This window comes from Balaenoptera ricei, chromosome 3 (genome assembly GCF_028023285.1).
Source record: "Balaenoptera ricei isolate mBalRic1 chromosome 3, mBalRic1.hap2, whole genome shotgun sequence".
NCBI lineage: Eukaryota > Metazoa > Chordata > Mammalia > Artiodactyla > Balaenopteridae > Balaenoptera > Balaenoptera ricei.
Genome location: NC_082641.1, coordinates 176,678,475 through 176,813,373, shown reverse-complemented (window position 1 = coordinate 176,813,373; position 134,899 = coordinate 176,678,475). Strand labels below are relative to the sequence as shown.

The 134,899-nt window shown below is 55.7% G+C and overlaps 9 protein-coding genes and 1 non-coding gene across 20 annotated transcripts; 5 read left to right on the top strand and 5 right to left on the bottom strand.

The window, feature by feature from the left end:
• Positions 1-3,211: 3,211 nt before the first annotated feature.
• On the bottom strand, positions 3,212-5,998 carry CD209 (CD209 molecule). Its single transcript, XM_059919849.1, has 8 exons — positions 5,968-5,998; positions 5,705-5,779; positions 5,504-5,590; positions 5,055-5,204; positions 4,759-4,836; positions 4,364-4,515; positions 3,762-3,874; positions 3,212-3,353 (listed from the first exon to the last, which is right to left on the bottom strand). The coding sequence occupies exons 1-8, from the start codon at positions 5,996-5,998 to the stop codon at positions 3,212-3,214; spliced, it is 828 nt and encodes a 275-aa protein (XP_059775832.1).
• A 2,762-nt stretch (positions 5,999-8,760) lies between these two features.
• Positions 8,761-8,867, bottom strand: LOC132364264 (U6 spliceosomal RNA). The gene has a single exon (XR_009502803.1). It is a non-coding gene; the product is annotated as a U6 spliceosomal RNA (small nuclear RNA).
• A 21,042-nt stretch (positions 8,868-29,909) lies between these two features.
• On the top strand, positions 29,910-59,597 carry EVI5L (ecotropic viral integration site 5 like). Of its 8 annotated transcripts, none has more exons than XM_059918582.1 (21): positions 29,910-30,078; positions 41,002-41,185; positions 42,544-42,733; positions 43,139-43,363; positions 43,449-43,523; positions 44,183-44,308; positions 45,506-45,649; positions 45,798-45,887; positions 47,035-47,132; positions 47,216-47,276; positions 50,493-50,546; positions 51,419-51,451; positions 52,475-52,615; positions 55,434-55,562; positions 56,579-56,630; positions 56,967-57,107; positions 57,197-57,352; positions 57,439-57,585; positions 57,665-57,760; positions 57,841-57,936; positions 58,093-58,273. In XM_059918582.1, exons 2-21 carry the CDS (start codon positions 41,049-41,051, stop codon positions 58,170-58,172), a joined length of 2,271 nt encoding a protein of 756 aa, XP_059774565.1. In that variant the 5' UTR covers positions 29,910-30,078; positions 41,002-41,048; the 3' UTR covers positions 58,173-58,273. The 8 variants fall into 8 exon arrangements, with proteins under 8 accessions (XP_059774565.1, XP_059774563.1, XP_059774560.1 ...); XM_059918580.1 differs by having other exon boundaries at positions 57,817-57,936; XM_059918577.1 differs by lacking the exon at positions 56,579-56,630 and having other exon boundaries at positions 58,093-59,597.
• Positions 59,598-62,576: 2,979 nt separating this feature from the next.
• On the bottom strand, positions 62,577-67,345 carry PRR36 (proline rich 36). The gene is made up of 6 exons (XM_059918572.1): positions 67,022-67,345; positions 66,201-66,475; positions 65,985-66,084; positions 65,640-65,752; positions 63,627-65,546; positions 62,577-63,425 (listed from the first exon to the last, which is right to left on the bottom strand). Exons 2-6 carry the CDS (start codon positions 66,466-66,468, stop codon positions 62,911-62,913), a joined length of 2,916 nt encoding a protein of 971 aa, XP_059774555.1. The 5' UTR covers positions 66,469-66,475; positions 67,022-67,345; the 3' UTR covers positions 62,577-62,910.
• LRRC8E (leucine rich repeat containing 8 VRAC subunit E) lies at positions 67,172-78,420 on the top strand. 2 transcript variants are annotated; one of them, XM_059918573.1, is made up of 3 exons: positions 67,172-70,904; positions 74,295-74,437; positions 75,093-78,420. In XM_059918573.1, exons 2-3 carry the CDS (start codon positions 74,300-74,302, stop codon positions 77,340-77,342), a joined length of 2,388 nt encoding a protein of 795 aa, XP_059774556.1. In that variant the 5' UTR covers positions 67,172-70,904; positions 74,295-74,299; the 3' UTR covers positions 77,343-78,420. The 2 variants fall into 2 exon arrangements, with proteins under 2 accessions (XP_059774556.1, XP_059774557.1); XM_059918574.1 differs by lacking the exon at positions 67,172-70,904 and adding an exon at positions 73,849-73,905.
• Positions 78,421-79,696: 1,276 nt separating this feature from the next.
• On the top strand, positions 79,697-89,754 carry MAP2K7 (mitogen-activated protein kinase kinase 7). 2 transcript variants are annotated; one of them, XM_059918568.1, is made up of 12 exons: positions 79,697-79,934; positions 81,878-81,925; positions 84,939-85,080; positions 85,261-85,327; positions 85,444-85,557; positions 85,630-85,749; positions 85,897-86,004; positions 86,100-86,279; positions 86,380-86,460; positions 86,583-86,725; positions 87,357-87,402; positions 87,525-89,754. In XM_059918568.1, the coding sequence occupies exons 1-12, from the start codon at positions 79,811-79,813 to the stop codon at positions 87,657-87,659; spliced, it is 1,308 nt and encodes a 435-aa protein (XP_059774551.1). In that variant the 5' UTR covers positions 79,697-79,810; the 3' UTR covers positions 87,660-89,754. The 2 variants fall into 2 exon arrangements, with proteins under 2 accessions (XP_059774551.1, XP_059774552.1); XM_059918569.1 differs by lacking the exon at positions 81,878-81,925 and having other exon boundaries at positions 79,698-79,934.
• A 229-nt stretch (positions 89,755-89,983) lies between these two features.
• On the top strand, positions 89,984-94,134 carry TGFBR3L (transforming growth factor beta receptor 3 like). The gene is made up of 8 exons (XM_059918571.1): positions 89,984-90,242; positions 91,241-91,377; positions 91,455-91,763; positions 91,847-91,855; positions 92,105-92,231; positions 92,334-92,492; positions 92,700-92,772; positions 94,101-94,134. The coding sequence occupies exons 1-7, from the start codon at positions 90,059-90,061 to the stop codon at positions 92,765-92,767; spliced, it is 993 nt and encodes a 330-aa protein (XP_059774554.1). The 5' UTR covers positions 89,984-90,058; the 3' UTR covers positions 92,768-92,772; positions 94,101-94,134.
• Positions 94,135-94,185: 51 nt separating this feature from the next.
• Positions 94,186-96,998, top strand: SNAPC2 (small nuclear RNA activating complex polypeptide 2). The gene is made up of 5 exons (XM_059918570.1): positions 94,186-94,428; positions 95,129-95,248; positions 95,398-95,466; positions 95,760-96,090; positions 96,199-96,998. Exons 1-5 carry the CDS (start codon positions 94,246-94,248, stop codon positions 96,528-96,530), a joined length of 1,035 nt encoding a protein of 344 aa, XP_059774553.1. The 5' UTR covers positions 94,186-94,245; the 3' UTR covers positions 96,531-96,998.
• Positions 96,999-98,318: 1,320 nt separating this feature from the next.
• On the bottom strand, positions 98,319-100,002 carry CTXN1 (cortexin 1). The gene is made up of 2 exons (XM_059919847.1): positions 99,811-100,002; positions 98,319-99,438 (listed from the first exon to the last, which is right to left on the bottom strand). The coding sequence occupies exon 2, from the start codon at positions 99,416-99,418 to the stop codon at positions 99,170-99,172; it is 249 nt and encodes an 82-aa protein (XP_059775830.1). The 5' UTR covers positions 99,419-99,438; positions 99,811-100,002; the 3' UTR covers positions 98,319-99,169.
• Positions 100,003-100,555: 553 nt separating this feature from the next.
• On the bottom strand, positions 100,556-114,526 carry TIMM44 (translocase of inner mitochondrial membrane 44). Of its 2 annotated transcripts, XM_059918565.1 has the most exons (13): positions 114,410-114,521; positions 112,517-112,618; positions 109,750-109,920; positions 108,674-108,754; positions 107,843-107,992; positions 106,687-106,826; positions 106,307-106,392; positions 105,623-105,715; positions 105,402-105,526; positions 103,986-104,036; positions 102,136-102,225; positions 101,426-101,536; positions 100,556-101,105 (listed from the first exon to the last, which is right to left on the bottom strand). In XM_059918565.1, the coding sequence occupies exons 1-13, from the start codon at positions 114,455-114,457 to the stop codon at positions 100,986-100,988; spliced, it is 1,368 nt and encodes a 455-aa protein (XP_059774548.1). In that variant the 5' UTR covers positions 114,458-114,521; the 3' UTR covers positions 100,556-100,985. The 2 variants fall into 2 exon arrangements, with proteins under 2 accessions (XP_059774548.1, XP_059774550.1); XM_059918567.1 differs by lacking the exons at positions 100,556-101,105; positions 101,426-101,536; positions 102,136-102,225 and adding an exon at positions 102,373-102,669 and having other exon boundaries at positions 114,410-114,526.
• Between the last annotated feature and the right edge of the window lie 20,373 nt (positions 114,527-134,899).

Sequence of the window (134,899 nt, the reverse complement as noted above, 5' to 3'; positions counted from 1 at the left end):
GTGGGAATGTAAATTGATACAGCCACTATGGAGAACAGTATGGAGGTTCCTTAAAAAACTACAAATAGAACTACCATACGATCCAGCAATCCCACTACTAGGCATATACCCTGAGAAAACCATAGTTCAAAAAGAGTCATGTACCAAAATGTTCATTGCAGCTCTATTTACAATAGCCAGGACATGGAAGCAACCTAAATGTCCATCGACAGATGAATGGATAAAGAAGATGTGGCACATATATACAATGGAATATTACTCAGCCATAAAAAGAAATGAAATGGAGGTATTTGTAATGAGGTGGATGGAGTTAGAGTCTGTCATACAGAGTGAAGTAAGTCAGAAAGAGAAAAACAAATACAGTATGCTAACACATATATACGGAATCTAAGGGAAAAAAAAAAAAAGGCCATGAAGAACCTAGTGGCAAGACGGGAATAAAGACACAGACCTACTAGAGAATGGACTTGAGGATATGGGGAGGGGGAGGGGTGAGATGTGACAGGATGAGAGAGTGTCATGGACATATATACACTACCAAATGTAAAATAGATAGCTAGTGGGAAGCAGCCGCATAGCACAGGGAGATCAGCTCGGTGCTTTATGACCACCTAGAGGGGTGGGATGGGGAAGGTGGGAGGGAGGGAGATGCAAGAGGGAAGAGATATGGGAACATACTGTATATGTATAACTGATTAACTTTGTTATAAAGCAGAAGCTAACACACCATTGTAAGGCAATTATACTTCAATAAAGATGTTTAAAAAAAAAAAAAAAGCCAGCAGGAGGAGCTCTCACCTTGCTGGGTCCAATGCTGTTAGTGTGCCTGAAAAACCTGAATTCGTGGGAGCTTGGCCTATGAAGCAAGTGATAAAATTTAAACATGTATCACATATAATGGTGTTAAAAATAAAAATAAATCCTCAGTTTTCTTTTGAAAAAAAAAAAAAAAAAAGAATCTGCTACACTATGCCACAAATAGCAAATACACCCCAGCATCTCAGCAATGTAACACAACACAGTCATGGCCAAAACACGCTCTTGCAAAACTGTTGCAGATCAGAGAAGCTATCTTGCATCCAAGTTGCAATTGTGGGTTCCCGCGTTGGCAAGGGGAGAGAAGAGTGTGCAGGGAGGTGACCACCAATCGTTCTTAAATGTCCCAGTCTGGAAATGACATGGTCAATCTAGTCTCAGCCCATCTATTTACCAGGCGTGTTTCTGATGCACTGCTTGAAATGAGTCCCATGAACCCAACCTGAATTTGGTTCAGTTCCCCCAGACGCAGGACTTAAGACAAGGATTTCAGTACAAGAGGTTGATTTGTTGTGTCATCCTCAGAGGGCACTAGGAGAGAAGGGAAGGAAGCCATAAGAAAGCATTATTTTTTTTTAATTTGTATTTATTTTTTGGCTGCATTGGGTCTTCGTTGCTGCATGTGGGCCTTCTCTAGATGCGGCGAGCAGGGGCTACTCTTCATTGCTGTGCGTGGGCTTCTCATTGCGGTGGCTTCTCTTGTTGCGGAGCACAGGCTCTAGGTGTGCGGGCTTCAGTAGTTGCAGCTCACGGGCTCAGTGGTTGCAGCACGCGGGCCCTAGAGCACGAGGGCTTCAGTAGTTGTGGCTCGCGGGCTCTAGAGCGCAGGCTCAGTAGTTGTGGCACATGGGCTTAGTCACTCCATGGCATGTGGAATCTTCCCGGACCAGGGATCGAACCGTGTCCCCTGCATTGGCAGGCGTATTCTTAACCACTGTGCCACTAGGGAAACCCCAAGAAAGCATTATTGGCATTATTGAGTGGGTGGCTTATTCCTCTTGCTAACCTCTAAAAGCTCTGAAACATGCCTCAGAATTGTCTAAGTCAAGAGCAGAGAGAGTTGGGATATTACCCACCAACTCATTGAATTTACCTCGTACAGCACATCCATAAGAAGTACAACACGTGGTAGACAGAATAACATCTCCCCTAAAGACGCCCATGTCCTAATCCCCAGGACTTATGAATAGTTTATGTTACATGGAAAAGCAGGAAGTAAGGTTGCAGGTAGAAATGAGGCCCCTAATCAGCTGATCTGAAAATTGTGAGATTAGACTGCATTATTCAGGTGGGCCCAATGTAATCACCGGGTCTTTTAAATGTGGAAGAGGGAGGGAATTCCCTGGTGGTCCAGTGGTTAGGGCTCCCTTCTTCCACTTCAGGGGGCACGGGTTCGATCCCTGGTCAGGGAACTAGATCCCACGTGCTGCAGCTAAGACCCAGCGCAGCCAAATAAATAAATAAATAAATATTTAGAAAAAAAATTTATATGAAGAAAATCATAAAACTTTACTGAAGGACATTTTTAAAGTACCCAAATAGGGGAGGGAGGGTGGGGGAGGATGGATTGGGAGTTAGGGGTTAGCAGATGCAAATTATTATACATAGAATGGATAAACAAAATCCTACTGTATAGCACAGGGAACTATATTCAATATCCTGTAATAAACCATAATGGAAAAGAATATGAATAAAAAATATATATGTATAAAATCACTTTCCTGTACGCTGGAAACTAACACAACATTGTAAATCAACTATACTTCAATAAAATATGTTTTGAAAAAATATAGTACCTGAATAAATAATTGGTTCATGAATCAATGAACACATAGATAGCTAGACAGACACATACATACCTATATGTATTGTATATGTATACATATATGTATATATGTACATTCCCAACCAAAATTACAAACTGATTCAAAACTGTATCTGGAAAATAAAATACACAGTAGTAGAGAAAAACATATTGAAAAAAGGCAATGTCCTAGTGTACATCAAACAGATTATCAAACTATAGTAACTGAAAAAAACAAAACTATAGTAACTGAAACAGTGGCAAAGGAACAAAAATAAGTTCAGTGGGACACATAATGCAATGTATGACTTTATTAAGGGGATGTCATGGGGGGGCTGAGGGGGGCTGAGACCATCAATAGATGAAAAAAGATGGTCTATAGCCTATGGTGGGATGGGTCTTAGAGGATAAGGGGGTCTCAGAATCTCCCTCAGGATGTCGAAGACCTCTGTACAGGAGGGGGATGGGAATTCACCAAAGGGAAAAACAGAAACAGGTGGGGCCTGAGAGGAACCAGCAGACCGCATGTCTCAGTCGCCTGATCTCTGCCAACCAAGACAGGGTGGGGTCGGGGGGGGGAGGCAGTGACCCTCAGAGGGCTGGGCAGGGAGCCGAGGGCTTCTCACAGATCCAGGAGTTTTGTGTGCTACATTTGCCATCATTCCAGCCATCGTTGTACAATTCCACACAGTCCTCATCTTCGTGGTTGTTGGGTTCCCCTTTTTTCCAGAAGCTGTGAACCCCATGAGAGCTCTGAGCCCCCTACTCCACCCAGAGCCCACCCCCAGGCCCCCCTTTGGAAGAGCTGGTCCCTGGGCTTTGGCGGCAAATTGCCAAGTACCAGCCAGAGGGTGGTGAGGAGTTTGGAGGCAGGGTTTTGGAAATGTGGGTTAGGGTTGGAATCCACCTCCATTAGCATCAGCTCTGGCAAAGTTAAAATGCAGATTCTTGGGCCCTTACCCAGACTTATAGGATCCGAGGTCCCCACCACCACCACTCCCACCCCCAGAATGAAGGCAGGACTCTGCATCTTCACCAAGCGCCTCAGGTGATACTTTCCAGTCCCAGAGTCTGAGCAACCCTGCTTTGAAGGAGGGGCGTCCCTGCCCACACCCTCGGGCCATTGTCACTGGGAGGTCACCTGAGTTGGAGGGGGCTGTTGTCCACCCATTTCCAGGAACCCTCATTGTGGTGGTCACTGAGGCCAATCCAGGTGGGTTTATTATATCTGACATACCAAATCTTCAGGAATTTCTGGGAGTGGGGGTGGGGAGAGGGGTATCAGGAGGAAGATCCCTGAACGCCACGCGTCCCATGTTTGCCCACTTTCCCATGGTCCCCTGCCTCCCATGGAAGTTCCTTTCACAGTCTAGCCTATAGCCCCTACTCCAGTGGTATGTGTTCACATGTGCATGGAGGCTGTGGATGTGTGTTAATATACATACATGTGTGGATATGTGTTAACTTGTGTCTCAGTTGACATACATTATGTGTGGTCTCAAGGGTACTCTGAATTCCTTTTCTGTCCAGACATGGGCTCCTCTCAAACATGTTCTTCTCTCACTTGACCTTCCAGAGTCCATTATGGTTCCTCCTCCAGGAAGTCTTCCCTGACTGCCTCTCACCTCTCACCCCCATCTACCCCGTGGACCTCCATCTCTCAGAGGGCAGAGGAGTGCAGCAGAAAGCTCTCTGTTGACCAGTCATTTGGCCCAGCCCCAAGGGGAACCTTGCCCAGCCCACCTGCTCCTCAGGACTCTTGATGATCACCAGCTGGGCCCCAATGTCCTGACAAGCAGAGACAGCAGATTTCCAGTCACTCTGGGTCCAGGAGAATAAGTAGCAGCTTCCCTGGAAGAGTCCCCAGTTCCAAGGACAGGGACGGCACAGGCCAGCTGGGAAGGAGGAATGGGGTTGGGACAGAGAGGTCACTTGGCTCCTAGGCCCCAGACACCTGCGTCAGATCTTGGGAACCTAGGGCCGGCCCCTGTGTTCAACTGTCAGCTCAGTCCCCAAGAAATCCATGAGAAAGATCCCGGCTCTGTCCTGCCCTCCTCAGCGTGGCAGCCATAGAAGGTGGGTCCCAGCCCCACCCGCAATCCTGTGACTTCCTCTTGACCTTGGCATGGGACCCTTACCCAGGGTGGCATTCATCCAGGTCAGGTGCTGCAGGATCTCCTCCAGGTTTGATTGCATCTGTCCCTGTGCAACATCAACTGGAGGGAGAGGACCTCAATTATTAAGCACCTACTGTGTGCTTGGTGCAGAGAGGGCCCCATGACAACATTATGTATGGATCTCACAGGGACCTGAAGAGCCCATGACACAAACGAAAAAACTGAGGCTTAGAGAGTGACTTGCCCAACATTGCCAGCCCCCAGTACCTCTTGCAGGGCTCCAATCCCCTCCCCCACTCCTGCCCTCTCTCCTTCACCCCTGGTGGTGATGGCTGGTCCAAGGTCATGCTCCCTCGGAGCCCCATCCCCTCTCTGACTCTGGAACCCGGCGTCCAGCCCCTCATCCAGGCTGTTGTTCTCCTCGTGGTGGTCCCCCAAATCTCTCTGCAGGACTTGGATCCTGGAAACTACAACAGAGCAGAGAATTCCCCCTTTATGAGCGCCGACTCTATACCTGACCCGGTGCCAAGTCCAGTTTCAAGGTCTCAGGGAAACTAAGCTCCCCACAGGGGAGGATGCACTGCATTTCACGTGAGGAAGCAGGATCAGAGAGGGGGAGTAACTGGCCCATGGTCACACAGAAGGTGACACGGAGCCCAAACGCCCCAGCCCTAGTAGGTCTGGGGAATGTGGAAAAGGGCAAAGACCATCCCAGAGAGAAAACCCAAAGGGACCCAAGACTCCAAACCCCCAGATGCTGACTCACCTTGAACCAGGGTGGTCAGCTGCAGCATGAAGAAACCCAGTGAGATGAAGAGCAGTAGGGGAAGCAGAGGGTTCCGGGCCAGACACCCTGCAGGACCAGCAGATGGGCAGAGCTTGGGGCTCAGGGGCAGACCCTGTCCCACCCCGCCCCCTAACCGCCCCCTTCCCCAGCTGCCTGCTCCTGAACCAGCCATTCTGGTACCTGGTGAGCTCCTCAAACTGCGTAGGAGTCCAGGGTGTCTCTCAGCCAATCTCTGGCCCCCAAATGTCTCCTCCTCTGAATAGGACAGAGCACATGCAGTTGAACTTGGAAGCCTGCTGAGCCCTCTCTCAGAACTGCAAGCTGGAGACCAGACCCTCCCCCTTCCCTGCAAGCTGAAGGCCAGACCCCAGCACCCTCAGGACACTGGGGCCCTGTCATCCCACCATCACCCCAGACTGGGGGTCCAGCCTCACCGGAGCCACCCGGCTCCTTGGGGTTACACATCTCTGCCATCCTCCTTTCCTCTCTGCCCCTCTTTCTAACTCCTCTCTGGACTATGGTTTTTATAACCCCACGTATTCCCCTCTGTAGCCCTTCCTCAGATCTGTTCTTTCTCAACTCAGGAAGAATGAGGAACAGGATGGGGATAACACTTCCTCTCAGAAAAATCCGGGGAGGGATAAAGCGCCTGACACAACTGAGAGGTCAGTTAGGATCGGGCAGAAGCTGTGCAGTCAACTTTGGTGCCAGAAGGCACTGTTCCAACCCCTATCCAGTCCTGGGACCTTCAGCCTCACATTCTCAGAGCCTCAGTTTCCTCAACTGTGAAATGGGACAATTACCCTGCCTCACACTGTAATTGTAAGGTTTAATACAGTGCACTAGTAATGGGTATAAATTGCCTATTCTAATGATGAATACTCAGTAATAACAACACTTAAGCATGTGCCCACTGTTCCCCCTGGTGTGTGTTCTCCCTCACTGTAGCAAGTAATAAGCCTGGATTTGCTAACCACAGGTGTGTTCCTAATGGTCTAACAGTTCTCACAATAGCCCTATGAGGAAGGTAGTTATTATTCTGCTTTACAGATGAGGAAACTGAGAAACAGAGAGAGCAAGCAACTGCCTGAGGTCACATAGCTCAAAAGCAGTGGGGCTGGGAGTTGACCCATGAGTCCCTGCTTAACCACTACACAAAGCAGTTACTTTTTTCCCCTTTGTAGTTACTAAGTATTTTGTAGAGAGTCACTTTGAAACTTTGTGTATTGAGCTTCCAATTTATTTCTGTATGGACCCTGGTCTCCTATCTGATGCAATTGGGTGTATGTTACAATCTAAAGTGAGTCTCTTGGGGCTTCCCTGGTGGCGCAGTGGTTAAGAATCCGCCTGCCAATGCAGGGGACACGGGTTCAAGCCCTGGTCCGGGAAGATGCCATATGCCGCAACTAAGCCTGTGTGCCACAACTACTGGAGCCCACGTGCCTAGAGCCCATGCTCTGCAACAAGAGAAGCCACAGCAATGAGAAGCCTGTGCACCGCAACAACGAGTGGCCCCTCTCAACGCAACTAGAGAAAACCTGTGTGCAGCAACGAAGACCCAACGTAACTAAAAATAAATAAATAGAACAAATAAACTTATTTTAAAAAATAAATAAAGTGAGTCTCTTGTAGACAGCGTGTAATTGGATCATCTTTTTTATTCATTCTGTCAATCTCTACCTTTTAATTGGAGAATTTAACTCTTTTATATTTAATGTAATTACTGATAAGGTAGGGTTTCTATCTGCCATTTTGCTATTTGTTTTTCATATGTCTTATTTCTTTTTCATTCCTCAGTTCCTTCGTTACTACTTTTTTCATGTTAAATAGACACTTTCTTCTTTTTTTTTAAATTGAAGTATAGTGATTTACAATGTTGTATTAGTTTCTGGTGTACATCAAAGTGATTCAGTGCGTATATATTCTTTTTTCATATTCTTTTCCATTATAGTTTATTACAAGATACTGAATGTACTTCCCTGTGCTATACAGTAAATCGTTGTTGTTTATCTATTTTATATATAGTAGTTTTTTATATAATAGTTCACCCTCTCCAGCATTTTTTATTTATTTATTTATTTTTGGCTGCGTTGGGTTTTTGTTGCTGCACACAGGCATTCTCTAGTTGCGGTGAGCAGGGGCTACTCTTTGTTGCCGTGCACAGGCTGCTCATTGTGGTGGCTTCTCTTGTTGCAGAGCACGGGCTCTAGGATGCTCAGGATTCAGTAGTTGTGGCATGGGCTTAGTTGTTCCACGGCATGAGGGATCTTCCCTGACCAGGGCTCAAACCCATGTCCCCTGCATTGGTAGACAGATTCTTAACCACTGCACCACCAGGGAAGCCCTCCAGCATTTATTATTTGTAACTTTTTAAATTTATTTTTTAAATTATTTATTTATTTATTTAATTTATTTATTTTGGCTGCACCACATCTTAGTTGCAGCATGTGGGATCTTCATTGCAACATGTATTGCAGGATCAGTTCCCCGACCAGAGACTGAACCCGGGCCCCCTGCATTGGGAGCTCAGAGTCTTACCCACTGGACCACCAAGGAGGTCCCCTGTAAATTTTTAATGGTGGCTATCCTGACCGGTGTGAGGTGGTACCTCATTGTAGTTTTGATTTGCATTTCTCTAATAATTAGCAATGTTGAGCATATTTTCATGTGCCTATTGGCCATCTGTGCATCTTCTTTGGAGGAATGTCTATTTAGTTCTTCTGTCCATTTTTTTTATTCTCTTGTCCTTTTATTTAACCAGTTTTTTTAAAAAATAGATCTTTATTGGAGTATAATTGCTTCACAATACTGTGTTAGTTTCTGTTGTACATCAAAGTGAATCAGCCATATGCATACATATGTCCCCATATCCCCTCCCTCTTGAGCCTCCCTCTCATCCTCCCTATCCCACCCCTCTCGGTTATCGCAAACACCGAGTTGATCTCCCTGTGCTATGCTGCTGCTTCCAACTAGCTAAATATTTTACATTCAGTAGTGTATATATGTTGATGCTACTCTCACTTCGCCCCAGCTTCCTCCTCCCACCTTGTGTCCTCAAGTCCATTCTCTATGTCTACATCTTTATTCCTGCCCTACAACTAGGTTCATCAGTACCTTTTTTTTTTTTTTTAGATTCCATATATATGCGTTAGCATACAGCATTTGTTTTTCTCTTTCTGACTTACTTCACTCTGTATGACAGACTCTAGGTCCATCCACCTCACTACAAATAACTCAAAAATATAGAACGCTTCACAAATTTGTGTGTCATCCTTGCGCAGTGGCCATGCTAATCTTCTCTGTATCATCCCAATTTTAGTATATGTGCTGCCAAAGCGAGCACTTCTGCCCATTTTTTGATTGGGTTGTTTTGTTGTTGTTATTGTTGAGTTGTATGAGCTGTTTGTATATTTTGGAACTTAAGCCCTTGTTGGTCGTATCATTTACAAATATTTTCTCCCCAGTTGTAAGTTGTATTTTCGTTTTGTTTATGGTTTCCTTAGCTGTGCAAAAGTTTATAAGTTTGATTAGATCCCATTTGTTTATTTTTGCTTTTATTTCTTTTGCCTTGGTAGACTGACCTAAGGAAACATTGGTACAATTTATGTCAGAGAATGTTTTGCCTATGCTCTCTTCTAGGAGTTTTATGGTGTCATGTCTTATATTTAAGTTTTTAAACCATTTTGAGTTTATTTTTGTGTAGGGTGTGAGGGTGTGTTCTAACTTCATTGATTTACATGTGGCTGTCCAGCTTTCCCAACACCACTTGCTGAAGAGACTGTCTTTTCTTCATTGTATATTCTTGCCTCCTTTGTTGAACAGTAATTGACCGTAGGTGTGTGGGTTTGTTTCTGGGCTCTCTATTCTGTTCCATTGATCCTTTTGTCTGTTTCTGTGCCAATACCATGCTGTTTGATTACTGTAGCTTTGTAGTATTGTCTGAAGTCTGGAAGGGTTATGCCTCCAGCTTTGTTCTTTTTCCTCAAGATTGCTTTGGCAATTCTGGTTTTTTTAAGGTTTCATATAAATGTTAGGATTATTTCTACTAGTTCTGTGGAAAATGTCATGGGTAGTATAAGAGGGATCCCATTAAATCTGTAGGTTGCTTTGGGTAGTATGGCCATTTTAATCAATATTAATTCTTCCAGTCCAAGAGCATGGGATATCTTTCTATCTCTTTGAATCATTTTCAGTTTCCTTTTTCAATGTTTTATAGTTCTCAGCTTATAAGTCTTTCACTTCCTTGGTCAGGTTAATTCCTAAGAACTTCATTTTATTTTGTTGTTGTTGTTGTTGCAGTTTAAAAAGATATTTTTTTTAACTTTTCCTTTTTGATATTTCATTGTTAGTGTAAAGAAATACAACAGATTTCTGTATGTTAATCTTGTATCCTGCTATCTTGCTGAATATGTTTATCAGTTCTAGTAGTTTTTGTGTGGAGTCTTTAGGGTTTTCTATTAAATAGATATTTTCTATTACTATATATTTTTGACTTATTTTCTTAGTGGTTGCCCTGGGGTTTACTATTAACATTGTTAATTTATAACAATCTAGTTCGGAGTAATATCAACTTAATTTTAATAATATACAAAACTTTGCTCCTATTTAGTTCAATTTCTGCCTCCTTTTGTGCAGCTATTATCACAAATTACATCTTTATACACATGTGCCCATTGACTTAGATTTCTAATAATTGCATTAAACAGTTGTCTTTTAAATCCAATGGAGGAAAAAAAGGAGTTGCAAACCAAAAATACATGTATACTGTCTTTTATATTTACCTGTGTAGTTACCTTTGTTGGTGTTTTTATTTCTTCATGTGGATTTGAGTTACTGTCTAGTGTTCTTTCATTTCATCCTGAAATACTCCTTTCATTTCTTTTATTGTGGGAAAATACACGTAACATAGATTTTACCATCCGAACCATACAGTTCAGTAGCATTTAGTACATTCATAATGTTGCGAATTTTGTGCAACCATCACCAATATCTAGTTCCAGAACATTTTCATCACCCCAAAAGGAAACCCCATACCCATTAAGCAGTCACTCCCCATTTCCACCTCCCCCCAGAGCCAGAAACCACTAATCTACTTTCTGTCTCTATGGATTTACCTATTCTGGATTTACCTATTTCATATATATGGAATCATACAACACCCTTTTGTATCTGGCTTCTTTTGCTTAACATAATATTTTCAAGGCTCATGCATGATGTGACATTTATCAGTACTGTATTCCTGTCTATGGTTGAATAAAGTAGTTTTACTGGATATAGAATCTTTGATTGACAGGTTTTTTTCTTTCAGCATTTCATATATGTCTTCCCACTGCCTTCTGGCCTCCACAGTTTCTGATGATCCACAGCTGTTAATCTAATTGAGGATCACTTGTACAAAGTGAGACAATTTTCTCTTGTTGTGTTCAAGATTCTCTTTGTCTTTGAACAGTTTGATTATTATGTGTCTAAGTGTGGATCTCTTTGAATTTATCCTCCTTGGAGTTCATTTAGCTTCTGGATATGTAACCTAACATTTTCATCAAATGTTGGATGTTTTCAACTGTTATTTCTTCAAACATTCTTTCTGTCCCTTTCTGTCCTTATTCTCCTTCTGACACTCCCATTAGGCATATGTTGGTATGCTTGCTGGTGTTCCACATGTCTCTGATGCTCTGTTAATTTTCTGTTTCTCAGACTGGATAATCTCAATGGTTCCATTTTCATTTTTTGCTGATAATTCCTTCTACCTACTCAAATCAATAGCAATTTGCCCTCTAGTAAAATTTTCATTTCAATTATCGTACTTTTATTTATTTATTTATTTATTTATTTATTTTTTGACTGCATTGGGTCTTCATTGCTGTACATGGGCTTTCTCTAGTTGCAGCGAGCGGGGGCTACCCTTCCTTGTGGTGCACGGGCTTCTCATTGAGGTGGCTTCTCTTGTTTCAGAGCTCAGGCTCTAGGCACACGGGCTTTGGTAGTTGTGGCACGCAGGCTCAGTAGTTGTGGTGCACGGCTTAGTTGCTCTGTGGTATGTGGGATCTTCCCAGACCAGGGCTCGAACCTGTGTCCCCTGCATTGGCAGGTGGATTCTTAACCAGTGTGCCACAAGGGAAGTCCCTGTACTTTTTAACCCCAGAATGGTCTACATTGTTCCTTTTTATAATTTCTATCTCTTTATTGATATTCTCTAGTTAGTGATATATTATTCTCATACTTCTCTAGTTTATTAAATATGACTTACTTTTGCTCATTGATCACTTTAAAAACAGCTGATTTGAAGTCTTTGTCTAGTAACCAATATCTGGACTTTCTCAGGGACAGTTTCTATCCACTTTTTTCATGTGTATGGGTAATATTTTCTTGTTTCTTTGTATTTCTCATAATTTTTTGTTGAAAACTGGACATTTCAAATGCAAGCATGACTCATTTTATGGTGCTTCACTTTATTAGGCTTTGCGATAATGCATTTTTTTACAATTGAAGGTTTTTGGCAACTCTAAGTTGTCAGATGATGATTAGTAATTTTTAGCAATAAAGTATTTTTAATTAAGGTATGTACAGTGTTCTTTTAGACATAATGCTATTGCACACTTAATAGACTACAATATAGTGTAAACATAACTTTTATATGCACTGGGAAACCAAAAAATTTATGTGGCTTGCTTTATTTCAATATTTGCTTTATTGTGCTAGTCTGGAACCAAACCCAAAATATCTCTCAGGTATGCCTTGTAATATAATATGGCAACTATGGAAATTAGATTCTACCTCCTCCTGAAGGTTTGTTACCATTGCTGTTTTTCCATAGTAGTTGTTTTTTTGTTTATTTAATGACTTTTCTGAACTAATTCTGCAAAGTCTCTATTCTCTGTCATGTACGGTTACTAAAATCTCTACTTAGCTTGGTGCTTAGCTAGTGATTGAACAGACTTCCTTGAAAACCTGAAACTAAAAGTCCCCCAGTCTTCACCCAAGATCTCTGTGTGTTTAGACACAACTTCAACACTCAGCCAGGAAGATTACAACTCTGCCTTCGCCTCCCCTTCCTGCTTTCTCAGAGCCTCAAAGTCTGCCAGAATTAAGAGCTTAGCACCTTTTCAGATCCCTCCTGGGTATGCACACAGCCCTCCACATGCATGTGGCCTTCCAGATTCCCAGGGTATGTTGGAACTTGTCAAAGTCCCTAGGGACATCTCATTCCTTAACGTTTCCTTTTAAGACTTTTTGGTTAAGCTATTATTTACCCCCAACTGTTATCCATCACCTCAGGCAGCTGTGTTGTTAAAGCATTTGACAGGTGCTCCCTGCGGAGAGGTTTTTAGCATTGGGCAAGTTCAAGTGAGGTCAATTAAAGACAAGCTGTTTCAGTGTGGTCTTCTGGGGAACCACTAGACAGATCAGATAATTACTCTTCCTTGGGAATGAGGCTTTGTAAGAGCTCCTTACAAAGAAGGAGAACTTTGTAAGTTCTCCTTCTGTAAGAAGAAGAACTCTGTTCTTCTTCAGTACCAGGAATGTGGGCTGTTATTTTTTAAGGCTATTTCTTTTTTTTTTTAATATTTTTCTTTTCTTTCTTTCTTCTTTCCTTCTTCCTTTCTTTCTTTCTTCCTTCCTTTCTGGCTGCGTTGGGTCTTCGTTGCTGTGCACGGGCTTTCTCTAGTTGCGGTGAGTGGGAGCCACTCTTCACTGCGGTGCGAGGGCTTCTCATTGTGGTGGCTTCTCTTGTTGCAGAGCACGGGCTCTAGGCACGCGGGCTTCAGTAGTCGTGGCACCTGGGCTCAGTAGTTGTGGCTCAAGAGCTCTAGACCACAGGCTCAGTAGTTGTGACACATGGGCTTAGTTGCTCTGCGGCATGTGAGATCTTCCCGGACCAGGGCTCGAACCTGTGTCCCCTGCACTGGCAGGCGGATTCTTTACCACTGTGCCACCAGGGAAGTCCCAAGGCTATTTCTTTTTTTTAAATTTATTTTACTGAAGTATAGTTGATTTACAATGTTGTGTTAATTTCTACTGTACAGCAAAGTGATTCAATTATACATATATATACATTCCTTTTCATATTCTTTTCCATTATGGTTTATCACAGGATATTGAATATAGTTCCCTGTGCTGTACAGTAGGACTTTGTTGTTTATCCATTCTCTATATAATACTTTGCATCTACTAGTCCCAAATTCCCAATCCATTGCCCCCGACCCCCACCCCTTGGCAACCACAAGTCAGTTCTCTATGTCTGTGAGTCTGTAAGGCTATTTCTGAGTTGGAGAGTGGGCAATGGGACTAGGGTACGTTAAAATTCCACCAAGCTCATTGTTCTTTACTGAGATTCAGTCTTGACTAAATACTCCCTGAATTACTGTAAGCTTTTGGTTGATTGCCAGAGTTCTAAAAGTGTTGAATCTGACAAATTCTGTGGTTTTTTCATTGTTTTTATGGAAAGGCAAATTTTACTCGCCATTTTTGCTGACATTCCTTTTTTCCTTTCTGTTTTTTGATGCTTAAATTTTCTTTGATTTGGCCAGTGGAAGCCTTTCATGCTGGCTTCTGTGTCCTTTTGACATGTGCCTATCAGTTTTTTGCTGAGCAGACTTTCCTTGTCTGAACCCTGGAATCAACCATTTTTCCAAAGAGCCCTGGTTGCTTTTAAGTGGAGAATGGCATTCAGAAACCAAGACCTGAGTATTAAGTATGCTCATTATTATTGGGGTGTCACTTATCCCAGGACTTCTGAGTAGGCAGATGAGAAAACACACACAGACACACACACACATTTATTTCTCTATATATTTTGAAAACCATGAGTTCACACCAACACCTCCAATTAAATACAATAAGGTTCATTCTAACGTTCCCTTCATTCGCTTTTTTTTTTTTTTTTTTTTTTGGCCACACAGCTTGCGGCATCTCAGTTCCCCAAGCAGGGACTGAACCCTGGCCATGGCAGTGAAAGCCTGTAATCCTAACCACTAGGCCACCAGGGAACTCCCGCTCCATTCATCTTTGTAACCCTCTTTTCTGATGGTGGGAAACCTGGTTCTCATTACCCTGCAGGATTTATTTATTTCATCAATCCCCCTATATATAGCCAATCTCATTTTCCCATCACTATCCCCTACGCCAGCGGTCCCCAACCTTTTTGGCACCAGGGACCAGTTTTGTGGAAGATGATTTTTCCACGGACCGGGGTGGGGGTCGGGGGATGGTTCAGGCGGTAATGCAGGCAATGGGGAGCGGCAGATGAAGATTCTCTCGCTGGCCTGCCACTCACCTCCTGCTGTGCAACCTAGTTCCTAACGGGCCATGAACCGGGTGTTGGGGACCCCTGCCCTATGCTATGTAGATGCCCTCCTCACTGCACTTGGACACTGACCCTCTCCCTCCAGGTAGACAGACCCCCATATTGTTGTCCTGCTTACCTCACTTGGGCTCTGACATCATCCCATACCAGCCATCCCTCCACAAGGATGCTCTCCTCACCAAGTTTGGACTCCAGCACTCTGGTACCCACCATTTGGAATGCTTACTCTTGTCATCTAAGAACTGGATGATTTACCCTGTCCCCTAAACACCCCTCCATCTATGCAAGCCCATCCATACCCAGAGCTGGTGTCTGCCTGCCCCCTGGTACGGACGCTAAAGCTGCTCTTGGCTCACCTGTGAAGGGCTCTTTTTTTTTAAATTGTTTTTTAATTTTTTGGCCACGCCACTTGGCATGTGAGATCTTTGTTCCCCGACCAGGGATCGAACCTGTGCCCGCTGCAGTGGAAGCTCAGAGTCTTAACCACTGGACCACCAGGGAAGTCCCTGAAGGGCTCATTTTTATGTCTGAAACCCGGCTCATCAAGGCTTCCTTGCATTCACTCTTGACTAGTCCTGTTGAAAAGTATGGGTTTTTCTAGTTATCACCATGGAAGGGAGGGTCTTTGGGGGACTTCTACATTCTCAACAGAAATGGAAATCCTGCCAGCACTCCTTCACCACTTACTTTGTGCTAAAGCCAGGAGGGTGTGGGGTGGGAATTGATAGTTTTGCCTCTCTTAATTAGGAAGTCCGAGAGAGAGAGAGAGAGAGAGAGAGAGAGAGAGAGAGCGAGCCAGATTCAGGTTCAAAATTTTATCTGTCTACTAGCTGTCTCACCCTGAATGTAAACTTCTAGACCAAGAATTGGCAAATGTTTTCTGAAAAGGGACAGATAGCAAGTATTTTTCGGCCCTGTGGGTCAGTCAGTCTCTGACACAGCTCCTCCACTCTGCCCCTGCAACATGAAAGCACCCGGACAATATGTCAGTGAATGGGTGGGGCTGAGTTTCACTAAACTATTTATAAAAACAGCTGGGAGCCAGCTGTTCAGAGGGAGGAGACTGAGTCTATTTTCTTCACTGCTACATCCCCAAAGTCAAGAACACTGCCTGGCAGGTAGTGGGCACTCCAACAATGATAATAAATGAGTTATTATCACTTGTATATTCTTCTTTCTTTTTTTTTTTAAGTTTTTTTAGCCACGCCGGGCAGCTTGTGGGATCTTAATTCCCCGACCAGGAATTGAACCCACGCCCCCTACAGTGGAAGCATGGAGTCTTAACCCCTGGACCACCAGGGAAGTCCCTCCCTTGTATATTCTTGATGGAAAAGTAATGACACAACCAGAGTGACCAGTGCTGGCGGATGGTTGAACAGAGCATGGGAGATCCAACTGTGCGGCATGTTCAACGTCTTTCGGAGGGGTTTTTGTTCCTTAAAGAAAGGAGGAGGGGGACTTCCCTGGCGGTCTAGTGGTTAGGACTCGGTGCTTCCACTGCAGGGGGCGAGGGTTCGATCCCTGGTCAGGGAAGTAGATCCCACATGCCGCCTGCCCAGCACAGCCAAGAAAATAAAAGAAGAAGAAAAAGAAGAAAGAAAGGAGGAGGGAAAGAACTTTTATTGGGCATCTGTTTGGTGCCAAGAGACCTAACTTTTCTCATGACAGCCCTGTGAAGTGGGTTTGTATCATCGACTGGATGTTTGTGTCCCACTCCGCCACATTCCTATATTGAAACCTAATCCCTAAGGGGATGATATTCCGAAGTGGGCATGTGGGAAGTGATTAGCTCGTGAATGGCATTAGTGCTTTTATAAAAGAGACCCCAGAGAGCTCTCTCACCCCTTCTGCCATGTGAAGACACAGCTAGAAGATGGTCTTCTGTGAATCAGGAGGCGGGTCCTCACCAGACACCAAATCTCCCCACACGTTTATCTTAGACTTCCAGCCTCCAGAACTGTGAGAAATAAATGTTGGTTGTTTAAGCCTCCCATCTATGGCATTGTGTTATCGCAGCCTGAAAGGACTAAGACGCTCTGTGTTCCCATTTCACATATGGGGAAAACTGAGGCTCAGGAGTTGAGGAGACATTCTCATGGCCTCACAGCTGTAGGCAGATCTGGGGAGGTGGTGGCTTTCCCATCTCCAGGGACACATCAACAGAGCTGGAACACCAACCCCTCAGGAAGATGAAACAAGATACTCTCTCTTGGATGGGCTATTCCTACTACTGTTCATTATAAACCCCTCCGCCTGGTGTTCAACACATCGTGATTGGATCCTGGACCGGCCATCCCGTTTTTCCTCCTGGGGCTCTAAAGTCCTGCTGAAAAACTTTCAGTTCCTCTAGGAAGCCACATTCTCTTTCACTTCCTGACCTTTGCACGTGCGGATCGCTCAAACTGAAAACACCCTTTCTCCTACCACCCTGTTGCATCTCCTCTCAAACAACTCGTCCTTCAGCATGTAACCTTTCCCCTAGAACGTGACCGTCAGAAAGCTCTGGAGTATTTTCCAACATCACCAAGCCACTCTCCCAGTCTCACCCGACTCCGACTGGATGTCCTACAAATTGAACGCAGTCCTGACACTATCCACCTGGAGACAGCAACAGATCTGTTAAAAAAAAAAAAAAAAAAAAAAAGCAACTGTGTACACGTTAAAGATCTTATTGGCTTTATTCAATGATTCATGAATTGGGCAGCATCCAGTCTAGCAGATAGAAAGGAGCCCTGAAGGGCTGTACAAGGCTAGAGGTTTTTTGGTTTGGGTTTTTTTTGGTTTTTATTTTCTATTTTTGGGCCGCACCGCGCGGCATGCGGGATCTTAGCTCCCCAACGCGGGATCGAACCCATGCCCCCTGCAGTGGAAGCGCAGTCTCTTAACCACTGGACCGCCAGGGAAGTCCCAAGCTAGAGGTTTTATAGGCAAAAGGGAGCAGGATCAAGGAAGTCGTACCGGCAAAAAAGTGGGTGGGTCATTGTAACATTATTTTCCTGTAGGGGATGGCAGGGGTCTATCAGACGATTCCTTATTGGCTGGTTTAAGATTCCATTTCTGAGAGAGCTCTGTCATTAAGACTGAGTTTGGTGATGTGAGGCTCACTATAAGTGACTCCATTTTGGCTCTGTTGTCTTGTTTTTAACAGATCCCACAGGTTAAGGGGTCAGTCCCACAAAACTCTCCTCAACTTCAGACACGAAGTGTAGATCTAGGCCATGCATACTTCTGACCCACCCACTACAAATCAGGGTTTCCCACGACTCCCTCCTCAAGTCTGATAATTTGTTAGAACGCACAAATCTCAGGGAAACATTTACTTACCAAAACATTTACTGGTTTGTTATAAAGGATATTACAAAGGAGACAGATGAGCAACCAGATAAAGTACATAAGGCAAGGTCCAGAAGGGTCCTGCGTGGAGGTGCTTCTGTCCCCGTGGAACTGGTGTGCGCCACCCTTACCAACCGGGAAGCTCATCAGATCTCAACAAATGTCTAGTAAGCAGATGACATGAGTGAGGAAATACTGTCTCACTCCATTGCCTAGTTCATCTTCTGTACCACACAGACGTATGTAGCTGCCCTGTCCTACATTCCCGCCTGGATTCTCATCTCTCTTCCACCGACAAATCGCATCATCTTTTAATGCCACCTCCCCCAGGAAGTCTTCCTTGCCTACCCACGTGGAGCCCCTCCCCAAACCAGTTGAGCTGCACAGACTCTGTCATACCTTATAAGCTTTGATCTGACAGCAGAAGGATTTCCCCAAAGATCTGCCCCAGGTTATACCCCACCTTCCTCCCTGATTCTCAGACAAGTGCCACCTGCTGCTTTAGAGGTGTCATTGAAATGGGACCCAGGCTGGGCTGGCCTCACAGAAACCTGCCAGCACCAGAATTCCAGAACCTCAGCTAACATACAGACCAGGAGGAGACCACTGTGGGCTGTGGGCAGGAATCAGGGAACGCACAGCCTACTGTGTTTCTCGCCAGGCTGGACAGCACCACCCAGTGGTCAAGGAGGCTTCAGCACAGGTTTACAGAACAGATACCTTCCTGCCTCCTTGCCTTTGCATTAGCTGGTCCCTCTGTCTGGCATGCTGCCCTTCCTACTTCTCTCAATATTTTACCTGTTCTTGAGAGTGACTTCACAATCCTCCAGGTTTGCTCATTTCCTCACCTTGAGCCTTAGACCCTCCTGGGCACTGCTGCCCTCCAGAGCCCCAGGAAGGAAGGCGTGCCCCATCACACATTCTGCCCTGCAGTAAAGGGTCCTGGGTCAGCTGTTGCTCCAGCCTCGAAGGCTCCATTCCTGGTGATGTGGATGAGTTGTGCCTCACGTCTTGGAACAGGAAGACTTCCAGGAACAGAGGCACGCTTCTTCCATCTTTGGGGAAAAACCTCTAGGTGTCACCACATTTCTTAGAAAAGGGCTGTTCTCACTCCTGCCTTCACCCCTCCCAAAACCACCAATGGCAGTATCTACTTTTCCTTTGAGAACATCAGCAGACCCATTTTTGTCTTGGCCTCACCCTTGATAAAGGTGGCCACTCCCTCCTTCCTGCTTGAACCCCACTTTCCTGGGACTCCCCTGATGGCTTCACCTGCTGGGTCTCCTCCTTCCTCCCAGCCGGCTCTTGCTCCATCTCTTTCCTCTTCTTTTGCCTGACCTTGCAATTTGCCTGTCATTTATGAACTTTTGCAATCCAAATCCCCTTCTGCTGTTGGAAGGACAAGAAAGGAAGAGAACCAGGGATGGACTGATTGTCCAGTTTCTCCAGGATTGCAGCCAGCCTGAGGCTGCAGAGGGCAGCAAAGTCAGGGGGAGACACTGAGACCAGAACTGAGTGAGAAACCACCCAAGATCCAATAGGTCAAAAGTGAAAGCCCAAAGTGGTTATAAACACCAAATGGCCACAAGCTAGGGTATAGGGAGACAAGGGTGAGGCTATAAAACAATCTTGTTCTGATGTTGTTTTAGGTACTAGATCTTTAATTACTTTCCTTTCTAGTGTCTTGTATATTTAGTCTGCTCAGTTTTTTTGTTTGTTTGTTTTTTGTTTGTTTATTTAGTCTGCGCTGGGTCTTTTATTTAATATAAATTTATTTATTTTATTTTTGGCTCTGTTAGGTCTTCATTGCTGCATACAGGCTTTCTCCAGTTGCGGTGAGCAGGGGCTACTCTTCATTGTGGTGCGCGGGCTTCTCATTTCGGTGGCTTATCTTGTTGTGGAGCACAGGCTCTAGGCGTGCGGGTTTCAGTAGTTGTGGCATGCAGGCTCAGTAGTCGTGGCACATGGGCTTTGTTGTTCCGTGGCATGTGGGATCTTCCTGGATCAGGACTCGAACCCATGTCCCTTGCATTAGCAGGCATATTCTTAAACACTGCGCCACCAGGGAAGCCCCTGTGTTGGGTCTTAGTTGCAGCGTGCTGGATCTTTTAATTGCAGCATGCAGACTCTTAGTTGCAGCATGCATGCAGGATCTAGTTCCCCAACCAAGGATCGAACACGGGTCCCCTGCATTGGGAGCACAGAGTCTTACCCACTGGACCTCCAAGGAAGCCCCAGTTGGCTTGGATTTCAAGCTTCTTCTTGGGCCCCTTGGGATATCTTGTATCACTCTGTGATCTATCTCCAAATTGTTCATTGATTTGTTTGTTTCACCTCTGGCTCCCCTACATAGAAGTTATCTGTTACTATATAACAAATTGCCACAAACTGAATGGATTAAGACAACACACATTTGTTATCCCAGGTTTTTGCAGGTCAGGAATCTAGCCATGACTTAGTGGATCCTTTGCCTGGGATCTCTCTTGAGGCTGCAATTAGGGGGATGGCCAGGAGGACTATGGTTTCATCTGAAAGTTGGATAGGGGAAGGATTCACTTCCAACCTCACTGATGTGGGTTTTGGTCAGATTTGTTTCCTGTGGGATGTTGGACTGAGTCTCAGTTCCTAGCTATCTGTTGGTCAAAGGATGCCTTTAGTTATTTACCACATGAGTTTCTCCAACAAGGCAACTTCATCAAAGCCAGCAAGGAAGAAAGTGCCAGCAAGACAGCAGTCAGAATCTTTTGTAACCTAATTTCCGAAATGGCATTTCTTCATGATGAGATATTCTACTGGTTAGAAGCAAATTACTCTTTAGTAGAGGATTACACAAGGCCATGAAAACCAAGAGGTAGGGACCATTTTAGAAACGGCTTACCATATCCCACCAGACTATAATTCTGTTAGTGCTGGGACCCTTTTGTTCACATTAACTATCATGTCTCCAGTGTTTTTGAGTGAATGGCATATAGTAGATGCTCAACTAATATCTGTAAAATGAGAGACTAAATGGAGTAAGCTGTATAGTCTAAGAGTAGACTAGCTAAGGAGTGCTTCAACATTTCTTTTATTATGTTCAGGGTTCTGTTCACGGGTTGTTGAAACTAATCAAGGAGCAGTGGGATGGGTGGAATTGTCATGGCAGGTAAAACCAAGGGCAGTGGACTGTAGGGTGAACACAGACAGGGAGGAGTCATTGAACTACAGAAGCCATGGGTCTGCTCATTTGCATCACCTTGCAGGGCTCCAGGAAGTGATCAGAAGATATTAGGCATGGTGAGTGCTATGTACCTGCCAAGATGTATCAGTTAGCATTTGCTGCATAACAAACTGTCCCTCCCCAAAAATTAATGATTCAAAATAAAAACTATTTAGTTCATAATTGTGTGGTTCAGAAATTTGGGTCTGGCTCTGTCGGAAAGTTCTGCTGAGCACAGGTGAGCTCATTCATGCATCTGTGGTGGGTCGATTAAGTCTGGCTACTTAGCCAGTGCAGTTTTACAAGATAAGTGAAATACTTTGACAATGCTCCCATCAAGAGAGGAGGTCTTGATCCCCCTGAATCTGGGTGGGCTTGGACTGCTTCAACGAATAGAGTATAGCCGAAGCAATATTATATGATCTCCAACACTAGACCATAAAAGACCATGCAAGCTGCTTCCTTGTTTTCTGGAAGACTCACTCCCAGAGACTTGAGACATCATGTAAGGAATCCAACTACCCTGAAGCTGCCATGCTAGAGATGCCATGTGGAGGGAACTACATGGAGACACCCTGAGACTACAGAAAAAAAGAGGGATTCGCCCCCAAGAGACCCCAATCATTTGAGTGATCCCAGCCCAGAAACCAGACATGTGAATAGAAATACCACCAGATAATTCCAGCTCCCAGCCACTCTAGGCACCCCCCAGCCCTTCAAGTCTTCCCAGCTTAAGTCCTAGATGCCACGGAGCAGAAACAAGCCATCCCTGTTGTGCCCTGTCCAGGCTCCTGACCCACAGAACCCATGAATATATTTTAAATGGTTGCTATTTTATGTTACTGAGTTCTACGGTGGTTTGTTGCACAGCAATAGAAAATGGAAACAGATGGACTTATTCATAGCTGGAGGTTGATTGGTTGGTGATTGAGGCCACAGGGGTGACTGAGTCATGTGCCTCTCATCACCCAGGTTACTGGGCTAAATGGCAAGGTAGGCAGCTCTCTCATCAACCCCCAACAGAAACATCAGAAAACAAGCAGAAACTGTCATAACCAAATTTCTCAACAGTCAAAGGTTTATAGCAACCCTACCCAGTAAAGAGTTTAAGGTATTGATCACAATGATGTTCAAAGAACTAAGGAGGAAAATGGATGAACAGAGTGAGAAGTTAGGCTTTTTTTTTTTTTTTAGCTGTGCCACACAGCTTACAGGATCTTAGTTCCCTGACCAGCGATTGAACCTGAGCCTTCAGCAGTGAAAGTGCAGAGTCCTAACCACTGGACTGCCAGGGAATTCCCAGAAGTTAGGCATTTAAAAAAAAATTTTTGGAAAATATAAAGAAAAAACAAACAGAGCTGAAGAGTACAATAACTGAAATTTAAAATACACTTGAGGGACTTCCCTGGTGGTCCAGGGGTTAAGACTCCGCACTCCTAATGCAGGGGGTCGGGGTTCGATCCCTGGTCATGGAACTAGATCCCGTATGCCACAACTAAAAGATCCTGTACACCACAACGAAGATCCTGCGTGCTGCAAATAAGACCCAGGGCAGCCAAATAAATAAATATTTTTTTAAAAAATACACTTGAAGGAATCAACAGTAGATTAGATGATACAGAAGAATGGATCAGTGAACTGGAAGAAAGAATAGTGGAAATCACTCAAGTTGAACAGAAAAAAAGAAAAAAGAATTTTTAAAAATGAGGACAGTTTAAGAGACCTCTGGAACAACATCAAGCATACTGACATTCACATTATAGGGGTCCCAGAAGGAGAAGAGAGAGAGAGAAAGAGGCAGAGAACATATTTGAAGACATAATAGCTGAAAACTTCCCTAACCTGGGAAAAGAAACAAACATCCAGGTCCAGGAATCACAGAGAGTCCCAATCAGGATCAACCCAAAGAGGACCACACCTCTTTAATTACATGTTGTAATTAAAATGGCAAAAATTAAAGACAAAAGGAGAATATTAAAAGCAGCAATAGAAAAGCAAGAAGTTATGTACAAGAGAACTCCCATAAGGCTATCAGCTGACTCTTCAGCAGAAATTCTGCAGATCAGAAGAGAGTGGCATGATATATTTTAAGCGATGAAATGGAAAAACCTACAACCAAGAATACTCTACCCAGCAAGGTTCTCATTCAGATTTGAAGGAGAGATCAAAAGTTTTACAGACAAGCAAAACTAAAAGACTTCAGCACCACCAAACCAGCTTTACAAGAAATGTCAAAGGGACTTCTCTAAGCAGAAAAGAAAAGACCATAACTAAAACTGTGAAATTATGAAAGGAAAAATCTCATTGTTAAAGGCAAGTAAACAGTAAAGGTAGTAGATCAACCACTTATAAAGCTAGTAGGAGGTTTCCCTGGTGGCGCAGTGGTTAAGAATCCGCTTGCCAATTCAGGGCACACGGGTTCGAGCCCTGGTCCAGGAAGATCCCACATGCCGCGGAGCAACTAAGCCCGTGTGCCACAACTACTGAGCCTGAGCTGTAGAGCCCGCAAGCCACAACTACTGAGCCCACGTGCCACAACTACTGAAGCCTGTGCGCCTAGATCCCGTGCTCCGCAACAAGATAAGCCACGACAATGAGAAGCCCGTGCACCGCAACGAACAGTAGCCCCCGCTCGCCGCAACTAGAGAAAGCCTGCGCACAGCAACGAAGACCCAACAGAGCCAAAAGTAAATAAATAAATAAATAAATTTATTTTAAAAAGCTAGTAGGAAGGTTAAAAGACAAAAGTAATAAAGTCATCTATATCCACAATAAGTAGTTGAGGGATACACGAAACAAAAATATGTAAAATATGATGTCAAAAACAGTAAACATTGCGAGGGGGGGAGGAAAAATGCAGGGTTGTTAAAATATGATCAAACTGAAGAGATCAGCAACTTAAAATAATCATGTACATATACAGATTTCTATATATAAACCTCATGGTAACCACAAACCAAGAATCTATAATAGATACACAAAAAAAGAGAGGGCTTCCCTGGTGGCGCAGTGGTTGAGAATCTGCCTGCTAATGCAGGGGACATGGGTTCGAGCCCTGGTCTGGGAAGATCCCACATGCCACGGAGCAGCTGGACCCGTGAGCCACAACTACTGAGCCTGCGCGTCTGGAGCCTGTGCCCCGCAACGGGAGGGGCCGCGATAGTGAAAAGGCCCGCGCACCGCAATGAAGAGCGGTCCCCGCACCGCGATGAAGAGTGGCCCCCGCTTGCCGCAACTAGAGAAAGCCCTCGCACGAACCGAAGACCCAAACACAGCCAAAAATAAATAAATAAATAATAAAGTAGCTATTAAAAAAAAAAAAAAATCATCCCCTCGAAAAAGTCTTAAAAAAAAAAAAAAAAAAAGGGAAAGGAATCCAAACATAACACTAAAGATACTCATCAAATCACAAGCAAAGAGAGCAAAAGAAGAAAGGAAGAAAGAAGAACTACAAAACACCACCACAACAATTAACAAAATTGCAATAAGTACATCAATGACTACCTTAAATGTAAAGCTGACAGGACTCATACGTTCTGATTTTAAACTTAATACAAAGCTACAGTAACAAAACAGTTCGAAACAGTGTGGTCTGGCACAAGGATAGATGTATTACCAATGGAATAGAATTGAAAATCCAGAAATAAACCCATACATCTATGGCCAGTTGATTTTTCACAACAGTGCCAAATCCATTCAATGGGGAAAAAAATAGTGTCTTCAACAAATGGTGCTGGGACAGCTGGATTTCCACATGCAAAAGAATGAAATTGGACCTTTACTTCACATCATATATAAAAATTAACTAAAAATGGAAAAACAACCTAAATATAAGAGCTAAAACTATTAAACTCTTAGAAGAAAACATAGAAGTAAATCTGTATGATATTGAATTTGGCAATGGATTTTTAGATATGACATCCAAAGCATAGGCGACAAAAGAAAAAATAAATTGGACTTCATCAAAATTTAAAACTTTTATGCATCAAAGGATGTCTTCAAGAAGGTGAAAAGACAACATACAGAATGGGAGAAAATACTTGCAAATCATATATCTGATAAGAGCTTAATATCCAGAACATATAAAGAAATCCTGCAACTCAATAACAACAACAAAAAACATACAACTCAGTTTAAAAATGGGCAAAAGACTTGAATAGACATTTCCCCAAAGATGATATACGAACAGCCGATAAACACATAAAAAGATGCTCAATATTATTAGTTACTAGGTAAATGCAAGTCAAAGCCACAGTGAGATAACAGTTCACACCTACTAGGATAGCTATAGTTTTTTTTTAATAACAAATATTGGCAAGGATGTAGAGAAATTGGAACCCCCATGCATTGCTGGTGGGAATTTAAAATGGTGCAGCCACTGTAGAAAACACTTTGGCAGTTCCTCAAAAAGCTAAACATAGAAGTACCATAGGATCCAGCAGTTCCACTCCTGGGTATATATCAAAATAATTGAAAGCAGGGTCTCAAACAGATACTTTTGCACCCGTGTTCATAGCAGCATTATTCACAGTAGCCAAAAGGTGGAAACAACCCAAGCGTCCATTGACAGATGAATGGATAAGCAAAATATAGTTCATACAAACATCAGAATATGATTTAGCTTTTAATAAAAAGGAATGAAGTTCTAATACAACATGGATGAACCTGAAAATATTTGCTCAGTGAAATAAACCAGACGAAAAGACAAATATTGTATGATTCCACTCAGGTGAACTACCTAGAATAGATAAATTCATAGAGACAGAAAGTGGAATAGAGGTTACCAGGGGCTGGGGGTGGGGCAGGGGGGAATGAGGAGTTATTGTTTCATGGGGACAGAGTTTCTACTTGGGAATGATGAAAAAATTTTGGAAGTAGGTAGTGATGATTGCAGAGCATTGTGAATGCAGCTAATGCCACTGAATTGTACACTTAAAAATGGCAAATGTTAGGTTATATATATTTTACCACAATTAAAAATTCTCCAAAAAAAAAAAAAAAAAAAGAGCAGAAGCTGCTAAACCTCTTAAGATCTAGGCTCAGAACTAGCCCAGCATCACTTCTGATGCATTCTGTTGGTCAGAACAAGTGATAAAGCCAGCTCAAATTCAAGTGATGGGGAAACAGACTCTACTTCTTTATAGGAGGAGCTACATATATTGTCCCCTTTTTCTCTCTTTATAAGACAAAGTATCAAGTCTGAGCCCATATTAGTCAATATTCCCAACAAGCAAATTCTGAGTCCAAAGCTTAGCCCAGAAAAAAATTTTTTATTGTGCTAAAACTTATCTGCTAAGTACTGAGAAGAGTCTTTTAATAAATTTAAATATGCAAAATTTGACTCTGAAGATATGACAACCACCCCCCCCCCCAAAAAAAATCACAGAGGTAGAATTGACAGCTGGTAAAAATTGGACAAAAAGAGTCCAATTAATGAATCAAATGTTTACTGCAAAAATCACATGGAAAAAAATGTTCCTGATAAAAATGATTTCACACTGAAAAAAAATTGGGAACGGTTTAAGTGCACTGAATAGCAAAGTGATCCAGCAATCTAATTGGCTAGATTCAGCTTAGGATTCAAAAGTCTTTTCCAACAGAAATGTGTTGGATTTTTTTCCCCACTGTGCTTATAAAAATGGAATCAAAGTGTCCCCAGAATAAAATCACCCTTTGTGTGAATACGGCAGAGTAAGGATGAGAGGGTCAGATGCCCTGTGCATCTTCCTAGTGTCTAACTTTATTCCCCAGACACCAGATGCCACTTCTCTCCTAGGCAAGGTCCCAGAAACGATCTGGTCATGACCTCTATCTGGGTGGCCTTGGACCCCACCCAGGTCTGTGCCTCTGCAGACCCCTCTGTCCCCCACCTCCTGTACCAGTCCAGGTTCTTCTGTTCCTTGGAAGTTGTGGGTCACATCAAACTGTTCTTTTCTGAAGGCAAACCCCAAGATTTGTCCTTTATGATGGCTTCTCACTCCTCCGCACTGAGGGACCACGGGCAGCCAGCTCAGAGATTGTCCTTTGGTGACTACTTGACCCTCACACCACATCCTGGTGTCACTCTTGCCCTCCTGACTTACCCTGCGTCCTATCTCTAACGTGCCCATAGGGGTCCTCCCCCCGCCTCCCAAGTCCACCCAGGAATCAGAGGACAATGTCCATAAGATTCTCTTCAGCTTCATACTCTGCAAATCCAAGGTCACCTTGGATTTGTCAAGGACTATGAAATGTCCAGCACATAAGCTTTAAAAGAAGGAAGGCAAATAGGGACTCCCCTGGCGGTCCAGTGGTTAAGACTCCACCCTTCCACTGCAAAGGGCATGGGTTCCATCCCTGGCCCGGGAACTAAGATCCCCCCACCAAAAAAAAAGGGAGGAGGAGGCAAAGATATGCTTTTCTTTTCTTTTCTTTTTCTTTTTTTTTGGCCCTGTGGCACGTGGGATCTTAGTTCCCCAACCAGGAATGGAACCTGGGCCCTCGACAGTGAAGGCATGGAGTCCTAACCACTGGACAGCCAGGGGATCAAAGATATGTTCTTTTTTATATATATATAATTTCATTTATTTATTTTTGGCTGCGTTGGGTCTTTGTTGCTGTGCATGGGCTTTCTCTAGTTGCAGTGAGCAGGGGCTACTCTTCCTTACGGTGCACGTGCTTCTCATTGCAGTGGCTTCTCTAGTTGCGGAGCATGGGCTTTAGGTGCACGGGCTTCAGTAGTTGTGGCACAAGGGCTCAGTAGTTGTGGCACACAGGCTTAGTTGCTCCGCAGCATGTGGGATCTTCCCGGACCAGGACTCAAACCCATGTCCCCTGCACTGACAGGCAGATTCTTAACCACTGCGCCACCAGGGAAGTCCCAAAGGTATGTTCTTTTTTTAAAAAATGGGATATGCGGGTATATGGGCATGTGGGGGAGAAGGAATTCATTATAATTATTTTTACCACAGAGTTTTTAGAAATACGCTTGGAAGCTTTTCTTAACAGTTCCAAAATTTTAATAGATGCAATGTACAATAGATAGTAAGAGAGAGGGAGAGAGGGAAGACACAGAGAGGGAGTATAGACAGCGGCAGAGAGGGTGTAGACAGATTCAGAGTAGAGACAGAGACAAAGAGAGAATAGACAGAGGCAAAATGTAGACGGGACAGAGCGTAGACAGAGGCGGAGACGGATGGACAGGGGCAGAAAGCGTGGCTGTATGTCATTCACCGCTCCCAAAACCAGAAGGAACCCCCTACCTACTATTTAGGAGGTTGAGATCTCAAACCTCAGAAGGTCCTGACACTCCCCACTCTGGGTGCCAGCCTTCCCCGTTTCCATTTCTGTCTCTCCGTTTTGAACTTACGATGTCACCCTCTCTTCTGTGACAGGGTCCTTCCCTGCCCCACACCCCTCCAGGGCCCACCCCTGCATCTTGGGGTGGGAACTTGTCCTTTTCTCTGTCTTGCCCCCTATACGTAACTGCCTCTACATCTCCCTCCCCAGCCTGAGCGATCCCCCCACCCTTCCCTTTCCTGTGAATAATCTTGGGCCCGCCATTCATTCATTCATCAAACATTTATAAGCAGTTCCCATGTTCTGGGCCCCTGCTCAGCAATGCCAGGGACGCCCTGACCTAGGCCCTGCCTTCCCCCGCCCCCATCTATCTAGGAGGGGTGGGGGATGGGAGGGCCATGTAAGCAGTGATAACAGCGTGCTCTGAGTTTGATGGGGGAACATAAGACACTGTCAGCCTCAGAGAAGATACCTAACCCGGCCTAGACTAGAGAATGGAACAGGCCTGAGTCTCCGGTGTGACACCCTGACCACCCAAAGCCCCGCCCTCAGCACAGAGCCGGGGTCAGAGAAGATGTGGTCCCTCAGCCTAAGGGATTTCTGGCAACGCCCCTTCTCAGACCCAACCCATTAGCCTCTACCTGATCTGCCGCCGCCCCATCACTGATCTAGGCCACGCCCTTCTCAGCCCCTCCCGTATTTCATTCACACCAGGCCTCAAGCCCCACCGCCCGGGAGGCTAGCCTCACACGATCTCGTTGGCCAGAGAGCGTCACTTCACCGCCCTCCTTCAGTGTCATTGGCTCCCTAGGTGTCAATCTTCTTTATAGAGGCCCAAGAGTTACCATGGGCGAGGTTTGAGGGGCAGATAATAATGGCCGTCCCAGGGAGTCTCGTTATTGGGCAAAAAGCCCGACTCTGGGCGGGGCTTAGAGTCAAACGCTGGCCTGCCTCTGTCTGGGGTTCCTCAGGGACCCAGCCTTCCCTCAGAGACACACCCCTCTCTCCTTCCTATTGGCCCGGCCAAGTGTTGATCAACAGGATTCCACATTCCGATAGGCAAAACACCCCGTCCTTCACTGCTTCCCTAATTTCAATTCGCTTCTCTCCTTAAAGGCGGCAACCTTCTGGCCGTACCCAGGGCCCTCGCCCTCCTTACGGAGTGACCATGGATTGGCCAGACACCCCGTCACTCCTGGCCAGCGGGCGGAGCCAGAGCGCCTGGGGGCGGTGAATTGGCTGACTGGGCTTCGGGGGCGGGGCAGCGGCTCCTGTCAGCGGGTGAAATGGCAGCGACAGAGCCGGTGGCGGCCGCGGTCCCGGGGGGCGGCTGAGGGGGCCGGGCCGGGCTGCGGGACGAGAGACGCGGCGGGGCCCGGGACGGCGGCGCGGCCCGGGACGGCGAGGCTCGGCATGGCTATGGCGGCGCGCTCTTCGCAGGTAGGTAGGCGGCGCGGGCCGGGCCTCCCGGGCGCCTTCTCAGGCCCGCGGCTCCGCGCTGCGGCCCACGGGGGCCGGGCAAGACTGGGACTCGGGCCCCCTCGCCCCGGAACCCACGCCGGGAGCCCTCGGCACTCCCAGCACGGACCCTGGCCGTCAGCCTCGGGCCCTGGCGCCTGCCCATCCTCGTTCCGACGCTTCCCGACCCCTCAGGGCCCCTCCCACGACTTCTCCGGGCGCCCTCCTCCCCCACGCCGCCCCCTCCCCGGGAGGCCCCCTCAGGCCCGTGACCCCCGCTGACCCTCTTTACTGACCCTCAGGACCCCTTCCCGGACCCTTCAGGGCTCCCCCAGTCCCCACCCCGCAGACCCGGCCCCTACGAGCGCCCCCGCAAGCCCAGGACCTCTGCCCTCTCTCTGTCCCGATCCCTCAAGACCCCCTTCATCTGTAGACCCCTTGCCACGCCATCCCTCCCCTCACTTCACATCCTATGTCTGGGCCCAGACCTGCCCCCACCCCCAAGGATACCCGTCTTAGAGCCATACCCCTCCCTTCTGACCGCACAGGACCCCTCCCCAGCCTCTGTAAATCCGGATTCCTGCCCGCAGGCCTCACCTCAGCCTGCTGGGCCATCTCCCACCCCCAGCAGCCCCATGCCCAAGGGCACCCCTGAAAGCCACTCCTCAGGGTCCTCGTCGCACACACACCCTGATCCTGACTCGTCTTGATCCCTACTTCCTGAAAATCCACCCTCACCTCATGCTCAGGACCTCCCAGCAGATGTTCTGAACCCCACTCCCCACCCAAGGGACACCCACCTCTGTGAGGGCCCCACTCACACACACAAGCGCACACACACACACACACACACACACACACACACATCTGGGAGGCAACAGAGCAAAACCCATGAACCCCCAACATCTCATACTGATAGACACCCTGGGCCCCTCACACACAGACATTCAGGAGCCCTTCACACACACGCACACACACACACGGACAGACACACACACACACGGACAGACACTTGGATCCCCAACACACGCAGAAAAACTTAAGACCTCCAACACAGAGCCAGGCAATTGGGACCTGCCCCCCTCCACGCGCCCACACACACACACACACACACACACACACACACACAGAGCTCCTCAGCACTTCAGCACCCCTCCTTGGAATTCACCTGCCCAGGTCCTCCTGGAGGCCCCAGCAGCTCCCAGCTCAGGCCGAGACTCAGAGACATGAGCTCCCTGCCCTGCCCCAGGCAGCCGGCCTTCCCATCCGCACCAGCCTCCCTGAGCCCGTGCCCCCACTGGGGCCCTGGAGGTGGCGGGGTGACCCAGAATCTCCCAGCACCCCTGTGGACACCTGCCCCAGGCCTCTTCCCCTTTATTCATCTCCCCCGCTTTACCCTTCTTCAAAGGGAAGGATGCCCTCTCTCTCCCCTACACCAGTCTCCCCAGAAGAGCCACTGCCTGCCCCCTCATTTCTGCCAGCCCTGGCAGAGGGGTAGGGGTGGGGTACCACCTGCTCCTGGCCCCGGTCCTGAAGTCTGACCAGACTGGTAGGACCAGCATCCTGACCCCATCACGCCCGCTGGCCTCAGATGGCAGGGCCAGCCCCTGACAGCCCCGAGAACTCTTTCACCCACGACTGGCGTGTCATGCCAAGATGAAACAGCTTCCTTCGATCCTGGCATTTGAGACCCAGTGGGGCTGGGTTTGGGCCTGCCAGAAGCAGACAGCTCTTTGTTAAGGAATATTTTCAGAAGGGAAAAATGTGTTGAAGAGGCTCTGGTGGAACACGAGTGAGGAGTTGGCTTGGTTTTTTTTCCCTCAGCCGGGCTGGGATGGATCTGGGGGACCCATGTCGTCGTGTCTTTCCAAGTGTACTGGCTCTTCCCGCCCATACAGCCCACACCCTCGGGTCCAACCTGTGGGTTCCCCTGGGCTTCTGTGGTCGGCTGCAGGTGGTTTGGTTTGACTGCAGGTTGGGATGAGGCAAGTCAAAGAGGAGGGCAGATCACAGAACTGGCGAGACAGCGCAGCCAGGACCGCAGGGACTGAGAAGGAGCCCCAGGTCCTGCCTGAGGGGAATCCAGATCAGGCCAGCACTGCCTGTCTGACATAAGCGTGCCTGGAAAACCCCAGAGGAACAAGCCCAGGCTTCTTTGTGGATATTTACCAGTGGATTCTGGATGGCTCTGGGGAAAAGCGCATCTAAGCTTGGGGCCTTGACTTACCCATCTAGAAAATGGGGAGAGAAATCCCGAGACCAGGACTTTGTACTTCAGGGGAGCCAGAGAGGTTAGGATGTGGCCCTGAATGTGCCCTGGGCACCATGTGGAAGGGGTCAGTGGGGTCCAGGAGGGCAGTCGCCCACCTGTGGGTGCTAGCAGAGTCACTGGGCATCCTGGGCCCCTGGTTGGAATTAGCTGACGCCTCAGTGGATAATGGCTGTCTTTCCATGGCTGAGCCAGTTTACATCAGGGCTAAGAGACAGTTGGTTGTGGGATTTGTGGCCCCACAGGGACCTCCCAGGGGGGCAGAGGGCAGTCGGGTGCCTGCTTGCTGGCAGTGCCCACACCCCACGTAGACCTCTGACGCTGGGCGGGGAGAGGTTTGTTCTGCCCACGTGCTGAAGGGAGGAGTGAACGAAGAGACTTCTGAAGGTCACGAGGCACACAGGAAACAAACTCCACGGCCTCCCCAGGGGGGACTTTGTGCAGATGCAGTGGGGTCAGAAGCCTCCCCGGGATAGACTGTGGACTCCTTAGGAAAACACGAGAAGGCTCCCGGGAAGGGCTGGTGAGAGACATCAGTGCCCTTTACCCTAGACTGGGGGGCCGGGGCCGGGTCTTTGTGCACGTGCTTTTGATGGGTGCAGGGGGAACGGAGGATTGTGCTCTAGTTTCCTCTTGCAGAATATGGGTGCTGGTTGTTCCGGATGAGGCCCCCACCACGTACTGGGAATCGAGTCAGGGACTGGGGTGTGAAGGAACGTCAGGGGTGGCCCCTGCCCTGCATCTAAAGACCCTCTCCACGTCAGCAGGCGAGAGCTGAAACCAGGAGCGCACACTGATCAGGCCGTGCTGCGCACCAGGCCCCGTACCAAGCCCCACTGACATACTATCTCATTTAATCCCCCCAAACCACCCGGAGGGACCAGCATTCCAGCCCGTGCCCTTACCACCCCATCCCGTGTGGAAGCAGGAGACAGACTAATGGGCAGCATGCTGTGGAGCAGAGAAAAGGGCCTGGCGCATCCGCGGGGCATCAGGGAAGGTGGAGCAGAGGTGACACACGAGTTGGGAGAGGAGCTCTCTGGGCAGGCGTGGCAGGGGGGGATGTTCCAGGCAGCCCAAGTGCTTGGAAGATGCCCAGGCGGCAGGAGCAAGCATGGTGCATGCAGGGAAGCGTGCCTTGTTTGGTGGGTTTCATCCTATAGGCCTTCGTGTCCCAAATGCCATCCACGGGGCACACACCATGGGGCGCTCCCTGGTCAAAGGGACCAGTATCTGGAATTGAACTTGGAAAGGCAGCAAACCTCCCCCACCACCGCCCCCCGCCCAGGGACGTCTGCTGCACACATGTTCTAGAAGCCAAACAGAGGGCAAGAGGGAGGTTAGTTAGGAGAACTAACAACTCACCAGGGCTGGGGAAGAGATTGATCCCTTCCAGGGAGATTTCAAGAGCCCCACTGGCACTTTTCTTTCATTTCTCAGCGCACCGTGATGTGTTTGTGAGATTGTTTTTTGTTGTTGTTTTTTATCTTTTGGCCATGCCACGCGGCCTGTGGGATCTTAGTTCCCCACCGAGGATGGAACCCGTGCCCCCTGCGTTGGAAGCATGGAGTCTTAACCACTGGACTGCCAGGGAAGTCCCTGCGAGATTGTTTCATTGAGGGCTATCTCCCAGCCCAAGAGTCCCACGAGGGCAGGGCACATGTCTTGTTTGTTCATAGTTGAGTCCTAGGCGAGAACAGGGCACGTAACAGATGCCTAGTAGACACTTGGTTGATTTTAGGAGCTGACAGTCCTCCCCACTCACCCACTTCTGAAAGAGGGCCTGGATCTCTTCTGCAGAAAGAGGTCAGATCCATCTGCTTGGAGAGCCCCCAAAGGCAGGGCCAACCCACCTCGCCCTGGGCCCTGGCCCAGCCAGCCTTTGCAGCAGGAAAGATACCATCTTGGCTTTGAAGAGCCGAGAGCCTTTACAAGATGCCACTTCTCTTATCCACCTGTCCCTGGAAGGCTTATGAGGGCTTTAAATTGTTTCCTTTGTCATTCTCAGGGATACTGAAATATAGAGAAATCAGGGATTTGCCAGGAAGGAACCTGTGATGGTGGCAGAAAGTAGCTGCTGACATGCAAGGTAGTAAACTTTTTTTTAGGATTCCACAGGTCCTTCCACAGCTGATTTTAGTCTGAAGGTACTTGCCGCTGCTGCTATTACTACCAATAACAATGATTTTAGTTTTATTGCGTTTAATATTTAAACAGGGCCGCCACGTAAGGGGTGGGCCTGCTGAGGAGGGGAAGTTTGTTTATTCAGTCCACAAATATCAGATGCCTTATGGTACACTAGACTCTGGGGATCCACTAGTAGGCTAGCCAGCCCCTGCCCTCATGGAACTTTCCACCCAGAGGGAAATAAATATCATGAGCCAGCTCCTGTCCTAAGTACTTGACAGGTTTTAGCTCATCTATTCCTCCCAACAAAACCTGTGAGGTCGGTACTATCATCAGCCCTGTTTTCAGATGAGGAAACTGAGACAAAGCACATTGTACCCAGATCAGAAAGATAGAAAAGTAGGTGAGGAGGGATTTGAACCCAGGCTGCTGGCCCTGAAGTCCTCCCGGGAGGCCAAGAGATCTGGGATCATTTATCCACACACACAGCCATGGAGGAAGGTACATGGATGTGGAAACATCCCGGGTGGCACGGAGGAGCGGCTAGAACTGGGGACAAGAGGAGGGCCGGCAGTGACTGCTGAATTCCAGCAGCCGTCCTTGTTACCTGAGGGGCAGCTCGCCCATCAAATGCCCACCCCATGGCCAAGGAAAAGACCCGGAGACGTCAGGCCGTCTCCGCAGGAGTCGGGGTGGTCTGAGTGGCCCAGCTGATAGTCTGTCAGTCTGAGCAGATGGGGTCACGTGGCATCTTTCAAGACTTCAGATTTAGAAATGACTCTGGGTCCCCATAATCATTAGAGGTAGAGGATCAGAAGCTGGGCTGGTAGGGGGTGGGACATGGAGGCGGGGTGGGTAGGAAAGCAAAAGTAAAGGAGTCTTGGGGTCTTCTGCCTGCCTCTGAAAGATGGCACACACACACTCACTCACTCTACCTGTTGAAAAAGAGTAACTCATTTACTGAGTGCTCACTGCACTCAGTGTTTTACGTAGGTTGTTTCTAAAGTCATTGAATGCAGAGTGACAGCTCAGCTGATCAACTTGGGGCAAAGGCTCTGGAGTCAGAAATCCAAGTGCAGGGAGTTCCCTGGTGGTCCAGTGGTTAGGACTGCACTTTCACTGCTGAGGGCACAGGTTCAGTCCCTGGTCGGGGAACTAAGATCCTGCAAGCCGCTCAGTGAAAATAAAATGAAATGGTTTTTTTAAAAATACGTGGGTCACTCAGTATTTAAAGAAAAAAAAAAGAAAGAAAGAGAAAAGAAATCCAAGTGCAAATCCTTCTTCCTCTACGGCCTTGTCAGGAGACCCAGTGAGCAACTCTCTACTCGCTAGGGCACCTCTCACATGTTATAAAACTGTCCTTTACGTTTCTGTCTACCCTGGTACAGAATCTTCTTTTTTTTTTTTTTTTTTAATTTTAAAAATAGACTTTAGTTTTCAAAACAGTTTTAGCTTTACAGAAAAATTGAGAAGATCAGGACTTCCCTGGTGGCACAGTGGTTAAGAATCCGCCTGCCAATGCAGGGGACACGGGTTCGAGCCTTGGTCCAGGAAGATCCCACATGCTGCAGAGCAACTAAGCCTATGCTCCACAACTACTGAGCCTGCGTTCTAGAGCCTGCGAGCCACAACTACTGAGCCCGCGTGCCAAGAACCTGGTCTCTGCAGCAAGAAAAGCCAACGCAATGAGAAGCCCGCGCACCGCCACGAAGGGTAGCCCCCGCTCGCCGCAACTAAAAAAGCCCACGCACAGCAACGAAGACCCAATGCAGCCAAAAATAAATAAATAAATAGATGTAATCTCTCATCATTTCTTAAAAAAAAAAAAGAAAAATTGAGAAGATAGTACAAAGCATTCCCACAGACCCCACACTCACAGCCAGTTTCCCCATATTAGTAACATCGTCTGGTAAGTTTGTTATAATTAATGGACCAATATTGATACATTATTATTAACTAAAGTCCATACTTTATGCAGATCTCCTTAGTTTTTCCCTAATTTCCTTTTTCTTTCCCAGGGCCCCTTCCTGGATCCCGTAGGACATTTTGTCCTCACATCTCCTGAGGTTCCTCTTATCTGGGACAGTTTTCGTAGGCTTTCCTTGTTTTTGATGACTTTGACAGTTTTGAAGAGGACTAGTCAGGAATTTTCTAAAGTGTCTCCTAATCTGGATTGGTCACATGTTTTCCTCACAGTCTTGGGGAGAAAGGCCCAGAGATGAAGTGCCCTTCTCATGTCAGCGTATCAAGTGCACATGCTCTCAACATGACTTATCACTGATGGTGTTGACCTTGATCAGCTGGCTGAGCAGCACAGGGGTTTTTCTCTTCCTTCATCCAGCAGACATTGATTGAGCACCTACTAACGGCCAGATGCTGCATTAGGGGCTTGGAGTAGAAAATTAAGAAGATAGGCCTTTGCCCCCAGAAGGTTCATGACCCAGTAGGGCAGGCAGGCGTGTATAGTAGGAATTGCCATAGAATGTGTCTTGGGCTGGGGTATAGGGGTAGGTATTTTCGGGGAGAGGGGAGAGAAGTGAGCCAGAACCCTGGAGGTGGTCGGGGGCAGGGGGTGGTTTGCCAGGAAAGAGTTCACCGAAAAAAATCAGTTTCCTTCTTTTTCATGGTTGAATACCATTCCATTGTCTGGATGGACCACATTTCATTTATCCATTCATCCATCGACGTTTGGGTTGTTTCCACTTTCTGGCTATTGTGAATCGTGCTGCTGTGAACAACTGTGTACAGGTGGGACTTCCCTGCAGGTCTAGTGGTTAAGACTCCACGCTTCCAATGTAGGGGGCGCTGGTTCGATCCCTGGTTGAGGAGCTAAGATACCACGTGCGGTGTGGCCCGGCCAGGAAAAAAAAAAAAAAAAAGAATTAAAAAAAGAACTGTGTACAGGTTTTCCTGTGAATGTACGTTTTCCATTCTCTCAGGTAGATAACCTAGAAGCGGAATTGCTGGGTCATATTGGCAACTGTCTGTCTACCTTTTTGAGGAACTGCCAGACTGTTTTCCACTCTACCTCATCTTTTATTCCATGCGTTTCTCTCAGTCTGTAATAGAAAGTGCAGATGATCATCTCTTGGTCTCTGCCCGCCCGCCACCCCCGTATGCTCTGGGCGTGCAGGGGCTGCTTCTGTCTTTGCCCAGCAGTATTCAGCCCTCAGCATGGTGCCCAGGACCTGGCTGGCACTAAGGAAATACCGGTGGGTGGGCAGGCAGGTTCTATTCCTCCAATATTTCTCGACTCTCACGTTGTACCAGGCTCAGTGCGGGTCGCAGAAGTAGCAGGGACCCAGACAGTGGTGATTCCTACGCCGGTGGCAGAGCTGATTGAGCCATCCTGGAGCCAGTTGGCAATCTTGGCTGGTGCTCAGGAGAAAGGAGAAGATGGGGACGAGGGTGTCACAATCACCGACATGTATCTGGTCATTTATGTCCTGAAAGTGAGCTCACCGAGGGCATGAAGGGATAAGGGCCAAAGCAGGGCCTCTGGAGGAAGGGGCGCCAGGCTGGGCCGAGGCAGGAGGAGCCTCAGGAACCTGGCCTCTTGGAAACTAGGTGGGAGAAGACTTCAAGAAGGAAGAAGCATGGCTGGCAGTGTCCAAACGCCCCTGTGAGGGAGAGGAAAAGGGAGGTGGAGGGTCCCCAGCATCCTGACCTTTCTGCCCCCCGACCCCACCCCCAGCTCACCGGCAGTCTTCTCCCACCCCTCTGGCTTGGCTCAGCTTCCTAAGCCATGGGCCACCTTATAAGGGCGTGGTGGGCGGTGGTGCCAGCAGGGACGGCATTAGGTGGCCCACTGCCCACTCCGCAGGAGCCAGGAACCCCCTTCGGGTGGCTGCAGTGAATCAGAAGCAAAGGGCATTGAAATGGGGCCGTTGAGAGGCTGGGACCCCAGACCTGGAGGGCCTGTGTGTGGGTCTCAGAGGCCAGCGGCCCGTCAGCACTCGAGGGGACCTGCCTTGTCTCTGCGACTCTGTGCCCCTCCAGCAGGGGTAGGGCGGCCACGTGCCCTGGGGAGATGGGGGCTCATTCGCCTCGTTCCACTCCACATCCCTGCCCCTAGAACAGTGCCCGGCCCTCAGACGGCCCCCAGTAAGCGCCAGGGAAGGAGGGACTGAGGCGGTAAGAGTCCGGGCGCTCTGGAGAAGGGACAGGGCTGCTCACAGAGCTAGGAGGGCAGTGAGCCCATGTCCATCCGTATGTACTCGGTTCCAGGCGTGGCGAGACCTGGTCAGTGCAGGAAGCATGCGTGTGTGTGTGTACGTGTGCACGTAGGGGCAAAGGGGTGTGTGGGTGTGAGATAGTGTGTGTGTGTATCTGAGCGTGTAGGTGTGCGACTGTGTGTGAGTGTATGTCAGAGCGTGTGTGCATGTGCACGCAAGACTGTGTGTGTAGGTGGTTCGTGAGTGTGAATGTATCTGAGTGTGTGGGGTGTGAGGTTGTGGGTAAGTGTGAGTGTGTGAGTGTGAAGGAGTGTGTGTCTCTGCGTGCATCAGGAGGATGGTTTCTGGGGCTGCGCAGCATTTAGAGAGTATGGGGATGAGTCAAGAGAAAGTTCCTGAGGGACCAGAAGGTTCTGCCTCTCAGGCTGCAAATTTAAGCCCTGAGTATTGAATACATTTTATTTCTTGTATGAAATACACATTAATTTGTGATAAGTATCTGAGCAAACTCTGCGAGTGTATTGCCCTAGTTGTTTCTTTTAATCGGAAACTCAGAGCTGAACCATTCTCTTGGGCTCTTTGCAGGCCAGGGTTGTGGTTGGGGGGGAAGGCAATGCGCTTCTGAGGCTGGGGTCCCCTGGGCTCAGCACGGAGACAGTGGGCCCCAGCCCCAGCCCTGGCCACGTGTGGTCTTTGTCTCCGAGGCCCCCACTACTCCCCAAATCCAGCTGTGCTTATGGGGCTCCAATCCTCGCCTCCACCACCTACTCCCCTCTCCCAGCTCTGAAGTTGGGAAACCTACGCGGCCTTCCCAGCCCCTCCCTGCTCAGAGAGATCCTTCCAAGTCAGCACTCCTTGTCCATGGCCCCTCTCTGCCCCGGGCCAGCCACAGACTTTGCGGGAAGCCCCGGAGCGGCCCCCGCTGGCCCTCTCTCAGGAATGATTAACTCCTGGCTTGGTGGCACACCGTGGCTTGGTCTTTGGGGCAGGTTGTCCCCGGCCATCTGGGCAACAGGAGGAAAAGGTCTTCTGCTTCTGATGGGAGCCATCGCCTAGAGTTTGTACCACTCACCAAAAGCTAGAGCCCTCAGTGCCCGACAAACTCGGGGGGCCGTCAGGGCCCAGAAGCAGAACCAGTGGCCCTGGGGAGCCACAGAGTCCTGGGGTGGGAGGGTTATGAGCCCCCCACTAGGTGAAAGAAAAATGGTGCCCGCTGCCCCTTGACAGGGGAGCACAAGGGAAGGAGACTAGAATCAAGTGCATGGCCAGGATCAAGTCCAGCTGACCTGTGGACCCTCGGGTGTTGGTTGGGGGCTGAGCTTGGGCTGTGGGAAGGTGCTCAGTGACCTGAGGGTGCCAGGCAGGTGCAAAATGGGCTGCTTTTCTCCTGTGACTGTCCTCCTGCTGCCTGGAGACCAGATGCCCCCTCTCCAGGACCTGGGCGAGGGCCCCTCTGTGGCTGAGCTGTCAGAGCCAGGTCAGGTGAGGGCCAAGGGGAGCCACACTTCAGACGCTGTTCCATTAGAGTCCAGAGCCTTTGCTTTCGGCACAGCCAGTGTCCCTGAAGCTCCCAGGAGGGTGGGGCTGGACCATCCCCAGGAGGAGTAGGAGAGATGGGCCGGCACCCACCCGGCACATGGCAGGCCAAGATCAGGATACTGATCAGAGCCTGTAGCTCTCACTCTGAGGCCATCAGAGCACAGATTCCTAGCACTTTGACATGTCCCTGGCTTCCCAGCCCAAGGGGAGTTGACTCTTCTGGCCATTGGCAGCACCAGACAATCAACAGTAGAGAATAATTGCTTGTGGCTGTGCCAGCAGCCCACTTTGGTTGATGAGACAGGGAAGGTCAGATGCCGAGGCAGGGCTCCCAGGACAGGCCGCAGCTGGGGACAGGGACCAAAGCTGTCAGGAACAGCCACCAAAGCAGGGGCATCGGCACCCCCAAGGTCGCAGCAGGGACCCTGAGTGTGACGGGGAGCCTTGGCCCCTGGCCCTGCTGAAGACTCAAGGGTGTCAGTTGAGACTTGGTGCTCATGCGCAGGGACAGCAGGACAGCTCAGGCGCTGGCCGTTGCCCTCCTGATTCCATCCAGGCATCTGGACTACCAAGGCAGGGATCCCAGTAGCCAGCCCCCGGGGCAGAAGGGGCCGGCCAGGCCGTCAACTAGACGGGGGCGCGTGGGGATGAGGAGTGACCAGGTGGACAGACCAGAGGTGGGAAGCCCGGGGTGAGGAAATGTCTCCGGGTGACCAGCAGGCTCACTGGTCCAGAGCCGGCGGGACGGTGTGGGCACCCTGCCCAAAGCTGACCACACATGTCTCTGGTCCCCAGACAGAGCTGTGACCTGGCCCTGCTCGCGGCTGAGGAGCCTGCCCACCATGGCGAGCCCCACTCTGAGCCCCGACTCCTCGTCCCAGGAGGCCCTGTCGGGCCCCACCTGCTCCCCCACCTCTGACTCCGAGAACCTCAGCCCCGATGAGCTAGAGCTGCTGGCCAAACTCGAAGAGCAGAACCGGTGAGTTGCGACCTGAGGGAAAGGGAGAGGCCCCAGGGGTACAGCCTGGGCCCCGAACAGAAGTTGCTGGTGCCACCTCACACTCAGAGCTAGGCCTGGCCCTGGGCCAAGTGACAGCTCCCACCAGAGGCGTGACAAGGATGTTTGCCGTCACCTCCCACCAGACGGTTCTCCCATTCAGATGAGGAGGCCACGGTATCAGGGGGCCCAGTGGACCTGGCCTTCACTTCTCTAGCCTTTGTTGAAGGGAAGAGTAAATCCTCTGACTCTGAAGTTGGCCCTTCCCACTTCTCCTCTGGCCCACCCCCTGTTTTAAAGTGTAGGTTTTATTATTATGCCAGTATGGCGAGGCCAGCAGATCAGGAGATGACTGCCATTAAAAAGACAGTTTGGGGAATTCCCTGGTGGTCCAGTGGTTAAGACTCCACGCTTCCACTGCAGGGGGCATGGGTTCAATCCCTGGTCAGGGAACTAAGATCCCCCATGCCTTGCAGCATGGCCAAAAAAAAAAAAAGACAGTTTGTTACACACAGATTCCAAGAGGAGGGGCACAACACGCCATGCACCATGCAGGGCCACCCGGGGAAGCACCAGGGTCAGTCAGGAGGCAGAGGGAATGAGAAAAATGTGGGCAAGAGCCTTTATTGTGGTTTCTGCCAGAAGGAATGGTGAGGCAATGTAATCAGGCTTAGGACTGGCTAGTCTGAATACCTTCAGCAAGCTGGGGGCATAGGGGCTGGGCCTATTTGTCTAGTACCCGGCCCTGGGGTGATTAGGGCAGAGGGATAGTGGCCCTGAGTGCAAGAGCCTAACAGGTGGGTGGTTTGTGGGTTCTGGATTGGTTGGTTTGCATAAGAAAAGTGCGCTAGCAGGCAAGTCCTTAATTATCTCTAGGAATCTGCTAGGCCTGGGAGGGGCAGTCCCTCCTGGGTCAGGGAGGCCCCAGACGTCAAAGCCTCAGAAATAGGTGGTTAATGCAACCCCTTGCTAGTTGGGTGCCCCCAGCCAGCATCTCACCCTCTCTGTACCTCGTCTGTAAACAAATCTTTACAAAACCCGCCCCACAGGGTTGGTACGAGACTAAGTGAGCTACTCCCCATGCTTCTCAGCCCAGGGCCGGGCACAGAATGGGACGCATGAATGGCAGCTTCTCCAGGGCTCCCGGGATCAGGACCAGGGCTCAGAGAGGTTAGGGCACTGGCCAAAGTCACTCAGCACGTGCCGCTCAGGAAAAATAACTTAGACCCAATCCCTGGTATCCTCTGGGACCCCAGGGAGGAGGGGCCAGGCTCTTTGGGACCCAGGGGCCAGGGTGGCAAGCTCCTGCAGCCTCCCCTCTCCCCCCCCACCACACCCAGGCTCCTGGAAGCCGACTCCAAGTCCATGCGCTCCATGAACGGCTCCCGGCGGAACAGCGGCTCCTCGCTGGTGTCCAGCTCCTCAGCCTCCTCCAACCTGAGCCACCTGGAGGAGGACACATGGATCCTGTGGGGCCGGATCGCCAACGAGTGGGAGGAGTGGCGGCGCAGGAAGGAGAAGCTGCTCAAGGTGGCGCAGGCGGCGGGGCTGGGCGGGCGGCCGGGGGGTGGGCAAGGTCTGCCAGGGGCCCCAGCACGAGCAAAGGGCAGGACTGGAGGTGTGTGGGCACTTTCGGGGTGCCTTGCCAGGGCCGGGGGGCTGGGTGTGGAGATCAGGGAGGGGCTGGCACCCCAGGCACCCTCCTGCTTCCCGCCCGCGAGTTCCATGATGCGCTGGGGCGGCGCATTCAGCCTCGTGGACTCCGTGTGCCGTGCAGTGGCTCGGCCGAGCTCTGGGCCCCGGGTGAGGCGTGGGTGGACCCGATCTCAGAGGCCGGGCTGGGCGGCCGTGGGGAGGCTGCGCTGGGATGGGGTCCGGCCCGGCCTCCCGATCCCACCCCCGACCCCCCCACCCCCGCTCTGACCCTGTCGCCAGGAGCTGATCCGCAAGGGCATCCCGCACCATTTCCGGGCCATCGTGTGGCAGCTCCTGTGCAGCGCCACGGACATGCCAGTCAAGAACCAGTACTCGGAGCTGCTCAAGATGTCCTCACCTTGCGAGAAGCTGATCCGCAGGGACATCGCCCGCACCTACCCGGAGCATGAGTTCTTCAAGGGCCAGGACAGCCTGGGCCAGGAGGTGCTCTTCAACGTCATGAAGGTGAGGACCCCTGGCCCCACGGAGAACCGCTGCGGTCACCAGGCCCGGCAGAGCCCTGCCCTGACTCGCATGTGTTCCCTCGCAGGCCTACTCCCTGGTGGACCGGGAGGTGGGCTACTGCCAGGGCAGCGCCTTCATCGTGGGCCTGCTCCTCATGCAGGTAGGTGGCCTGGGCCCAGCCCCTCCCGGCTCTGTCTGCCCCCAGGAGGTGGACAAAAGGAGAGTGTTCCCTCCATCCAGTGTCCTCCTAGGTCAGAACCTCCCTCTGTGTCCACCTGTGACCTCTGACAGTCTCCCAGCCAGGCCTCCAGGGGGTGAGCACAGAGGGCTGGCCACCTGTTCTGTCCCCTATCTCGTCCCAAGATTGGAGGGAGGGGTAGGCCGTCCTACTCAGTCACCTCCCAGGGTTGGATGGGACACTCAGGCTTAGGTCAGCCAGTGTGATGTTTATGGGGCTTGGGGTTTCCTCCAGAGAATCCAGCAGGCTTAGGAGGGGGAGAATGGAGACGGCTGGGAATGGACCAGAGGATGCCGCCACCGTGGGCTCTGGAGGTGGCCAGACCTGGGGTTCAAGTCCCAGCTCCACTGTTTCCTGCCAGGCGGCCTTGGGCAGGTGACTTCAGCCTCAGGAGGCTTCCTGTCATTGAAACAGGGTGATGATATTTACCAGAGAGGTTTGCTGTGTGGGTCCGGGCAGCCCGGCACTGTCCACGTTCCATAAAAGTAAATGGAGCAGAGACAAGCGAAGCCATAAGAAGAGCAGTGGGCGCCCCCGCCCCCCCCACCCCCACTCACAGCCCCCTGCCCGCCCACCCCCAGATGCCTGAGGAGGAGGCCTTCTGTGTGTTCGTGCGGCTGATGCAGGAGTACCGCCTGCGGGAGCTCTTCAAGCCCAGCATGGCAGAGCTGGGGCTCTGCATCTACCAGTTCGAGTACATGCTACAGGTGAGTGGGCCCAGGGGCGGTCCCGCCTGCCCCCCCCCTCCAGCAGCCCACACATACGGGTGCTAACGTCGGCCGTCCCAGTGAGTCTCTTTGACTGAAAATTCCACGCCTGAGAAATCACATCCAGACGTTCCAGCTCAGAGAGGGGCTCTACTCCCCAAGGGGCCGTAAAGCACTGCCCTGAAGGATGCTTTGAGGGACCAGGCAGGGGCCAGCCCCTTCCAGTGGGGGCTCCTCAGAGCTCGGGGCTCCCAGAGCCATTGCGGCCAGGGTGGACGGGTCAGTCCGGCTCAGACACACCCACTGCGCCCTCCTGTCTGCTCCCTGGTGTGGCAGAAGGAGGGAAGGTGTTGTCTGCCTGCCTTTGCTGATTACTGGAGAACCGCAGCCGCCTCTGTTTATAAATAGCAGCCCCACAGGGCCCGCTCCTGGCTGGCAGAGAGAGCCGGTATACGTGTGTACACACACTCACACACACACACACACACACACACACACACGCTGGCCTGCTCTGGAAGCCGGTCGCAGGTGGGGCGGGGCAGCTCTGCGCCACAGTGGGCAGGACACGCCCAGTCGTGAAAGCCCCCTTCCTCAGGCCCGGAGGATGAGGAGGTGCCGTCGGTCGAGGGGACCGGTAGTGCCAGCAAGCAGGTGTTCCAGGGCCACACAGAAGGAGCAATCCCACCCCAGGCTGGGCAGCTGAGAGCTCCTGTGGCGAAGGAGCTGGCCGCCACCAGAGAGCTCCTGAGTCAGGAAGCCCGGGGCAGGCGGGGGGACAGCCTGAGGGTCTGTTCTCCCAGTGAAGGACCTCCAGGGAGTCCTACCGCCTTCTCCAGCCTCAGTTCCCGCAGTTTCTGTCGCTTTCCAGCAGTCTGAAGTTCAGACCAGTCAGACAGGCATCCCTTGAGCGTTGCTGGGCACAAAGCACAGAGCATTGTGGGGGGCGGTGGTGAGGGTCCCACGGGCAGCTGGGCCTCCTGCCATCCCTGCCATGTCCCCACCTAGTGCTACTCAGAGCTCTGGGGTGCTGCCGCCCCACCCAGAGACAGTGCGGGGGACTGCCCAGGGCAGGTCAAGGAAGGCTCCCTGGAGGTGCAGGCACTGAGGCCTAGCGCTTCCGGTGGAGGGAGCCTGTGGGTGCTGACAGCTGTGCCCAGCACCCTCCTCATGGTGCCTGGCCTCCTCCCCCCACCCCAGGAGCAGCTCCCGGACCTGAACACCCACTTCCGCTCCCAGAGCTTCCACACGTCCATGTATGCCTCCTCCTGGTTCCTCACGCTCTTCCTGACCACCTTCCCACTGCCCGTCGCCACGCGTGTCTTTGACATCTTCATGTACGAGGTGAGGACCACATGCCCCTTCCTCTCCTGGCCACTCTGGATGGAGTGACTCACGCCCCCAGTGGAAACGATTCCAGGGCTCAGGGAGGGGTCAGAGGGCTCCCCAGGAGAGCGTGACCAGAGATGCACTACCCCTGCCTCCTTCACAGGGCCTGGAGATCGTGTTCCGGGTGGGCCTTGCCCTGCTGCAGGTGAACCAGATGGAGCTGATGCAGCTGGACATGGAGGGGATGTCCCAGGTGGGCCAGGAGGGCCAGGGCGGGCAGGCTTGCCCCCCAGCAGGGGCACCTGGGCAGGTGGAGCCCTTCTGAGAGATGGGGAGGCCCTGGACTTCCTGAGTGCCCTGATCCTTTCCCATCACCTCTGCCCCCCCGAGGTCTCCATGGAGGACCAGGGTGGGTGGGTGCCCAAGGAGCCCCAGGCTCTGCCAGACACAGCCCAGGGCCAGCAACCTGGTAGCAGGGAGAGAGGAAGGCCTAGGCCGAGCCCTGGGAGTCCCCCCGCTTCACCTGCCCCCAGCTCTGTGTCCCCAGAGCCTAACATGGCAAATAGTAATACTGGCCAAACCAGGAGGCGTTGGGTGTGGTTTCGGCCCCAGCAACTAGGCCGGGCGAGGGCACAGGAGGGAGTGAGGGGTCTGGGGCAGACTCTCGCCCTGCCCCACCACAGCCTACCCCAGCTGCCCTGCCTGCTGAGAAGAGGCCGGCCTGCATCTCACCGCCATGTCCCCATCATGCAGGCCCCCGCCCCCTCCCAGCGTCCTCCAGCTGGTGCTTCAGGGAAGAATGCACAAAGGCCACAGTTGTGTCCACGAACACGGGCATCCATTGTCCGCAGCTGCCAGAGGGGGCCAGCTGGGCTAGGGAGCGGGAGCCAGCCTGGCCCCGAACTGCAGCAAGCTGTGTCCACCCGGCAGCTTGCACTTAACTCTTTGCGGAGGTTCCAGGGGCCCCAGGCGAGCAGGCAGACCACTGAGGGGTCCCCCCTCTGGCTTCCTCCGCACCACCCCGATCCTTCAGCCTCTTCCGTCTCCTCTCACTGCCCTGGGGCAGCGGCATGTCTCCCCCTTCTTCCGTGAAGGTCCTCTGTGCTCGGACCCCACCCCCACCCACACCTGGCCTTCGCCCTCAGGAGCTCCCGAAGCCCGCTTTCCCTGCAAACAGAGGTCCTGGCTGCAGGCAGCTCCTTCTCACGAATCCTGCTTCTCACACTCGCTCACTCGATCCACACAACAGGCCAGGTGATGGCGGGCGCCCAGGCCGACCGGCTCTGGCCGTCCCTCCTGGTGTACCCAGGCCCTCCTCCAGGGAAGCAGGGTGCCGCAGGGGCTCGGGTGGCCCCAGGCGGTCAGGGCCCCTGTGTCCGTGACCACCCGTGTCCCCACAGTACTTCCAGAGGGTAATCCCCCATCAGTTCGACAGCTGCCCGGACAAGCTGATCCTCAAGGCTTACCAGGTCAAGTACAACCCCAAGAAGATGAAGAGGTCAGTACCGGGAGGCCAGGGTGCTGGCAGAAAGGGGGTCCCCGAGGGTGAGACAGTGAGCACGTCGGCCCTCCCCTCTGCAGGCTGGAGAAGGAGTACGCAGCCATGAAGAGCAAGGAGATGGAAGAGCAGATCGAGATCAAAGTGAGCCCCCTGTTGGCCTGGGCAGGGCTGGCGGGAAGCAGGGGGGCGGTGGGGGGGGGCTTGATGGTGGTGGTGGATATGCCCTTGGGAGCCCCCTCGACGGCCGCTAGAGGGCAGCCCACCCAGCGCGGGCCACACAGCAGGGGGTCCTTAGGCTCTGAGAGGTGGTCCCTCGGCCTGCCTGTCCTTTCACTCACCACCAGGCCGGCATGGGAGCAAGGGCCACCCCCCCCACCCCCAGCATTGGGGACACGGTGGTGAACAGGTCCACTGAGATTCAACCTCCAGCCCTTTCCCCTCCCGGGGGTCTGAGGGTGGGACTGAAAGGTCCAACCCTCTCATCACAGGACTGGGTCCCCTGGCAACCAGCACCATCCTTAGGTGATGGGGGGTGGGGTGGGGAGGGCTTTCCAAAAGTCATCTCATTAACATAACAAAGACGCCTTTATTCCTCTCCTCACTTAGGAAATTCCCAGGGTTTTAGGAGCCTGTGCCAGGACCAGGGACAAAGACCAAGTATATATTCCTTGTAAATCACAACATCATAGAGGGTTTTCTGGGTGTGCAGAACCTCTGAACCCAGATGTCCCTCCATCTCCTTCCCTCTGCTTTCATCCCTTCAGACGTGATTTTGGTTGTTCCCTCAACAGGCGTTTAGTGAGCACTATGTGTCAGAGTCACAGCAGGACTGAGGCCCCCCAGTCCAGTGGAGGTGGGGGAAAGACACAAACACAAACACCAGCACAGCCTGGCTCTGTCCTCTTCAGTGGCAGAGTCCCACAGTGGCTGGGACTGGAGTCCCACAGACCAGAGTTCAAATCCCAGCTCTCCTGCAGACCAGCTGTGTGACCTGCCGGGAAGGTGAATTCACCTCTCTGAGCCTCAGTGTCCCCTTCTGCAAAATAGGGATGACGCTCTCCTGTTCAAATAATTATTATTATTAACCACCACCATCATCGTCATCCCGACCGCCTCTAGAAAGGCAGAGACAGAACCTAGATTCGAATCCAGGTCACCTGCCACCCATACCTGAGTGGCGAAAGAGGGCATCATTGCCCCGGCCCTGTTTGTAAGTTTTTGAGAAATAGTCTTGTGTCCTGAATTTTTAAGCATCTCCCTTTCTCAGGAATGGCAGCTTTACTGATGCACCAGTCCAAACGTGTATGTTTTGCTCATGCACAGACAAGGGCCTGCTGCCATATGGTGACCATGATGGCTCAGCAGTAGGGAGGGACACAGCGGATCCTTAAACCACATGCCCAGCCTGGAAATTTATAACGAGAGGAGACTGCGTGCCCAAGGGCAGGGCAGATGCCTTCTCCCCTGACCCAGCCCTGTGCCCTTGCACCTTTTGCCTGTTTAAAAATGTACCTGGGATTTGTTTTAATCAGGTATGGTGAGGTGACAGACACAGAGACAACTGCCTTCAAAAGAAGAGTTTATCACTCACAGGAGGGGGCACACCTCTGCACGCAGGGCCACATGGGGAAGCACCAGGGAGGGTCAGGAGGCAGAAGAAGAAAAGCATGGGCCAGAGCCCTTATTGTGGTTTCCACAGGAAGGGATGGGCGAGGCAGGGTAGGCAAGTTCAAGAGAGTTCAGGATTGGCTAGTTTGAATAATTTCCAGGCTCTGGGCTATAGGGGTGGTTCCTAGCTGTCCTGGAACAATTGAGAGCAGGGGAAATACTAGCGTGGTGTGCGAGAGTTAGATAAGGGCGGTGGGTGGGGGCATGGGCTCTGGATTGGCTGGTTTGCCTGTGGAAGGCAAGCTAGCAGGCAGGTTGTCTACTCTCCCTAGGAGTTAGCTAGCCCTGGGAGGGGCAGCGTCTCCAGGACTAGCAAGGCCGCAGGATGTCAAAACATCAAAAATACAGAAAAAAAGGGACTTCCCCGGTGGTCCAGTGGTTAAGACTCTGCGCCCCCACTGCAGGGGCCACAGGTTCAATCCCTGGTTGGGGAACTAAGAGCCCGCATGCCGCATGGCAAAAAAAGAAAAAAAAAATTTAATAGTGTGATTAGTACATAGGCCCCTGTAGTCCTTGTTCACGCTCTGTCTGGTTTTCCCTTGGGAGGAAGAGGAGAGCGGTTAGTTGTTGGTCGGCACATCCAGCTCCTCCAGGGATGGCTGAGCTTGTGGCATCAATGCGTTGAGGCCAGAAAGGGGGCAGACATTCCAGGGGTCAGGGGTCAGGACTCTGGTTCTGGATCCCTATGAGCAACAGAGACCTGTGCCGGCAACGGCTCTGACCCCAGCGAGCCAGGAGCCTCGGGCAAGACACTGCCTGCCTCTGACTTAGTTTCCCCTCCCATGAAATGAGTCAGTGCCCATCAATCAAGTCTGCAACTCTCTCTGACCACAGTTGCTTCCTGGGAGTGTTCTGGGTGTTTCCATCACCTTTTTCTCCCCCGGTAGAAACCAGGCAATGTTCTGTGTGATCCGCAGGGAAGCAGGACCCTCACTAATCCGCCGATCAAAACTATTTCTATACCCACTGCTTAAGGGGTACGTAGTTAGAAACTAGGTGCAAGGCAGATGTGAACCTCCCCTGCTTCCCAAAAGGCTGTGAGGGAACCTAAAACCACAAATATGTAACCAAGACTACCAGCACAGGATGGAAGGCGGAAGCAAGGAGACCATCTCCAGAACCCCAGCCCGGGGAAAGTGACAACTCTTGGGTACAGCTGGCTCTCAGTGGGTTGCGGAAATGTAGTTGTCAAACTGAAAGAAGCATGTGTTCAGCAAGACCTCTTCCCCTGGACCCAGACTCTGAGTTTGTCCTCTGAGAATTCAACCCTGGCGCTCCAAGTGAAGCAGTGAGGGGTGGGACCTGTCTGCGAGCGGCTTCCCCCAAAACACAGAGGCCTTTGCCCCGTGGGAGGCGTCACATTGGCCCTTTACAGGCTCAAGCGTGGGGTAGAAACAGACTCCGGAGGAGGGACCACCGCCCCCAAAGCCCCCCACCCCCCGCACACACAGTGCATAGCTACCAAAGTGATCACACTATTTTTACTGAACCAGAGTTTGTTTTTAAAAAAACACCTGGTGGACCATTCCGAACGGGAATTGGCCTTGACTGTTTTCTGGAATCACTGACCCAGAGCATGAGACGCTGGCGCCGTCCTGCCCAGAGGTGGCCTAGCCCTGAAGGGACAGACCTCTGTGTGTACAGGAGCAGGAGGCGGGCTCTGACATGCTCTCCCCTCTCCCCGCATAGAGGCTTCGGACAGAGAACCGGCTCCTGAAGCAACGGATTGAGACCCTGGAGAAGGTGAGGGGTGCGGCCACCAGCCTGTGGCACCGAACCCTCCCAGCCCCGAGCAGGACCCAGCAGCCAGAGGGCCAGCCAGCCTCCTGCCCCGGGCGCCGCGCACCCCCACCCCAAAGCCTGTGACGTAAATCCCAGAGGCCCCACCACAAGCCCCACTGAGATTTGGGCTGCTGTATAAATTTGGGACTGTGGCGAAACTTTGCTTGAGGAGGGATTGAGTTATAACCCTGTCAACTGCAAACATGGAAATCCATTTGTGCCCGGTGCCCTCCCGGGCTGCCTGGGTGCGGGCGGCTCGGACAAAAGAAAGGAGACAGGGTGGGGGGAGGAGGGGACGGCCTTGCACTCTGGAGGGGGTACCATAGCCTTGACCCTGGCCCCCAACCTGTTTTTAAAGCTGGGAGTAGAGACGGGGATCCTCTACTTCCAGCTCCCCGCTCAGTCTTGCTTGACCCTCCGCTGACCACAGGGAGTAGGTGGAATTTGTTGCCCTTGCCCCAAAGCCTTGATTCTCACTTTGCCTCCAAATTAAAATGCACCCACCGGGCCCAGTGCTTCCCTCCCCTGCCCCCTCCCCGGACGGCACCTCCTCACTCACGAGTGAGCCCCCCGCCTGGCGGCCCCCATGAGTGACGCTGCCCTCCCCACTCACACGCAGACCCCTCTCCAGGACGGAGCTGGCTCTGGCTTTGGTCTTCCTCTGGGTCCTCTCCTGCTGGTTCTCTGGTTCTCTGGTCTCCTCTCTCCCTGCTTCTAGAGACAGTCCACTGCGTTAGTGACAAGTGGTTCTTGTCTGTCTCTCCCTCTCTCCTGTCCCCGCGCCTCCTGCTCTGCCTCTTCCCCCTGTCGCTCGGAACCCCTCCACCGGGTAGGAGAGCGCTGCTCTGGCTGATAGGCTAATCCAGGTACTGTAGCTTTTCGTCTCCCGCTCCCACTTCTTCCTGGTCCCCGCACATGACCACCAGACCACCTCTTCCCTGGCCGCTGCCATCCCCCGGGGGGTGAGGGGGGCAGGCCTGGAGCTGCGCATGGGGGTGACTGGGGACCGCTTCTCCCGGGAGACGGAGGCTTCCCTCTGGGGGAGGGGGCGTGCGTGTAAACGCGTGGTGCGTGTGGGCGCATCTGTGAGTGTACCCACACGCACGTGCACAGGTTTCCTCCCTCCAGGGGACACAGGTGGGGACCCAAGAGGGCTCGGGGACCCTGAGGCTGCATCAGCAACAGGCCCTGGTGTGTGCACGGCTGAGCCTCCGCAATACACACACACATACACACACACACACACACACACACACACACACACACACACCCCATTCTGGCCCCTCACGCTCTTCTCTGCTCCCACCTGCAAGGCCTGCCATCTTCTTTCACTCACCTGCTTCTGCTGCTGCTTCATCTTGAATGGCTTTATCTGGAAGCTTCTGCCCACTACCTAGTGGCTCTGAGCCTGGAATGGGGGGCCTAAGTTGGGTGGGCTGAAGGGATGAGGCTGGGGGGGCCTCGGGCAGGTGGAAGTCCCGGGCTCCAGGACTGGAGCAGGTCCCGGGAGAGATGTATCCCACCCCCCGACCTGGCCCTAAGGAGCCAGCCCTGAGCCTCTGGGCCCTTGGCGACCCCCACATCCCCAGCGTCACCAGCAGAGCCCAGCCTCTGCTGTGCCATGTGCCCTGGATAAGGACTTCTTTCTCCTCACCTGGGACAGAGGCTGAGAGCCAGAGCCTGGGCCCCGGGTGGCTGTGTTCCTCCAGGTTCCTCCCAGTGTCCTGTTCCTGCCGGTCCCCCCATCCCCAGGCCCCGTGGGGCGCCCCATCCCAGGCTCTGAGTGTGGGAGGCCTCACCCCTCTTCCTTCCGCCCCACCTCCACCCTCTGTGGGCCTCGCCTGGGGTGTGAGCAGAGGGTCACGGCCCCCTGTCCTCGCTGTGCTCAGGGGCAGGTGACACGAGCGCAGGAGGCTGAGGAGAACTACGTCATCAAGCGGGAGCTGGCAGTGGTGCGGCAGCAGTGCAGCTCAGCGGCCGAGGACCTGCAGAAGGCACAGAGCACCATCCGGCAGCTGCAGGAGCAGCAGGTAGCAGGCTGGGTGGGCGGGGCCACCCGGGCCAGGCCACGCCCCGTGCCCAGCTGCCTGCAGGGCTCTTGAGCAAATGGCTCCAAATCAGCCCTGCCTCAGCCCCTGGCCCGCCTGTTCCTTGCTGGGGGGCAGGGGACCCAGAGCAGAGTGCAGATTCTCCCCCACCCTCAGCAGCGAACTGCCCCACACCCAGGGGGGATCCCGTGTTTTCCGTTTCCCACCCCCCAGTAGGGTGTCTGGCCTACCACACTGAGAGGAAAGCAGTCACCCTCCCGGGCCCCCAGCCTCAGCACAAGAGCCCCTGGGAACGAGCTGTCCCTGCCGGGACCCCTCCTTCCACTGATGGGGCTGTGATTCCTTGGGGGAGCCCTGGTGTCTCCCCAGGGTCTGAAGGGCTGTTGGGCTGTTATCGAACTAAGCCCGGGTCCGCTCACCCGACATGCAGCAAAGCCAATCCACCAACACTCGGTTGTGGCGGAGGAAAGTAAAGCATCTATTGCAAACAAGGAGAACAGGCAGCTCCTCCTCAAAGGAACCCATAAAGTCCCCACTGGCTTTTAGGCAGGGGTTTTTAAAGACGGTGTTAGGGGAGAGGGTCCTAGGATGCATCATCAGCTCATGGACCTCCTTCCGATTGGCTGGTGGTGAGGTAACAGGGTGATGCTTCGGGAATCTCCGGCATCAGCCTTCTGGCTCCAGCCAGTCTGGCGTGCGCGTGCTTGTGTTCAGCATGCAGTCACTGTCTGCCACCTGGCTGGGGCTCTCAGTTTCTGCAGAACGGCTCAAAGATCCGTGTCAGACGGTTATCTGTGTCCCTTCAGGAGGACCTAGGCGTCCTGTGACCTACCGCCCTCATCATTAACCGCTTGCTGTGCTCTGGAACTCAGGGAAGGCCTAGGAAACTAAAGCCTTTTTCTACAAACAAGCAACGGGGACACCGAAGGGTTTTTGTACCCGGGAAGGCCCCACAGGGTCCTGCTCGGTTTCAATCCCCCCCTTTTCTTTGAAACTTGTCAATCCTGACGGGGGGAGGGGTGGCACAGAAAGGCAGTGAAGTCTTGGATGGAGAGGTTAATCCTAAGCTTGGCAGGGGAGCTCAGCTTTAGGGGGACTCAGTTTCAGGGCTTCCCCGGGGGGGCCAGCCACGCAGGGCAGGAGCTGGGACAAGGGAGAGGGTAACCGCTTCCAGCGCCCAGCACTTTGCCCTCAGAAGAGGGTCTGGCCTGTGCCCACCAGTCTGAGCCGGTGGGATGGGGGTGAGCGGGCAGCCCAAGTCTGTTGTGGGGTCATGAACTTCGGATGGGTAGTGGGAGGACCCATGTGCTGGAGCACTGCAGAGAGTCCGCTTCTCCCAGAGAGGGCTTTCAGAACTTTCCTCCAGCTGTACCCAGCAGGCTGCCTGCCTTGTGTGGCAACCCACCAGCAGCTGCAGCCTGCAAACTCAGCATGCATGCCCGAGCGCAGGTCCCAGAGGGGCAGGGAAGGATGCTGCAGGCTCCCTGCGATCCAGGGCTGAACCCAGCAGGGCCTGGCAGTGAGCTGGGGGCGGGGGGAGGGGGGGGGTCCCTGATTTGGAGAAACCACAGGGTGCTCAAGAAACAGTGGGTAGAGAGACGGAAGGGTCATTAGCTGAGGAGGGCCCCCTCACCCAGGCCTGGAGACCTGACCTGAGGGATGCAAGCTGATTCTTCGCTCCCAGGTGCAGGGGGTGGAACTTCACCGTTGCTCACCTGCCTCCACCTCCTGCCCCGCAACTTCGAGTGCTGTAGCCCCACCTGGCTCTAAAGCAGCCAGGCCAGTGGGGAAACTGAGGCTGGGCTAACCCCGCCCATGGCATGATGCCCCCTCTCAGGCCAGTCAGAGAGACATTCACCTGCCACCTCTGAGCTCTGGCCTTTAGGGCCTGATCAGAGCTGGGTGAGGCAGGGAGGCCGCTGCAGGCAGAGGGAGGGAGTGCGGGAGAGGCTCCTGGAGGAGGTGCAGCCTGGCAAGAGGTTGGCATGGGGCCCGGAGCCCTTCTGAGCCAAGGGAGAGCCACTGGTACCCATGGGCCTCAGAGACCCCCAGTGGTCAAGGGCAGCGAGCAGACCTGGGCAGCTAGGCAGGTGGGGGAAGAGGGTGGCGGCTGCCCTGCCAGGCTCCCCAGGCAGCAAGATGCAGGCCCCGCTCTGACCCCAGGGGCTGCCCTCCCCCACTGGCCAGGTTTGTTTTGTTTTGTTTTGGCTGCGCCACGCGGCACGCGGGATCCTATTTCCCGGACCAGGGATCGAACCTGTGCCCCCTGCAGTGGAAGTGCGGAGTCTTAACCACAGGACCGCCAGGGAAGTCCCACGGCCAGGTCTTCTTTATTGGGCCCACCCATCACCCCTGGGACTCCTAGGGTACCTTTGAGAAGCCCCTGGGCACTGACCAAGAAAGGAGTCTCAGCAAACTCTTTCCCCATCTGCCCCATGCCACCCTCACCCTGTGGTTAGGCCACAGGCCACACAGCAGGAAGGGGTCCCCGGAGAACTCACCCTCCGTCCTCATCCCAGTGATCCTGGGAACCAGTCACTGGTGTCCCTTTCCATGGCATCCTGAGGCCATGGAAAGTCCCCTCTGTTCCCAGGACCCCTAGGCACAGAGCATCAGGGCCCCCCTGGCATCCGGCCCCTCCGGCGGATCCGGAGTTTCTCCTCACCCCCCTCTCCACCCACAGCCCGGCCCTGGAGGTGGACGGGGTGGGGCCAGGCCTGGGCCCACAGCCGGCTGGCAGGAAGGCTGCCCACCTCTGGCCACAGCCTGGGGCCCAACACAGCCCTCTGCCCGCCCCCAGGATAACCCGCGCCTCACCGAGGACTTTGTGGCCCACCTGGAGACGGAGCTGGAGCAGTCACGGCTGCGGGAGACCGAGACTCTGGGGGCCCTGCGGGAGATGCAGGACAAGGTTCTAGACATGGAGAAGGTGCGACTGGGCAGGTGCTGGGGGAACCCTGGGGAAGGGGAGGTGACAAGAGGCCCTAGCCAAGGAGAAGGGGCGGCCAGGGGGACCAGTGGGACAGGCCCTGGAGTCAGAGCCCCCTGCCCCAGCAGCCCCCACGGAGCTCAGGGCACCTCCCTCGGCCCCTGCCTCCTTCTCCTTGGTCTCCACACCAGGGTCTGGGCAGATGGGAAGTTGGGCCCCTCACCCTCAGACCCTCTCAAGCCCTGGAGGTACACACGTGCATGCGCACACACACACACAAGCATACAAAAAGCAACACGACTCCACAAGGGGTGTGCCCGCCCTCATGTGTCAGGCACCAGGCCACCAGTGCGGTGGCCTTCATGGGCTCCCTGGGCTGTATGTGTCCCCCTCAGGCCCTGGGTTCCAGGATTGGAGAGAGGGGAAGGGAAGGCCAAGGCCCAGGCCCATCAGGGCTGCTCCCCTCCATGGAGACACCACCCAGGGGGCCATCCTCTCCCACCTGCAGCCCTGCAGGGGGCACCAGGCCTCTTGGTCCCTTCCCAGCTCCTTCCACACCGGTTATTGTCTCAATTCCCAGTGCGCTGCCAGAAGGGAGGTGCCCCGGCCACCAGAGGGCAGCACTCACCCACTGGCAGGAGCCATGCCCCTCACCTCCAAGCTGCGCTATTTTGGGTGCCCTCCCAGGTGGGGTGTCTCTGCCACAGCCTTGCATGGGGCCATCGGCCTCTCGGTCCCCAACTGCCCGCCTGTCCAGAGCTGGGCTTCCCACCCCTCTCCCTCCACATCAGAGGGAAATGTGGGCCCAGTAGGTCTGCCACCACCCCCCCACCCCAACTCCCAGACTCAAACAAGGGTCAGGGAGAACCTCATGCAGCGAGTTGGCTTTTGGTCCAAGAGGCTGGAGCATGAATCTCTCATCACTGAGCCCTTGGGAGGCCAGGATAGGGCCTAAGCCGGCCCTCAGTGCATCCCCAGGGAGACGGTGCTGAAATCCACGGTCTTCTCTGCTCCAGCTGGGCCAGGTCCCGGGTCTGGGCCCGGAGGGTGTGGATCTCAGATTCCCAGGTGGGTAGCGCCCGTCCTCTCCCAGCCCACCCAGTGTTACTAGCAGTCACATGGTGTGAGGGGGTTGCCCTAGGCCAGTCGTGCCAGAGAGCAGGTGCTGTTATTACACCGGTTTTACAGACCAGGATGTCCAGCCGGGGCGGCAAGGGCGGGGTCTCCTCCCCTCGGGCCTGGTCCTTGTTCCCCCGGCGCATCCTGGGGTCCAGGGTGCGCCCTCTCCCAGCCGGGCCGCCCAAGGCGGAGCGCAGAGGAGAGGGGAGCCGGGGCGTGGGGCCTGCGGGAAGGGCCGCGTGGCTGCGCAGCTCCCCTGGGCTCTGACCGCTCCTCTCCCCGCAGAGGAACAGCTCGCTGCCCGACGAGAACAACGTGGCGCGGCTGCAGGAGGAGCTGAAGGCGCTCAAGGTGCGGGAGGGCGAGGCCGTGGCCTCGGCGCGGGAACTGAAACTGCAGCTGCAGGAGCTCTCGGACACCTGGCAGGTGAGGGAGGGCGGGAGGGCCTCGCCCGACGCGCACGAAGCGGCCTCGGGGCTCCCAGGCGGAGGCCGACCGCCGACCGCTGCCCGCAGGCCCATCTGTCCCGCGGCGGCCGCTGGAAGGAGTCCCCGCGGAAGCTGGTCGTGGGCGAGCTGCAGGACGAGCTGATGAGCGTGCGGCTGCGCGAGGCCCAGGCTCTGGCCGAGGGCCGCGAGCTGCGGCAGCGCGTGGTGGAGCTCGAGACGCAGGTGGGCCGCTGCCCGCCTGGGGAGGGGACTCGGAGCCCGGGGCCGGCCCCGCGGCGAGGCCGTGACCCCCGCCCGTCCGCCCCCAGGACCACATCCACCGCAACCTGCTGAACCGCGTGGAGGCGGAGCGAGCGGCGCTGCAGGAGAAGCTGCAGTACCTGGCGGCGCAGAACAAGGGGCTGCAGACGCAGCTCAGCGAGAGCCGCCGCAAGCAGGCGGAGGCCGAGTGCAAGGTGTCGCACCCCCCCCACCCGCGCCCGCGCCCCCGCCCGCCCCGCCGCGCCCCTTGACCGCTTGTCCCCCCGCCCCCAGAGCAAGGAGGAGGTGATGGCCGTGCGCCTGAGGGAGGCGGACAGCATGGCGGCGGTGGCCGAGATGCGGCAGCGCATCGCCGAGCTGGAAATCCAGGTAAGCGGCGGGGCCGGGGCTGGGGCCGGGCTGCGGGGCGGGACCCCGCGCTGAAGTCCGGCGACCTGGCCCGCCCGCAGAGGGAGGAGGGCCGCATCCAGGGCCAGCTGAACCACTCGGACTCGTCGCAGTACATCCGCGAGCTCAAGGACCAGATCGAGGAGCTGAAAGCCGAGGTGAGCGCGGGAGGGGCGTAAGAGCCCCGGTGTCCTCGGCCGGTGACGGGCCGGGAGTCGGCGCCTCGGGGAGCGGGAGAGGAGGGGGCCCGGCGGCCGGACTCCGTCCGTGGGTACGTCGGTCCACGCCTCCAGCGCGCGGGTCCCCCGCCCCAGGTGCGGCTTCTGAAGGGCCCGCCGCCCTTCGAGGACCCGCTGGCCTTCGATGGGCTCGGCCTGGCGCGGCACCTGGATGAGGACTCGCTGCCGTCGTCGGACGAGGAGCTGCTCGGCGTGGGCGTGGGCGCGGCGCTGCAGGACGCGCTCTACCCGCTGTCCCCGCGCGACGCGCGCTTCTTCCGCCGTCTGGAGCGGCCGGCCAAGGACAGTGAGGGCAGCTCAGACAGCGATGCCGACGAGCTGGCCGCACCCTACAGCCAGGGCCTGGACAACTGAGGCAGTGGCCCGCGTGCTCGGAGCCCGGGGCCGCCGTCTGCCCGCTCCTTCGCCGCCGCCCGCACTTAACAAACTCCAGGCCCTCGGTGGTCCCGCCCACCCCGAGGGCCAGGACCAGCGCGGCAGGGCGCAGAGGGTAGGACGGAAGTCTGGGGATCCTGAGTCCCCTGGCAGGCCCACTCTCCCCAGCAGTGTTTACCCATCTTGGTCCGTACCCCTCTGGGCCCGGTTACCTGGATGGTCTGCCCCTCTTAACAGCCAGGGCAGGGGAGGACCCAGGGGTCCCAGGACTGGAGGAGCAGGAACGTCCCCCCTCCTAGCTGGCCTCCTTCTGGGACAAGGGTGGCCCGGCTGGGAAGGACCCAGGAGCTAGAGGAGGCCTGAGGAAGAAGAGGCCGCTCTAGGCCTGTCGTTACCACCCCGAACCACCCACGGGACCCTTGGCCTCTGGGGACAGATGGCCAGGCTGGGTTTTCCTGCCTGGTGCAGGCATTGTGGCCCCTGCGACAGAAACCAAAGCCCCCCCTACTGTGTGCAGGGCCGCGCAGGGTGTGAGTGGCCAGCCGGAACCAGCCAGGGCCTGGGTAGTGTCTGTCCCTGCTTCTTGGGGGCCAGAGCAGCTGTAAGGAAATGAAGAGACCCCCCCCCCCTTTCCCCAGCACACCACATCTTCCTCTGTGACAGTCCCATCGCCCCAGCCTGGCCAGTGATGAAGGGGCTCCCCGACCCAGGCTAGCCTCCTCTCCAGGGTGTCCCCAGCCTCCACTTCCGTTCCTTCTCAGTATCCCCGGCCCCACTCTCTGGCCAGAGCCAGGCCCCAGGGGAGGAGGCCTCCCAGGTGAGTTGCCTCCCCGCGCCTGCTCATGGTGGTCCCGTGGTCTCTGCTGAGTCAGAACCAAGAACGGTGCCAAAATCCAACGATGCCCCCAGACCCCTACCCCCTGGGGCCTCACGCCCCTCGGGCTGACCCTCTCGGTGCTCCTGGAGCCTAGAGCAGCATCACAAGCAGTCTCCCCGGCACTTCCTGGGGTGGGGATCCATGCTCAGTACCCCCTTCCCGGTCGCCCACTCCTCAGTGTAACAAAGCCTGGGGACCAGGGTGGGCATCCGAGGGGCTCTCCCACGTGCCCCCCACACTGCCCACCACCATTTTGCACACTGCCTGTTCACACTCCACATGTCGCCCAGGCGGGAAAGATGGAAAATAAAGTGTATTTACACAGTCACGGACAAGGGATGCTGAGCGGGGCAGGCCTTGGGGTAGGGGAATCACCACAGCCATGGGTCCCCGGCCCCTTGTCCAGTGAAGCAGCGGGGAAGCGAGCAGGCTGTCCTTGTCCTTGGGAGCCTCCCACCATCTAAGAGAACCAGAGGTGGAGATCATAGCAGGCCAGTAGCGGGGGGCCAAAGAGGCTGTCCAGGTCGGGTGCCGCGTGGGAGAGGAAAGGACATTCACACGTACAGTGTGAGCATAAGTGTGGGCGTCGGAAGAGACGGTTAGTATTGTAGGAACGAGTCACCAAGGACCTGGGAAGTCAGGCGTATGGACAGACCCTTAGAGGAGGGCATTTTCAGGAGGGTGGCTCTGGAGATGGGGAGGGAGGATGGGCCATGATTTCCCACCTGGGTGACTCAGCTGGGGCCTCCCCTGAGAGACACAGAGGAGTGAAGGGTCTTAGGGCCTCAGGAAGATTCAGGATCTGGTTTATTCGGCACCCACTTCCCAAGGCCTTCCGGGTGCTCCACTGTGCCTGGTTCTGAGGGGTTCCAAGTGTAGCGGAGCAGACAGACATTGGGGTGGGGGCGGGGATTAGCCTGCACAGTAGTGTGGCAAGTGCCTAGACGAATGTGTAAGGAGATCAGGGAAGGCTTCCTGGAGGAGGTGTTGGGGGGGGGGGATCTGCAAGGGCAGAAGCATAACGGTGAGACGTCGCAAGGACCAGCAGGAGGCACATGAGGTCTGTGAAGAAGGAACAGGAGAGAGTGGGCATGGCCAGACCGTGAAGGGGCTTTTCTAGTCAGGAGAAAGAGTTTGCACTATGAACTAAGAGCGCTGGGGAGCCGTGGAGGGCTTAAGTGAGAGGGGCACCATCAGGTAGACTACAGTGTTGGGGGGCAGTACAGAGGCAAAACAGCCAGGCAGTGGGGGTTCCCAGAGAGGCAGCATCCTTTGTGGGGTTGCCCATGGAGCTGAGGCAGAGTCCCAGCTAGCACAGGGGTGACAGAGCCAGGAATGGCAAAGGAAGGCTTCCTAGGAGGAGACGTTTAATAGGTGCCAGCCAGGCCCTACCCTCTACACCCAGTGTGGACCCACCAACTGTCCCCCACTCTGCTGCCTGATACCTGCCAAGCGGCAGGGCAGGACACTGGTTATGCACCAGGACAGCCGAATCCCAGTTCTATTCCCTCCCACGACAGCTCCTGTGGGCCCATGCATCATTCCCATCACACAGATTTAACACTGAGACCCTGGCAGTTGCTGTTTGCCTCTCCTGCTGCCACCGGGTAATTCCACCTGGCTGGCTGCCAGGAGGGGGCACGGCGTTGGGGGAAGTGTCTGAGGTTCTGCCCTGCACCCTCACAGGGGCTGGCCTTGGAGCCCTAGCTGCCCAGCATGTCAGGAGTCAGCCCCTACCCTTGGGCTTGTCTCAGCATCTGGAAACAAGGACACCTGGGTCCTCACCAGGGCCCAGCTTAAAAAGGGACCTCTGTGGACTTCCCTGGCAGTCCAGTGGTTAAGACTCTGCACTTCCAATGCAGGGTGCATGGGTTCGATCCCTGGTCAGGAGAACTAAGATCCCACATGCCACTAGGTGTGGCCAAAAAAAAAAGGAACTTCTGTAGTTTGCCACCTAACTGATTGGCTCCCAGGGGTGGAGGTGGCAGTGTCCCACTGCGACAGCGCCAATGTCTCTTCAGACCCCAGGTTGGGAGGCAGCCGCTTCTGGGGTGGGGGACAGGCAGGACTTGGTGATTCCTGTCTGACAGGAACCTGGCTTCAGGGACTGGGTCTAGGAGCAGAGATAGGGTTGAGGGCCCAACACAGAGTCCCACTCTGTCCTTCTACCTGCCCCGGGGATTGTGGTTCCCCTCGGGCCTCCATCATTCTTGGTATGAAGCATGACACCCTCGGGGAGGGAAGACGTAAGGGGTGCATTTCCGGCAGGGGCACTTGGAAAGAAGAGCCTGCGCTGGGGCTTAAAGGGTCCAGGATCAGGGTGACTGGACTGTGGGACGGCAAGGAATTCTGACTGGGGGAGACAAGTGAAGACATTGGTTGGCTCTGGTGAGGACCCTTGACTCTGGGACACAGGCAAGAATGCCTGGCTGAAAGGGCTTGGGGAGGACACCCGAAGTTGGGATGAAAGGCAAGGCCCATGGTTGGGAGGCACAGAGGGGCATGATGAGGGCACCTGGAGAGGAGTGGGCATTGTGAGGACTTCCTGATCTCCCACCCAGCTTTGGGAGAGGCTGCTCCTTCCCTTCCCTGCAGGCCCTCCTAGTGCGGTCCATCCAGGAGGCAGGGAATGCCCTTCATGAGCCCTGGACCCAGCTGCAGGCCCGCCTTTTGCACTGCAGCCTCCTCGGTGAGCAGAGGGCAGTGCGCGCGCTTGAGAGGCCCTGGAGGGACCCGAGATGGCCATGGGTCTCAGGCCACCCCTGTCTCCCTCCTACACCCCAGGGTGTGCAAAGTAGGGCGGTGCACACTGTGAGGAGGGACCTCAGGAAGGGGCCCCCCACCTTCTCCTTGGATCCAAGCAAGCCTTTCCCACGTGTCTTTCCCCTCCCCCCAGGAGTGCCCGCTCCCCTGGCCGAGCGTGGGAAGAGCTTGGTCAACTGGCCACACCGCCCACGCCTTGCTCACTCGGTCGCGCGGCCTCACCTGGGCCCCTCCTGCACCTAATTTTTCCATGAGAAATTGGGCATGAGAAAACCTACGTTCACGAAAGCGGGTGGGTGCGCGGCGCTGGACCACGGGGACTCGGCATCGCCTGGTCCCACCCCAGCCCCTCCTCGCGCGCCCCTATCCTCAATGGAGAAGACGCAAGGCCGGGGAGTGTTCGGGAAGGCCTTCAACCAGAGCTACAACCTGCTGTGCACAGCTGCCAGCACAGCCCGGCCCAGCCCCTCTCGCCGCCCTGCGGTCAGCTGCGCCGCCGCTGGAGGGCCCCAGCCCGCGACCGCGAAGGCGAAAGTGAACAGGCTTCAGTGTCCCGGCTTTATTGCAAACTCGGGCTGCGCGCGGTAGACGATACACTGGACTCCGGGCAGGGCCTAGGCCGAGGGAGGGACGAGGCTCGAGGGGAGCGGGAGCTTGTCCTAAGCCAAAGGGGCGGGGCTCAAGGGTGAGCCTTGGCCAAAGGTGTGGGTGGGTCGCAAGCCTGGGCCAAAATTCTAGGGCTCTAAGGGGTCTGAGACCAATCCACAGGGAGCCGGACTCCAGGAGGAGGGGAGGGGGAGATCTAAGACAAAGATGTGCAACCTGAGGGACGGATCCTAAGGCAGGGGTGGGGCGGGTGGGCGGGGCTAGGGTCTGGCTCAGTGGAAGGTCTCCACCTCTACCACGGTCCAGTCACCCTGCGGGGAAGTCACGTCATCCGGGGAGAAGCTAGTGACTGAGGTGATGCTGGCGCGGGACTCGTCCAAGGGAGACAATAGTTCGGCCCAGCGGCCCAGTTCGGCGTCGCTGAGCGCAGTGCGGGCTCCCCCCGCGCTGCCGGCACCCCCCGCGTCCCCTGAGCCACCGGTGCCGCCCGCGGCACCCTCGGCCGCAGCTAGCAGCAGCGTCCGGCTCAGCAGGTGCTGCACGACGCTCGCCTGCAGCGCTCCCAGCGGCAGCTCGCCCAGACGCGCCGGCTTCGCGCCCCGCGAGGCCGCTCCAGCCCCAGCCCCAGCCCCAGCCGCCGCCTTCCCACCGCCCGCGCCAGGCCCGGGCCCCGGATCCAGCGCGCCTGTGGCGGGAGTCGCCGACTCGGGCCCTTCAGCCTCGTAGATGGTGCACAAGCCGTCAGCAGAGCCCGACCCGGCAGCAGGAGACCAAGGCAGGGCCGCTCCTGCGGGGAGAGGAGCCAGGCTGGGCAAAGGGAGCGGGAAGCCCCGCCCCCGACACAAGACCCCGCCCCTTCCTTCAACTCCGCCCCCAGACGCAAAGGTCCTGCCCCCCGAGTTGCAAAGCCTCGCCTCCGACCTCGCCCTCCTACCGTCCCCAGACCTCGCCCCTCCTACTGGTCCGCAGTGTCCGGAGGGCTGCTTACCTGAGGTGCCGCGGATGGCCAGCGGCGGAGCGGAACCTCGGCTCCAGGCGGCCGGGTGGCAGGCGGCGAGCTCCGCATCGGCGGGCGGGGAGGTTGCGGCGCCGCCCTCGGGCCCACTGTCGTAGCCGCGCAGCTCTTCGGGCGTGCTCGTGGCGCTGCTGCTGTGGCCCGCCAGGTCCGGGCCGCTCAGCGTACTGGACGGGCTGCGCGAGGGCGGCGGCGGTGGACCCGGGGCCAGAGCCAGGGTCAGCCGTGGGCCCGAGATTGGGGCATCGGGACCCGGGGTTGGGGGGCGGCGTGGGGCTTGCAGAGGGGGTGAGGCAGGGGGAGAGGGAGGGGTCTGCAAAGCGGGCAAGGCCAGGGAAGGTGGAGCCCGCGGAGGGGGCGTGGCCAGGGGAAGTGGAGGGTCTTGCAGAGGGGGTGAGGCAGGGGGAGAGGGAGGAACTTGCAGAGGGGGTGAAGCGGGGGGAGAGGGAGGGGCCTGCAGAGGAGGTGAGGCCAGAGAAGGTGGAGCCCGCGGAGGGGGCGTGGCCAGGGGAGAGGGAGGGTCTTGCAGAGGGGGTGAAGCAGGGGGAGAGAGAGGGGCCTGCAGAGGGAGCGAGGCCAGAGGAGGTGGAGCCTGCAGAGGAGGCAAGCTCTGAGGAGAGGGAGCGGCCTGAAAGGGAGGCGTGGCCAGAGAAGGTGGAGTGTGTGTGGGGGGCACGGCCAGTGGAGGAGGGGCCTGCAGAGGCTGTGAGGCCAGAGATGATGTCTGTATAGGGGGAGTGGCCTGTAGAGGGGGAGCGGCCAGAGGCGTGGCCAGGGGGGAGGGTGAGCCTAGAGGAGGAGCACCTGGCAGAGAGAGTGTGGTCAGAAGAGAGGAAGGGGGAGAGGTCTGCGGAGGGGATGTGGCCAGAGAAGGGTCCTGTGTGGGAGTCGTGGCCAATGTATAAGGCGTGGCCTGAAGAGGTGGAGACAGAGAAGGACCGGCCTGCGGAGGGGGCGTGGGCAGAGCAGAAGGAGCCTGAAGAGGGGGTGTGGTTAGGGAAGAAGGCGGGTTCCTCAGAGATGTTGCTTGAGATAGAGGGGCTTGTAGAGGGGCAGTGGCTGGTGGCAGAGGACCCGACAAAGGAGGTGTGGCCAAGGGAGAGGGGAGGGCTGGAAAAGGGGGTAAAGCCAAAGACGCCTCGGTGGGGGGCATACTCTGCAGAGCGGGTGAAACTGATGGAAGGACTGAAGTCAGAAAAGTGGCCGTGGCCAAGGAAGAGGCGGATACCTCCGGAAAAGATGTACCCAGCTGTGCGGGGGGAGCTTGCAAAGGAGGTGTGGCCGGTGGAGAGGGGAGGGTCTGCAGAGAGGGTGGAGCAGAGGGAAGAGGGGCTAGTGGAGGGGGCGTGGCCAATGGGTGGATAAGGGCCTGGGGAGGGGGCGTGGTCGGTGGAGATGGAGGGAGCGAGCCCCGCAAGGGAGTGGCTGTGATATGGGAAGGCGGTGCAATAGGACAGGGTAGGGAGGAGGTGGCCAAAGGAGGAGAAAAGCCCTGTGCAGGGACTGCGCCCTTCCTTGGGGGTGTGGCCTGCGGGGGGCGTAGAGCCTGCAGTCCTCTGGATTTGGGCTGCGAGGGATGCCCCAGAGCCCGGGGTGTTCCAGCCGGGGAAGCCCCGGAGCGGGCTGGGGAGGACAGAGGAGTGGCGCTGGAGCCCGTGGGGCGCAAGGTTGGCCTCTGGAGGCCCCCGCCGGCGCTGGGTCGCCTCCTGGTGGCAGGGCTCGGCTCCGCGGCGCTGCGCTCTGGGGCGCTGCTCACTGATTTCCTGGAAGCCTCGGTCGGGGGCCGGGGCCGGGCACTCGGAGCTGCCCGGGGGACACCCACCTCAGCGCCCGCAGCCCGGGACCGACGGGAGATGGCCGAGGAGGAGACGGCTGGAGTGGACCCAGAAGAGTCTGGGGACAAAGCAGAAGACCGAAGGGTCGCCGATACTTCTAGGCTGGTCCCTCTCACATCCGAGGAACCCCCTTCCTCCCCAGATCACGTACCTCTCCGTGCCCCAGCGCTCAGGGCGCTCCTTCTGGGCCCTTCAGGGGCTTTTCCTCTGGCCACAGGTTCCTCAGCTGGGGGCCGGAGCCCCTTCTGCCCAAGAGGGCCTGGCCTGGGGACAAAAGGGTCTGCGCTCAGGACAGCGCTCCAGCTCCTTGTTTCGTCTCCCAAGTCTACATTTCCCCATCTGTGAAACGGGGCATATGCCCTCTCTGCCAACCAATAATAGCTTTCACCAATTTGCGCCCAGTGATGAGCAAGTACTCCCACACACTTTAATTAAAAGCTTCCAGATGGAGACACTAACCCTTGCCCAAGGCACCAGGGGAGAGGGGCCTTGTTACCTGGTGGGCCCACTGGCATGCCCCGAGCTAGAGATACAGCCTGGGCCTGGGGTCTTCGCAGGGGCCCGCTCCCCTCTCCCAGCTGCTGGGGGCCTGGAGGCTGTGGGGAGAACGCCGAGTCAACGCAGGTGCCCCGGAAAGGAAGGGGAGGCTGGTGCCTCAGAGGAGAGGGGGGCAAGAAGATGGGGTCCGAATCAGGAAAAGAGGTTGGAGTACCTGGGCTCCGGGGGCCTGTCCCAGCACTCCGCAGTGGTCCCCCCCGGGGAGTAGCCTCCGGGAGAGCAGCTCCCCGGCTGCCCCCCGCTCGCTCTGCCAGAGGCCCTCGCCCTGAAGCTCCCGCTGCTCCCAGAACTCGAAGAGCTGCGCTGGTTACGGGGGGAGGGGGTCGTGGAGACCCTGGGGGCTTGGGGGTCGGAAGGTTGGGAGGGCGAGAAGAGGGCGTCCGACCGGCGGCCCCTGCCCTGGACGTGTCCCTCTTGTCCATCTCGCACCTGATGAGGAGGCAGACCGATCAGCATCCCAGGTCCTGGACAGCTACGCTGCCTGCAGGGATCTGGGTCCTGGCACCTCTCGGCTCTTTCCCCAGTGTCGCCACCCATGGGTGCCCAAACCTCTGCCTGGATCCACTTCCTTCCCACCCACCCACCACTCACCAGCGCAGCTGCTCATGGCTGTCCCCAAGTCCCACCCTCACCACCTTCCTCCAGGCCATGCCAGCCTCAGCCAACCCCCCTGCTCCCTCTCAGGACCGGAGATCCACCCCCCTACCCCTCGCCTCCTCAGGGACCCTGACCACCAGCGTCGGGACAGGGGGCTGCCACAGGTTCCAGATGAAGGGGACGGGAGCACACGCCCAGGTCCCCCTCGCCAGCCACCAGCGCCGTCCCGGAGGGATGTCGGCACCTGCCGGGAGGAGGAGCGGCCCTGGCTGCCCGCGCACGGGCTCGGGGAGACAAAGAGCCGCGTCCCGAGCCCTTCCCCTCCCCCAGCTGGGCCCTGGTCCGCGCCACCCTTCCACCTGCTCGAGCCGAGCTCACCTTGGGCTCCGGCCTCCCGCCGCTCCACGCTGGGTCGCCTGGGGTGGGACAGGGTGGGAGCGCCGCGGCGGCCGCGAGCGGAGGGCAGGCGAGGGGAGGGGGCGGCGGGCGGCGGCGCGGGGAGGCCGTCCGGCCCCTCGGCGGCGGGCGGGGGAGAAGGGGGCGCGCGCGCTGGATGCAGACCCGGCAGGCAGAGGCGGGAGCGCGCCGAGTAGGGCGGCCGGGAGCGCGTAGGAGGGAGGGGCTGGTTCTCCGCGGCTGCGCCTGAGGACCCCAGACACCCAACCGGTCGGGCTTCGGGGGGAATCCCTTGGGGTCCCGGACTCAGCCTAACCTCCTCTCCCCACCCCCTGCCATACACACCTGCCCCGGCCCCCACCCCAACTACTTGGCGACCAAGGCCCGCCTGGACGCGGATAGGCTGGGCCCTGGCAACCAGGGGGCGGGACCATCGCGCCTCGTGCCCAATTGACCAATCCGGCCGCTCGGTGTCCCAGGCCCTCTCCCCGCTTTTGCGACCGCAGAGGCGGGCCCCCCAGGATTCTTGGGGCTTCCGCCACTCTCATACCCAAAGGGTTTTCACAGACCCCAGGAAACCCCGTACCTGGTTGGGCTGGGGGGACTGGTGGGAGAATGCAGCCCTGGGAATGTAGGGGTAGACCCCAGATTTGGGGGAAGAGAGGAAGAAAGGACAAGAGGGAGAGACCGAGGATGGTGAGAGATGACCCAGCCTTCTGCAGGGCAGAGCACCCCCCACTCGCCACACCCTCCCAGGTCACACGAAGTCAAGTCAGCAAAGGCTTCCTGGCAGAGCCGGGCTTTGGGGGGATGAGATTATGGGGGTCCTGGAGGTGTAAAAACGGGTGCATGAGGAGCCGAGAAGATCCCGTCCGAGGTTTCCCAGCCCAACCTGAGGGAGTGAGAGGTGTCATTTTGGTGACCCGCCAAACTGGTGCAGAGGCCTCATGGAGGACCTTGATAGGAGACTGTGGCATTGAGGGGGTTGAAGCGAGAAGAGGAAGATGGCCATCCTCAGCTGCCCAGAGCTGGCCAACAGTGCCAGGTGCCCTCTTGCACCTCTGCTTATACTTAAGACCACATGGCTCCCCCCACACACACTGTGCTCTCTGCCCCCAAGCCCCATCTCTTCAGACTCTTAGCGACTCACTACCCCATCCCAAAGAACCAGCTCCCTCTGCCTCACCCTTTCCCCCATCACATTTGTACATACACACACACATACACACACACACACACACACAGAGTATCCACCGTATGATTCCATTTATATAATATTCCGGAAAACACAAGCTAATCTATAGTGACAGAAAGCAAATCAGTGGTTGTTGGGGACCACTGGGGGAGGGAAACTTTTGAACCACCAATTGAAGCCACTCTGATTGATTCCTGACCCTCAGAAACTATGTGAGACAATAAATTCTTGTTGTCTTAAGGTGCTAGGTTTGGGGGCAATTTGTTACACAGCACAGTAATATGTAACTACCTCAGGCTCACAAAACCTTAAAAGCTGGGTCTAAAATATCAAGTGTTGGTGAGAATGTGGAGAAATTGGAACAGTTGTGTACTGTTGGTGGGAATGTAAAATGCTGCGACCACTGTGATTCCACTTATATGGGGTCCCCAGAGGATTCAAATTCATAGAGATGGATGGTAGAATGGTGGGTGCCAGGAGCTGGGGAGAGGAATGAGGAATATGAGTTCAATGGGGACAGGGTTTCAGTTCTGCAAAACAAAAATAGTTCTGAAGATGGATGGTGGCGATGGTTGCCCAACACTGAATGTACTTAATGGCACTGAACTGTGAACTTAAAAATGGTTAGGATGACAAATTCTATGTTATGTGTGTGTTCTACCACAATTGTTTAAAACCTGGACAGTGTCCATGCGAGAAAACTCACAAACTACCTGTGGGAATGTAAAGGGGGCAGGCTTTCTGGAGGACAACTGGAAAGCATTGTATGTGTGTCATATGACTGAGACATTCCTCTCAAGCGTCTGTACCTGTGGTGGTGCCATACAGCTCCTTCCATATCTCCTGAGCACCCACAGTCCCCACCTGCAGGAAAGTCAGAAGTGTCAGGGTATTAACACTCCCTCCATCCCCTTCTCCAGAGCAGCCCTCAGCCATGACAGGCAGGAGCTGGTGCATCAATGCTTCAACTCCCTCACCTCTTGGGTGGGAAAACTTGGAGGTGCGTCCTCCACCATCTCCCAGAGCTCCCCAGCACAATGGAACCCCAGTTGCCCATATTGGCAGCCTGCTCCTTCACCCTCATTAACACTACTGGCTTCCTTCCCTTCCCCACTCCCTCACCTTCCAGAGAAACTATTTGCATCTAATTCCTTGCCTCAGGATCTGCATCTAGAAGGGCCTGAACTAAGCATCCATCCGTCCATCATTTACTGAATGCTCACTGTGTGCCAGGCACCATCCCAAGTGCTGGGGACACAGTAGGGAACAGAAGAGACACGTGTCTGGGGATCATGGGGCTTCGATTCCAGTCACCACCGAGACTCTTACACAAGTGTGCAAAGCGTCATTTATGAAAACACTTATCCCAACATAAAGCTGGAAACAAACCGCCAGGGTATGGATCTCAAGGAGTTTCTCCCGAGGCTACAGGAAAGGGAGAGACTATTCACCTCAAAAGGCCCCTGCCCCTTGCTACCACTTCACCCCACCCTACTTTGTTATATACACAGCATTTGTCACAAGCTGACATTATCTTGTTCCTTACTTATTTGCTTTCTTACCTCTGTCTCCGCCCACCGCATCCCACCCCCAATCCACACACACACCAATAGAGCAGAAGCTCTGAGAGAGAAGGTAACCTCGCTTATGGTGTCCACACAATGAAGGTTTGTCTTTGGGCAGCCTGTGGTCGAGCCCACAGGGACTTCTTCAAGGGTTGCACCCATTGCAGGGTTTCACAGGGGAACCTAAGCTTAGGGGATCCCAACCCTCAAGGTTTCGGAGTGTCTCTACTCTGGTGAACTTGTTTTCTTTTCCCCATGGGAGATGGGGTTTCACTCTGCCACCTGGTCCAGGTCTCCTCTCCCTTGAGTTTTGCAGACAGGGCAGATCAAGGTCAACTGTCGTCTAAGACCCAGCTCAGGCCTCCCAAAGTGGGGAGGAAATCGTGGGCGGGGGGGAGGCAGAGTCTCCCTTTGAGAAGCCGGTCTCCCAGACTGGACTCCAACCCCGGCTCCCAGAGCCCTCTGACCCCCGTGCCCAACCCCACCGGGACCCGGGAGTGGCTCACTCCCTCTCCTCCCCCAGTGGAGAGCTTCCCCTGGCTGGCTGGTCAGAGCAGGAAGGGGGAAGCGCCCTGCCCTCTCTTGGGCCCTGGTCACTGATTCCTTGGTTGAGCCTCAAGGCCAGGTAGCTGCACCTGGGAGTGAAGGGAGGAGGGGGAGGAGGACTTCCACGCGTTCCTGACAGGGTCTGTACAGCTTGGCTCGCGGAAGGGTGTCTTCAGGTCGGCTTTGGGAGCCCAGCGCCTCCAGCCCTCCTCAGTTTCCCCCGTGCCAGGTTTGCCCCACGGAAGCGGAGCCCAGAATTCTACGGTCCCTGCTCCTCCGACCAGCCCCTCGCCCACCTCGGAGACATCAGGATTAGGATCGCCCTCCTCCCGCGATCCCGCGGTACCAGGAGTCGGGGGCGACCTGTGAGCGCCCTAAGGGAGGCGGGGCCGAGACGGCTAGTGGGCGGGGCCGGGAGGGGCGGAGCTGCTCCCGGCTCCTGTCCAGCTCGCCCGCCCGCCCGCCCTGACTCACCCAGCCCGTCCCGCGAACTCTGCGGGAGTCCCGGCCGCTCCGCTCCCAGGGACACAGGAGTTGGAACAAGCGTCCGGCCCGTGAGGTGAGTAGGTGGCTCTCCGCCCCTGGGGACCAGGTGGCGGGGTGAGGATCTGGCCCACGGGAGGACCGCCCCAGGTGCGGCTGGCCCTGTGACCTGAGCCCAACGCCGTCTGGGGCACAGAAGGAGCTGGGGGGTGGGGTGGGGGGTGCAGAGAGAGGCCCCGCCCTGGCTAGCCCAAGGGCGCCTGTCAGGGAGCCCGGCAGGCCTGGCCAAGGACGGAGTGAAGATCAACAGGTTGGGGTCCACCCTGAGGGTCTTGACCATGTTCCCCTCTCCTCTGCTGCTGACGACTCAACCCTGTGAGCCCCTCAATTCCCAGAACCCTACCACTTGGGAGCCTCACCAGGCTGTCCCTTCTGGGACTCTTGAACCTCAAGACACCCCAGACCCCCCCTAGTCCTGGCAGGACAGCTTGGAAAAGTACTGGGCTTGGGAGTCCCCAGGCCTGGGGCCCAGAACAGGATCTGCTACTACAGGGCCACCCTCCCCCACCCAGGCCACAGTTTCTCACTTGTGTAAAAGTCCAAAGTTGGACCCTGTGTCCTCCAAGACCCATTTCAGGGCTGACGACAGTCACTGTTTCTTCTTCGCCCCTTAGCATGGGCTGTGGGTGGGGGCGGTGTGGGATGGGGCGCTGGACCAGGAGCACCCGCCACCGCCACGTGTTCAGAGGCAAGCTGGGGGCTTGGGGAAGGCCTGAGAGAGAAGCAGCAGCAGGGGTGAGGCATGGGTGGGCGGAGCTAAGGCCGGGTAAGGGGCCTGTTCGTGGCCCTAGGCTGAGGAGGACAACACAGCCTGCTGGGCAGAGCAGGCGTCCTCCCTCCGTTTCTTCTCTGCCTGAAGGAACCCCTTCTGAGGTCCTTTTGGCAAAGATGCTTCATCTCAGCGAGACGTTCTCGCTCAACAACGTGATCAGACAGACGGGACTTGGGGGTCTCGCCTCGAATGCCACTTGTCACAAGCTGTGACACCTTGAGCAAGTTATTTCACTCTCCTGAGTCTGGAAAACGAGGGTCCCAACATCCACGCTCCCAGAGCTGGGATAAAACGAGACACTGAAAGCATCTGGTGGCCATAAGTTCTCTGCCAACACACCCCCATGAAGCCTTCTCCCCAAGCCCTCCCACCAGCCCTGTTCAGACACAGGGGGGGCCAGCCTTGTGTCTGGGGAAACTTAATGGCAGGTTCGGGACGATCAAGATTGAGTCATGGAGAGAAATAATGATAACCCCATGTCTGCTTCTGAGGCTGTTGTGTATACACTTTGCTCTGTGGGCGCATCCTCTGGGCCATCTGCTGGGGACCCTGGGTGTGTCTCTGCCTTCTTGCCTTTGATTGTGGACCCGGGATGGCCAGTGGGGAGCTTCCACCATTGTGAGATGGGTCCTGAAGGGTGGCAAGGACTCGGGGGCAGGAAGTTGGTCCCTGCCCGTCTGTGTGGCATTTTTGCTAACAGTTACCATTCTCAGGTGAAGCAGCTAAGCAGTGTCCCTCGCAGGGGTAGGTGGCCAGGGCAGGGAGAACAGTGGGTGGCCAGAACTGGAAGAGGGCATATGGCCGGCTCCCTGGTCCCGGGTCTCTCCTCAACTTAGTGTGTACTTGCCCTTTGTACACACATGCCCTGAGGTGCACACTGCAGAGTGCCCCCAGGGTGTCCCTTTTGGTGGCTGCAATTTGGCTCCTGGGGGCTGTTGAGCCGCCCTGGGTGTGTTTCTAGCAGATTCCCTGGTGTTTGAGCCTGTGATGCACTGGAGGCATCTTTACTCGGCTTGTTGTTTAGGACAGGGTGTGAAACTGAGCACAAGGGATGGGCCATTGGGTGAGGGATCTTGTGCTCTGTCTGCACACCCCCTTGCATGTGCCGGCTGCTGGGTGAGTCAGGGCCTGAGTCAGGGGGCCCCGGAGACTGGGTGTGGGCAGGCGTGTCCCTACCCCTTGCGTGTTATCTCTGGTACTGAGGTGGGAGCCTCTGATGGGATTAAGGGGGTGTGGCGGACTGCCCCGACTTCAGCCTGGTGGGCGGGGCCTGCATCCCATATCCCCGCCCACTTCCACCTTGTCCTCACTCAAGAGTAACCCTAAGGCCTTCAAGAGTTGTGGGGACCAAAAAGGGAGGCAAGGAGGTGTCAGAGCGATTGACTGAGGTGTGGGACAGAGGCCAGGTTCCCTCCCCCCCCAGGAGATGGGTGGGCGGCTGGAGGACCGGCTGGTCGCCCAGATGCCTCCCTTCTTTGCCCAGCCTGTGCCCAGTGACAGGCTGTCAGGATGAGGACCGCAGGCCGCAGGAAACCTGAGTGATGTAAAACAGGATCTTTATATTAGGGAGCATGGATGCTGGGGAGGGAGGCAGACTGCCTAGGAGCGCCCTCAGAGGCGGTGAGGGGCTTGCTGCCTCCCTTTCCTTCCCCGCTCCAGCCTCGGAGGTGGGGGAAAAGGCTCCCGACTGCCTGTCAGGGAGGGTGATGTCCCAGCCCGTGGCCTGCGCCCCCGTGTGACTTGCGCCTGGTTGTCTGTATCTGGAATAATGATACCTTGGTCTAAAATGAGAGCCAGGGACAGACAGAGTGGGCTGGCCGCCCAGGAGCCTGGCAGCCCAGCCCTGTCCCAGTCGTAGGTGTCACCCTGGCTCTCTCCCTGTGAGTTTTCCATTTCCTGATCCTCTGCCCCATCCTCGCGCCCCCCTGCCCCTGCCTCTCAGAGGCCAGGTCTCTGTTTTCTGCCGCAGATCCTAGGCACTTGCCCCACTAGAAACACAGGTGTCCAAGTCACTCCCACCCCCCAGGGCTGACCAGCCTTCAGCTTTGCCACTCCCTGCCCCTGGGGCCCGTAACCAGAGCCAGGCTCCAGCCGGCTTTTCCGGTTGGAGGTCGGAGGTGGTGCCCGGAGCGCCCCTGAAGGGGGTGCGGGGCCCACGCCCCGGAAGTCCCCGAGTCTCTGGGACTCTCTCTGGTCCAGTGGTGGAGGAAGCCGGGGCTGGCCGCCTGGATTCCGGGTACCTGGGGTCAGAGAAGCAGAGCGAAGTGTTTCGGATTGGCGTCAAGGGTGGGAGGAGATGCCTGGGCTCCCGGAGAAGGCCGCACGGGCACGCTGTGGGGCAGCGGCCCCGTGGACTGCCCCTCCTGAGCTCTGAGAGGGCAGGCAGAGTCCGACCGGGGCAGGGGTCCCTGGGAGCAGAGGTGGTGAGGACAGTAGTTGCCCGGCTCCAGGAAGGAGGCGAGGTCTGTGGGGGGAGGGGAAGGAAGCGCACAGCTTGTGGGTTCTACCAGAGTTTGGCAGGGCCGAGCGCGGAGTGGGAGCAGATGCGTGTGTCTGGCTCTTCTGGGGACCCGGCACCAGGCGCGCTTAACTGAGAGTCTCTCTCTGCACCCTCCACTTCCTGCCCTCCCACAGGCGGGATGATTCCAGTGGCGGAGTTCAAGCAGTTCGCGGAGCAGCAGCCCGCCTTCAAGGTGCTCAAACCTTGGTGGGATGTGCTGGCCGAGTACCTCACCGTGGCTATGCTCATGATCGGGGTCTTCGGCTGCACCCTCCAGGTAAGGGGCGGGGCAGGGGCGGGGTCTCTAGGGGCGGGGTCTGGGAGGTTCCGGAAGTCTTCCGTTACGTTACTGTCTCTTAGTTCTGGAGACTGGAAGTCTGAAATCAAAGTGTTGACAGAGTTGGTTCCTTCCGAAAGTTGTGAGGGAGAATGTGTTCCACGCCTCCCTTCTAGACTCTGGTGGCCTCAGGCATTCCTTGGTTTATAGATAACCTGTATCTATTCTCCCTGTATATTCTCCCTGTATCTTAAAAGCATCTTCCTTGTGTGTATGTCTGTGTGTCTGTGTCCAGATTTCTCCCTTTTATAAGGCCAAAGTCCTACTGGGTTAGGGCCCACCCCCCAATGACCTCATCTTAACTTGATTACATCTGCTCTGCAAAGACTATTTCCAAACAAGGCAACATTCACAGGTATTTGGGGGTTAGGACTTCAACATCTTTTCGAAGGACACAAATCAACCCAGCTCTTTTTTTCAGACAAAGTCGGATGCTCAGAGGTTTATTGACTCTTCCAAAGCTGGGGAACAAACTGGGGACAGTTGGGGGTTGATGGAAACCTCTCTTGCCTTCGGCCTGCTTCCTCCCCCACCCCACAACTTCCCAGGCCGCCCCAGATCCTTCACCATCTTTCACCCTCTCTCCCATCCTCAGGTGACACAGGACAAGATCATCTGTCTGCCCAGTCACGAACCCCGGGAGAACTTATCAGAGGCCCCGTGCCAGCAACTGCTGCCGCGGGGGGTCTCCGAGCACATGGGGGACCTCCGGGAGTTGAGCGGCCTCAGGAACAACCTGGACCTGCAGCAATACAGCTTCATTAACCAGCTCTGCTACGAGACGGCCCTCCACTGGTACGCCAAGTACTTCCCCTACCTGGTCGTCATCCACACGCTCATCTTCATGGTCTGCACCAGCTTCTGGTTCAAGTTCCCCAGCACCAGCTCCAAGATCGAGCACTTCATCTCCATCCTGGGCAAGTGTTTCGACTCTCCGTGGACCACGCGGGCCCTATCCGAGGTCTCCGGGGAGAACCACAAGAACCCTGCCGCCGCCAGGCGGGCAGTGGTGACCATGGCAGCAGCGGCGGCAGGACCGGGGAAGGCAGGTGAGGGTGAGAAGGAGAAGGTGCTGGCGGAGCCCGAGAAGGTGGTGACGGAGCCACCGGCTGTCACCCTGCTGGACAAAAAGGAAGGTGAGCAGGCCAAAGCCCTGTTTGAGAAGGTCAAGAAATTCCGCATGCACGTGGAAGAGGGGGACATCCTGTACACCATGTACATCCGGCAGACGGTGCTCAAGGTCTGCAAGTTCTTGGCCATCCTGGTCTACAACCTCGTCTACGTGGGGAAAATCAGCTTCCTGGTGGCCTGTAGGGTGGAGACCTCGGAGGTCACGGGCTATGCCAGCTTCTGCTGCAACCACACCAAGGCCCACCTCTTCTCCAAGCTGGCTTTCTGCTACATCTCCTTCGTGTGCGTCTACGGGATCACCTGCTTCTACACACTCTGCTGGCTCTTCCACCGGCCCCTCAAGGAGTACTCCTTCCGATCTGTGCGGGAAGAGACGGGCATGGGCGACATCCCCGACGTCAAGAACGACTTCGCCTTCATGCTGCACCTCATCGACCAGTACGACTCACTCTACTCCAAGCGCTTCGCTGTCTTCCTCTCCGAGGTCAGCGAGAGCCGCCTGAAGCAGCTCAACCTCAACCACGAGTGGACGACCGAGAAGCTGCGGCAGAAGCTGCAGCGCAACGCCTGGGGCCGGCTCGAGCTGGCCCTCTGCATGCTCCCGGGGCTGCCCGACACGGTCTTCGAGCTCAGCGAGGTGGAGGCACTGCGGCTGGAGGCCATCTGTGACATCACCTTCCCCCCAGGCCTCGCACAGCTGGTGCACCTGCAGGAGCTCAGCCTGCTCCACTCGCCGGCCAGGCTGCCCTTCTCCTTGCAGATCTTCCTGCGGGACCACCTGAAGGTCATCCGGGTCAAGTGCGAGGAGCTCCGAGAGGTGCCCCTCTGGGTGTTCGGGCTGCGCGGCCTGGAGGAGCTGCACCTGGAGGGGCTCTTCCCCCTGGACCTGGCCCGGGCGGCGACCCTCGAGAGCCTCCGGGAGCTGAAGCAGCTGAAGGTGCTGTCGCTGCAGAGCAACGCCGGCAAGGTGCCCGCCAGCGTGACTGACGTGGCCGGTCACCTGCAGCGGCTCAGCCTGCACAACGACGGGGCCCGCCTGCTGGCACTGAACAGCCTCAAGAAGCTGGTGGTGCTTCGGGAGCTGGAGCTGGTGGCCTGCGGGCTGGAGCGCATCCCCCATGCCGTCTTCAGCCTGGGCGCACTGCAGGAACTGGACCTCAAGGACAACCACCTGCGGTCCATCGAGGAGATCCTCAGCTTCCAGCACTGCCGCAAGCTGGTCACACTCCGGCTGTGGCACAACCAGATCGCCTACGTCCCCGAGCACGTACGGAAGCTCCGGGGCCTTGAGCAGCTCTATCTCAGCCACAACAAGCTGGAGACACTGCCCACCCAGCTCGGCATGTGCTCTGGCCTCCGCCTGCTGGATGTCTCCCATAACGGGCTGCACTCCCTGCCGGCCGAGCTGGGCCTCCTCCAGAACCTGCAGCACCTGGCTCTCTCCTACAACGCCCTGGAGCTTCTGCCCGACGAGCTCTTCTTCTGCCGCAAGCTGCGGACGCTGCTCCTCGGCTACAACCAGCTGAGCCAGCTCTCGCCCCAGGTGGGGGCCCTCAGGGCCCTCAGCCGCCTGGAGCTCAAGGGCAACCGGCTGGAGGCGCTGCCGGAAGAACTCGGCAACTGTGGGGGGCTGAAGAAGTCGGGGCTCCTGGTGGAGGACACCCTTTACGAAGGGCTGCCTGCAGAGGTGCGGGACAGGATGGAGGTGGAGTGAAGCCAGGGAGGGGCAGGTTGCGGTAGAGGCCTTCCGGATGCTACCATCCTGGAATCTCTACCGTTATCTTCAAGGGAGGGGGCCAAGTGAGCCCAGGCCAGGAGAGGAGGAGCAGACGTGGCAGGCTGGTGGAGCCCAGGCAAGATCCTGGGATTGGTTTGTCTGGGAGGCTGTGGATCTGGGGTGGAACATCCCGGAGGGATTAACTCAGTCATAAGACTCTCAGAGCAAAACCACACCTGTGTCTTTGGCTAGCTGGCCCGCCCCCAGCCCTGGGCCAGAGCTGCTGCTGCCCCCAACCCACTCCGAACATTCTGGCTCAATCAATGCCACGTATGGGGGTGGGGCTCATCCCAATGGGATTTCAACCCTCTCTCCCTGACCAAAACAGCTTACATCTGGGGTTCTCTCCCAAGGAGGGGACACAGACGCAACGGACAGGCTCCCCCCTCCTCCACCCCCAACTTGGATGTTAATCCCCTATTTATAAGTTGTTTGCTATAGACACCTGAACTCAGAAAAATGGTTTTCATATTTGACTAGGCATCAAAATCAACATCACCAAAACAAAACATCCCAGGCCCCACCCCTGAAAGACTGACTCAGGAGGTTCAGCTGGAGGCCAGGAACTTGCCGGTAAATATAAGCATCCCAGGTAATTCTGACACAGACGGTCCCAGGCCTGTGTGTTGGGAAATGCTGACCTGCAGAGTAGATATCTTGGTGTCTAGAGGAGGGATTCTCCTCCCTCTAGAGGAGGGATTCTTTTTTTTTAATATCCCTAGATGCTTTGAGAAATCTGATGAAAGCTGGGCACCTCCTTCCTCAGGAAAATGCTCACGTACACATACATGAAAAGTTCTGCAAACAACTTGAGGCAATCAACAGATTCCCCCAGATCCCCTAGAGGGCTGTTTATGGACATCCTAAGGATCGGGGACCCCCGGTTAAGAACACCTGCTGTGGTGGGTACATTTTTCTGAAAACAGGCTGGGACTTTGTCTTTCAAATGTTCCCTGTGCGAGGGAGTGTATATCAGTGGGTGCTTAATAAATGATACTAACTATGAGAACTATAATCTTGGTCCCTTGTGTCCACTCCTGTCATAGTCTAAGCCTTCGATTCCACCAGACCAAGTACAGGCAAGTGGCGACAGTCACATTCCAGAATCAAGGGTATGAGTCTATCCCGGAAGCAGAGGCAGAGAGAGACCTCAGCTAACCAGGAGAAATCAGGTGGCATCGTCTGCCTAACTTTTTTCCTGGAGAACTGCTCTTCCTCTACCTTCCCTGTTAGTCTCCCGGCTCCACAGTTTTGGATCTGCTCCACCTGTAAGTTGTCACCAGAGGAGTCGCCACAAGCCTTCAACGCCCATCACAGTGTCCCTATGCTGGAGCGGGCAGGGCACAGCCTGCCCAACCCTGACCTCCTGGGATCACCACCTCCATGGTGTCTGCAAAATGCGAGCCTCCTCCTGGCACGAGAGAGCAGAGGCAAGGTGCTCTCCGGGGGCCCCAGGGTTCCAGATGGGGACATTTTCCCAGCACTCTTCAGACCAGTTAAAGAAAATGTGTAGGCCGCGGAGGCACCAAGTAGAGGCACCAAACACCGGGGCCTATCTTCTGCGTTGTCCAGGAGCTGGGCGCAAATTCTGGGGGCAGGGCAGTTGAGGGAAGTCTTAAAATGTCCCACGCAAGTCTGATTTGGAACTCTCTGGCCTTGACCTTGGCCCCCCTCCCGGCCCCCACCCCCGTCGCCAAGGGCAGGGGTCACGCCACTGGATTCCCAGGGTCCTGACAGTGGCCCGAGCCCTACCCCGCCCATCCTACATGTCCTCGGCCAACCCTGAGCCTGCTGAAATGGAAAGGGCTTGCCCCGGGTGCCTAATTATGGTGAGGGGGCAGCAATTAAGCATAACAGGGATCCTAGTGAAGCACTGTCCGAGATGAGAAAGGCAGTTCCGAGAGGGAGTGGGTGCCAGCGAGGACCGGGCCAGGAAGAGAAAGAACGAGGCTGAGGACACACAACCATGGCGACCACCGGGGACAGCGACAGAAAAAAAAAAAAAAAGTCACGAATGCGCATGTGCAGCAGAGGCCAGGGGCGTGACCTCGTCTCCTCCTCTGTACGCTTGCGCCCTGCTTTCTCCGCCCACCGCTCTAAGCGGAACGGTGAGTGGGTTTCCACACAGCGCCTCTTGCCGGAGCGCTCGGGAATTCACGCATGCGCCTTACACTGAGAGGATTCGCACGTTGCCAGCAGCGAGCTCTAGGCGGCGTCATCCCTCCGGCCGGGACGAAGCACGCACGCGCGGAGGTTCGCATGCGGGAAGGGCGGGTATGCACCGCGAGCATGCGCCCTGCGGAGCGAGACGGCGGCTCGGCGGGGTCATCCAAGCGCAGGCGCAGTGCGGTGTTTGTCTGCGGGACTGACGGGCGGCCGGGCGGTGCGCGGCGGCGGCGGGGAAGATGGCGGCGTCCTCCCTGGAGCAGAAGCTGTCCCGCCTGGAAGCAAAGCTGAAGCAGGAGAACCGCGAGGCCCGGCGGAGGATCGACCTCAACCTGGATATCAGCCCCCAGCGGCCCAGGCCCAGTAAGCACGGCGGCGTGGGGGAGGGGGCGAGCGGGGCGGGGCGCGCGCCGCGGGAGGCCCCGCCCCCGCCTCCAGGTCCCGCCCCCGCTTCCGGGGCGCTCTAGCTCCTCCTCTCCGCCGCGCTCCCCGCTATCGGCCAGCGGTGAGAGGGTCACGATGACCCGGGGGGCGTGGGGCCCGCGGGTTCCCGGGCAGCCCTCCCCACTGTTTGCGGGTTCCCCCTTAACGGGGCCTGGGAGCCTAGTTACCCGGCTCCAGGCGAGGCCCCCCACCTGATGACCCGCCCCCAATCACCGGGATCCTCGGAGCCTCTGTCACCTACCCTGAGCCTTGCTTCTCCTACTTCATGCGACCGTGACCACATCCAGGTTCTCTGCTAAGATGTACACATCCCTTTTCACCAGCTGATTCTACTCCCGCCATCTCAGTGATTGTGTCAAGAGGTTCCCCCACCCCCCACCCCCCATCCCCGCTCCGTACCTGGGTCCTTGTCATCGGGGCTTAGCAGATGAGCCACTCACGCTCACACACGCGCACCTGGGCAGGGGACACCTGAGGTCGCTTGACCATATTATAACCATCCTGTGGTGTGTCTGGTGCTCCATTCTCCCCCACTCTGGGATCTTGTCATTGGGCTCAGCGGACTCCCTCCCACATACAGTTTGCCCACGTACACCAGGCCCCCTCATACTTCTCTGACTCATTTCACTGTTGCCATCTTTCTGGCTCCTCCAGAAATAAACACGCAACTCCCAAGCGTGGCAACTTTGTCATTTAGAATCAAGTGACTTCCCCATTCTTACACACCCACACCCACCCAGCCCGGGGACACCTGAGGCCAATGCGACTCTATCTAGGCATCCCAGGGCACATACACCTCCTTTCTTATCCCACAATCTCAGTGCCTGTCTCCCTGGCGTCTTGTCATCTGGAGTCAAGAGCTACCCCCCAGCACCCACACCTGGCTCGGAATCACCATGACCACATCTAGTCTCCTTGTGATTTCCTGCATGATCCCTTCCCCATATCCTTGAAGCTCAGAGGGAGTCAGATTTTTCCCCTCCCTACAGACCTGATGAACAGCAGCCCACACACATGCTTTCTGTTTTTGTTTTTGGCCGCACCGCGTGGCATGTGGCATCTTAGTTCCCCCACCAAGGATCGAACCTGTGCCCCCTGCATTGGAAGTGCAGTCTTAACCACTGGACCACCAGGGAATTCCCCTGCCCACACACACATGCTTTCTGTGTCTCTCTTGACCCAGCAAATTGCTCTCCTTTTTATTCCCTCTGATATGATTCCTGTGGCTTATGTAGCTCCTTGTGAGGTCATCCTGACAGGAGGGAGAAGACACCTCCTCATCGGGGTTCCCCCATCACTGCCTGCTCACCCAGCCTGGCGCCCCCATCCTTGTGTAGGGTCCACTCTCCATCCTCCCTTTCCTGACCTGGGTCCGTGTGGGTTCCTCACTGGATTGGGGGGGGGGGTGTCTCTTGGGGCCCAGAAAAAACCCCGAGGTGGCAGTGCTGGCATTGGACACTGCCTGGGGTAAGAAGCCCAGCCAGGACTGGAGGGTCCCCGCTGGGCTCTGCAGTGCCGCTCCCCCTCCAACCCCAGCGTGGACGAGACAGGCCTAGGTACGGGGCCTGGGGTGCCTTGCAGGGTGGCTGTCCCAGATGCAGAGTGAGGCACGGTGACACCCATGGCGAGCAGGCCCCGGGGAGCCCCCTCCAGGCGTCTGTGTCTGTGTCAGCTCCATCCCATCCTCCCACTTCTCCCATCTCTGTCGGTTTCTACCCATCTCTGCAGTTTGGTGCCGCGTGCCTCCCCCTCCTCTTCGTTATGATTTGATTTGATTTCTTTTCTTTTGGACAAATCGGTTGTTTCCGTTGTGATTTATCGTGGTGTTGTTTTTTTTTTTTTTCTTCCTTTTCCCCATCCAGTTATTGTGATCACTCTAAGCCCTGCTCCTGCCCCGTCCCAACGAGCAGGTACCAGCCTTTTTATCATCGCTGCTTGGACCTCTGCACCATTGACCTAACCGCTGCCCTGGCCGCAGAATGCCATCCCCCCCTTCCCCCTCCCACGTGCTCTGTGTGTGCGTGTGCGCATCCCCCCCCCCCACCCTCACTCTCTGTCCATCCACACCGTCAACGTCCGGCCCACCCGGCCACTTCCTCTGTCACCTCCCGCTCCTCCTTTCCTCTCGGGCTCAGGTTTGGACTCCCTGGAGGAGGAAACAGACTCCCTCAGCGGCCGGGAGTCTGTCGCCTGCCAAGGGGGTCACGAGTGTCCGTGCGTGTGCCTGCAGGCGTGTGCATGAGCGGAGGGAAGGAGAGCTGGGCCCTGCGCCTGCTGGTCCCCCTCAGCAGCTCAGCGAAGCCGTGTCGCCCCCTGGGCTGAGCCGTGCTAGGCTTGGACTGAGCCCCTGTCCTCTCGGGGCTGGCGCTCCCCCGGGGGTGGGGGGCCCTGGGGGTTGGAGGGCTGTGAGCACTGAGGGCCTCCGGGCAGGAAGTGGAGGAGGCCCCGGCGCCTTGGAGGGAAGGCCGGGTGGAGCAGGGGAGCAGGGTTGCAGTTGGGAAGCCTCTGGAGAAGGTGGAATTTGAGCCAAGTCTCCTGGGAGGTGGGGGCAGCGCAGGGATGGAAGTAGAGGAAGCAGTCCCCCCAGGGCCCGAGGGCAGGTGCCAGTGGGTCTGGGAGCCGATGGGTGTGGGACATGCCTGTGCGAAGGGCGGGGGTGGTGAGAGAGATGGGGTGGGGGTCTGGTCTCGTTGGTTCTTGTGCGTGTGAGCAGGACTAGGTTGGGAAGTGTGTGTGTGTGTGTGTGTGTGCACGCGCGTGCGTGTGTGTCGGAAGGTGAGGGGCTCTGTGGCTCTGCTGGAGACCCTGTGGCATGTCGTCTCCCCGTCTGCGTGGGTTTGTGCCATGCCCTGTGTGCGTGTGCCTACGTGTGTCGACTGACAGCCTGGTACGTGTGAGGCTCCTGATGGCCGCATGCCCTCCCCACACCCGCCCCGTGTCCTTTCTCGTTCTCTTTCATTCATTCTACTCTCTCTCTCTTTCCCCTTCAGCCTCTCGCTCTCATTCTGCCCTCCTGACCTGCCGTGGGCCCGGTACCACCTCTGTGACTTCTGTTTTCAGGGTCTTTGTCTACCTCCCTCCACCCCACCTTAGCCACCCCGCGCCAGCCCTGCTCAGACGCCTACCGTGTGTCAGTTTGTGGGCCTGGCTGGAAGCCTCTGTCCCCTTACAGCCTTGGCCACGGGTTCTGGGGCAGCCCTCAGAGGGCCCGGTGGACTGTGTAAGGGAGGGGACCGACAGGACACCACACCGAGAGGTGTGGGGAGGAGAGGGGTGTGGTCCTCACTCAGAAAGGGGGCCCTGGTGCCCCCAGGGAACCTGAACCTGACAGGGATCCAGGGTCCCGGTGCAGGGGGAGCCCGAGGGTCCTTGGGAGCCCCGGAGGTTGTCCAGCCAGAGAGGGAGGGATTAGGACTGGGATTCTGGCCCTGGCAGAGCAGAGCAGCGGGGAGGGCATGGGAGGAGAGGCCTCCGGGCCAGTGGAGGGGACTGGGCCCGGCCACGTCCCCGGGGTCCCCAGAGCTCTTCCATCACTCCCGCCAGGCCCTCCTAGGACTGCAGGCCAGGCTCATAGACCTGCCCCTCGCTCTGGCTGCGGTCAGGGTTGCAGGCCAGCAAAGCGCCCAGGCACCAGGTGCTGCACCATACCTGTCTCTACCCGTTGATCACTGGGCCCACGTCACCAGGTGCCTGGAGAACTGTGGGAGGAGAAGGTGGGCCGTGCGGGAAGTGTGGAGAGAGAGGAGGGGGCGTCAGCCAAGGGCTAAGGAGAATGGCAGGCCCCCAGCTCCTGGCCTGCTCTCCAGGGGAAGGTGAACCTGGGAGGTGCTTGTAGCCTGCAGCCTCCCCAGCCAGGGGCTCCCCTTCTGGAGGCCGAGTGCCAGCGTCTCCGGGGTTCACTGGAGGGTCGTCACCCTGGCCCCCACTCCCCGCCCTATGGCCTGCCCAGCCGGGAGGCTCCTAGGCCCTCAGGGAATCTGCTCTCTTTTCCCAGGCCCCTCTCCGGCCTGTCTCTGCAGCGCCCCTTCTGGGCAGCTGGGCCCCAAGCCTCAGCTCCCGTCTGTCTGTCTCCCGCCCTCCCGTCCCCTAATGCCGCCTGCCCGTCCTGGGGTGCCCGCTGCCTGCCCGCTGCCTGCCTGCCTGCCTGTAGCATGCCCGAGCTGTCCGCATGCAGGCTTCTGGAAAGAACCAAACTCGCCGCCTGGCCCGGCCCCTGCCCCCCACGTCCCGCTGGCCCCTGGAGGGGCTGTGCCACCTGGATCCCCTCACCCGGAGGACACAGGCCCAGCCTGGGGTCCTGCCCCTGACTCGTCGGCCCTAGCTCTGCAGGCCAGGCCGGGAGGCTCACCGATGAGCCCGCTGGCCAGAGGGCGGCCCTCCCTGACCCTGAAACAGAATGCTGGGCGAGGCAGCTGGAAGCCTGGGTCCCTTGCCCACTCTCTTCCCAGGGTGGTCCAGCCAAGGTCAGCGCTGCCCACAGCGCCAGAGCTCGGGCTGATCCCAGTGGGCATTCCTGCCTTGTGTGGTCCAGAGTGTGGGCGTGGTGGCCCTGGGCCTGCTTCCCAGGCGGAGGTGGGGAGGAAAGGGACACAGTGGGGAGGCTGCCTGCCCGAGGGACGGCATCCGCCTCTGGGCCTCCGTTTTCTGTCAGGGGAGGCTTGGGGATGAACCCTCAGCCTCTGGGGACCACCCCACCTCAACAGCCCACCGCAAGCCCTTCCAGGTTGGAGGAGTGGGGGGGACGTGGGAAAAGGCACCTTAAGAGTGGTCTGGGAGTGGGGAGCTCCTGCAGCCCAGCAGGGCAGGGGGCTGTGCCGGCCTACCTGAGGGATGCCAGGGAGGGGAAGATGAGGGTGCCAGGCCCTTGAGTTGGGGCCAGCTGGGAGCTAACCTCCTCCCCGCCCCTGGTTCTCACCACCCCAGCCCTGCAGCTCCCACTGGCCAATGATGGGGGCAGCCGCTCACCGTCCTCCGAGAGCTCCCCGCAGCACCCCACGCCCCCAGCCCGGCCCCGCCACATGCTGGGGCTCCCGTCAACCTTGTTCACACCCCGCAGCATGGAGAGGTGAGCGGCTAGGGTGGCTGGTGGGAGGGCCGGAAAGTCGGGGCTGGGGCAGGGCGGGGCACAGGGCCAGCCTCAGGGAGGAGCTGGTGAGCTCTGTGGAACCCCTGTGTGTTAGGGGCTGGGGTGGCCTCAGGTTGGTCAGGACCCCCATTCACCGGCACCCACTCTCTGTCAACTCAGCATCGAGATTGACCAGAAGCTGCAGGAGATCATGAAGCAGACAGGCTACCTGACCATTGGGGGCCAGGTACCGCCCTTCCCTTGGCCCCCCCAGGGAGGGTGGGCAGGACACAGCTGGTAGGATCTGGGTTGGGGTGGAGGGCAGAGGCCCGGTGGACCCCCAGCCCTGGCTGTCCTCGCCAGCGCTACCAGGCGGAAATCAACGACCTGGAGAACCTGGGGGAGATGGGCAGCGGCACCTGTGGCCAGGTGTGGAAGATGCGTTTCCGGAAGACGGGGCACGTCATCGCTGTCAAGGTGAGCCCGCCCCTGCCCCGGGTGGGCCCCGCGCCCCAGGCTCGGCGCTAAGGCCCCTGCTGTCCCGTGCAGCAAATGCGGCGCTCGGGGAACAAGGAAGAGAACAAGCGGATCCTCATGGACCTGGATGTGGTGCTCAAGAGCCACGACTGCCCCTACATTGTGCAGTGCTTCGGGACCTTCATCACCAACGTGAGCCGGCCGCCCACCCCCCAAGCCTCCCATGCTGGTCTCTGAGCCAGCCCTGTGCCCCCCGCCCCTCCCCCAGGACCCGAGCGTGTCTGGGGTGGGCAGGAGGGTACAGCCACCCCGCCAAGCCGCCACCTGCTGTCCCTGCAGACGGACGTCTTCATTGCCATGGAGCTCATGGGCACGTGCGCCGAGAAGCTCAAGAAGCGGATGCAGGGCCCTATCCCTGAGCGGATCCTGGGCAAGATGACGGTGGCGGTGAGCGGCTGGGTGGGGCGCGGGCGGGCGGGTGGTCCCCCCCCCCCAGGCCCCGTCCCTGCCATCACTGGTGCCCTCCTCTGCCCGCGCCACAGATCGTGAAGGCACTCTACTACCTGAAGGAGAAGCACGGCGTGATCCACCGGGACGTCAAGCCCTCCAACATCCTGCTGGATGAGCGGGGCCAGATCAAGCTCTGCGACTTCGGCATCAGCGGCCGCCTCGTTGACTCCAAAGCCAAAACGCGGAGCGCAGGTTGCGCTGCCTACATGGCAGTAAGTGGGGCCCAGCAGCGTCCGGCGGGCGGGCGTGAGTGGCGGCGCACCCACCCCAGCCACAGGGGTACATCCACCCTCTCCTACTTCCCACCGGCAGCCTGAGCGCATCGACCCCCCGGACCCCACCAAGCCCGACTACGACATCCGGGCCGACGTGTGGAGCCTGGGCATCTCCTTGGTGAGTTGGGGCCCCTGCTCTCCGAGACCAGGGGTGGGGTCTTCTCGGGGTATGGAGTCAGGTGGCGGGAAAGGGCAGGATCCTGTCCTTGGCCGGCCCAGCCCTGCTCATCTCTCTCCCAGGTGGAGCTGGCGACGGGACAGTTTCCCTACAAGAACTGCAAGACGGACTTTGAGGTCCTCACCAAAGTCCTACAGGAAGAACCCCCGCTCCTGCCCGGTCACATGGGCTTCTCGGGGGACTTTCAGTCCTTCGTCAAAGACTGGTGAGGGGACTTCCCTGGTGGCACAGCGGTTAAGACTCCACGCTCCCGATGCAGGGAGCCCGGGTTCGATCCCTGGTCAGGGAACTAGATCCCACATGCGTGCCGCAACTAAGAGTTAAAGACTGGTGAGGAGCCCCGGCCCCGCCCTCTGCTCTGGAAGGCAGGGCGAGGTCAGATGTGGCCCTGCACCCAGGCCACTGGGGAGGGGAGAGGGGCCCCAGGATGGGGTGGGGGCTGGAGCCCTGGGAGCTAGGAGTTGGGTTTGGACTCAGCCTGAGGGGACACCTGGCCCCAGGGGTACTTGGCAGGGTAGCCCTTGGGCTTCACCTTGGGGGAGCTGTGAACAAGCAGAGGCACCCCAGAGCTAAGGGCTCTGAGTGTCCTGCACCAACTGGCAAGAGTAGCGCACGCGGGACGTCCACATTGGAGCCTCCCGTGGGGGAGCCCACCCACCTCTCCCATGGGTGTCTCACGGCGCACGTTGGGCTTCTGTCACGTTGCGGGGCCCAAGCGCAGGGCCGGGAGGTTGCGGGCTTCTACCCACAGATCTTGCAGACCCGACTCAGCCACGAGGGCGGCCAGGCCCCTCCTCCCTGCTCTCACTTCTCTTCCTCTCCTCTTCTCTCTCCAGCCTTACTAAAGATCACAGGAAGAGACCAAAGTATAATAAGCTACTTGTGAGTACCCAGGGCCCTCCCCAGCCCCCATCCTAAGCCCCCCGCCACACTGGACGCCGGGCCTGAGCAAGGCCAGCAGGGAAGAAGCCCTTGCCCTAAGTGCCCCGCCTTGGGCCCCACAGGAACACAGCTTCATCAAGCGCTACGAGACGCTGGAGGTGGACGTGGCATCCTGGTTCAAGGATGTCATGGCGAAGACCGAGTCGCCGCGGGCGAGCGGGGTCCTGAGCCAGCACCACCTGCCCTTCTTCAGGTAGCTGCACAGCGGCGGCCAGCCCACTGGGGGCCGGGGGCGTGGCCACCGGCCCCCCCTTCCCCACCCGGCCACCCAGCTGCCCGCCAGGGGAGCCCTGGGACCTGGACGGCCGCCGAGGGCTGAGGACAGAAAGTAGGGGGCGCCGACCCACCCCTGACTCCCTGCCCACCAACCATGGACAGATGGGCCCACCAGGCCCCAGCCCTTCCCGTCCCAGGATCAGCCGGCTGTGCGCATCCCCCCCGACAGACACTGTGAACGGAAGACAGCAGGCCGCGAGCAGACTCGCTATTTATTCAGTTGTAACCTCTGGGCTGGGGCGGCCCCCGGGGGCCGGGAGAGAGCCGCCCGTCCTGTCCCCTCCCCTCCACACCGCGCTGTCCCACTGCCGCCTCGCACGCACATGCACCCTGGCTCCGTCTCCCTCTCTCTGTCCCCTCCCTCTCTACCTCTCTGGCTTTCCCTGTCTCCCTCCCTGCCTCTGCCTCTCTCCTGGCCCAGGCCCTGCCACCCCCGGCGGGACCCCTGGGTCCGTTTAGGTCTCCGGCAAGCCATGAGTCAGTTGGCTGGCGTCCTTGCCCTGGGCAGGCGGGCTGGACGTTGTGACTGCAGCCAGACCCGGGCTGGTCTCTCTTTCTCTTTTTGATCTCAGGGGGTCCTTTTTAGAGTTTATCGTATTTTATTGTACTTGGTGGGGTGTTTGGGGGGGGTGGGGGGAGGAGAAGAGCTTGTTCTCATGGGGTTTGTCGGTACCTTCAGAAACTTTTACCAAAGTCATGTTTAGCTGCTTGTGGTGGCAGCCCCCCGATGGCCCACGGGCGCTGGGGGGCTGGGGGCCGAGCCGTGGGGCCTGGGCCACCCCGCTGGGGAGAGACTAGTCCCAAAGGTGGGCTCTGGGGGGGCGGGGTGCCCCTCCCTTGGGGCTGGAGACTGGCCACAGCTTGTAGGGGTGAGTTGAGGACCTCGGGGGGTGTGGAGGGAGCCCAAGGGGCCGTGGCCACACAGGGTGGCCTTCAGGGAAGGCAGGCGTGGGGCATGGTGGAGGGCAGCAGGTGCCGGTGAGGCAGAGGCGGAGGAGGGAATGGGTGACAGGAGCGGGGGCCATAGGGCCCGGGGAGGCAGGGATTGAGGGTGTGTGGAGTGGACGTGGGGGTCTGAGGATGTGTGACAGGGACAGAGGTGGGGCAGGCCGAGGGCTGGGCGTGTGGAGGCAGTCACGCCCTCGTAGTGGCCTTGAGCGCCCCTCGACTCACCCAGAGCTGGCCAGTCCCCAGCCCACGCTGAGGCCCGGGCCCTGGCATCCCCGGGACCCTGGGGAGCAGCCAGAGCAGGAGGGGGTGTGTTTCCTTTTTGTTGGTGATGCATGCAAATCAAGTGGACAACGAAATAACAGAACAAAAAAAAAAGAAAAACAAAAGAAAACTCCAGAAAAAACACAAAAAGCAACCAACACCAAAGGTGAGGAAGGTCACTGGATGTAGCTGAAGCAATCTAGACTAGGCATCACTGTACCCTCCATCTATCTCACTGACTGTAGTTGCTACTAGGATAGTCACAAAACGCCGCATGTTTTAAAAAGTACTCGAAGTCATCTTTTCTCTGCCCCCCCTTGGGGGAGGCCACCTTCTCTCGCTCCAATCCCCTTTGTGAGGGGAGGGGGCAGAGTGCGGGGCCAGTAGGCCTGGCCTCCGCCCTCCCTCATGGGCCCCAGCCACAGGGGCCTTTGTGGGTAGCCGGGAAGGTTGCGTGGCTGGCCCCAAGGGCCAGCTGCCTGAGTTTTTATTTAACTTTATTTTCTGTTTTGTGAGTGTGTGTCGGCCCGTTCCCCCTCCCCGCCTTCAGTGTTAAATGGGAGCCTCTCCTTCCCCCCTGCCTTTTCCATGTCTCCCCGCCCCCCACCCCAGTCACCAGTCACCAGCCATCCCTCTCCATCAGGCAGAGGGTGAAGTGGGCAGGTGGGGGCCTGGGGCGGCCTGGGCCCAGCCCATGGTCCGCAACCCCTTCTCAGGCCACCAGTACTGCCCCATCCCTTTTTAAAACAAAACACCCTCGTTTGTAAATCCTTAGACGCTTGAGAATAAAACCCCTCCCTTTTCTTCTGCTGTGTCTGTGGTGTATGTCCTGAGCCTGGCAGGGCCTGGCAGTGAGGTGGGGGAAGGGGCCAGGGAAGGGGTCGTGAGCCCCGACCTTGGGGCTGGGGAGCTGGGGGATCGGGACCATTCTGGTGGATGGGGCCTCTGCAGCGAAGAGAGGCAGGCAGGGCTGGGGGCTGGTGGGGTGGTGTTTGTAGTGACTAGCCCCATATCTAATGGCCAGTGTGAGGGACCTCCCCCCAACCGGATAGCTACTGGTCTGGCCAGAGAGCCCTTAATCCCCAGCAGGCCTTGGCCGTGGGCTCTGATGTCGGCCCATCAGTGTGCCGCCCCCGCTCCCTGCCTCCCCAAATGGCCCCCCAGCCAAGGCCAGAGCCGCCTGCCCACCTGCTGGGCCCAGTGCTGCCTCAGCCGGTCCAGCATGCTGGGCATGGTGATTCTGCTGCTGGCCCTGCTCCCAGGGACGACCACCGTGCCCAGCGAGCCAGCTGGTATGTACAGGCAAGGGGACATGGCCCAGCACACCTCCATTCCCGTGTTACCCTTTCTCAGTGCACCCTCTCATCCAACCCCCTGGGGGAACGGGGGTGGGTGGGAGGTGGGGTCTGCCCCGTCCCCCGTTTTCCAGGTTCTCTGGGATCCCCAACTTCTTCAAAGTCCCGGCAGCCATGGTGAGACCAAGGGCTGTGGGAGGGGAGCAGTCTGCGCCAATGCTTTTAGGGACTGTCTGTGCCGGTGATCCTGGACATTTGAGTACATCCTTTGATGAGGACCCCAGCTGAGCGCCTCCTTAAGGCAGAGGTCTGTGTCATTGTGGTGCATGTGTGTGTGATCACACACCCCAGTGGAGGCTCCCCTGTGCCTCTACCCTTTGCCGCTGCTGCCCTCAGCCTGCGAGTGAGTGAGGAACACCGACAAAGGGAAAAGGCCCAGACCCTGGTGGCCAGGCTGGGCCTCCACGATGCCCAAAGGGCTGGGGGGAGAGCACCTTGCTATTCTTCCCTCCCCTTAGAAAGGCAAGAATGGGTCCGGCACCCTCCCCCCAAACGGCCCTGCTGTGACCCCAGAGGAGCCCCTGGTCCTCGGTGGGTGAGCGGGGGGTTCAGACTCCAGAAGGGGAGGACCTTTGACCTCACCCAGGCAGACCCTCCACCATCAGGTGCCCCTCGACCCCTTCCCGGCCAGGGATTCCCTCGCTCACTGGGGGTGGAGAAGTAGAGGTCTGGGAAGGGGGCTCCTCCCCAGGAAGGCGCAGCTTTGCGCCCAGGCTCAGGGGCTGGGCTGGGATGTCCCCCAGGTCTCCAGGGAGTACATCACAGCTGCTTTTCAGCTGGCGGTGGGAAGCGCGGAGATGAGCGCGGGTGAATCCTCCACCGCAACTGCATCCATTTTCCAAAGTAGGCAGTGGAGGCGAGGTTGGCTCACTTGCCAGGGGGGCCTAAGGGACAGCGCATCCTCCTTCCCCTGTGCCACCCTTTCTCCCTGCCAGCGTCCCCGTTCCCCGCGGCGCCAGGGCCCAGGCTGCGCCGACCCCTTTTCAGTCTGGAGCTGTCGGACGCGGAGGACGCCTTCCCGCGCCGCGCGTGGCCGCTGGAGGTCCCGGCCGACAGCCGCGTGTTCGTGCAGGTACGGACGGGGGGCTCACCGAGGCCGGGTGGCAGCCGGTGGGGGCAGCCGACCCTGACCGCGACCCCGCCCCCCAGGCGGCCCTGGCCCGTCCCTCCCCGCGCTGGGGCATGGCCCTGCACCGCTGCTCGGTGACACCATCCTCACGCCCGACCCCGGGCCCCGCCCTGGCGCTGCTGCGCGGGGGCTGTTCCGCCGACTCCTCGGTCACCTTCCCGACACCGCGGCCGCTCCCAGGTGCCGCTCGCCCCGCGCGCTTCAGCTTCCGCCTGCGCCCGGTCTTCAACGCCTCTGTGCAGTTCCTGCACTGCCAGCTGAGCCGCTGCCGCCGCCTCCGGGGAGCCCGCCAGGCGCCTGCGCCTCTGACGCTGTCTCCACCGTCGCCGGTGCTAGGGCACGGGGCGGGGAATCTGGGCACCCGGGCCCGTCGGGGGCTGGGCACAAGAGCCTCTGGCATCTGAGGGAGAAGCCCCTTAGGGTTTGGGGATCTGGGGGTCTGGGAGCTTTTGGACGTGGGGGCGGAGGTACCTCGAAACTGGGAGTAGGCACTGGGTCTCAGGCTGGGGTTGGGCGCAGGGACGTCCGAAGGGGCCGAATTTCCAGGGGTCTAGTGGTGCGACACCTGGGTGCAATATAGTGCTGGACACAGATCTCTTGGGAGCCCTGGGGACCCGCCCCTGGAGCCGGGGCCCTGACGTCCCCGCCTCTTGCCTCCCCCTCCTCCCAGTGTCTGCCTCAGGATGAGGCGTGCGCGGGCGCTGGCAGTGGCCGCGATGAGAGTCTGGGTGCCGACAGCCCTCACCTGCACACGCTGACGCAGCCCATCGTGGTCACGGTGCCGCGGCTGCCCCCCAGTGAGCACGCAGCAGTCCTCAGCGGGGGTCTCTGGGGTCGGGAAGGGGGATGGGGAGGACATCTGAGGCATGAGCCCAGTCTCTGCGTTGTACTCCTCACAGGGCCACCCAAGGGCGTCCCCGGCACAGCCGTGCGACCCGAGCCTCCCGCGCCGGCCCCGGGGGTCCTGGAGCCCGCGCCGGTGGTAGCACTTGTGTTGGCCGCCTTCGTGCTGGGCGCCGCTCTGGCCGCCGGGCTCGGCCTCGTCTGCGCTCACTCAGGTACCAACCTGGGTCCGCCGGGATCTCCGCTTGGGCCCCAGCCTATTCCCACGAGTCCGGACCCCTGGTCACAGCGATCCCAGCCTGCTCGGGCCTGACCATCCCTAGACCTGCTTCCGCTACGCCTGCAGCAGCCCCCCAGGGGGCGCCCTTGCCCCGGCCCAGCGCGCGGCAACCCCTACTCCTCAGCCTGCCTCTCCTCTCCAGCGCCCCCGCCCCCCGGCCCGCCCCCGAGAGCCTCGCCCAGCGGCCCACCGCCCAGGAGGCCCCAGTGAGGCAGGTAAGTGTTAGGGGGAGGGAAGGGGGGGAGTGTAACCTGGGGCCGGTAGGACGGATGGAGGAGGGAGGTGATAATGACTCTTCATAGCGTGTTCTCTCTGCCAGGCGGAGTACCAAATGTTTTACGCATATTAATCCTTGTAACCAGCTTCAGGTAGATACTCTTATAATCCCCATAATAGAGATTTAAAAATGAGGTACTCTCTGAAATTAACTTGCCAAAGGTCACAAAATTTGGTGGAGCTGGGATTCGAAATCACGTAGTGGGTGACCCGCAGCCGACTGCGGGCTTAGTGTCGTAAGAAAGAACCTCAACACCTCAGACAGGCACACTAGGCAAGGAGAATTCGGGTTTCAGACCTAGCACCCACCCTCGCCCCGGCACACAGACTGATGGGACGGCCAATGATCGGTTGGGAAGGGGGTGACCTGACGTAGCGTCCTCTCCCCTGCTCAGCCTGAGTCGCCCCTCTCCAGAGATAGCGCGCCCCCATCAGGGTCCGGAGACATAGCAGCCACAGCCTTGGACCAGGCCCGCCAGGACCTGAGACTCGATGGGACTAAGATCCCTGCGCCCCGCGCCCCCTCTTGCTCCTCCTCCCACCCTCCCACCTGGGCTCAGAATAAACATCTGGCCTGAACTGCAGCGTTCTGAAGTCTGCGTGTGCGCGTGGCGCGGGGGTGGGGATTCCAGGGTGGAAAAGGTCCAGACTGGAGGGGTGGAGCTTTGGGGCGGGGCTCATAAGCCCTTATATATACGTGTGCGGTTACCGCCCAGGGGAGCCCCAAGGGCATTTTGTCCCAAACAAAAAGGGGACACCCAACCCCACCAGCTTAAATATAAAAATAAGCCTCGTTTCCTTCTCCACCCCTGCACCGCCCACCTGCCTTCTCAACCCCAGGATTTCTCCGCTCTCCACTCCCACCGCCCGGACCCTGCCCTCGCTAGGGCCTCGAGCTCAGGCCTCTGCTCCAGTCTCCTTCTCCGTCTAGCCTAAAGGTCCTTAAATCCCTCCTGCCCGAGCTTCTCCCTCCTCAGAGCATAGACAAGGGGGGGACTATTAGCTCCATTTTACGGTTGAGGAAACTGAGGCTCGGCAAGGCCAAATCACTTGCTCACCAGTCAGGGCTGGCCGACCCCACAGCCCAGGCTCTTGGCTACAAAGCACATAATAGGAGTTTCACAAGACGTAGTCCTGGAAGGGAGGGAGGGCACGAGATCTAAGAACTTGGCTCCAGTTCACGAATGAGATAGAATGCGGGCGGGGGGTCTCGTTCGCCTCCGCCTCAGTTAGATGCCAGTCTCCCCATTACTTCCCGGGGAGGCAGTTCCCTTCGGCCCGCAAACGCAGAGCCACGCCCCCATCTACGTCTGCTTCCGCGCGGGGTCTTTTGGCCCCAGCGGCCGCCGTAACCCCGCCCACTAAGGAAACGGCCCCGGAACGACGACACCGCCCTCACCCGCCTCACCGGCATGAAGCCCCCGCAGCGGCGGCGAGCGGCCCCGGCGCGCTATCTGGGTGAGGTGACCGGCCCCGCGACCTGGAGCGCCCGCGAGAAGCGGCAGCTGTTACGACTACTGCAGGCGCGACGGGGCCAGCCGGAGCCGGACGCCGCCGAACTGGCCCGGCAGCTGTCGGGCCGGAGCGAGGTCGAGGTGAGAGGGGTCTCGGGATGGGAGCGAGGCTGGAGGCGGGGCTAGGATGTGTTCGGGGCTCGCGGAGGGGCGGGCCCTGGGAGTTGGCGGGACGAGAGTGAGGCTTGGGGGCGGGGCCTTGGAGTGGACGGGTCGAGGGTGAGGCGGGGGCGAGGTTGAGGAACCGGAAGAACGCCGGAGGAGGCGGGACTAGTGCAAGGCTGGGCCTTGTGTGCCTGCGAGAAGCTGAGGGCGGGGCGGGGGCGGAACATAGCCGAGGGGCGGGGCGAGAAGGAGGCAGTGCTGCGGCAGGCTGAGGGGCGGGGCGAAGCCAAGATTTAGGGGCGGGGCGAACTCTGAGTTAGAGCGGAGGCCCCGGACTGGGTGGGAGGCGCAGAGGGACTGGGCGGGAATGAGGTTGAAGTGAGAGTCAGGAAATGGGGCGGAGTGGACGAAGCGGGTAGGTGACTAGGGTAGTACTTAGCACGGGGGTGGGCCCTGGCTGCGGGGAGGAGCCAGAACCGGCCAGGGCCTTACATCTTTGTCGGGTAGCTGGTCACACCTGGGGCCTTGGCCCAAGACCCTTGGGCAGAGTCCCTATGACCCTTAACTCCGGGCCAGCGGGAGGCTAGGAGCAGTGGCCGGCCCTGGAGCAGGCAGAGGACTGCCTAGCCCTGGGCTTCTAGGAGGTCCATTTGGCCTCATCCCCTCACTTCCCCAGATCCAGGACTTTCTCCGGCACCTCAAGGGTCGAGTGGTCCGAAAGGCTACTCAGATGATGCATCCAGGTGGCCCACAGGGTCCAAGGCGCCGGGAAACACAGACCCCGGCCCCCATCGAGGTGAGGCGGGGTGAGGCTCCCCAGGGCCGGCCCCTGGAGGATGAGGTGGGAGTTGGGGGGATAACCTGGTCAGGGGAGCCCCAGGAGGGGTAGGGCTTGGGGGACTCCTGAGGGTTGATCCCTGAGCACCTTCTGGTTGCTCTACCCAGGTGTGGATGGATCTGGCTGAGAAGATAACAGGCCCGCTGGAGGAGGCCCTGACCGTGGCTTTCTCACAGGTACAGCCATCCCCCAGGCAGGATGGGGGTATCCCGGGGACGGGGTCATATATTTGAGTCTAATTAAGCTGGACCTGGTTCCTGGGTCCCTTCCTCTTGCCAGCTCTGTGACTCTCGTCCGTCACCGGACACCCTAGCCTCAGCGTCCGCACTTCTGAGGCCCTCTGCTGAATGTGACGCCTTCCTCAGGGTGGCAGGGAGGATTTGGAGGTGGAAGGCTGTCTCCTGCAGGGCAGGGGAGTAGCCCACGGGGACACTTCTGCCTTTCCTTGCCTGATCTCTCTGCCTGCCAGGTGCTCACCATCGCGGCCACGGAGCCCAACAGCCTCCTGCACTCCAAGCCCCCCAAGCCCACGCAGGCTCGTGGAAAGCTGCTGCTCCTCAGCGCCCCTGGAGGGCAGGAGGACCTGGGCCCTGAGGCTCCTGGCCCCGCCCCTGAGGCCCCTCGACGGCAGGAGTCTCCTGGCCCCGCCCCCAAGACACAAGGCCCTGCCCCTGAGGCGTCCTCTGAGTCCCTGGCTGGCCCGTCCGCTGAGGAAGACTTTTCTGTGGACTTTGAGAAGATCTACAAGTACCTGTCGTCCATCTCCCGCGGCGGCCGAGGCCCTGAGCTTTCCGCAGCTGGTGAGAAGGGAGGGGCCGACGATCTGGGGGTGGGAGTCTCTGGCCGTGGGAGTCTCCGGCGGCAAGCCCCGCCCTTCCCTCACCCGTCCCCTTTCCATCCATCACCAGAGTCAGCTGTGGTCCTTGACCTGCTCATGGCACTTCCTGAGGAGTTGTCCCGCCTGCCCTGCACCGCCCTGGTTGAACATATGTCGGATATGTACCTACACCTGATGGCCCCCCAGCCCAACCCTGCCAGTGGGGGCCTGGGGTCTGGGGCTGAGGCTGACGGGACAGGTTCCAGGGGGCAAGAGGAGGCTGGCCAGGCCACTCCTCAGGCCCCTGAGAATGCTGGGCCCAGCGAACCGATATCCACTTGGCAAGCAGCTGGGATCTGCCCCCTGAACCCATTCCTGGTACCCCTGGAGCTTCTGGGCCAGGTGGCCACCCCTGCAAGGTGAGGGGCCCAGCACCTCACCAGACACACCAGACATCGGTGAGCCCCCAGGCCCTCAATCCTGCTTGGGCTGGCACTGGGTTGTCATTGAGGATCTTGCCACAGTGGAAGGTCCCTGGCGCAGCGTGCAGTATAGGTCGCCTATAAGATGCTCGATACAGCACGGGTCTCAGAAATGGAAGCACAGGGAATTCCCTGGCGACCCAGTGGTTGGACTACACGCTCTCCCTGCCGAGGGCCTGTGTTCAGTCCCTGGTCGGGGAACTAAAAACCCACAAGCTGTGCAGCATGGCCAAAAAAAAAAAAAATGAAGTAAAGTTGTACAGGGTTTCAGCCATAGAACTGGGGTGAGGGGGCTCCAGCCAGATGGCTGGGCTAAAATCACCCTCAAATACTCCCCCCACTGGTTCCTCATCCCTCCTGAAGTCCTGTATCCAGTGTCCTGTAACTGTGAATAAAGTTCTGGTCTATCCCCCTGGCTCTCTTTCTCCTGTGAGTTAAAGGTGGGAGGGGGCCCAGAATCAGAGGTAGGGAGCCATAGCTTGGAGTCCTGGGGACGGAGCGGGGACATGCCAGGGAGGAGGGTGTGGTCTTCGGTAAAGGCCACTGCACCAGGTCCAGTCTGATGCCATCTGGAGCGACCCTGGCTTGGCTGTGAGGGGACCCTTGTTGATTGTTGTTTGGAGGGTCTAGGCCTGAGCCTGACCCGTGTCGGGGAAAGGTTTTCAGAGCCCAATGACTCTCCATCATACAGATGGAGGGGAGAGGCTAGCAGAGTGAGGGTGGCCAGGTCAGGGGAGCTGGACTCCTGACCACGGGAGGGTTAAAGGTGGGCTGCCCATGTGGCAGGACGTTGGAGGGAGGGGAGTGAGTCCCTAAGGTAGCCTTGGGGAAGCAAGTGGGGGAGGGAGGGAGAGCTGGAGGGGCCTTAGGAGCAGGGAAGGGGGAGCAGAGCTGGGTGGAGGAGGGGGCTGGGGTCCTGGCCGTTGCCAAAGGCCTCCAATTCCCAGAGGTGCTGCCAGGTCTCCCTGCACGGGGCCCCCCTCCCTCAGCCTCCCTGAGCGTGTGGATTCAGGGGCAGGCTGGTGAGGGTCGGGTGGGGGAACCGGGTGTCCTCCTACGGCACCACCTTCCCCCAAATCGAACCAGTCCTCTGAAAGCCAGTGAATTTTCTGTTCGCGGAGCCTGTGCATTCACACAGCCTTCCTTTTATAGCAACGCTCGTCTCTCCCCACACACACTGCACACGGCTCCCCCTGGGGGCGCACAACACATCTCGAAGGCGGGCCGTGGAGCGGAGCCAGCCCACTCCATGACCAAGGCCTCACAGCACCAGCCCCGTGGTGTCCAAAGTGCACATGCTGAGGGTGGGACGGAGGGACCAGGTCAGAGAGGTTTGGGGCTGCAGGTGTGGTTACAGTACCAGAAGGCCGTGCCAGTTCTTGGAGACAACCTCCAGGGCTGGCTGAGGGCACCCCATCCCGGCTCCCTACCAGGCTAAGTCCATTCCATGGCCCCCAGCGTCTCCTCAAGTCAAGGGAAAGAAGGGTGGTCTTGGCTGTTCCTGGAGCGAGGGGGATGGAGATGGTTACGCCTTGGTCCCCCAGAGTGTACATCTGGGTGTTTCGCAGCCCTGGGCAGCTGTTAAGAGCGTGCAGAAGTCAGCCCTAGGTTCAAATTCTAGCCTGGCTAGAAGCCAGCTATAGGCAGGTCACTCAACCTGCCTGGACCCTAGTCCCCTGGCCTGTAGAATGAGCATGGTAACAGGGTCCCGAAAAGAGAACAGACCAAGTACGGGAGGAGCTACCTCAGCACGCTGCTTGGCATGCAGTAAGCGCTCAATAATAGCTTTTATTAATACCATGGGCTCAGAGGCAGGGAGGAGTGAGAAAGCAAGGGGAGGGCCTGGGAGGGGGGGTTGCAGGAGGGATCTGGGGGAGGTGGCAGGAGGGCCAGTGAGGGGTGGAGGTGGTGACAGAGGGAGGGGCGCGCTGACCTGAACTGGGGCCTGGGCTGGGGGCGGGAGGGAGCCTGTCTGCGCTCTTCCCCCCATGGAAGGAGCCTCGCATCCTGGACACAGCAGCCATTGTCGCTCTTCAGCCTCTGTCTCCGGAGCAGGCCGAGCAGGGCATATTGGTATGCAGCGTCCACCTCGTGGGCCCAGGAGAGCCCGCAGGGCCGGAGCCCGAGGAGGGGCTCAACACTTAGGGGGGCGGGCGGCGGGGGAGTGAGGATGGCCAGAGGACAGGGGACGGAGGGAAAGGGACACGGGGGTCCCCGAACCCGGGAGCGGACATGACACTCATGCTCGGCGGCAGGACAATAGCAGAGCCACCTACACGCTGGGGGCGGAGGGGCGGGCGTCCTCTTCCCACAGGCTTTAGAGTCGGGGGCCAGCCAGGCCGGTGAGTTACGGAGAGAGGACAGGGCGGGATAAAGGCACGAAGTGGGGCTCCGGCCTGGCCAGGAGGGAAGATGGGAGGGGTGTGAGGGGGGAGGGGTTGGACTTCTCCTGACGCCCTCCCCCCTCGGGCTGCGGGCTCGGGGGCAGGATCCTGAGCGCGGTCCAGGCCCAGCGGCGCCCCGTCGGATCGGCCCCGGGAGAGAGACCCCGCGGAGGGCCGGCCGAGGGCGCCGCACCGCTCAGACCAGCGCGTAGTCGAACTGCCCGCGCTCGAGCGCCTCCTTGTGGTCGGTCCAGGACGAGGCGGGCATGCGGCTGTAGGGGTCGAGCAGGATACGCACGCAGCGCACCATCAGCAGCACCAGCACCACGAGCAGGCACAGCACGAAGGCGAACACGGTGCGCTGCTCCGCGTCCAGGCCCGCGCCCACCGGGGGCCCCGTCGATGGCGGCAGCGGCTCGGGGGACAGCGTCCACGTCGCGCTCATGGCTCACATCGCCGCGCGCCCTGCGGAGGAGGGGGCCCGCCCGGGAAGCAGGGATGAAGCTGCGCCCTCCCGCGCCCCCGCGTCGTCCCCACCCGCCGCAGCCCCCCCTACCCTGCCGAGCCCCAGCCCCCGCCCGCGCCTTTGTCCCCGGGCTACGCCCATGGCTGGCCCGCGGGCACCCAACTCCCGGCGTGCGCGCAGGTGGGGACGCTAAGAGCAAGGAGAAGGAAACCCCGACCCGGCCGGCCCGCGCACAACAGGTGCGAACGCGCGGCCCGGGCTGCGTGGTGGGGGTCGAGACGCGGTTCCCCCACCCCGCTCCCTTTGTTCTTGCGTCCTGGGTACCCCCCCCTCCCCCACCGCCCCCGCTCCCGCCCCGCCGCGCCCCTCACCCTGGCCTCGACCGGGACCGGGACCAAGCGGCCGGCAGCCGCGCTCTCTTCCGGGACCCGCACCCGTTCCTGGTCTCTCGCCGGTGGCCGCGGCGGCAGCCCGGACTCTACCACCCCACCCGCCCCTGGAGCGGCGGAGACCGAGGCAGGCGAGCTCCGCGCCAGCCGGGCCGCCGCGGCTGTTCCCATGGCGACGGGGGCGGGGCCGCCGCGGGGGGCGGAGGCTGCGCAGGGAGCGGCGCTCGGGCCCGCGACCCCGCCCCGTCCTCTGGGAGAACCGGGCCCCGCCCAGAGGCGCCGGGGAGACCAGCGGCCCAAAAGAACCATAAGCACCGAGGGCCTCGCCCTCCCACCCCCACAGGCACCCCCCTCAAGCCACCCAGCCCGACTTAAGCTCCCACATTCTCCTCTGCAACCGACCCCTCAGACTCCCTGTTTGGGGGATCCCAGTGCCCCAAAACTCATACAGACGCTTAAGGTCCTCCAGCCTCGGGGACCCCAACCCTCAAGCGACCCCAGCCAGGTCACTGAAAACCTCCGTAGCTTTTCCAGTTTCCTTCCTCCCCCCCCTTCCCCCCGCCCGACAACATACTCAGGGTGGGCAGGGTCCCGTCCAGGTGAGTCCTCCCCCTCTTCTGTTAAGCGTTCCTTCAGTGACCATGACCGCTGCCCCATGACCACTGGGCTGCCCCCCCCCAGTCCCAGCTCCCCCCACCCCAGTGACAGACACCTTGGACTACCCAGGTTGCTCTCCTGCACTTTGGTGTTTTATTATTTCCAAATCTCTGCGTATGTACAGGATAATAATAAGGGCACTGTTTAAAAAAAAAAAAAAAAGGCTGAAACGGCCTGGCTGACGTGGCCAGTGGGCCCAGGCCGCACCACTGGGTCCTGGGAGGGTACCCCTGGGCTGGGGGCCTCTGGGCACTGCGTGGCCTGAGTGCCCGTGGCCCGAGCAGCCCCCACGGGGCAGAGGGGCGGTGCGGGCGCTGGCGGCGTGCACAGCAGCCCCTCCCTGCCCCGCCCCATCCCGCTAGCTCTGCAGCAGTCCTGGCACGGCGGGGGCACAGCTGACAGTCTTGTCCCCAGAGATCTAGTTGCTGCAAGTGGACAACAGTCTCCCGTGTGTCTGCAGTGATGATCCAGCCCCGAGGCCCCAGTCGTGGCTGCTGCGCTCAGAGGACCTGCTCTGTGCTGGAGGCGGAGATGTCCAAGAGCCGCCAGGCTGCATAGGGGTTGAGCTCGCCCTGGTCTCGGCAGAGAGCCCACACGCACAGCATTCGCAGTACCTTGTCCTGCAGAACCGGGGAAGGGTGAGGGCTGGACGCAGGGTGCGAGCCCGGCACCCACTCCAGGACGAGCGCAGGGCAGGGAGAGAGGCGCTGCCAGGTCAGGGAACTGGGAGGGACCAGGGAGTGATGCTGCGGGGTCGGCCTGGGTCTGGGGTCCAGAGCAGAGGCAGGGGCAGAGGCTGTAACTCAGGAATTGGTCAAACCAGAGAGATCAGCTACCCTCCGCCAGGCCCAGCTCAAGGTGCTGCCCTGCCACGCGGCATCCCGACTCTCAACTGGCCTCACTGCATGTTTCCACCCCATCCCCTCCCCCGCTCACTCACCGGGTCACCCTCGACCACCTCGCCTTTGGGATTCTTGATCACCATCACCAGCTGGGCCTGGAAGGTGATGATCAGCACAGGGCCCTGCTCCATCATCTTGCCCATGGCCAACTGCAGGGGCGGGGGGGGCGGGGCACGACAGGGCAGGCAGGTCTCAGAGAATGGTCCCCAGCCCCTTCACTGCTGCTGCCCCTCCAGGTGCAGACCCCTGCTTCAGCACCCCAGGGCTGCCACCTCCCACTGGCCCGTTTCCGGGCGGGCACTTCCCAGTTGTGAGGCAGAATGTGAACCCCTGAGGACCCACACAGGCTCCCCGGACTGAGGCTGTGCAGGCGTGTAATGGCCTCTCAGAGCCGGCTGTCTCGCACACAGGTGTGGGCGTGCCTTCAGCTCCCCACGGGGAGACCAGTGGGGGGCCTGAGTAGTCCTGACAAAGCCTCCCCAGTGAAGGTGCAGGGATAGCCCTGGCTTCAGGGGCCTCAGGGGACCCTGGGTCTGGGCAACAGCACCCCCTGGGCCACCACTTGCCTGAGAATTCCCGACAGCAAGACTGTGGAAACCTTCCACTGAAAGGGACCCTGGAGGTCATTTAGTCCAAGCACTGGAACTCCTCCAGGGAGAGGGACCTCAACCCTCCCAGCTGAGCGCAATTCAGAGAAGCACCCCTGCCCACCCTGGGGTCCACCTGGCCCCCTGGAAGAGGCACTCACGTCGATGTTGTCGATGTCCAGGATGCGGGAGTGGAACTGGAGGCCCAGCGCCTTGGCCTGCTGGATCGGGTGGGCCAACTGGCTGTAGGTCTGCAACAAGAAGCCAGACACACCCGTACGGCTGGCCACCTGTGCGTGCGAGCCACGCCAAGGCACTGCACCGCAGGGGAGCCGGGGGCTGCTGCAGTGTCTCGGGAAGCTCCCTGCGGGTGAGCTCACCATGGGGTTTCAGGCCTTCAGCTCTTGTACCTTCCAGAAACGGCTCCCGGCTCCTGGGTGTGCGGCGCCAGGAGTGGCAGATGCCAGGAGCACGGGTCCAAGCAGGGAGGCCGGTGCCACCCGTTGGCTGGCTCGAATCACACACTGCCCTCTCATTATAAAGACAGCACCGTATCAACGCTACTGAAAGCGGTATTAATCAGTGAGGCTGGTAATTCTCCTGGAACGCGATCTGGAATACACTCCCAGAGGTAAGTTGAGGCCTCTCTGGCTGATCCTGAACATTCCCATGTTCACCTCACTGTGAATCGTGGCCTGGAACCAAATGCTTTTTCTAGGATTCATCCTACCCAACGGCTGCTCTGGGGTGAACTGCCCGGGCCTACCGCCTTCTCACTGACCAGCCCCTGTGGGCGGGTCTCGGCCACTGGCAGCCTGTTCCTCTTACGGGGGCAGTGGTGCCCCAAACGACACCCTAACCCTCTTGTGCCTGCTCCCAGGCCCGGGACACAGCAGCCAGCAGCCTTGTATCTCAACAAGCAACCATGACGGAACACATTCCAACAGCATCCACTCTTTATGGAAGTAACTGATCCACCAAGTGAAAAAAAAAAAAAAAAAAAAAAAGTGCCAATCCGACTTCTTGTGTGGTTTCTTAAAGATGACATTTTCAAAACACCCCTGTGTGAGTGGCTGCAACTTCAGCTGCGTTTCCAGGGGCACCAGCGGCAGCTTGCTGGCAAAGATAACCAGCCACATCCTAATGGTCCCAAAGTAAAACAACAACAACAACAACAACAAAAAAACCCAAACCACTCATAAATGCCTGCTGCATTAGTCACCGTGCAGGGGAGTATTTAACAAGAAAACCTGACATCTTCTCCTCTGCTTTTTCCAAGTTGTTTGTGAGCTGGGTACAGAATAAAATCAGCCAAAAGAGACTCTGGATTGCTCAGTATCAAGAAGCTGGTGGGGGAGGGAGGGGGGGAACAAATGCCGTGAAGACACAGGTCAGGGAGTGAGCAGGGTGGGGTGAGGTGGCCTGGTGACGGGGCTGGGGAGGCTGCCAGGAAGGGGCAGTGCAGACGGCGTGCTCCCAAGGACGCCTGACCCGCCGCCGTGCAGCCCAGCGCGGCCTGTGGCCCGGGGCCCAGAGCCCCGACTCCAGGAAGCAGCCGGGCCTCGTCAGGACACGCGGCCCTTCCCCGGGTGGGCATCTATCAATGTCTGTTTGGACGTGTTCGAGGATCTTGCAATGAGAACAGCTAATGAATACATCCAGCGCCGCATGTGCTGGAGCGCTGCCCTTGTGTCCCCGAAGCATCCTCACGACCCCCATGAGATGAGCCCGATGATGTAACTCCGGCCCAGGGAAGGGAGGCTGTGGGGCCTCAAACCCCACTTGCCGGCCAGCACCCACGACCCCCGTGCACTGAGGGAACATCGAATGCACCCCCCGAGTTATTGCCGTCCCTTTCCACCCACCCCCTGACCCCTGGGCCCCCAGCCTGTAGCCACCCCTGCCCCTGACACCCCAGCCCTTCCCAGACTGAGCCACCCAAGCAGATCTCCTCTGAACTGTGATTTCTTCTTAGGCCTAAATAGCGGGGGAAAAGCAAGCAAGCACTTACAGCTTCATAGCACCAATCTTTGAGAATGTCGAGCTCTCCAGAAATCATGGCCTAAAAAGGGAAAGACAAAAAAAAAAAAAAGTGTGAGAATGAGAGTGGGCTTCGGAGGCAGGTAAACTCTGGAGAATGTTCTCCAGTTAGAACCTTTCCTCTGCAGACCCCCGGCCCCAGCCTCCGGGTCCTAGTCTGGGGAAGGGAGACCAGGCCAGGCTGCAGCAGTGGGAGCAGAGCCCCCGCAAGTGACAACGGGGCAGCCCAGGCTGGGTCCCAACAGCCTGCTGGAAGGAAAAGGAAGGTGGCAGCATTTGGGGCTCTCGCCCTGGCCGGGAAACCGACCCAAGGAGGCCAGGCAGGGCATTCTACCTCCCCTGGGGACGAAGAAGCCTTAGACAGCCAGGCCCACGCGGGACGGGGCAGAGGCGGAGTGCAGGGGAGGGTTCCCAGGGTGCAATGAGAGAAGCTTCCACAGGAACCCAGAGACAGGGCTGGACCTGGTGAGGGAGAGGGTGGCTTTTCAGGGCGGGTGGGGTGGTGAGATGCTGGTGGGAAACCACGGGGAATCTGGGGGCTGAGACAATCTCAGCCCAGAAGATTCTGCCCGTGCTTGGGCTGCTGCTTTGGGGAAATGCTACACTTTCACCTCCTCCCAACCCCGCCAAGTGTCGTGAGGGACCTGGGAACTCGGAGGAAGGAGAGGGGGCCAGGCGGAGGCGGTGCAGGAGGAAGGGACAGACATTCACACGGGGCTGGACGAGCTGCCTGCGGTCCCACTAAGGCCGTGCCAAAGGCCCCTGACTTGGCTGGGCTGCAGGATGCCTAGGCCCCAGCCCCAGCATGGGGGGCCTCGAGGAGGGCGACCTTGAGCAAGTCGCCTCCTCCTTGTTTATGTGCCGAAAGGAGAGGCGAGAAGACCAGAAGATGGGCTTCAGGGTTCCCAGAGAGGAAAGGCCCCTGGGCTGCTGTGCTGGTCCCACCTCCCTGCCCTGAGTCATGCACTGCCCCCATGCCCTTGAAGCAGCAGCCGGCTTCTCCCAACTCCTGAAAGGCCCCTGGCTCCTGGGAGACAAACACCTGGCCCCTGGCAGCTTCAAGGGAACAACTTCAGGAAGAGAGCTCGAGGGAAACAAGCCACGGGGCTCCAGGCTCCAGTGGGTGAGAAACTCAGTCCCTGGGGCAGACACATCCCGTGGGCGAGGCAAGAATGGTCAGGGCACCGGCCCAGGGACCAGCAGGGGCTGCAGGCGACCACAGCGGCCTGGCTTTCTCGAGCTGCTTGACTAACAAGGGCTGGGCGTGTGGGGTGGTCAGGCCTCTGTAAACACTGGAGCCACCTCTCCGCTCAGGAGCCCCCTCCACAGCCAAGCGGCCCTGGCAGAACTCTCCACGGGGCCGCAGCCCTGCCAGGCGCACACCCACCTCCAGGATGTTGGGGATGATGTCGTTCTCACACTGCTGCAGGAAGCGGTCCTTGTCGAAGGCGGGGTCCACCCGCAGGATCTCCGTGAGCACCTCCGACATCTCCGTCTTCGAGAACAGGCCCCCTGGGGCAGCCGAGCCAGGAGTGGGGTGAGGGCCCGGGACCCCCTCCCACCGCCGGCTCGGGCTGTAGGGGGATGGCCCCGGGGCAGCCCACTCACCCAGCAAGTCTGTGACCTTGTCTGTCAGCACGCGGGACGCCCGGATGAAAGCGTTGTCGCTTTCGTCATACTTCATCTTCATCTCGAAGAACCCTGCGGGGGGTGGCGGATGGGGTCAGGGGCCCCTTCCGGAGAGACACACCCACTCCATCGCAGCCCCCTCCGAGCCTGCTGGCCAGGGGCTGAGGGGAGCTGAGTGATCGCCGGGCGCCACCCCGGCTGGCTGCGGCTTTCGCTGCCGAGGGAACACAGGCCTCTGGACGTCCTCATTTGAGGAGGGCCAGGGCTCCGTCAGCGCCTGGGAAGCCATGTGCCCCAGACTGAGCAGAGAGCTCCGGGCCCTGAGCTGGCTCCTGGCCCGTGAGGGGGTGTGTCGAGGCCAAGTTCACATGGGGGGGTGGCTGGCGCGTGCACGTGGCTGCCTCACGACGACACTGGCTCCAGCCAAGATGGTGGCCCAGCCCTGCCGGCGGCAGCCCGCCGCCCGAGAGGTACTGGGCGCTTCCCCTCAGGCCGCCTGAGGCCTGCGCTCCGCTGCGCACTCGCTGGGCAGCCCTGCGGGAGTGACTGGTCCTCTCTGACCCCGGCCTCCTCCTCTGTCTTGTGCCCGGCCCTCGGGGAGCACTCGGTGAGTGTCCGTCACCGGCCTGCCGTCTGGCAATTCTCTGAGATGCGAACACTCACGATTAAACACCACGTTGTTGTCCCTGAAGTCCTTCCACTGCTGATACCACTTGGAGTCCTTGTGCAGCACGACCCCCAGGGCCTCCCTGGGGAAGATCGGGGAAGCCAGTGAGCGCGGCCCGGGAGCCGCTCCGCTCACGGGGAGAGGGGCCAGCAGGACGGTGTGATGACCCCGGCCTCTTGCCTTCTCTTGCCCCCTTCCTGCCACCCTACCCTTCCCCTCCCAGTTCTCTCAGGGTGCCTGGGAACCTCGAGCAGAAAGAAACCCCACAAACTGACTTGGGTAGGAACCCTCTGTGGGTCCTGGGAAACGGACAGCAGTGCAGGTGCTGCAAAGGGAGGTGGTGAGAGGTGGGCCCCTTGGCCGGTCTGGTACCTACTCATTGGCCTCAAACACTTTCTCTTCCTTGAATTTCTCTCCCGAGAACTCTTTCCTTTTCCTGAGCCGCTCGGGCCGCCGGTAGGGCCCAGTCTGCCCCAGGACGCTCTCGTCGATCTCCTTCTTGACGGACTCCACGCCCTGCAGAGCACAGCCGGCTATGTGGGAGCTGGGGCTCCCCAACATCCCAGACCAGCAGCTGTGGACCCACCCCAGGGCCATGCCTCCCAGGTCTCAAGGTCATGTGACTCTCGCAGGTGCAGGGCAAAGACACGCCCAAGCCTCGGGCGGGGGCGGGGGGAGGCAGAGGCAAGAGGCAGAGGGGAGACCCCAGCTCTGACTTCTGCCCCCACCTGCCCCCCGCCAAGAGCTGCTCCCAGACGACCCTCACATTCTGAGGCCGATTCCGCACTCTCCCTGGAAACATTCCTTCACATGGACCAGAAACCGGACGGGTGTCCTGAGAGCTGCCTCTGCCCCACCACCTCCATCCGAGCTGCCCAGCCTGTGGATCCACCTCCGCAAACCTCTGGAACCCATTTCCCTCCTGGCTCCACCACCCAAGACACTCTCCGGCCTCCTCTGAGCTGCTGCCGGAATCCTCGCTGGGAGACTGGGCTTTCAGGATGAACCTAAACTCCCCCGCACGGCCTCCAGGACCCTCTGGTGTCCCTGCAGCCACTCTGGCCACACCTAGCTGCGCGGGGTGCCCCGAGCCGGGGATGCCCGCTCCCCTGGCCTGGCGCCCTCCCCAAGCGTTCCTCTGTCACGTGTTACTTGGAACTGCCTGCCCCTTCCCTGTCCCCATTCCTGTCCCGGGATCCTTTGAGAGCAAGAACTCGAACCTTCTCTCCTGAGGTCCCATGGCCAGCAGAGGGCCCAGCGTGTGCTAAGTGGTATTTACGGACTGAATTCAGGACCTCAAGTGACCCAGAGCCCGACAGTCTCTGGGTTCTGGACGTGAGCTAAGGGTGTCAGCAGCTGACATCGGGTTGGAGGCTCTTGGTATGTTAACGTGTAGCTCCCTAGGGGCTGTGACTTGCCCGAGGCTGCTCAGCCAGGAGGGGCTGAGGCCTGGTGTGCCCTGCAGCCCTCAGTGAGGCCTCTCTGGGGCTGAGCCCAGAGCGCCCGCGGGCACGAGCCCCGGCCCAGCTCACCTGGGAGAGGGCTTTGAAGGCAGCGGTCCTGCCAAGCTTCTCCCCACCTTTGGACACAGACTCGGCCGACTGCTTGGCGGTCTTGGCTGCTTCTTCCACACCCTCCTTGATTTTCCGGCCAAGGTCACTTTTACTGACTTCGTCAAGACTCTACTGAGACAGAGAAGAGGGAGGTGTTGGCGTGGCACCCGGTGGGGGCCTGCAGGAGCTCCCCCCGAGCTAACAGCAGACCCAGCCTCCAGAGGGCGGGAGCAGGCGTCCTGAGCCCACCTGGCTCATGGAGCCGAGACTGGGGCGCACATGCCCCAGGAGGCTGCCTACGATGTCTGGGGCGCTGGACCCTAGGGCTCCGGCCTGGAACAGGCAGGAAGGACAGCACAGGCGCAGCAGCCCCGGGGTCAGGACGAAGGGGAGGGAGGTGTGTCCAGCGCTGGGCTGGCCTCCAAGCAAAGCCCTGCCCCTCTCTCCAGCCCAGGAGAACAGCAAAGCAAAACAGAAGCAACAAAAAGAAAGTCTCCCAGGCCCTCCAGGAGTCTCACTCCCACCTCCACCCTCCCGGGGGCGGGGCGTGCAGTGCCCCAGCTTCCTTCTAGCCTAAGGCAGGAAGGAAAACATCCTCATTTCACCCTCCTCCTATTCTTGCTCGTAGTACAGCGGCTTCTAACTTAAGCGGTGAATCGCAGGCCGAAGCCTCCCGCCTGCTCATCCCCGGCTGCCAGCTCCTCCTGCGGCTCCCAGCACTGCCCCCCCCGCCCCAACTCCTCCACCGGAGGTGAGGAGCAGATGGGCTCCGGAGATCCTAAGGGGCCTTGGGGGTCCCGAGGCCATTACCTCTTTCACGGTGCCGGTGATCTCCCCCAGCTTCTTCCTGATCACCTCGCCCGTCCGCATGGTTTCTGATTCGATGGTTCTCTAGGGTAAAGGATGTTGTATCTTTGTGTGGCGACACACAGTCCAAAGAAGCGTTTCCTCAGCAGTCCCTTCCTCCCCAGACACACCCCGCTCTCCCACCCCCTCAGCCTGTCCACCCGGCCCCTCCCGTCCCCCCAGGGTCCCTGGCTGTCCCTGGCTGAAGGCTGGGGCAGGGACCCTCCTGCGCACAGAGCCCCAGGCCCCGCATCTGTCTCTGGGCGGCAGGGGGTGATCTTGCCCATATGCTCATCAGTGATATAGTGGGGGCGGGGCGGGGCATTCTCAGCGTTCTCCTGCCCCGCTCTGCCCCCTCCCCATCACCCGGCCCCAAGCTCGGCCTGCGCTGCCCCGAGACGACGACCCCTCGGCTCACTCCTCTTCCTGAATGAAAAGGGCGGGCCATCTCCCGCAGGGTCGAATCCCTCACAGGTAGTTACATCCAAGTGAGTGCCTTGGGGAGACTCAGGGGGAACAGGCGTCGCCCATGGCCTGGGAGGGGCGCCAACAGAACAAAACCTCCAAGGGGCCTGGGACAAATGCCCGCAACCCCAGGCTCAGCTGCCCATGGGTGCCACCAGGCAGAGCCCTCACAGGCAGACAAGTAAAGGGCGCCAAGCCCATCTGCTGGCAGGCGCCTGGCAGCTGCTCGGTGAGAGATGGTGGCAGTGATTAATATAATAATTACACCAGCCCCACAACCCACTTTCTACCCATTTCAGTCAGAGGCCCTCAGGACCAGCGCATCTTAAACCTAGTGCCCGAGGGACCCGTGGAGATGCAGATTCTGATGCAGCAGGTCAAGAGGGCTCTGAAACCCCATCAGTGCTGCTGGGCCGTGTGTAGAGGAGGCTGCAGTCTCGCGGCTGAACTGGAAGGCTGGGGGCCCGCTCCTGTCCCCTCACCCCCCGGCCGCCCCAGCACTGCACTGCGAGGGAATTCCTGGCTCTGAGAGCAAGTGTGACTGCCCAGGGACACTCAAAGCAAAGGGGACTCACGTATTTCCTTCTGGCTTCCTGGAGCGCATCTGACTCTTCCAGCTTCCTGGCCTCGTCTCGGAACTTTTTTATACTTTCTTTCATTTCCTTGTTTTTGGCTAACTCTTGTTTGACATTATCTAGCAAGCCGGAGAGAAAGCCTTTCCTGTTTCCAGAGGAATAGGATTTGGACTAGAAAGAATGTAAAAGAAACGAAGAATTTTTTCATTTTCTCCTTTCTGTTGATACAGGTTTAACGATGAATACAAGCCGCACGGCATGGCCAAAAATAAATAAATAAATACAAATTTAAAAATAAATAAAAACAATATTTGGGAGTTCCCTGGCGGTCCAATGGTTAGGACTCTGCGCTTTCACTGCCGAGGGCCCGGGGTTCAATCCCTGGTTGGGGCACTAGGATCCTGCAAGCTGCTCGGTGCGACCAAAAACAACAACGAAAACAAAACAAAGCAAAACAAAAACCAAAAAAACCCCACAATGAATAGTTATCTCTTTTAGAAGAGTATAACAGACAAAGTAAAAAGCCACCAGGCGGTAAACTGTGGCACAAGATATTATTCAACAAGAAAAAGAAATGAGTTATCAAGCCATGAAAACATACAGAGGAGTCACATGACATGTTATGTCAATTACATCGCAGTTCAAAAAAGAAACAAGACAAGATGTGGAGGAACCTTAAGGGCATATCACTAAAGGAGAGAGGCCAATCTGCAAAGGCTACAGGCTGTAGGATTCCAACTCTAAGATCCTGGAAAAGGTGAAACTATGAAGACAAGGAAAAGGCAAAGCTATGCAGACCAGAAAAAGGCCGGTGGTTGCCAGGGGCTGGAGGAGGGGAGGGAGGGTGGGCAGAGCACAGAGGATTTTTACCGCAATGAAACTACTCTGTAACCATACTGTTAACGGTAGATACATTATACATGTGTTCAAACCCATAAAATGTACAACACAGAGAGTGAACCCAATGTCAACCACAGACCAAAGTCAACAATAATGTGTCAATACTGGCTCATCAGTTTTAACAAATGTACCGCCCTAACTGCAAGATGTACAACCCGAGGAAAACTGCATGCCCGGTGGGAGGAGAGGGAGACAGGAGGTTGATGGGCACGCCCTGTACTTTCCACTCAATATCCCTGTAAAACTAAAACTGCTCAAAAAAATAAAGTCTATTAAAAAACAAAAGAAAATGCCAGGCCCCTTCTCTCACTGGGGTGAGGGAAACAGGCGCAGCTTGGAATCCTCATGGGGACTCACACACGCCCACCCAAGGAAAAGGCCAACACCCAACGGGACCCTCGTCCCAGGACTAGAGTTGAAAGGACTCTGTGGCCCCTTATCCCAAAAGAGCCGGCACAGGCCCTACTCCAGGGGCTTCTGGGCCCAGGGTAACTTCTTCCTTTAGAGCCGCTCTCAAGTCCCCAGCTGGGCTTTACATGTCACCCAAGGGCCTGGGGACTGGCACAAACCGCCCTCTCTTGGCCCACAGGATCACAGTCACCGAGAGCCCGAGCTCAGGGTCCCCCCTCCAATCCCCACAGGAAAACCCAACCGAACACACCCAGAGGCCAGAAGACAGCGTGAGGCCCCGCTCCAGGCACTGCCCTACCCGAGATGCAGGCTTCGGGGTCAGACACAGCCGGCTTTAGATGCCTGCTTCGCCCCCAGTGTAACTAAGTGCAGGCTCGGGAAAGAGAAAGCGTAAAGAATGACTGTGAGCCAGTCAAGTCACAGGGAAATGGCCGCACATGCTCAGCTGCTCCCACCACTCTTGCCGGTGTGCGGGGTCCACTGCGGCGGCTGGGGGTTCACCCTGCCAGTTTCAGGGGCGACTGCCTCCCCGGTCCCCGTCCGGCCCCAGGGAGAGCAGCAGCAAGTCTGGGTGCTGCCCCACAGGTGCGGTGGCCCGGCCTGGCACTGGCAGGCCGCTGTCTGGTCCAGATGTGCCCCGACCAGCCTTTCTCCAGGGGAAGTCCAAGTTCTAAGACTGTCAGGGACCGCGCCAGCTCGCGGCAGCCCCACCGCTCACTCCAGGGCTGCAAACTGGGGGTGAGGGCGGGGCTGGACAACTAAGGGGAAGCGCCAAAGGGCATGTCCCAAGCCCACAAGAGCCCCAGGACAGGATCTGGGAGATAAAGCATGCTGAGGCCAGAGGGCTGAGATGAGACTCAGAAGGGAAGGGAGGGTGTGGGCTGCCTGAGCATGTGGATTTGGAGCGTGTGAGATTTGGGGTTTTCTTCCCCATGGTGGTGAGGCACCAACAGAAACGTGGTTGAAGGGGAATGACAGGGAGGGCAAAAAAGCTCTAGAAAATGCTCTCTGTGAGGAACAACATAAAGAGTAAGGGAGATATGGCCTGGGGACACCCAGCTCCAGGAGATGGATGGGTGACTCTGCTCAAGTGCCCAGAGGGGCTGTCACCCCGCAGAGGGCACAGCCTTGCTTAGTGAAGGACCCACACGTGGGCACCGCCGGGAGGTGGATTTCAGCTCAGTCAGAGGAATGCCCTTCTAGCCATCAGCGCTGAGACACGCTACTTTGTGTGAGGCAGGCGCCCTACCCCTAACAGTGTCGAGCACTTCCCGGGATACCAAGAGGACCAGGCCCACTGGGCTCTGTAACTCCGGAAGACCTTGGATGTGGAATGCCTGCCAATCAGACACCCCCAGCAGTGTGGACAGCATCCTGCAGCCCTCTCTCCTGTCAGCTAGATCTGATTTTCACACCTCCCCCTCCTGCCGGCTTGCTTGTATCCTGAGTCACTCACCAGGGTCAGCTCTCCATTCGGCCGGGGCAGCTGAAAGGTACCATGGGGTAGTGGCACTAGGTTGTGGCCGGAGAGAAAATGGACTCTACCTCCAAGGCATCTCTAATTGAGGGAGAAAAGAGAAAGATCCATTTAGACTAGAGGGTGACGAGGAAGTAGGCCACGCTAAAAGAGCAGGCGTCGTCTGAGACTCATTTGACGATTCTTATCACATGTCTGCTGCATGCTAGATGCTTGACCATCTTCCCAAATTCTGAGAAGCCAGTGGAATCTGGTGGAAAAAGAAAACTCTGGATTTGCACCTCCGGGGCCCATATCTACCCTCCTGCCTCTGAACGTGGGGGAAACCGATGGGTCCTAGGAAATGCCAACCTATGGTGGAAGAAGGCTAAATGTGCCAGTCTGGCTGAACACCTTAGTCTGAAAATGGGCAGGCTAAGACTCGATGCTGGTGGCAAGCAGTCTTCTCTCACCAGCCCACCCTACTTCTGCCAGCCTTGGAAGACCAGAGGCCTGGGCTTCAAGGGGTAAACACTGCTAACTTGTCCCAGGCACAACCCTGGAATAAAGCTACCATGTCCTGGTCCAGGGTTGAGATGTGAGCAGAGCAACGTAGGGGAGCCACCTGGGCAAAGATGCTGCTAGCCTCACGTGCAGCACCTCTTTGGTAGGCATTTCTTCTCCTACCAAATGGTGAACTTAAAGCTCCAGGAGGGAAGCTCCATGCAGGTCCTGTTCAACGCTACACCTTAGCACCCAGCACGGAGCTAGGTACACTGATGTCAATGACCTGACAGAACCACTCTTCCATTTCCACATCCCCTGGGCCCTTCCTCTCCCCATTCCATGCTTCCTGTCTCCAGTCACTCTAAGCAACACCCCAAACTTACACAGATGCCACACTCTCCTATAGCTACTCAAGAGTAACTCTTGGGAGTTTAAGTAACTTGTTTTACTCCTCTGAATGCCTACACCCATTAATCCTGGAGCCACTGACTTCAGCAACAGCCTGAAATAGAAGTGGATGGCTGTCTCACTGGGGAGAAAAATCCCCCAGCAGGACCAAACCTGAGGGTGGTTCTCCTTGGGACTTGTGCCCAAATCCAAACACGTATACATTCAACCTGTAAAACCTGTCTCAAAAGACAAGCAAGCCCAGAAAAAAAGCTCAGTCCTGAGTCAAAAACACCTTCTTTCTCCTGACACTCAGATTCCTGGGAGACATTTTCCTTCCTCCAGAGTCTGGCTCTGGAGTCAGACTGACCTGAGCTTTGGACCAGGTCAGCCACCCCACTAAACTCTTGAGACTGTGCGCAGCTTGCTTAACACTTCTGAGTTCCCAGCTTCCTACCCTGTGAAATAGCGACAAACAGCTGCAACGTGAGTACTATTTTCTAAAGCCGCTTTACACGCCTTGACCCCCAGAGCATCTATGAGCCCAGGCTCTTAGCCAGGGCGACAACTACCTCCCACACTTTCAGAGGATTAAGAGAGGCGATGCAGGAAATGCTCCCGGCAGGGGGACGTGGCATATAAAGGTGAGCTGTGACTGTCACGGTATTTTGCCTTTTCCTCGCTACTTTTTCTCCACTGAGCACCACGGACACCATTCACTCCTCGGTACACATGGGGTCAGCCAGGAAGTGAGGGGCGATCCGCTCCCGGCCCGGCACGCCCGGCCCCCGCCCTCAGGCCTCGCTTCGGGACCCACGTTCCGAGGGCTCGCTCCGGGGCCCCCGCTCCGGCCTCGGCTGACCCAGCGACCAAACTCCGAGCCTCTCGCCGAGCTCAGGGAAGGGCCGAAGGGGTCAAAGGCCTGGGGAGAACGAGGCCCTGGAGGTCACGGGTCCGGAGCTCCCTAAGCCCGCCCCCCAGGCCCCGCACTCTGCTCACCCGCAGGCAGCGGCACCAGCCTCCCCGCAGCGCCGCCGCCGCCGCCATGCTGGAAGATCCCGTGTGACCTTCTCGCGGCGTTATCCGATGGCGTCATCCACCGCGTCGGCCTAGTGCGGCCTGGGCCTGGGAAAAGCGAGGCCTGCGGGTGGGGTTTGTGGGAGGGAAAGGCCTATCACTGGACAGGGCTCCCAAGGAGGGCGGGGCCGTGGAGGGAAATCCACAACGGGGGCGTGGCCTAATAGTGGGCGGAGATTCCTAGAGAGGTAGGCCTCTGATAGGGCAGAATTTAGGAAGAGCGGGGCCTGTGACTGGATGTGACCTGGGGGGCGGGTACTCCTGTGAGGCAGAGACGTATGGTTGGATAAAACAGCGAGGGGGCGGAGCCTGAGGGTGTGGATTCTGTCGCGAGCCGTGATTCTCCTACTGGCAACTCGGGGTTCGCGTGGCCGGAAGAACGGGTAAACAGAGCGACCCACATCGACGCACCAGCCTGATAGCCACTGACTCTGGCTCTCGCTGACAATGATGGAAAGTGACCAACAGACGGGCAAGTGAGTTGCTTCACGAGCAAGAGCGAATGAGCCCACTTTTGTACAGCACTTCGGGAAGGCGCCTGTGGGTTTTGGTCCAGAAAAGGAACGGGAAGCTGAGACCTGGCTGGGGGTGGACTACTCCTCCCTCCATCGATTCGGTGTGAATTGACACACCTGGCCCTGAAGAAGCTCAAGCCTCTGTCATGTCAGCACCCAGATACTATTTTCCATTTGGAGAATGCCGCCACCAAGTGGCGGTACCTTGACATGGCCATGCAATCTGAGGCTGGGGAGGGGTGGTGGGCTGGTACCGTGGGGAGAGTTAATGTATGTTGCCTTTGCCCTATTGAAACCTTTTGCATTACTAAACTGTGATAAGGTCTATGGGACTTGAAAGGGAGGCAACATACATTCCCTGGCTTCAGGATTGAACAGATCTGCGTTTTCTGTAACTCAGGACCTCCACCTCGAGGTGACAGAAGGGATGAGGGCTTCCACTCGGCTTTGTTTGAAATGTCTTTACTGGAAGAGGAGCAAACTAGCTAAGAGGTTGGGATATACAGGTTTGTTGTTGAGAAGAAGGTCTGGGCTTCGTAGTTGTAGTTGAAACCATGGAGTTGGACAAGGGCACCCAGGGGGAGTATATCAGAGGGGCACATCAAAGCCCCATAGTCAAATGGAGGAAGAAGAGCCCTTAAAGGAGACTGGGAAGGACTGGTCAACAGGTCAGAAGAGGACCTAGAGGGCCTTGGAGAAGGCAGGTAGAGTAAACAGTGCTAAATGTTGCAGAGAACTCAAGCAAGGCAGGCCAGGCCAGAACTCTATCTATCATCCTTTGCATTTTGTAATATGGAGGAGGTCCCTGGGGAGACAGGCTAGAGGGTTTTGGTTGAATGATGGCTGTGGAAGCCAGGTTTCAGTGGGCTGAGATTTTTTCTTTTTTTTTTTTTTTTTTACAGAGGTGTGCTGGAGCCAGCCTGTACTGCCTGGCAAGAGCCGACTATCAAATTTTCAGGAATTTTGGAGCCAGTTGTTAAACACAGCCATTATTTAAAAATTGATTGTATAAACTTACGATCAACTGGATTATATTAAAATAAAGGTAATAAATATTCAAAACTCAGCACTTTTTTTTTTTTTAAATTTTATTTATTTATTTATTTATTTATGGCTGTGTTGGGTCTTCGTTTCTGTGCGAGGGCTTTCTCTAGTTGCGGCAAGTGGGGACCACTCTTCATCGCGGTGCACGGGCCTCTCACTATCACGGCCTCTCTTGTTGCGGAGCACAGGCTCCAGATGCGCAGACTCAGTAATTGTGGCTCACGGGCCTAGTTGCTCCGCGGCATGTGGGATCTTCCCAGACCAGGGCTCGAACCCGTGTCCCCTGCATTGGCAGGCAGATTCTCAACCACTGCGCCACCAGGGAAGCCCAAGCACTTCTTAATTATGTTACTATCTATGCTACTGAGGTTATTTGCATATATCACATCTGTAGGCTGGAAATACCATATTATATGCGGTGCATCTCTTATGCATTTTGTCTTTAATGACACCACATTAATAGCCTGAAACTGGCCGTGGTGGGAGTGTTTACACCATAGGAATTGACAAACACTACAGATCGGTAGCTTTCTGGTTTGTTTGGAGGGCCAGTTATTAAATGTTTAACCACCACTCAGAGAGGGAGAACAGAGATGCCTCCAAGGAATCTTTGCCGTGCTTAGAAGGTGAAATGATGACAGCTGGAGGGACATATGGGGTAGAGTGAGGGTGGTTTGTGTGTATTCCCACCTTTTTATTTTGAAAATTTTCAAAGCTACAAAAAAGTTGCGAGAATAGTATAATGAACACTCACATACCCTTCACCTAGATTCATTTTGCTACACTTGCTTTAGCATTCTTTCTCTATGTATATGCAAACAAACATATATATGCAAACAAATATATATGTGTTGTCAAAGGTTATGTGCCCAAGATTGTGTGCCCAAGGAACAGTGAGGCAAACAAACTGAAACATTGGACTTTGGAGCAGAGAAAGGTTAATTAGTTGAAGAGGCACCAACCTGGAAGATGGGAGACCTAGACTCATCTCAAATCCATCTTGCTGGCTGGCTGGAGGCACAAGGTTTTTGTTTTTACTGAAGTATAGTTAATTTACAGTATTGTGTTACTTTCAGATGTACAGCTAAGTGATTCAATTATATACATATATGTATATGTGTAATTATTAAAAAAATTTTTTTTCCATTATAGTTTGTTACAAGACATTGGAAATAGTTCCCTGTGCTATACAGTAGGTCCTTGCTGTTTATCTATTTTATATATAGTGGTGTGTATCTGTTAATCCCATACTCCCAATTTATCCCTCCCCCCTTCCCCTTTGGTAAACATAAATTTGTTTTCTATGTGTGTGAGTCTGTTTCTGTTTTGTAAATAAGTTCATTTGTACTGTTTTTTAGATTCCACATATAAGTGACATCATATGGTATTTGCCTTTCTCTTTCTGACTTACTTCACTTAGTAAGCTTTTCTCTAGGCCCTTGCATGTTGCTGCAAATGGCATTATTTCATTCTTTTTTATGACTGAGTAATATTCCATTACTTATTATATATACCACATCTTCTTTATCCATTCCTCTGTTGATGGGCACTTAGGTTGCCTCCATGTCTTGGCTATTGTAAATAGTGCTGCTCTGAACAATGGGGTGCATGTATCTTTTCAAATTAGAGCTTTTGTCTTTTCTGGATATATGCCCAGGAGTGGGATTGCCGGATCATATGGCAACTCTATTTTTAGTTTTTTAAGGAACCTCTATACTGTTCTCCATAGTGGCTGCACCAATTTACATTCCCACCAAAGTGTAGGAGGGTTCCCTTTTCTCCACACCCTCTCCAGCATTTGTTATTTGTAGACTTTCTAATGATGGCCATTCTGACCAGTGTGAGGTGGTACCTCATTGTAGTTTTGATTTGCATTTCTCTAATAATTAGCGATGTTGAGCATCTTTTCACGTGCCTGTTGGCCATCTGTTTGTCTTCTTTGGAGAAATGTCTGTTTAGGTCTTCTTAAAGGCAAAAAAAGGTAAAAGGGAAGGGGTCCTTGTGATTTCAGCTCCCTGATAAGACCTCAGTTGCAGACTTACCAGCTTCATCTTGTGACTTGGTGTGTCATTGGTGATTGTGATTGATCTACATGTTCCTGCAAAGCATACTAGTAAATCATGGTCTGTTGTTGAAGCCACCAGTGGGTGTGGTGTTTTGTTATAGCTGCCCTAGCTGACTAAGACAGTCTGTTCTCCCAGATCCGTAGACTAACCCCGGGCTGCCTGGAAACCTTCCCAATGCCGTCCAGTGAGTGTGTGTTACAGTGGGCTGGGCACAGTCAAGAGCAAGGCCAGGGGTAGGACATGGACCAAGGCAATGGGGAACCACCCTCCAGAGGAGCATCCAGAAAGCCCGTTCTTGGCAGTGTGTGCATGGTGTCCCCGGAAAGGGCAAGATTTTGGGCCAAGATGATCACAGAAAGACTCTTTGTATTATTCATCTACTGCTCTGTAACGAATTACCCAAAATGTAACGGCTTAACAGAGAGTAGGATGGTGGTTGCCAGGGATTGGGGGTAGATACACAAGATGCGTGAACTCTAGAGCTCTCTCTAGTACAGCCAGCTTGGTGCCTACAGTTAATAGTCTTGTACTGTGCACTTAAAACATTTCGTAAGAGGGTGGATCTCAGTAAGGCAGAGAAAGAGAAATATCATATGATATCACTTATATGCGGAATCTAAAAAAAAGTGATACAAATGAACTTATTTACAAAACAGAAACAGACTCACAGACTTAGAGAACGAACTTATGGTTACCAGGGGGGAAAGGTCGGGGGCAGGGATAGATAGCAAGTTTGGGATTGACACACAAAAAAGTTGTAAATCACTATATTGTACACCTGTAACTTATATGATATTGTACATCAAGTATACATCAATAAAAAAGAAATTGAAAAAAAAAGAGGGTAGATCTCATCCTCCCCACGCCCCGCAAAACAAACAAATAAAACAAACAAAACAAACAAAAAACCACACACAAAACACAAAACAAAGGGATACATAGAAAACTTTGGAAATGATGGACATGTTCGTCACCTTGATTGTGGTGACGGGGTCTGTGTGCAGATGCCCCAACTCATCAAATTGTATACACTGAATATGTGCAGGTTGTGTATATCAGTGGTACCTCAGTAAAGCTGTGTGTCCTCACATGGTGGAAGGGGCAAGGGATCTCTCTGGGGCCTCTTTTATAAAGGTACTGGGGCACTTTGATAAGAAGCATCCAGAAGTTTGCCCCCCTAGGCCCAACTGGGGGAAGGTTCTGCTCCAAGGTCACTCACGTGGCTGTTGGCAGGATTCAGTCCCTTGCTGGCTGATGGATGAAGGGCCTCCGTTTCCCACCGACTGTTGCCTGGCGACCCTCTTCAGTTTCTGCTTCCATTATGGCAGTCGGCTCCCATCCGAGGGTGCAAGAGAGGGCCAGCAAGACAGTCTTTTGTAACCAAATCTTGGCTGTGACATCCCACCACATTTGTCATATTCTGTTAGTTAAAAGGGACTCACTAGGTCCTGCCCACACTCAAGGGGACAGGATCAGACCAGAGCGTGAATATAGAAGGTAGGGGTCCTGGAGGCTACTTTAGAGGCTGCCCCCCACCTACACTCTTCGTAAGTGTTAGAGCAATTTGATTCTATGGCCTGGGGAGGCCAAGACTGAGGGCTAACTCAAACGTTATTTGTAACAGTTGTACCAAACAGAACCTGGGGCAGAAAAAGGACATTAGGGGAAATCTGAGAAAATCTGAATAAAGTATGGACTTCAGTTCATTATAATGTATCGGTATCAGTTCCTTAATTGTAACAAATGTCTCCTACCAGTCTAAGATATTGCTAATAGGGGAAATGGTGTCTGTGTCATTATTTTTTATGAATAGATGCATAATTTTAATGTATTTGCCTTACTAGTCTCAATATAGGCATTAACGTAAAAAACAATAATTAGGGACCATTCTTCGTTTTTTGTTGGGTTTTTTTTCGTAACATAAAACTTTATTTTTTAGAGTTTTAGGCTCATAGCAAAATTGGGCAGAAAGTCCAGGGAGTTCCCATATAATCCCTGCCCCACCAGCCGCCCCACACAGCCTCCCCGCCACTGTCAACATTGGCACCAGAGCGGTGCCTTTGTAACAATCAATGAACCTGCACTGACACATCATCACCACCCAGAGTCCATGGTTTACACTAGGGTTCACTCTTGGTGTTGAACATTCTATGGGTTTGGACAAATGAACACTGACATGTATCCACCATCACAGTATCAGACAATAATTTCATTGTCCTAAAAATCCTCTGTGCTCTGCCTATTCATCCCTCCCTGCCCCATAACCCCTGGAAACCACTGATCTTTTTACTGTCTCCATAGGTTTGCCTTTTCCAGAATATCATAGAGTTGGAATCATACATCACGTAGCCTTTCCTGATGGGCTTCTTTCACTTAGTCACGTGCGTTTAAGTTTCCTCCATGTTTTCATGGCTGGATAGGTCATTTCTTTTGAGTGCTGTCCAGATATACCACAGTTTATTTAGCCACTTACCTGCTGAAGGACATCTTGGTTGCTTCCTTAGTTGGTAATTATGAATAAAGCTGCTGTAAACATCCACGTGCAGGTTTTTGTGTGCTGGTAAGTTTTAACCTCGTTTGGAAAAATACCAACAGGGGCAACTGCTGGATCAATTACTTCTTTTTTATACACTCAATAGGATGATATTCAGTTCTCACTGCAATTAACGTCTCTGTCAATTTCTTCTATTCCTAACATTTTTTTCCATTTTATTATTGTATTTTATGAAGCCTCTAGGTTTAATAATGCCACAGCTCCAATTTTACGGCAACGGTAATCATTATATAATCAGCTTCTTAATATTTTCGACCTAATTGATATTTTTTCGGAAATTAATATTACCGATCAAATAATCCTTAGAACAATAATAGCTACGATTTGTAGAGCTCTTACTGGGCTAGGCAGCGTGCCAAGTGCTTCACACACTGGTTTAGGGAGGCCCTCTGTGGCTGGAAGGAGCCTGAGTGGGGGGGTACGGTCATCTAACCCTGCAGCTGGGCCTCATGGGCAGAAGTGAACTGTCCCTCCAGCCTCAGATTGGGATGCAGGCACTTCGTTATTAAGAGAAATCTGTTGTCTCCAGCCTAACGCTCTTCCTGCTCCCCTTCTCCCAACGACCCCCTCACCAGCTGTTATCGGCTGAGTGGTGTCCCTGCAAAGTCATGTATTGAAGTCCTAACCCCAGGACCTCAGGATGTGTGTTTGGAGGGAGGGCCTTTAAGGTGGTAATTACGGTAAAATGAGGTCACTGGGGTGGGACCTAAGCCAATATGACTGGTGTCCGTATAAGAAGAGGAGATTAGGACTCAGACACACACAGAGGGACGACCATGTAAAGACAGAGGGAGAAGACAGCTGTCTGCAAGGCTAGCAGAGACGCCTCAGGAGAAACCAACCCTACAGACACCTTGACTGTGGACTTGCAGCTTCCAAAACGGCGAGAAAATAAATTTCTGTTGTGTAAGCTGCGCAGACTGTGGTCCTCTGTTAGGGCAGCCCATGCAAAGTCAGACAACAGATCCTCTACCTCTCCCCTCAGGCTCAGAGCCCCTGCGCACACCCAGCTTCTGCTGCCCACAGGCCTCCGCCATCTGTCTGCCTTCTGTCTGGCCTCCTTCCCACTTCTGCTCCCCCCCCTCTACCCGGCTGACTCTCTCCTCCTTCTCCTGTTCTCCTTCCCCAGGAATAATAATAGCTGCTGGCACTGGCTGTGTGCCTTCCCTGTTCCAGACGGCGCGCTAAGCCCCAGGAAGCGGTGTCTTATTTAGCGCCAGCCCACGAGCCTTCAAGGCGGATGCTATCATTAGCATACAGACCGTACAGACCGTACAGACCGGCCCCCAAAGCTCGCAGAGGGAAAGGAAGCTGCCCACACTGACCACGTCAACAAAGAGACTCTTGCTGGCCCGGTTAGGGCAGAGCCTCGGACCCAGGTCACAGCATAGACCCCTGGCCCGTCGGCTGTGCCCAGACCGGGTGATGTGAAAGCAAGGGCTGTCGGTAAGACAGGCTTTGAATCCTCCTTAATATCTGTGAAGCTGGTGGCATCATTCCCTTTCCTGGCAAGGAAGCAAAGGCCTCCAGAAGTTAAGCCACTCAAGTGCGAGGATGGGGAAATCGAAGGCGTTTGAAAGGAGCCATAAAGGGCAGCTAGACCAGAAGGCTTGCTGTGGGGACAGCAACAGCAGGGGATCAGGACAGATTGGGGAAATGTCAGAGGGAGCAAAAGAGCTTGGCTGGAGAGACTAGGCAGGGAAAAGATCACGAGGGTCGCCTAAGCCAGGAACGCTGGAGAGTTTTAAGTGGGGCGTGGCGGGGTGTCGTGTGAGCCATATGGTCAGTTCTGTTTTGTGGAAGGATCCCGCTCTGGCTCCAGTGAGGCCACTGTGGTCGCTAGGAGATCACAGTGTCCCAAACGAGGGGACATGGCAGATGTGCCTGCTGAACAGCCAGGAGTCAGGGCGCTCAGGACTCAGGGACAAGGAAACCTTTTATGATGCAGGTCGGTGGCATCCCTGGCTGTCAACCTCCAGGCGAGGCTGTGGTGCAGGGCAGTGCCCTTGGCCATCGCGGGTGGGTGATCGGGAGGGGCTTCTAGCATCTCCCGTGGTCCTTGAGGACACTCTCTCTCTGGAACCTCATCTCTCTTCTCACAATTATTTGTGCTTATTAGAGTCTGTGGAGGGTGTGGGTGGAATAGTTAGGCAGCAGATGCAGGGCTTCTAAGGCAATCAGGCCTTTCAGAGAACCAGGCCTGACCTCTTAGCAGGGCTGACCTACCTATTAGTTGCCTAGGGCCCACGATACTTTGGGGGCCCTTGCAAATGTTTCACTTTTTTTTTTTAAATAAGAAGGAAAATATATATAATCTAGCTGGAATTATAGTCATCTTTATGCCAACTTAGTTGTAAAATATAATTTTAAATTTTTTTGTGAAGGATGGGACCCATGAAGGCAAAAGTGCCTGGGACCCATGAAAGTCACAGTGGGGCATGATTTTAGCATACTTCTTTGGCCTTATCATGCTAAGGTCTGTCTCTTCAGTCTTGGGTGCCATTATCAACTCCTTTGTTACCATGACCCAGGAAGGGGAGGTGGGGAGGGAAGAGAGAAAAAAATAAACAGTGGGACCAAAGAGGTATTGGCACACCCATGTTCATAGCAGCATTATTCATCATAACACAAAGGTGGAAGCAATGCAGGTGTCCACTGATGAATGAATGGAAAAACGAAATGTCGTCCATCCATACGATGGAATGTTATTCAGCCTTAAAAAGGAATGAAGTTCTTTTCTCTTTCCTTTTCTCTCTTTCTTTCTTTTTTTTTGGCCGTGTGGATTGCAGGATCTTAGTTCCCTGACCAGGGATGAACCCGGGCCCTGGCAGTGAAAGCACTGAGTCCTAACCGCTGGACCGCCAGGGAATTCCCAGGAATGAAGTTCTGATACATGCTACAGCATGGATGAATCTGAAAACATTTGTTAAATAAGCCTACAGTTTCTGAAATGCACGAAACTGTACATGTAAAGAGCCATTGTCTTCTCAGCATTTGGGTGGGCTTAAAACACAGATCTGGTGGCCTCGCCTCCCCTCCCCCACTTAAAATACAGCATAGACCTATAGTTGGCTTGAATGTGCAGAGTTTTTCTGGAGGGATACACACAGGCAGCTCGAGAGAGGAAAGCCAGGTGGCTGGGAAACCAGAGAGAGGGGGAGCTTTCCTTCACTCATCTTTGGACCTTGTATGCTTTGAACAGTGAACATTACCTATTAAGAATAAACACAGGGTTCCAAAGAAGACATACAGGTGGCCAATAGGCACATGAAAAGCTGCTCATCATCACTAATCATTAGAGAAATGCAAATCAAAACTACAATGAGGTACCACCTCACACCTGTCAGAATGGCCATCATTAAAAAGTCTACAAATAACAGATGCTGGAGAGGGTGTGGAGAAAAGAGAACCCTCCTACACTGTTGGTGGGAATGTAGTAAACTGGTGCAGCCACTGTGGAAAACAGTGTGGAGGTTCCTCAAAAAACTAAAAATAGAGTTGTCATATGATCCAGCAATCCCACTCCTGGGCATATACCCAGACAAAACTATAATTTGAAAAGATACATGCACCCCAATGTTCCTGGCAGCACTATTTACAATAGCCAAGATATGGAAACAATCTAAATGTCCATCGACAGACGACTGGATAAAGAAGATGTGGTATACTTATACAATGGAATATTACTCAGCCAGTAAAAAGAATGAAATAATGCCATTTGCAGCAACATGGTTGGACCTAGAGATTATCATACTAAGCCAAGTAAGTCAGAAAGAGAAAGAAAAATACCATATGATATAATTTATATGTGGAATCAAAAATATGACACAAATGAACATATTTACAAAACAGAAACAGACTCACAGATATAGAGAACAGACTTGTGGTTGCAAAGGGGGAGGGGGAGTGGGGGAGAGAAGTATTGGGAGTTTGGGATTAGCAGATACAAACTATTCTATATAGGATACATAAACAACAAGGTCCTACTGTACAGCATAGGGAGCTATATTCAATATCCTGTGATAAACCATAATGGAAAAGAATATGAAACAGAATATATGTATGAATAACTGAATCTCTTTGCTGTACAGCAGATATTAACACAACATTGTAAATCAACTATACTTCAGTAAATTTAAAAAAAAAAGAATATACGCAGGAAATGGCGAGTTAGTGATTAATGGGGTAGAGTTTCACTTTGGGGTGATGAGGAAATTCTGGAGGTGGATGGTGGGGATGGCTGCCCAATAAAGTGAATGTACTGAATGCCACTGAACTGGACACTTAAAAACAGTTAAAATGGAATCTAAAAAGTGACACATATTTACAGAACAGAAATAGACTCACAGACATAGAAAACTTATGGTTACCAAAGGGTAAAGGGGGGGAGGGATAAATTAGGAGTTTGGGATTAACAGATACACACTACTATATATAAAATAGATAAACAACAATGACCTACTGTATAGCACAGGGAACTATATTCAATATCTTGTAATAACCTATAATGGAAAAGAATCTGAAAAAGAATATATATATATATTGAAACTAACACAACATTGTAAACCAACTATACTTCAATAAAAAAAATTCTTAAGATGGTAAATTTTATGTTACATGTATTGGGTTGACCAAAAAGTGCCTTCAGTTTTTAAGTAAAAATAAAAGACACATTTTTCATTTTCATGACCAACTTTATTGAACAACGTATTCACCCTTTTGTTCCACTACCCTCTGCCATTTTTCAGGCAACTTCACAATTCCATCTTCTCAAAACTTTTTTTTTTTTTTTTTAAAACATGCTGATCCATTTATTTATTTATTTATTTATTTTTATTTTATGGCTGTGTTGGGTCTTCGTTTTCTGTGCGTGGGCTTTCTCTAGTTGCGGCAAGCGGGGGCCACTCTTCATTGCGGTGCGCAGGCCTCTCACTGTCGCGGCCTCTCTTGTTGCAGAGCACAGGCTCCAGACGCGCAGGCTCAGTAATTATGGCTCACGGGTCTAGTCTCTCCGCAGCATGTGGGATCTTCCTGGACCAGGGCTCGAACCTGTGTCCCCTGCATTGGCAGGCAGACTCTCAACCACTGCGCCACCAGGGAAGCCCTCTCAAAACTTTTTATCTTTTTGAGCAAAGAACTTTTCCAGGTGCCTTTTACAGTCTTCCAGGGAATTGAAGTTTTTTCCATTAAGAGAATTTTGTAAAGACCGAAATAAATGGAAATCCGAAGGTGTAATGTCTGGTGAATACGGTGGATGAATCAGAACTTCCCAGCCAAGCTGTAACAGTTTTTGCCTGGTCATCAAAAAAACATGTGGTCTTGCGTTATCCTGATGGAAGATTATGCGTTTTCTGTCAACTAATTCCAGACGTTTTTTATCGAGTGCTGCTTTCAGTTGGTCTAATTGGGAGCAGTACTTGTTGGAATTAATCATTTGGTTTTCCGGAAAGAGCTCATAATAGAGGACTCCCTTCCAATCCCACCATATACACATCATCTTCTTTGGATGAAGACCGGCCTTTCATGTGATTGGTGGTGGTTCATTTCGCTTGCCCCACGATCTCTTCCGTTCCACATTATTGGACAGTATCCACTTGTCATCGCCTGTCACAATTTGTTTTAAAAACGGAACGTTTTCATTACTTTTAAGTAGAGAATCACATGAGGAAATATGGTCAAGAAGGTTTTTTTTGCTTAACTTATGTGGAACCCAAACATCAAAGCGATTCACATAACCAAGCTGGTGCAAATGATTTTCAGTGCTTGATTTGGATATTTTGAGTATGTCGGCTATCTCCTGCGTGGTATAACGTTGATTGTTCTCAATTAATGTGTCGATTTGATCGCTGTCAACTTCAACTGGTCTGCCAACTGTGGAGCATCGTCCAGTGAGAAATCTCCAGCATGAAACTTCGCAAACCACTTTTGACACGTTCGATCAGTCACAGCACCTTTCCATACACTGCACAAATCTTTTTTTTTTTGCATTTCAGTTGTGTTATTACCTTTCTTGAAATAATAAAGCCTAATATGCCGAAAATGTTGCTTTTTCGCTTCCATCTTCAATATTAAAATGGTTACACAAAAATTCACCAATTTTGATGTCTTTTTAAAAATGCACCCTGATATAACAGCTGCCACATACAATCTAACAAAACTGTTTTGAATGAAGTTAAAAACAACTAAGTGCCGCTAGAGTCATCTTACGGAAAAAACCGAACGAACCTTTTGGCCAACCCAATGTTTTAACACAATAAAAAAATTAACAAACACAATTATTAAAAAAAAAAAAAAAACACTCAGGAGCCAGACTGCTCCTGTGACCCTGGGCAAGGCATTCACATTCCTGTGCTTCAGTTTGCCCACCTATAAAGTGGGCAGACTCAGTTCTGGGTGTGCCTGGCTCAGCTGCATTGTTCCCTGCATTTAGAGCAGGGTTATGGAAGGATCCCCTGGAGCTGCCCTGTCCCTGGGGGTGGGGAATGAAAGGGTGTTCCAAAGGGTTTTAAAATACAGGTTTACCATTATTCCACTACAGCAAGGCCAACAGATCAGGAGATGACTGCCACTGAAAGACAGTTTGTCATACTTGCAGTTCCCAAGAGGAGGGACCATAGCACATCAGCTAGGGCCACACAGGGAAGCACCAGGGTTGGTCAGGAGGTGGGGGGTGGAAGGTAGGGCTAGCAGGGAATGTGGGCAGGAGCCTTTATTGTGGTTTCCATGGGGAGAAATGGGCAGGGAAGGGTAGGCAGGCTTACGATTGGCTAGTTTGAATAATTTCAGCAGGCTCTGGGGGTAGGAGCTGGCCCTAGTTGTCTGGCACCTGGTGCTGGGGTGATCAGGGCAGAGGAATATTACCTCCTGGAGTGTGAAAGCCAGATAAAGGAGGTGGTTGCCGCTATTGGCTCTGGATTGGTGGATTTGTCCACAAAAGGTGCACTTTTTGGTAAGTTGCTTACTCTCTCTAGGAATTAGCTAGTCCTGGGAGTCTCTCCCAGATCACCAAGGCCCCAAGATGTCAAATCATCAGAATACAGAAAACAAAGGACACAGTTAATATGCAAGGAAGAGGCGCAGCATTGCCAAAGGACAAAGACAGGAAGGCTGGGGCAGGACTTGGGGCAGGTTCAACGACACGGGTGATGTGGGAGGCTGGGATCGTCAATGCTGGGACTTCCTCCATCCCTCCCAGGCACTCTGCCTTTGAGCCTTCTCTGGAACGGAGGGGCTGAGGGGATTGCCAGGACTAAGCACGGGGTCCAGGCTGACAATGCCAGCACCACCAGGGCTCTGTCTTCTTCTGGCTTTGCTCACGGCTTCTGGCAGGTGCAGCTGTGTCTATGGACGGAGTCGTCCCAGGAGCCCTGTCCCACTGCCCTTGGGTTCCTCCTGCCCTGTTCCGCCAATGGCTTCTCACCCCTCCTCCCTACTCTGACCCCTCCTGGTTGGATGAAATCCCCCCCAGTACCTTGAGCCCCCTCTAGATTGGGCCCATCTGCTGTTCCTTCTTGAGGCTCACTGTTCTTCTCTAACAATGTATAGTGAAGCATCAGGTTGTGGTTGTGCTTCTTTTTAAATTTCCAGTCTCTTGTGAAGCAACATGCGGTTCTGCTGTACGTGGCCAACACACAGCTGGGAAAGTGCCAAGCGACTTCTAAGATTGGCTTCGACCCTGGGCAAGGAGGAGGGTTAACTGAGGATGCGCTTGGGGGTCGCAACAATATCAAACGGCTTCCCACATTTCTAGACACCTCTGCTCCAGTCCTGTGCTTGTTTGCTGTGCTCAGCCTTGACCAGCGTAGCACATGCTCAGTGCAGACAGGGACTGTCCTTTTGGGCTCATCTTTGTACTCTCAGAACCGGCACATTGTAGGTTGTTATGGGTTGAATTATGTCTCCCCAAATTCATGTGTTGGAGTCATAACCCCCAGGATCTCAGAATGTGACCGTATTGGGAAATAGGTTCATTGCAGATGTAATTCATAAAGATGAGGTCATACTGGGCCCCAAATCCGATATGACTGGTGGCCTTACTTGGACACAGACATGCACACAGGGAGAATTCCATGTGAAGGTGAAGGCAGAAATTGGAGTCAGGCTACCAGAAGCCAAGGAACGCCAAAGATTGCCAGAAACCATGGAAGCTAGGAGAGACAGATTCCCCCTCACAGCCCTCAGAAGGAACCAACTCTGCTGACACCTTGATCTTGGACTTCTAGTATCTAGGACTGTGAGAAGTTTTTCTGTTGTTTAAGCCACCCTAGCAAACTAATACACGTCTTTAGTTAATGTCCGTTGCATGCTAATATCTGTGCATGAATAGACTCAATATTCCCTACGTGAGCTGACCGATTTGGAGGGCTGAATGGGGTCCCCACATGGGCTGAGCACGCATGATTGGGTCAGCTGATCTACCACAAATGTCAAACTCTTGGCAGTTGAAAGCCCTAAGGTGATTTTTGTTTTTTTAATTGAGATAAAATTCCGGTATCAGAAACTTCTATTTTATTCTATTTTGTCTTCTTTTATTTTAATTTTATTTTGTCTTTTTATTTTATTTGCTGTGCTGTGCGGCTTGCAGGATCTTAGTTCCCCGACCAGGGATTGAACCCATGCCCTCAGCAGTGAAAGCACGGAGTCCTAACCACTGGACTGCTAGGGAATTCCCAGAAAATTCACCATTTTAAACGGAACAATTCAGTGGACTTCCCTACACTCACAAGGTTGTGCAACCACCACCTCCATCTTGTTCCAAAACATTTTCTTCACCCCAAAAGGAAACCCTGTGCCCATTAAGCAGCAGCTCTCGTTCCCTCCTCCCCCAGCCTCTGGAAATAACTGATCTACTTTCTGTGGATCTGCCTATTCTGGACATTTCATATCAATAGAATCATATAATATGTGGCCTTTTGTGTCTGGCTTCTCTCACTGAGCATCATGTTCTCTGGCTTCATCCATGCTGTGGTGTGTGTGTCAGTGTTTCATTCCTTTTTATGGCTGAGTGATACTCCGTTGTATGGATGGACCACACTGTGTTTATGTTCGTGTGTTGATGGCCCACCTGCCTTAAAATGTTCTACCCAGTGAATATGTGCGGACTGAAAAAAAGAATGACTAGAAGGATAGAGGTTGAGGACAGGTGAGCTGTGGGGACAGAGGCACAGGTGGCCCAGGCCCTGCCGCCCTCCCTCAGGGCCAGGAGTCCAGCGGGGACTCCTAGGTCAGCCAGGGGAGCATGAGAGAGAGGGGGGATATGGGGTAGGTGATGGGGGGAGGGGAGCAAACTTCGTCCTCGCTCAGAGCCGGGCCTGACCTGCTCCCCTCTCCAGGCGACTGTGGCCGAGGCCCCCCGCCTTGGGGTCCTTCGGTTGGGACCCCAGGAGGGGCAGTCCTCCACCTGCAACACCCAGACCTCGTCAGGAGGGAAGCCAGAATTCTGCCCTTGGGACCCGATCACCACCCAGCTTGCTTCTCTTTGTACCGAGTACGTCTGCCAGCAAACGCACTGTGGATTTTCATACAGAGAGACCAGGGCTGCATCTGTCCAGGTGCTGAAAACACCGGCTGTGGGGAGCAGGTGTCTCCCCACCTGGGCACTGAGGGCGACGGCGTCTTGGCTGCACTGGGAGGTCTGCTGGCTGCACGCAGAGGGGGATGCAAGACGCAGCCAACTGGGGCAACGTCTGGGTCCCCGGGCTGGTCCGTGCTCAGTTTCATGCTCTGCTGTTTGCCATCCTGAAATTCTTAATACATCTTAAAAAACTTTATTTTTAAGTGTGGTAAAATACAGACAACATAAAATGCATCATTTGTAAAAGTGTTCAGCTCAGCAGCATCGAGTATATTCACACTGTCGTGCAACCATCCCCACCATCCATTTCCAGAACTTTCTCATCTTCCCCAACTGAAACTGGCCCCATCAAACACTGACTCCCCAGCCCCCTCCCCCAGCCCCTGGCCCCCACCATCTACTTCCTGTCTCTATGGATGGGATGACTCTAGGGACATAGCAAAAGTGGAATCAGACAGTATTTGTCCTTTTGCGACTGGTTTATTTCACTTACCATCATGTCCTCATGGTTCATCCGTGTTGTAACGTGTGTCAGAATATCCTTCCTTTTAAAAGATGAATAATAGTCCATTTTATGTATATACTAACATTTTGTTTATCTGAAATTCTGAATAATTTTTGAACAAGGGGCCCTGCGTTTTCATGCTGCACTGGGCCCCCCAAATTACATAGCCTGTCCAGCTGGCCCGTCACACTAGATCCAGTAGGAGAAATCCTTCCAGGCCCAGCTGACAGCTTACTCAGTCCCCTCCTCCCTGAAACTCCCTGAAGGGAACCCAGAGGGGGTCAAACGACTAACTCCCCCCCATACGCTGCTTTGGGGAAGAACTCGGAGAAGACCCAGTGACAAATTTTGAAGGGTTTTTATGGGTTGAATTGTGTCCCCCACAAAACGTATGTTGAAATCCTAACCTCCAGGACCCCAGAATGTGACCATATTTGGAGATACGGTCTTTCGAGAAGTAATCAAGTTAAAATCATTGTGGGCCCTAATCCAATAGGACTGGTGTCCTTATAAAAAGGGGAAATTTGGATACAGAGACAGACATGCACAGAGGGGAGACGACGTGAGGACACAGGGAGAAGACAGACATCGACAAGCCAAGGAACGGCACCACCCCTTCCTCTGAGGCTCGCATGGGGCAGGCACGGGGAGAACCCAGGCCTGTGTGAACCCACCTGTCTGTGGATGCCCAGGGGCGGCTGGGATGGTCTCAGTCTCTCCCTTCCCTCTGTCCCCTGCCTCCCTGATGTGGTGCCCACACATTCCCGTCTGATGCAGGATTTAACCTGCACTGGGCAAGGGAGGATTCAAAGGGCCTGAAAAGGGGGAAGGCGAGGAAAGGGGTGCTATAAACACATCGCGTCTTTAAATTGAAAACGTTTACGGGTTGCATATTCGTGTGGCCAAAAGGGTTTAAAAAGAACTTGATAATTTTTTTTTTTTTTTTTGGCTGCGTTGCCAGTCTTTGTTGCTGCGCACGGGCTTTCTCTAGTTGCGGCGAGCAGGGGCTACTCTTCGTTGCGGTGCACGGGCTTCTCATTGCGGTGGCTTCTCTTGTTGCGGAGCACAGGCTCTAGGCGTACAGGCATCAGTACCTGTGGCATGCGGGCTCAGTAGCTGCGGCACGTGGGCTCAGTAGTTGTGGCACACGGGCTTAGTTGCTCTGCAGCATGTGGGATCTTCCCGGACCAGGGATCAAACCCATGTTCCCTGCATTAGCAGGCGGATTCTTAACCACTGCGCCACCAGGGAAGCCCTGAACTTGATACCTTTTAATGTTCTTCTTCAGTCACGAAAGCAGATGAGTGAAATGCTTTAAGATTTTAAAACATTACCAAAAAAAAAAAAAAAAAAGACCAAGCCTTTAGAAAAACCATATTTAAGGTTTATGCTTTTGGTTTTCTGTGGGTCTGGGGCCCCGATGCATCCACAATCAACGATCGTCCTCCTTCACGCTCTGAGAAGCACGTTGATACCTCCATCTGGGTCACATCTCTTTGTAAGTTTCCCTTTATTCATTCACATTTTATTGTCACCTTGAAACGCTGCCCTGTGGTCCATTTGCTCCTCAGCCCCAGACTTCCTCGGTCAGAGCACAGGCACCACCGCCAGATGCCCTGTGAAAACCCTTTAGTGGCGTTGCCCCCTCACGCCCCGGCCCAGTCCACACAGCCCAGGAGGTGGAGTTTATGTTGAAGAGCCGATACGAGAAGGGCAAGGCCACTCCCAGCGAGGGGAACAGCGAGGGCCAGGCCTGGCATCCGAGGAACACGGACCCCTTCACTGCTGGTGTGACCTCAGTATTCGAGGCCTCCACCGCCTTGACTTGTGAACCTTGAGATAGACACACCCAGTGCCCCGTCCCCGGGAAAGGCCTGCGTGCACATCTACGCCGGCTTTCAGGGTCTGCCTTGAGATTTCTGTGCAAGCACACATGCATGGCTCTCTGAGGGGCCCTGGTGTGAATCTTTTGGTCGCTGTGCATCCTGTATGTCAGGTGAGACATCCCCATCAGGCCATTTCCCTGTTTTCCTGGCATGCGGTGATTTTATTGATGTGGACGAAGGAGAAAGCTCACGTGCATTTGTCGGTCACAGCTGGCTTTAGTTTTAGAGCCTCTGGATCCCAGAGTCTCTCCCGAGGGGCCCTGGCGGTCCCAGAGCTCCAGCCCCTGCACAGACTATTTCTGAGGACTCGCTCTGCCCCGTTCCTCGGTGCTGCCCCGGGGGCTGGCTGCGTGGTGTGGGTCGGTCACGTGGCTGGTTTACACAGTTGACTCACCAAGCTTCTCCAGGAGGCTTCACTTGATAGAGAGAAGAGGGCATTCGTGCCTGTGCCTGCCCAGCCCCACCTCCTGTCCTGGGATCCCTCCAACCGGAAAGGACCCTTCAGCGGGGCCTGCCCCGAGCCCTGGTCCCTCTCCCCGACACCCACTCAGCGGCTCTCTGAGCTGCAGTTTCTTCCGGGACCCAGGCCCTCACACCGCAGGGCCCAGGTGCCGCTGTGTTCTGACTCTTTAGGCCCTGCATCAAATCCTTCAACTCTGAGAAAACCAATCAGACAGAAGGCGGCCCTTGGAATGAAGGGGAAGGTGGATTTTTTTTTTTAAATTAATTTACTTATTTTGGCTGCTCCGGGTCTTAGTTGCAGCAGACGGACTCTTTTGTTTAAAATTTATTTAATTTATTTATTTATTTTTGGCTGCGTTGGGTCTTTGTTGCTGCGCACGGGCTTTCTCTAGTTGTGGTGAGCGGGGGCTACTCTTCGTTGCGGTGCACGGGCTTCTCATTGTGGTGGCTTCTCTTGTTGCAGAGCGCGGGCTCTAGGCGCACGGGTTTCAGTAGTTGTGGCGCACGGGCTTAGTTGCTCCGCGGCATGTGGGAACTTCCTGGACCGGGGCTCAAACCCGGTCCCCTGCGTTGGCAGGCAGATTCTTAACCACTGCGCCACCAGGGAAGCACGGCATGTGGACTCTTAGTTGCAGGCATGCATGCGGGATCTAGTCCCCCAACCAGGGATCAAACCCAGGCCCCCTGCACTGGGAGCACGGAGTCTGACCCACTGGACCACCAGGGAAGTCCCAGGAAGGTGGATTTTGAGACTCCACAGTCTCCAGGAAGCCCAAGGACAACCGGAAAGCTCCTGAACAGAGAGGGTGGCAGGCCGTGGGCGTGGGACCCGTGCTTACACAAGACCCCAAGCTCAGAGGGCCCCACGCCCCACGCTTGGTTTAACGCTCTGCGGTCACCGACTTGAAATTCTCGGTACTTTCTGAACCAGAGGCCCCTGCAAATTCTGTCCCAGGTTGGTGGAGTTCAGGAGAAGCCCTCGGGCTCTCAGAGGACACTGTCCCTGGAGGTCCAGGTGGGGAGGAGCTGGCTGTGCGTTCACGATGCAGGGGCTCAAGAGAAATTCCCTCCCTCACTCGCTCTGGGGTGACCGAAAGAGCCCTGGGAGAGCTGGGGGTTGGGTCCAGGCCCCTGGCACGTGCCCACAGGCACCTGAGCCCCTCCCCAACCCTGTGCGGTTACACAGGCATAATGTCCCACCTGTGGGAGGCGTCTTGCCCCGTCCACACCCCCAACTTCCCATCCCTGGCTGAACCCCAAAATGGACACATTCAGAGGCACAGAGCTAAGGGGCAGTCCAAACCCAGGATGCTCTGTATCAAACCAGTGAAAAAAAAAAAAATCGCCAGCACGGAACGGTGTCTGTTTTTCCAACTGGCTAAGCTTCAGGGCATCACCTTTAAATGAGTACGTGAACAATACTAACGCCTCGCTCACAGTTCAGTGAAGTACTCTGTAAGGTGCACAGCACGCTAGTAGCTAACAGCGATCACCTCTCACCACCACCTCCTGGCTCCTCGGAACTCGCTCCTGCTCGGACGCCACGCCCCTGAGGGCCTCATGCACCCCGGCACTCGGCACACCCACACGTGGGATGGGGGTCTTCGGTCTGTTCTTTTGGACCCCTGGGTGGGCAAAGCAAGGCATGAACTGGGGAGAAATGCTCCCTGGCCAGCTTGAATTTTGCTGCGGGACTTCTGGGCGGCTTCCCAGAGCCCGGGGCTGCCACTTGTCCAGGCTTGCAGGCCCACGTCACCACCATCTGTCCTGCTCCGAGTGGGCTCCAGGCCAGGGGCAGAGGGTAAG

Coding starts and splice junctions, on each gene's coding strand:
- CD209 (XM_059919849.1), bottom strand. CDS start 5,998: ATGGCAGAGATGTGTAACCCCAAGGAGCCGG. Junction 5,780..5,967: donor GTGTAACCCCAAGGAGCCGG/GTGGCTCCGGTG, acceptor TGTCCTATTCAG/AGGAGGAGACATTTGGGGGC. Junction 5,591..5,704: donor CAGTTTGAGGAGCTCACCAG/GTACCAGAATGG, acceptor CTGGTCCTGCAG/GGTGTCTGGCCCGGAACCCT.
- EVI5L (XM_059918576.1), top strand. CDS start 41,049: ATGGCGAGCCCCACTCTGAGCCCCGACTCCTCGTCCCAGGAGGCCCTG. Junction 55,563..56,966: donor AGGTTCTAGACATGGAGAAG/GTGCGACTGGGC, acceptor CTCTCCCCGCAG/AGGAACAGCTCGCTGCCCGA. Junction 57,937..58,092: donor TCGAGGAGCTGAAAGCCGAG/GTGAGCGCGGGA, acceptor CCCCCGCCCCAG/GTGCGGCTTCTGAAGGGCCC.
- PRR36 (XM_059918572.1), bottom strand. CDS start 66,468: ATGGACAAGAGGGACACGTCCAGGGCAGGGGCCGCCGGTCGGACGCCC. Junction 66,085..66,200: donor GACAGGCCCCCGGAGCCCAG/GTACTCCAACCT, acceptor TTCTCCCCACAG/CCTCCAGGCCCCCAGCAGCT. Junction 65,547..65,639: donor GAGCGCTGGGGCACGGAGAG/GTACGTGATCTG, acceptor CTTTGTCCCCAG/ACTCTTCTGGGTCCACTCCA.
- LRRC8E (XM_059918573.1), top strand. CDS start 74,300: ATGATTCCAGTGGCGGAGTTCAAGCAGTTCGCGGAGCAGCAGCCCGCC. Junction 74,438..75,092: donor TCTTCGGCTGCACCCTCCAG/GTAAGGGGCGGG, acceptor TCCCATCCTCAG/GTGACACAGGACAAGATCAT.
- MAP2K7 (XM_059918568.1), top strand. CDS start 79,811: ATGGCGGCGTCCTCCCTGGAGCAGAAGCTGTCCCGCCTGGAAGCAAAG. Junction 79,935..81,877: donor CCCCCAGCGGCCCAGGCCCA/GTAAGCACGGCG, acceptor TTCCCCATCCAG/TTATTGTGATCACTCTAAGC. Junction 85,750..85,896: donor TCGGGACCTTCATCACCAAC/GTGAGCCGGCCG, acceptor CTGTCCCTGCAG/ACGGACGTCTTCATTGCCAT.
- TGFBR3L (XM_059918571.1), top strand. CDS start 90,059: ATGTCGGCCCATCAGTGTGCCGCCCCCGCTCCCTGCCTCCCCAAATGG. Junction 91,378..91,454: donor ACAGCCGCGTGTTCGTGCAG/GTACGGACGGGG, acceptor CCCGCCCCCCAG/GCGGCCCTGGCCCGTCCCTC. Junction 92,493..92,699: donor CCTCGTCTGCGCTCACTCAG/GTACCAACCTGG, acceptor TCTCCTCTCCAG/CGCCCCCGCCCCCCGGCCCG.
- SNAPC2 (XM_059918570.1), top strand. CDS start 94,246: ATGAAGCCCCCGCAGCGGCGGCGAGCGGCCCCGGCGCGCTATCTGGGT. Junction 94,429..95,128: donor CGGGCCGGAGCGAGGTCGAG/GTGAGAGGGGTC, acceptor TCACTTCCCCAG/ATCCAGGACTTTCTCCGGCA. Junction 95,467..95,759: donor TGACCGTGGCTTTCTCACAG/GTACAGCCATCC, acceptor TCTGCCTGCCAG/GTGCTCACCATCGCGGCCAC.
- CTXN1 (XM_059919847.1), bottom strand. CDS start 99,418: ATGAGCGCGACGTGGACGCTGTCCCCCGAGCCGCTGCCGCCATCGACG.
- TIMM44 (XM_059918565.1), bottom strand. CDS start 114,457: ATGGCGGCGGCGGCGGCGCTGCGGGGAGGCTGGTGCCGCTGCCTGCGG. Junction 106,393..106,686: donor AAAGTGTTTGAGGCCAATGA/GTAGGTACCAGA, acceptor GATCTTCCCCAG/GGAGGCCCTGGGGGTCGTGC. Junction 102,226..103,985: donor AAGATTGGTGCTATGAAGCT/GTAAGTGCTTGC, acceptor TTCTTGTTGCAG/ACCTACAGCCAGTTGGCCCA.